Source organism: Python bivittatus, unplaced genomic scaffold, assembly GCF_059951505.1.
Source record: "Python bivittatus isolate LINGU-HERP-01145 unplaced genomic scaffold, Pbiv_v1 ctg000060_np1212, whole genome shotgun sequence".
Lineage (NCBI taxonomy): Eukaryota > Metazoa > Chordata > Lepidosauria > Squamata > Pythonidae > Python > Python bivittatus.
Genome location: NW_028277044.1, coordinates 8,519,277 through 8,663,455, shown reverse-complemented (window position 1 = coordinate 8,663,455; position 144,179 = coordinate 8,519,277). Strand labels below are relative to the sequence as shown.

Below are 144,179 nucleotides of genomic sequence, written 5' to 3'. Positions count from 1 at the left end.
AACTAGCTGTGCTTTGATAGCCTGAGATTCCAACATGCTTATTTTATATAAAAAGTATGCATACCAGTATTTAAAACATCTGTGAATATGAACACAACAGGCAATGTATCTAGGTGACTGGTGAACAATGGATGTATGGAAGAAATAAGACTTTCTGCAGATGCCACCTCCAGAGAAAAATCTACAGAAGTAAATTGTTATGAAACATGATCTTTAAAGAATTGTCCTTCTCTTCTGGAGTTTTCTAATTTAAGGATAACAACAGTGTTTGGACACCTGTAAAAATAACAGGATGAACATTGCCAGTGCACCTCAGAAAGTCCATCAGAACTTTCTCATACCTAGAGATGAAACATCAGCCTTTGTTTCATGGGCATCTGTTGACTAGAAAGTCCTGCTGAAAGAGCATTTGCCTCTTCCCAGCATTTTTCTCCCACTTCCAGTTCTGTGCCTTAGTACAAAAGTAGGAGCTTGGGTACACCCTTTGGGGAAATTTAGCACAAATCAATAGCTCCTTTAGCAAAAACCAGCTGAGTATTGCGCCACAATCATCAAATTTACAGCAAGTTTACAGGCAGGTTATTAGCTACCCAAATCAAATGCATGTTTAAATAATGCATAGCAATCTGATCAAGATGAGCAGGTTTGTGAATAGACACCATTTGTTTGTGTCGTAGAAAAACTGGGTTCCATCAACTAAATGTCTTTTTTCCCATTTAAATTTAATATGTGTTTAATTTCAGAGTGAATTGTGATCAATGTGTCCAAATGAGTTTTAAATGTTTAGATATGACTGTTTCTTGGGGTGGGGTGGGGACACTGCTTCAAATGTCTGTAATGCATTTCTGAACATACCCTTTAAGCCTAAATGTAAAATAATAAGACTTAACTATAGTTTTCAGTATGTAGATTTTGATGAGAAGGAGCGTGGGATCAGGAATCCATTTGTACTAATCCTCACTATAATTTCCACGTTACTATGCATTTTCCTTATTGAATGACTTTATGTCTCAATAGATAGTTTAGATTTTTTAATATTGTTACATTGAGAGATAAACACTTTGGTACATATTGGAGAGTAATAAATTGTGTTGAGCATTGATAAACTAACGCAATTACCAGCAAGGTCACAGAGTCAGCTAATTTAGAAATATCAGTACCAAGATTTTGAGTGGTTCCCTGGAGAACTGTGTCCACTTTATTAAAGCAGGAGGGTGAGGAGAAAATGGTACATTAGGATTGATCTTTTGATCTAATTGTGCAACTATGCCATGCCTTCTTTGGCCAAAAGTGCTTTGTAAGCAAGGAGCTACAGCTCAGCTAATGGAGGAACATCCCTTACAAACTAAAGGGATTCTGGGAAACAAAAAGAATGTTATGTTCTTTGTTATCAGCGGAAAGTATCAATGCTGCACAATTAATCTTCCTATTAACATACCAACAGTTCATGCAGTCAACACTCTTTAAACCATCTTAAATAACTGAATTTGTCTTAAAAGTTAGCTTGACTTTTAAAAACTTAAGATAGCCACCACCTCCAGAATAATTTTCCTAACCTTGATATAACTGGTTGGAAATATTTCACTATTTTCACAATTGTGCATATTTTGTGGGCTAGCTGGCAGCCAAGTACCAGAAGATTTCTTTCTGATGAATTAGCATCTGCGTGAGTTGTATTATAAAGCCCTTAATGGCTTGACATCCACATACCAGCATGATTGGCCCAAGCTGTTAAAACAAGTAGAGAGAGTTACTTTATATGTGTTGCCATCTTTAATTTTTATTGTGACTTTTATTGTTGTTATTTATTCGTTTCTGTTTGGTTTAAATTGTTCTGTTTATATTCTATATATTCTGTATACACTGCTGAGATTAGAAATGTATTTAACAACAACAACAATCAAGAGTGTACTGATGATATCAGGCCCTGAACTGTTGAATAACTTCGCCCAGCAGCTTCATAAAGAAGTTTCAAAGCAGGGCACTGATCTCTGCAGTGCCTTCCTATCACGGGCCACTGGACCAACATCTCTTCCCCTACCACAAGAGATTGGAATTCCCCACTGAGGAAGGAGCAGAGACCTTTGAAAATGCTCTTTCAACCCCCTGCAGGCAGTCCAGTAAGATACCATATTTGATAGTATCAAAAGCTGTTGAGATACCCAATAAGACCAGAAAGGTTAACTGTCCCCATCAAGGTCTTGACATAGGTCATCCAAAGAGTGACCAATGCTGCCTTGGTCCCATATCTGGGCCTGAACTTAGACTCAACATGGTCCAAATAATCTGTTTCTTCTAGGGTTCTGTGAAGTTATTAGCTGAGCTCAGCAGCCTTCCCTTCAAAAGACAGATTGGAGACTAGGTGATTATTCTAGTTATCTCTCAATTGTGCAATCAGTACTTGTGATTGGATGTTTCCAGCTTAAATCTTGGTTAATGTTGACTATTTTTCACATAAGAAATACATTTATTGTTCAAGTAATAGAAAAGTATTTACAGAATAAAAACTTGTAAACACAAGAGAATTTTACAGTATTCAGAATAGTGGAATACTTTAGGCTACTTGTTCAACTACCCCAAGATTGTGAAAGTCTCAGGTATAGTCCTTCCATTACTTACTGCTGTAGGGAATCTAATTTTAAATGGAAATGCTTACCTTTGTATCTGTGGCCTTCAGCATGCAAAGTATCTGTTCTCCACCTCTTACTTATTATTCTCCTATTTATATTTACTCAGAAATTAATTGGGACTTTTCCCATGTTACTATACATAGAAGCACAACATTGTTTACCTTCTCATATAGTTATAAAAAAAAAAAGTGTTTTCTCCCCCATTTCCTCTGAGAGCTGACTGGTGCAGCTACAAGGATCTTATGAACTGTGGACTGAAAGATCTGTCCCGGCTTCCAGTTGCCTACTAGGTACAAATCAAGGGGTTGGTAATGACCTAAAAAGCCCTAAATACCTTAGGGTCTTACTGTCATGTGGTGTCTCACTGTGAACCTGCTTAGTGTCACAGAGCATCAGGCCCTTTTGAAAACACTCCTGATGACAGAGATTTAACTACCTGGCACATGGAAAGGGCCTTCTCATCTATGCCCCCAAGATGTCCTTGGCCCCACTTTCTCCATACATAGGAAATTGGCAAAAACACATTTCTTCTGCCAAGGATTTACCTGTGATTATTTTTTTAAAAGGAATCTATATATATTTTAATCTGGACTATAACTGCGTTAATGATGTTTCGTGTATCTTTGACTGCTACAAGCCTTCTTGATTATCAGCAAGCCAGAGAGATGGAGGGTATATCCAAGAAGAGAGAGAGAGAGAGATTTGTTGATTCAAATGTATTTTGTGAAGTGTTCCCTTTATATACTTTGACTTCCCTATTAGGCACAACTAGTTTTTTTGACTAATGGCATTTCCTTACAACCACCATTTTTACCACCAAACCTTCAGAAGCATTTCTGCAGTGTCTGAAAGTTGTCTTCCCCATGCACAGGGTTCTCCATGACCTGACTAGCACTCCATCAAGTGACCAGGGGAAGCCCAAAAATTGATCTTCAAACAGCTCCTGACCTCCTATCCTTGCATCACTAAATTTCTTCTTCTGGAAAAGGTTAATATAAAAACCTGTCCCACAAGATGCACCTCAACTTCTAAATGAAGCCTAATGAAATGTTGGTAAAGGGCCTTGTACCTTAATTTGAAAGGGAGGGAGACTGAGGAAAAGCTTCAGTCTCCCTCCCTTTCTTCTACCAATGGGAAACTGCAGACCCCATGTCTCTGGAGTTAACCCTGAAGAACAGCTCTTGCAGTATTCCTTCATATATTGCAGCTGAAGTAGAGGTTAATTGACTCAAGTGCAGGACTACAGAAACTCCACAACATTGTGGAGGGGAGGTGGCACAGATTCCAGATCAGCACAAATACTACATATGGAGATCTATAATTTTGAATTTACAGTATGAATGTATGTATGTATGAATGAAACTTATCAACTGCTTCAGTCCCAATAAACTCTACTGACAATGTAATAGTATATGAAGTCTAAAATAGTTGTGCAGGCTACTGTCACAATGCTTTGTAGAACAATTTGGACACAGCTGGCTCTTGGTGTCAGTCCATATGAGACTCTATTAGGAGCCAGTGTCCTATGAATGCCACCCTACTTAAGGCATACTGTATCTGGGCTGCAAAACTCCAAATTATCATGGCATGATAGGTAAAGAGATACAGAAACCCTAACTCATTCTCCCAAATCATTAAAGAGCATTAAACACTTTAAGGATAAAATATTAAGTATAAAAACATTAAAAAAGGAATTAACTTTAATTAAAGTAGCAGATAAGTCTCGTTTGCATGCAGACGATTAAAGAATTAAATTACATTATAAATTACTTCAATAGTTCCTTTTATTTTCCATTTCCTCCCTTACTTTTGTCTTTATTGCATTACATTTGACATCACCTTCAAATAACTTCCAGAAGCGTACTGTCTGTATCTCACTTGTTCTGTTAGCAGTAGTTATGTCTATATCAGCTACAGATCTGTTCGTAAGGACAGTAGAATCTGCAGTGACATTCTGCCACTGATGATGGATGGAAGAAGATATTGAGAATCAGGAGCTGAACGTCTTTTGCTTGAGCAGATAGAAGCTGTGAAGTGTTATAAGCTCTAAATGGGAATATGCTATATACTATTCCATTTTCTCTTCCAGATGTGATCTAGTATTAAGGTTCCTTCATATATACTGTCTTGGAGTGCCATTTCACTGCTCTGTAGCAATTTATATTTTAAACAACACTGCATGTCACAATGCAGGTATCAAATGCAATCAAATAAGTTGCATGCCAACCATCAAATACTAAAACAAAAATGGTCTGTCCATTAGCAAATGCTTTCAAATTTTAAAAGCTGATTTATATCATATACAATAGCATTTTAGATTTGACTGTTAGGTGATTGATATATACATCACACAAAGTGATATTCAGCTTTATTCTAACTGTAAGACATGGAAGTTGTGTGTGATCAAACAAAAATAATAATCTCATTTTTTTTCTCTTCTGTCTCCAAATAATGTCTAATACTTTACTAAAATATCTAACATAATGTTTATCACCTTTATAAATGGTAACAATTAATGATCGGTCCCTTAGAACCACTAGGGTACATTTTCTCTTTCCATGGCCAGGTGAACTTAAACTTGGCTCTCCCTAGTCCTTGACCCAGTACCTTAAACATTATACCTGTGATGGAATGGAATTATGAAGGCCACACTCAGGGAGGCAAGCATCCTCTTTCGTCTCCAGAGGGACGAGGAAGAGATAAGAGGATGAGGCTGGCACCTCCCTGAGGAGTTCACTCTGTTTTCATAGCTACTGTGGGAACGGAGTTTTCAGTCTGGGAAGATTCTTGATAGAGGTTGTAGCTAATAAACATGGCTGAACAGAACTTGCATGGTCTCCTGGAGTTCCTCGGGCTAGGCCTGACAATACCACACTGGCTCCAAAGAATGTAAGGAGAAAGCAGATATGTGAAATTCCCAATGCACTGGTATTATGTCATGTAGATATTGCATCATGCATTTGGATGACCCTCTTGGCTGCCACTCTATGGCATCTTTTTACTCTTTCAATCAAATGTAGAAAATAAGTTGCTATTTTCCTGCAGTAAGTTGCACTTCATATTTTGGAAGAGGAAAGGAAGAACTAGACAAACTGTGTGTTTAATACTACACACACACAGAGTGCTAGGAATTAACACTTATTTTCACCAGAACAGACTCCCTTCTGCTTCCTCAATAAATGCTTTTTTGTTATTATGAAATTTTCAAATAAAGTCTCAATTTACATGTGTTAATTAGTATGATTTATTCTAAATGGGTTAATTATAACCACATTTACATTTTAAGTGATTAGTTTAACAAGATTTGCCGACTTCCAATTGTAGATGCTGTTAGTCTCATTAGGATTTCAAGCATTCTCCCATATGGGCATGGCAATTAATCTATTAAGCCCCACTGACTCATCCAGTTTAGATAATTTTATACACATCTTATGCTCCAGCATGCATGCATCTTCCTACCCCACCAGGTGCTGTGGTTCATTCCAATAATTCAATAGCTAGTTTTTTTTCTATAGCTTTATAATTCCAGCGGAGATACACTACCCCACTCCTCCATTCCAAACCCCTTCTAATATTAAAGGGTTTGGAATGGAGTAAATTCATGACACCGGATATCAATAACCTAAGATATGTGGATTACACTACCTAGGTTTCAGAAACTGAGGAAGACTTAAGAATTATCATTCTAAAAGTGGGGGGGGGGGGAAGCAAAAGGTTAGGTTTTCTCTGAACATCAAGAAAACAAAAATTATGTCTACTGGAAATCTAGAGGAATTTAAGATAAACCACAAGTTTCCCAGGTTTCAAATGTGTACAGGACATTCACAGAAGAACAATGGGGAAAAAGAGCTTGGGGAGCCTAGCACAAAAGACTGTGACATCTCAGTTAAGACAAAAGTTAGAATGGTCCACTCAATGGTCTTCCTATGATGATGTACACATGCAAGGGGCGGACTCTGCACAAGAGTGAGAGGAAAAAGTTTGACTCTTTTGAACCGTGGTGCTGCAGGAAGCTGCTTTCCTGTTCAAAAGAGTCAGACTTTTTCCTCTCACTCTAGGCAAGAAAAGCAACCATTGCCAAGAGGATAGCCAAGAGAAGCAACCATTCATTGCTACAGAAAATCAAGCCTGAGTGCTCATTGGCAGCAGGGATCAAGAAATAATAATAATTTAGACGTATGTATGGAAAAGATGATGGTGTTTGGCAAGGTGGATGGAAGGAGAAGAAACGGCTCACAATGCAAAAGTTGTATAGATGAAGTCCTGGAAGCTACAGGAACACATCTAATATAATGTATGTATGCATGTAATGTGATGAGAAACAGGAGGGTCTGGAGTGCTTTCATCCAAAGAGTCACAAGGAATTGGCTACAACTCAACAGAATATAAAAGCAACAATAAACCATCAAGATAAGATCAAAGTAAAGGTATTCTCTGCATTAGGATATTATGGTTGATTGTACTGAATGCTACTAAGAGATCTCACAAAGGGGTTCACCATCCCCTCTACAGATCTTCAACATGATGATAATTGTCTAGGGCAGCAGGTCAAGGAATGGCTTTTCTAGAGGGGTTATCATCTCTTTCAAGGTTGAGGGCATCAACATAGCAATACATATACCATGTGTCATACCCATGCTATAATGCCCTCCCTGGCTTATATAAATTAAGACAAACAAGGATGTAATTTACAAGAGGCTGAACTCATCCCACAGAAGAACCTGTCTACTTCCTAAAAGATTACATTTCCCGCTATGTTTTATCACTGTTAGATCCTAGTTCAGAATTTAAGAATCCAGTTTTCTCATTTGCTCTCTTGTAGGCTCAGGGATAGCCCAAGACATATTGCTGCCCAAAACAGAGCAGCAAAAGATATCCAACACCATCAAGTCCAGTAATGTGGTATACAAGGCCAGCCCAACTGATTTCTTGCTGACATACAGTCAACCTCTAGTCCTTTCAAACATACAGGAATGCCATAATGACTTTTGCTGCTTTTTCCAAGAGAACTCAACTGGCAACCATCTCACTCAGTCTAATGTTGGCCCATTATGAACTTGCTGTTGCTTTTATTAGGACTCCTGTATCAGGGCTGCAGATAAATGTTTCTATATGTTCTTCCTGCCATCAAACAATCATCTGGATTTTTGCATGTCAGATATGGGAGCCCTCTCTTTATAGTGTTATATCTCTGTATCCTGCTTGAGAACATCTGGAGTGTTCTGATTGGCCCATTCTAATGTTGCAGCTGTTATATACACTTATAAGCTCATTTTACCAAGTAATCAATTTAGCTCAGGCTACAATTTTGTCATAAGAAAAGATAAAAACCTAAAGGTGAACATAGAGGAAGTAATTCAAGCAGGTGAGCCTAACTACTTATCAGGCAATCGTAATTTATAAAATATTATTAAGGCTGGAAATTATTATCACTTTTGAAGATAATAAAAACAGAGCCTGCTGTTCTGAACTATTTTCACCCCTTTAATTTACTCTGTTTTGAAGGCTGTGGGGAGCTAATTAATGGAAAAGTAATAAAAAAACAAAAATGCACATTTATCTAGAATTTGCAAAGCTAAACAATTGAAGTTTGTCTTATAAAATAATTGATTTTTTCCTCTTTTATTTGTTTTATTTAAATATTGTACTTTTTGAGTTGTCCCAGAAGCATGGGGATTCTTTATTCTCCCATGTTTCCCTACAAAAAATTGTAGGGACCTGACCACTTATCTCATTAATTTACCCATAAACCCTAATGTCTCTTTTTGGATGCTGTGATTTTGTGATTCTGGGCTTCCGTATACTTTTGGAATAGATTAAAGGCAGGCCAAATCCTGTCGCTCTCTCTCTTTTTTTTTTAAGATTCTGAATTCTCCTGGAAACTTAATTTAAAAAAAAAAATTCCCTTGGAAACATGCGTTTTCTCACAAAAATATTTGCAGGGAAAGGGATGAGAAGCCATCACCAGAGTTAAGAAAGTGGTTGAAAGGAATGGCAAAACAGTTTCTTTAAGTCATCCTTAATCACCAGATACCATGGAAAGGGCAGCTGTCAGACTCCAAATCTCTGCCAGCATTGTGCCAAAACAAGCTCTCCTTAGTAAGCTATTGGTGGAGTTATGTCCAATTTAATCAAAACAACTAATTTTAGTACCTAAATGTCCCTCTTCATTTTCCCCCCCTCTTTTCCCATGGTCTAGTGTGATGTCTCCATGAGATAGCAGATACTGTGTGTGTGTGTGTGTGTGTGTTAAAGTTGGTTTTTGACTTCTGGTAACTGCCTGGACTAGTCCCTCAGTTTTCTTGGCAAGGCTTTTCAGAAGTGGCTTGCCATTGCCTCCTTCCTAGAGAGAGGGACTGGCCCAAGATCACCCAGTTGGCTTTGTGCCTCAGGTGGGACTAGAACTCACTGTCTCCTGGTTTCTAACTTGATGCCTTAACCACTACAGGTAGTCTTTGCTTAACAGTCCTAATTGGGACCAGCAACTCCATACTTCACTAAGAGAAGCAGTTGTTAAGTGAAACATTATGTAACTATCTCGATTAGTGATGGGAGTTCTGCCAGTCCCAGTTGTGGTTAAACGAATCACCTGCAGTTGTTAAGTGAGACATCTCGTGACTGTGACTTGTGACCTCTTGCTGGCTTCCCCATCGATTTTGTTTGTCGGAAGCTGGCTGGGAAGGTCGCAGATGGTGATCACATGACTGTGGGATGCTGAGACCATTGTAAATGCACAACAGTTGCCAAGCATCCAAATCATGACCATGGGGATGCTGCAACCATCATATGTGTGAAGACTGGTTGTAAATAACTTTTTTTAGCCCCATCGTAACTTTGAACAGTCACTTAATGAATGGTTGTTAAGCGAGAGCTACCTGTACACCAAACTTACTCTCATGTATCTACACCAGTCATAAACATGTCACCAGTCATCTACACCACTCATAGGCTTGGTAGGTTATGGTGTTATCTGAATGTGAGACAAGATTTCCAGCATAGGTCTATCTTTTATCCCTTCAAATAATATACAATGGATGTTTGGTTGCCTCATAAAATTTGGCAAGGATTATTTTGTAATTGCCAATATAATTTGGTGCAAATAATCCTCTAGCTGATGAAAGGAAAGAGGCAGCTGACTTCATTAAACAATAAACAATGAAGTAAAAAAAAAAGAAGAAGGGGAAGGGGAGCCCACGATTTCATTTAGAATTAATTCTCATCATTACTTGCTTGGATAAAAATGGTGATCTTAAAGTGTTAGAAATTGCTGCCTGGAGGGAGGCTGGGTTGGGTTAATCATTTAATATATTTTTCCCTCTTGAGGGAATTTGAAATTACAATTATTTTAATCTATATTTCTGCCTCTTTGTCTAGAATTGTAAATAATAATATAATATTTTAAATTACTTCCTAGCGAACCAATTGATACAGAGGCTGTGTTTGGTTCTCTGCCTCTTTCATACCATGAAATGGTGAAATACAGTAATTCAAAGTTTAGGGAATCTATGGATTATAGGCAAACTTCTAGGTATTACATTTTGAAAATATACCTTGATCCAGGAAAATTAAACAGCCTTCATTAGTGAACCAGTAATGTTGCCACAGGGAATGTAACCACACCCATTTCTGGGTCTTTTTAATTACTTGAGGAAAAAGTATTCGTTACAAAGAAGTTTGTTTGTTTGTTTGTTTATTTATTTATTTATTTTTCAAATTTAGATACCACCCATCTCACAAAAAGTGACTCTGGTCAGTTACAACTATGAGGAATTTAAAATAAACTTAAGTACCCTTTACAAACAAAATATATTTAGGGTGGGAGTGCTATTATTATAATTCAAAAGCAATAAAATCCTTAGGGCATTCAAAAGATATATATTTACAGTGGCATAAGTCTGAATGTTCACAGTCCATTTCAAGAGATCCATGGAGAATGAGGTGATGTAAACACCATTAAGTCAAGCATGACTCCTGATAACTTCATGGATGTGTTCATGGATACTGTATTTCTAGGCAGTAATGTATAAGTGATTTGTCATGATGTTCTCTCCAGAGTAGTCTTTAGCCCCTGAACTCCCTGTTGGACTCCCATCCATATATTAATCATACATAGACCCTCTTAGCTTTTGACCTCCAACAAGATCAGTGAAGTGAGGTTATCAGTCTGTTGAGACTCAGAGTCCTGAAAAAGGCATTGTGAAAGAAGAAGGTGAGAGCCCCTGGTCATCCTTAAATGGAAGATTACCAGGAAATCTCAAGGGTGTAGACAAGACTGGAAGTCAAAGAAAAAAGCAATGGCAAACCATTTCCATCTTCCTGCTAAGACAGTTAGTTGGACATGATCATACGATCACCAAGAGTAGAGCTTGTCTCAGGGAAGTCTATCTTTTTCTCAAGAAAAATATATCCCAGAGTAGTAATGTGTATGCTTAGGAATATGCCTAATGAATATGCAAATAATGTTATTCTCTGTATACTTGATTTAGCTGTCATGATCCATCATACTCAACTTCCTCAGGCCAATTGCAGCTCTTGCAATTGATAATAATTTCTGGTAGGTCAGTAATACAGGACAGGGGATAGGTCTAGATTGGGGTGAGCAACCTGAGGCTTCAGAAGCAAGTCCCTCCTTGAAATCTTGCATAATACTCCAGCATAAAAGGTTGTTACCAAATAGTATGTTACTATACTTACTTGGCTTATTTTATTTCCAGGTTGGTATTACATTCAAGCTGGTAACCACATATGCTTCCTAGAATGTAGCACACCACTAAAAATCAAGTGCAGCCTTTTATAAAGGAGCACTACACTGATCCTGGAGGAAATATGTAGCAACCATTAGCTTAGCCCAGGAAAACAAGAAAGCATGAAAAAGAAACTACAGATTGCCCCATTTTGACTTTCTTTTGTATAAGAGGGAGGAAAGGGACTTTGAAGATTGTGTTACAATAGCCTAGGTCAATAAAGTAGATTTTACTATTTCTTGTGGTGTGTGTTTCCTGATCTGGGATAATGTGGCATCGTTAGCCCCTCCAGCCAGTGGGGGAAAACACGACTGGACTTTTTCCAGCTACTCTTTCTCTCCAACTCTTTTTCTGAGAAGATTCGGCACAATAGGTCAATTCGTTTGGGTTCACCATTTCCACAACACAGCTGTGACAAAAACCCAAGTTTCTGGAAGGACTCAATAGTGCCCCTTAAAGCATCTTGTAAATGGACTCTATGCTGAGCGCTTGAATAAATTAAACATAGTTTATGTTTAAACATAAGCTATTCTTTTATCATTCCATCATTTAGATGGTGGGCTTAGCTAGTAGACCTTTCAGATGTGGTGGCTAGATTTAGGACACCAAAGATGAAATATGTCCCTTGATTGGGCAAAGCAACCATTAGTCTCCACCAAAAGGCTGTTTTTCAAATGTCCTCCGTATTTTATACACAGTGTGGATAGTATTCAAGAAAAAATGAGAAAGAAGAAAGAAGATGAAGGACCTGCTTTTCAATATCTAACCAGATGCCCAGATTATCTTTCTCCAGCTATATTCTCTGTAATTAACTATAAATATGTACTGAAATCCAAGAGCTTATTCAAGGATGTAAAAAGGCTGGCTATTATTATTATTTTATTTGGAAATTCATGTGGTTTGTTGTTGTCTTCCTCTTTTAAAATATATTTATTTTCCAATACACTTTATTAATATGTAGAGATTTTTGCTCTGTTGGGCTAATACTATCCCTTTTGTTAACAGGTATTTCAGGTTTATTACTGTATTTCTGGCCTTTGAGGAAAAAAGATCCAAAGCACTTTCCTTTCTATTTTTTTATTGCTATGAAAAGACAAGGAATATTTTAGCTCGACAGAATATATTTTTGTCAGGAGATTTAGACTAGTGGTAGCTTATCATAATTATCTTTTAAAACATTGCATGACTGGATAGAATTAGTTTAATCCTGTGTACTACTAGCTCTGCTTTGGATTAGATTGAACCCTTGCAGGTTAACAGAATGGATCAATGAACCCCTTTTTGGAGTTCTATTTAGCCCCATACCACTCCAACTGATCCAGTCAAATATTATGGAAAAAGCACAGGTGCTCTGTTTATGCAAATACCGTCTTGGAGACAGGCCAAAGTTTGTTTAGCAGATGTAAGGTTTTTCTGGGGGGTGGCCTATAAAATAATAATAATAAAAAAAATTATAATTGGCTATTTGGTCTGATTTTTGTAAAGAAATCACTTTGTTTTTCAGAGCTATAAAGAGTAAAGGGATTTGAACCGTGTGATGTGTGCTTTCAGCTGACCAACACTAGCAAGGCTGCATGTGGTCTCCATTTTAAGAAAGGTCAGTGATTTTACATAGAACAGACAGAATACCTTAAAGAAGACACTTGCTTCTGTTTTGCAAATGAATGGCACTCCCTGGTACTAATATTCGGTATGCTTTTTAAACTCAAGTGAAAAAATGCGATTTAAATTCTCTCAGGACTGTATGTCTAGTGTCTTTTTTTCCTCTCCTACACATTACACCTGGTATAGAACTTATCAACATTCCCACTGAGACATTTAAGAGAATGAATAGATCTGCTTTTCCCCAATTCAACCCCCAATTTCCTTCATACTGAAAGTCCCTCTACAAGGTGGTAAAACTAATCTTAGTGCCATATTCTCCCTAAAATTCTAATGAAATATCCCCAGATAATCAGGATCATCTAAATGTTTCTGGGATTACAGTACCAATATCTTCTTTATAATTTTGGCCAGCTTTTTCCTCTTTGTCTCCTTGATAGATATTTGTGGTAAAGAAAAAGACAGAAGATGTGAGAGAAAAACATAAGAGGGTCATAAATGGAAGAATTCATCTCTAAGATTTTATTGTTTTAGATGAATTTCTGTATACCTATTTCTCAATTTAGCATCATTTTGACTAAAAGGGCTCAGTTTGCATGTATATTACCTGAAGCTTGTGAAATATGATTTATATAGTTAGGAATAAAAAAGCAGGGATGTTAAAAGATAAAAAATGATACTCCATTTGTAGATGGGTTTTACCTGTATGAACTTAATGTCAGCGCAGAGTTCTCATGAGACTCTGATGAGAGAAATTTTAACACCCTTCCTTTGAAATCAATCTAAAAATATTTAGCATTGTATACATCCTATAATACCAGTATACATCTTTGTTAGCTCTTGCCAATATTAAAATAATTTAGACAGACATGGAGAGCTCAGTAAATCATATTTGTCCCAAATATCATCAGGAATATTAAATTATTGCCTGGTCAGAAAAGTCAGCAGGCCAACAAGTAAAATGTAAAACAGTACATAAGTAATCTTCTTTTAACTGAATTTCCACAACCTTACTGTCTTTTTTTAGCAATTCTGAAAAAAATAAAAGAGCTTTTTTCCACTTCAAAACGTCTTGTTCCCCACAGCTCTGAAATGATTGCTTTAATACATTCCCAGTATATTTGCATGGATGTTTTATTCTGTAACACCACCAATCCGCTTCAGATCACAAACAGTAACACTGCACAGTTAGTCTGCAGTATACAGCCAGTTTTCAGCCACTACCAGACATTTGGAGATTTGCCTCAGTTGTACATGACATCAAAGTAACTCTACTATAGTAGAATGTAACAGAGTTCAACAGCAGAAAAAAGAGATGTCATTTATATAATATAAATCCATGAGACAATTCCACCCAAGCCTTGTGAAAAGGAATGAGATCTGAGCTGTAAACTTTTGTATAGTTCCCGTTTGCTCTGAGATGGAGGACCCTTTCTTTCATGGATTGTATGCAATTGTTTGGTTCTTTAGTTTCTTCTGACTCTTTGACCCGTAGACATCAGTTTGCTGGGTCTGTCTGCCCATAACTTCTACTTTCCGTACTTGTAAGTATGTACCCACCTTGGCTTCTGTTTGTGGTTTTTTTCAATTGCTTTCAATTTTTCCAAGAGTCACAGTCTGCTACGATGATTCCAGCCCTCAGATTATGCGTCTAAAATATTTAAGCTTCCAGTGAACAGTCTGGTTTTATTTCATCAAGTAATGTATTGTTCGTTCTTCTTGCTGTCCAAGAAGACTGCACCAGAATCATCTAACATCAGAATTCAAAGACACTGTTTTTGTTTATTCTCTCAGATGGCACAGCTTTCACAGTCATACATTACAGCTGGGGAAACCATGGCCTGGCAAGACATGCTTTGCTGGCAAATATTTTGTCTATAACTGTCATAGTCCTTCTCTCTAGTTACACATTTGTCTCTTTTCTTGATTAATTTAGAAAATTTATATGTCCACCCATCTAAAATACATAGCTCTGGGTGGCTTATAACAAACCACAAAAAACACATTAAAAAAACTCCATAAAACATAAACATATTACCTCAGTCAAGGCATCATAACATACTGCAAATGCAACTACAATCTATATTAGGCTGAACAGATATCCTAACCCAGTGGCTGGGGGAAGAACCAGACCTCCATAGCCTTCTGGAAGGCCAAGAGAGTCAGGGCCTCCCAGATCTCAGGGGAAGGTTGTTCCATAGGGCAGGCACTGTGATGAAGAAGACACATCTCCTTGGTCCACCAGATGACATTTTGATAGAGCGTGGACCTGGAGCATTCCCACTGTCTTGGATCTGGTGGGATGTGCAGAAATCCACAGGAAGAAGCAGTCCCACAAGTAAATGTGCCATGTAGGACTATAATAATTAGTACCTAGAATTGCATGGCTACTGTTGTCATGTGAATTTTTAGAAGATAAAGTCCATTATTTCTATTCTCTGTTAGTAATCTAGATTAAAGTGTGCCTGTAATCAAGGCAAGTATGTATACAGACCAGATTTTTGCTGATTAAGCAAGAAACTGAGACAATGCATAGATGTGAGAAAGATTATTGTAATGTTGTTGATTTGGAAAAAAAAAATATATATATGACAAGTTCAAGAATTAATGAGTACTTCTGGATACAAAAGTGAGTGATGAATATGAAAGGACATCAATGTGGTTTGATCACAGAGAGACAATGAATGAGGATCAAACTGCAAAAGAAATACCAGAAAGAAAAGTGAATGGACAGTAAGGAAAAAGCACTCCAATCAAGTTAGATATAAGTGGTGTTAGTGAGGTCTTTGAAAACAAATAATTAAAAGGTTTAAAGACTTTTTTTTAATGACCTCTGAATGGATATCATGGTTTGCAAGAATAGAAAAGTATGGAGAGATGTAATGAGTGGTTTGGTACAAACTAGATTTCTTTTTACCTCGTGCTCTAATTGCTTTGGCTTGCTGATCCTAATTCTTTTTCTATGATTTGTGTGACTTTATTTTCTCCAAAAGGGTATTGTGTGATGGGGCTGTATGCATGCAAAACAATTCATTACATTTACTATATCTGAGCTGCAGAGATCCAGATAACCATTCATTGCATGGCAGCAAACACTCTCAGAAAACTCTAATACCGTGTCATCTAGTGGTCAACCATATTACCACAGATCAGTTTTAGTAATCATAGCTTAGCATGTTTCCATTTTCCTTGTTATGACAGAAATTAACAATAGACGTTAGCTGTTTTTGCAGGATGTTCACATACAGTTATATTTTATGTAGCGTGATACAAGGCATGACATGCACACATAAAATAAAGAGCTCCCACTTTCTAACTGTTGTTCTTGTAAATGGATGAATATTAATTCTAGCGTTTTCTTTTGAGCGTTTCATGGTAAATGCGAATCAAAATCAATGAGATGTATGAAAGTAATGAAAAGGAAGTCCAGTTCTCCCTGGGGTAGCTCTCATCATGGAACCACTGGGGTGTTCTTAGAGTTAAATTTCATATAGGAATTGATTGCAAAGAAATTTTTAAAATAACCAATTGATTTTAATCACTTTAACTGAGTTAGTTTTTATGAATATGTATGGTTGCAAGGAACGAAAGCACCAGTTTGGAATAATGCTATCAATGGTAACTTAGTTTTTCATTTGTGATACAAGGACAGGAGAATTTCACTTAACGTCACTATGGAAATTTGGGGAATACAATTTCATTTTTGCACGGTCTCAAATCCTGGGTGGGCCTTTCAGCAATCTCATCCCCCACAAATGTTATCACCCTTGCAAACTAGGAGACCTGCACTATAATAGGTACAAAGGAATGTGATAAGGACAGGTAGCATAATTTCTAGGTAAGGAATTAGTAGTAGCAAGTCACACTTACCAGTAAGATATTCAACACTGTTATCTCAGCCAATAGAGGCTCCCTAGCAGATATGAATTCAGTGTCAAATCATCTATCATAATGAAATTCCCTAGGGGATCCTAACATCAGTGCTTTTCATTCTTTCACACAAAGGTAAAACAAGCAAGGTTCTTACTTGCCGTCCCAAGCTACTTAAACAAATATAAGAACTGGTAATACAGAATTCTGGTTAGAAATCAGATGGCAAGTATTGTGCAAAAAGTCATTTTACAACCAGTTTATCCAGGACTTGAAAAGAATGCCAACATTCTCAAATTCCTACTTCTCCTCCTTCCTTTTCCATAGCATTAGTAAGGGGGAAACTGTGGTCCATCCTTATCTCCAAATTATTTTTTATTTGCAGAAGCTTCTGTATATTTATATACAGAAAGAAAAAGAGGCATAATTTCTCCCCCTTCCTGTTGCATTCCAGATTTAAGTTATTCTTTCTTCTTTTAAACATGGTAGGGTTTGTTGCGGGGGGAGGGGAGATTCAGTCAGCTAAATTAAATATATTGGAGGGGACAAATTGGGGAGAAGGATTTTTTTTTCCCTGAGCCAAGTTCAGTCCAATGGGATTAGAAATCGCTGAGATATTAAACCTTGAAAAGGGGATTTATAATACAAACGCTGACAGAACTTTAATTATAGCCAGTAGCACTTCAGCATACTATAATGCACCACGTTTTCATAAGGACATACTCCAAAACTGGAAGAGAGGTTACAGATTAAATTGCTTTTAAACTAACTTCAAGCCATTAGACTAACTCAAAAGTCCTAAATACCTGCATTTCTGGATCATTTCTAAGCTGGAAAGAAGACAATCATTGAAGCCTTTTTTACATACTGTACATGGACAAAGTTGAGTGGTGTGATGAGTTCTCTGACGTTGACCTCAGTAATTACCCAGCGAGTTTTTATCACTTTGCAAATAGGAGTAATTGAGGCTTCTGCTACAACTTCTCTAGGCAGTTTTGCTTGGAGGAAGGGAGAGAAATAGAGACTCGTTGTGGGAGTGCACTTGAGATAGTGTGCTTGTTATGAGACTGTTGGATATCATGCAGACCATTCTTTTTCAAACCTGGCAACTTTAAGATGTGTGGACTTCAACTCCCAGAATTCTCCAGCCAGCATGCACATCTTAAAGTTGCCAAGTTTGAAAGACACTAATATAGACTATTGTACAACTGTAGCCTATTTTATGTACAGTAGCAATAACACAAAATTTCAGACTTTTTTTTTTTAAAGAAAACCATTGGTGCATAAGAAGCAACTAATGTCTCTTTCTCAGCCTAACCTCTTGCCTGTGGGGTAGAGTTTTCCACAGGGTATGATCAAAAAGTCATGATGGCAGATAGGACAGCACTATCAAAGCAATTCAAGGTGCTGGTTACCACCTATAAAGACCTTCACGGCATTGGGCCTGGTTATTTGAGGAACGTCCTGTCTCCAGTCGTTTCTGTTCATCCGGTGAGATCAGAGTGGGCACACTTTGGATCCAGTTGATTAAGCAAGGTCACCTAGCAGGACCCAGGAAGGATCTGGATGGCTCCCACCCTGATGATGTTCAGGAAGCTATTGAAGACCTGGCTGTTCTCTCAGACTTTGGGAGAAGGTTGATGCCTGCACCCCTGTTAGATGGATTATTTTGTTTATATACTTGTCTTTGAGCCACTCGTGATTCCTATTTTTATTTTATTATTTATTTTACTTTAATTTCTGTTACTTTTTAATTGTAAACAACCCAGAGTCATTGGGAGCTGGTTGGCCTCTAAACTGTATGTACAGTATGTATATATGTACGTATGTACAAACAAACAAACAAATAAACTGACATAAATGCAGAAATACAGTGACCTTGTGAAGTGAAAGTGACTGTGACCTCTCAATCAATTTTCTGTTATGCCATTATTAATGAGCAACTTTTGGCTTTTGGATCTTCTTGCTCATAATTCTTCATTTGTATTGCAGACCTGAACTAGCTAACCCTTCAAAACAGAGACTGTGCTCTGACTGTCCTTCAAATGGAAAAGCATTCTCTATAAAACAGAAAACTAGGCCATCCTAACTGAAAGACAAACATGCTTTTCCCAGTCTATCAGCCAGAAGTCTGTATCAATTGAATGAATGAATTCAAAATGAGTAACTGAATGAACACATGATAACCCAAATTTAGCAATCTGGCAATCGGGGTAAGCAAAAATAGTCTACAAGATGTTTAAAGTTTTTGTAAGTTAGCTGTGTGGAACAATGTGAATGTTTTTATTTTCCTCTCACTATATGACTTTTACAGATTGCAATCAGTAACCACCACCAAGAGCACACTAAGATTAGAGCACAGGGCTTAAAGCAGTAAAACCTGCTCTTAATTTCCATTGATTCACTTTGCATATATCAAAGAACATTTTACGACACAGCGTTGTGCTGATGTAGGTACAAGAAAGGCACTAAGCATAATGTATAGGCTATAGCAAGTGATTTATTGAACTGACTGGTAAGTATAAAAAAACAAGCAAAGGGCTAATCTGATTTATGGTTCTAATTTTGTTTGGTCACAGTTGTTACTTGCCTTTTTTTGTAGAATGGAGGAATTACCATGAACAATAAACTTCAAGGAATCATTACCTCTGGCATTTGTAAGTGTGCTTAAGTTGCATACTTAATTACAAAAAACGAAGATGTATTATTTTCACACATTTTTATCCTTCCATTGAAGATCAGACAAGCACAAGGTATTTAAATATCCATTATTAAAAGGATAATATACAAAACTGCAATGTTTAGTCAATTAATCAGTTGCGTTAAATGATTGGGATTGCAATTCTATAACTTCTTACCAGAATTTGCTCCACTGCTAAGTAGGGGAGTCCAGGTTGTATGAGGAAGGAAGGAAGGAAGGAAGGAAGGAAGGAAGGAAGGAAGGAAGGAAGGAAGGAAGGAAGGAAGGAAGGAAGGAAGGAAGGAAGGAAGGAAGGAAGGAAGGATACAGTACAACAGTTGACACATGGAAAAATCATGATGAAGTCCAATAGAACACCTTTCCTTTCTCTATTCTCCTCTTGAACTGAGAATGCAGACCCTTCATCCATTACTGTACTCATAATTCAGTATTCTTTCTGTTCCAAACCCCAAATCTCACTTGAGATTTATTTCAAATGTTCATTTCTGAGGTGAAACTTTGTGTTGGAAATAGAAGAGCACATCAGGAATGTTGCACAAGATGAGAAGTTGCCCCATATTCTCATAACATGCATAGATCTCTAGCTGCCAGCATCAGTCACAAGCCTTGCACCAACCTTCAGTATTCTGGTGTGGGAACAAAGGTTCCTAATTAATCTACTGGTACAAATCAGAATTTTATTTTCATTCTATTATCTGGTGAAGTGTAAACAATACAGGTTCAATGTAGCCACTGTGGAGCACACAACATAGAAAGGATCCAAGATAACCTTATGCCAAAAGCATTCTCCATCATGCTGTTGTTAGAAACATTAAGGAGGAGAATATATTTTGATAGTATAGCTTAGGAAACCAAAATGAAGCAGAATGACTTATCAATTTCTGCCACTTCAATGATTGCTTCAGCTAACACTGTCTTCAAACAACCAAAATAATGTCTGTATACATGGGCATCACTAGATGGAGCACACAGAATTTAAATTGACTCTATTATTGCTAAAAAGAGGTGCAGGAGCTCAGTTGAGGCATCAAAGACATGACCAGGTGCTGACTGTGGAACAGATCATGAACTGCTCACATGCAGATTCCAAACTAGAAGAAGAAAGCCAATCAATTTCCACAATATGATCTTGAGCCCATACCCACCATTTTCAAGGAGAACATCAGGAATCACGATGAAGTTCTGACCCTCATTGATAGAGAATCAGAGCCACTGTGGATTGAAATCAAAGAATATGTTGATGAATATGAAAAGAGGCTGCCAAAGATCAAGAAACAGAAGAAAGCAAATTGAGTATCAGCACAAACTGTGGAAATTGCCAAGAAGAGAAGCCAAAGCCAAGAAAGGCCAAAAAAATCTCAGAAAGGAACTTAACAAAAAGTTTCAGACAGCTGTCAGAAGAGACAAGAAGCAGTATTACAACATCTCTAAAGGCATCGAGGATGAAAATGGACCAGGGAAAGAATGAAAGTCTTCAAAACATCTCTGAGTTCAGAAGGAGGTTCCAACCTTGAATTGATACACTGAAGAATGCCAATGGATGGAAGGATTGTGCTGCTGAAATTTAGTGGTAAAATACTGATTGTTTAGTTTTGTGATAAGAATAAGAGTTCAAATAGAAGTGCTGAACTTCTGCCAGCTATGACAAACCTATATTTCGTTTAGTAACCCCCAAACCTTGAACATTTCTCTCAGACTATTGTTTTCAGTCCCTTCCATATTCTCCACCCCAGATAATATTATCATGGCTATTTCATGTCACCTGTAGCCCTCAAAAGCAAAAAGATGTGAAAAATATAATAAACATGTGACCTCTGGTCCTAATAGTTATTTTCCCTGAAGGGCATAAGGACACAGCTAGGTTGTCAGCAGAGTTTCTGGAGGGCAAGAATGGACATTGTTGTCTTCTGCCTACCTCCCACCACAAATTAAACCATCACACATATTCTCCTGCTTCAAGCTGAAAGTAGTATTTTCCAGCTTGTGCTGACTCAAGCATTTTTCCTGATGTCTTTTATTTCTTCTAGACCAAAGCCTGAACTTTCATTGGCTACAGCTCAAAAGCAGGAATATCTCTTCACCTCATTTTCCCAGTTTTTCCCCAAAATAGGTCTGCTACAGCTTCTCAATGGCAGAGTGGTTAATAGTGCAAATATGTGTTTGTTTTAGTTACTATTTTTCCCAAACAACCTAAATTTCCACTGGGGCTTTTTTTCAAAAAAGAAAATATGTCCATTGGTGCATTATTTTGCCATTTTTTCCCAGTCATTTGAGATAGAAGCATTTCATTTTACATTTTAGATTTTGCATTTATATATTATCTGTTTATTGTTATATGGGGTTGGTTTTTTTCTTCTTGATTTATTGTGTGTTTATGTTGTCACCGCCCAGAGTCACATAAAATAAGTGGATCACATGGCTCATTTTGGCTATTTGGGAGCTGGGAGAACATCCTTTTACCAAAGTGATTGGGAAAATTATGAAACAATGTATTATTCCCTCCCACTTCCCAGAGAGAGAGAGAGAGAGTATTCCAACTTGTATGTGTGTGCAAATACTTAATTTCCATACAGTAACCCTAATATTGCAGATTGATTTTACTAGCCTGTAGACACTCCTACGTATATCAAAGTGAAAAGTGTCCAAAAGTGTATGTATTATAATGACTGATACTGAATACCTAAAAATCTGTATTAGGTAATTAAATATTTTGGAGGGAAAAAAGAAAGCTGCTTATTCATACACAGCTTTAAAGGGTGAAAAAGTGCTACATTTTCTCCAATGCACCCACTCTTACAAAACAATGACTTCTGCAAGTACCCTTTCATAACGGTCTGAAGGCTGCCAAAGACTGTGACCAGATTTCTAAGTAGATATTGCCAAACAGCGATGGGAATTCCTGGCTTTTCAGTGCCCACTGCTTGCATCAATAATTGAAAAGAAATTTCATGTTTAAGTTCTGCAATTTTCAAATATGTCTGTTTGTTTGCAAGAAGCTAGAGATAACTGTGACTTCAGCATTTCAAGCCATCTGCTCTTTCATTGTTGCAGCAGAACAAAAACCAAGAGATTGCTTCAGATATCAGTACAGGTACCTATTTATGATTTATTTGTTTTGTCAAATAGTTGTTTTAAAGTAGGGCTGCCAAATGTAGGTATTAGTGTATTCCAGTTAAGTTTAAATATGTCTTTTCAGTTGTTCTGGCCATATGTCTGGAGGAGCTGTTCTGAAATCCATTGGTGGCTTCATCTGTGGTAGGCACATGAAATTGTAAATCAAACTGAGAAAAAAAAATGGAATTAGGACATATGGGGTAGAATGCATTCTCAGGTCATTGATTTCGTGAATATTTTTAATATTATAGAGCAAATGTATATCACAAACATATTACAGGATCTTCTTTCTGTTTGGAGGGGCACAATAACAAATAATATTATACCATTCTTGATAAAGAGCTAGATGTACAAACCTGATTACGCATTGTTATTCGAATGACTTACCTAACAAAGAACAGGTCAGGTATATTCCACAGGGTGATATATTGTCATTATTCCATTCTTTTCTCGAATACAGAAAAACATAAGATTGTTGAGTTTCATTGTCACAACAATATCCTTCTTGGAATATCCTTACAAGAGATATCAATACAAATTGATTCAAATAAATGGGTGGGGAGAGTTTACAGAGATTCAGATTATTGGTGTCATTCTTTATCTTGCCTTAACAACTCTGCCTATTGTGTTGGATTTGTCTTGACTTACTCAGAGATGGCTTGATCCTTTATGAGGCATATGGTATCCTAGCATCTAATTAAGTAACTAGAAGCATTCCTATTTTCTCTGGATCTCATCTGGGCATACACAAAGCCTTTCTGAGAAATGCTTCTAGCTAAAGCAAGACACTTCAGGTTTCACTCAAAACTCCACAAAAATCTCCAAATCTAACTCATTTTTCACTTTTCTTCTGAAACTCCACAGCAACACTAGTTAAAAATTGTCACATTCTTGCGATCATAATCAAAACCAATGTTTGTCAAAAGCTGTACATTTTTGCAGTAAAGCAAAACTATTGTTTAAGCCTTTTTTTTCTACTATTGGAATAATCATAATCCATATTTGCTTCTGAACATGAAGTAGTCAGACCAATCAGTCAGAATATTCTAGTCTAGAATATTAGACTATTTTTGTTTCTAATCTGGTATCTTTAAAATATATTGCACTATAACTCCCAGATTTCCCAGCTAGCATGTGTGGAATATAGTCTTAACAACTAGTCAAGGAATGCACTAGTAAGAACAATAATTTGAATTTAAAATACTACACTACAGGTTGAATTAATTATACACACAGAGACAACTGGTATTACACACATATTCAGAAATCAATATTAACCATGATTCACTTCTTCACCAACACAAGTATATGATGCACTTTGTGAAATAATTGCAATCAACTTAGGAGTAAGTTTGAACTAATTAGCAGGGGGATTTTAACATAAATTGGACAAATGAAAAAACTATTCAATTAAACACCTGTTTGTCACACTGAGGTTATCCCAGATGATTAATGAGTCTGTAGGATTAATCACACATCCCAGGAAAACAACAACTTATCCTTTGAGTAGTTAACTGTCGAGGGGAAAGAAAAGTACTATGCATTCCCTCATTATATATGGACAATTGGGTTTGTCTTTTCTAGAAGAAATCAGGTATTCCAGATCAAAATGAAAAAAAAAAAAGTAAAATGCATGCATGCACACATTAATAATAATAACATTGAAGGAGAACATTTGGAAACAGAAGCAGGAACTTCTGTTTCCAAATAATATCAAGAACCTGGTAGGTATGGAGAAGACTATTGATTCTTATTTCATATACTATATTGTTAGTATTAGTTTACTAGAAAGCAACATATAGAACCTGAAGTTCAGTAGTCCAATTTAAAATGCTAAAATGGACATTTCCCCTCCCCCTAAAAAGTGTTTGGAAAAACGTTGCATCTTAGAAATGCTTGATTCCTTGATAATATGCTCTCTTATGTGTTTTTAATAGGACATGTAGCTGGTGGATGAGATTCTACCCTACTACAAGCAGCCCATAAGTGCATGACTACTGTGAAATAAAGAATGGAATATCTCTGATTTTCTAAGAATGGATGACTTTATCCTAAGCACAGTTGTTCCTTCCCTTTCTTTAAAGAGCGGGTCCAAAGGTTTTGGGTAGTCTTTTCTATATGGGAAAGAGACCTCCCTTCTTCAGTTTCACACTTGTGTAGTTCTGGAAAACAGTTTTTTTTTTTTCCTTATTCTAATCTTCTATTTCCAACTAATAGGCAGTGTTGACTAATAATTGGCCAGATATTCCAGCACTTCCATTGGATATGTCAGAGTGACTTCTCTTTCACCGAGCCACTAGAATATTGTCCAAAAGATCATTCTCATCTGAAATTTTACTGTCATTGAAGATAGTAGTCAGTACTTAATCAGTACGAGAACTGACTCCAAATGTAGTGTAACATGAACAAAACACATGAACAAAATCAAAGAACAGAATTAATCCCCTCCCCTTTTTTTTTTGCTCCTGATCTTCCTTCCTTCTTTCCTTTGTTGTTATTAAGGCTAGTGCATTTGTGAAGATTACAAATTTAGCATACAGGTAATATTGCAGAAAGCTGCAGGTCTTTTATTCATCTGATCCTCCCTTCCTCCCTCTCTACCCACCCCATCTTACTGTGGCTAGAAGTTTAAAAGTTTAAAAAGAAAAGTCATCCTAGGAAAATGTTTCTCTGTCATATCATATTTATTATTGCATGAATTATAAATGATTCCTCAATAAACCAAAACTGATACAAATCCAATTCAAAATATATTAATCAAGATTTGTTGCAAGCTGCCTTTCATATCGCTCAATGGACATTTAGGTAAACATCTTCAAAATGATAAAACAGAGGGACAAATGGGGTCGAGAATAATTCAGGGTAAAAGATGACATATGTGAAGCCTGAAAAAGGTGATGACCTACCAAGCAGAATATATAGAAAGAATATATAATTACCCCATAGAATCCAGATGCTATCTCCTGGGAACTGCTTGGTGGCCACGCTTGTAGGCAAGAATATGCAATTGGTGGAATGTGGTTGATTTGGTGGATTACATGTTGTGTAGACTTGCAACAGAGAAATAAAGTTTACTTGTTTGTTTACTCATATTTATATGTGACTCTGGTCAAGAGACTCTGCATGGCTTACAATCTGCTTACATAATAAAATTTTAAAACGTACAAATAACCAGAAATAAGAAAAAGCAAATACTGAGACTGAATGTTCTAACAATAATAAAAGCCTCACAGAACTTAAGTGTATTTCAATAATCCATCTATTCCCTAAATGCCCTCCAGAAGAGCCCTGTTCAGCAACTTAACAGGAAAAGGACAACCCTAATATCTCAGAAGAAGTTATCCCAAGAAGGAGGGTCGTCACCAAGAAGGTGTGAGTACAGGATCCTTGAAGATGACATTTTTTGGCAGAAGGGCTCTTAATATGCCTTATCTCTTTTATCTTATTGGATAGGCAAATTACACTCAAAGCAGGAAGTCCTTGTGATACTGTCAGGCCCAGCCCAAGAACAACAGTGAAACAGTCCAGTTGAATTCAGTTCCTTTATTTGCTTACACTATATAGACAGAATCTTGCCAGACTACATCTATACTAGTGGATATACCCTGGGAGATTCTAGGGAGTGGCCATCCCGAACCTCTTATGCTTCCCATGCTGCATCTCTGTACTGTGTTGAATTTTGTCTCCTTTCCTTTCCTGGAATGCACCCCCTCCTTCCTGATAGCCTTGATCTCTGTTGCAATCCACCACAGATTGCATCCAGGCCTTAAGCCAAGTAGGGCTTTAAATGTTTAGCCAGAACCTGGAATGGTGCCCAGAATCTAACAAATAATCAATGCAGCTCCCTCAGTGCACTCATAACTATGAGGACCACTGAATGCTTAACCAACTTCAGCTTTCAAATAATCTTCAAGGGCAATCCCAAGTACAACGGGTTGCAATAATTCATATATGAGATGACAAGGGCCTCATCAGTAAAACCTCCTTTTCCAGGAATGGTTTCAACTGGTATACCACATGCAATTATACAGAAGCCTTCCTGGTAATAGTATGAGTCCAAGAGGATTTCCAGATTGTGAATGTGCTCTGTCTAGGGGATAGTTCATCCCAAAGATGGACTATCTATCTCCAAAATCAGTTAAGGACTGGAGAACTAGTAGAGCACAATGCCTCCCAGATTCAGTTCTTGCAGGTAGCCTTGAAGGAATATGGTTGATGGTACTGAAGACTGCTTCAAGATTCACCAGGATCAAGAATTGCCCGTATCCCAGTTCCAACAGAAGTCATGCATAGGAGCAAACAATGCAGTATTCATGCTTTGAATCAGAACCAAAAAGGATCCATTGCTTCTTCTAGGGCTTTTTGCAAAAGTAATCACACCACCTTCTCAGTAACCTTCCCTAAGAACTATTGTGGATTGTTATCCAGAATAGCTGAGTCAAGTGATGGCTTCTTGAAGAGGACATAAACCATTACTTCCTTCAAAACAGTGTCACAACCCCTTGCTTAAGGATGCATTAACTATCACCCATACCCAGTGTTAGCAGCCATTTTTAAACATTTTGCTTTAAGATGGAACATGTTTTGAAATTATTTGAAAGAAATGTTTTGGAATTTGCAGGAATGTAGTGAAAGCATATCTTGCAAGCAGATGCTTCTTTCTTCAGGCTTCTCTGAAGACATGAAAAGTGATGCAGTTGCCTGCCTGCCTGCCTGCCTGCCTGCCTGCCTGCCTGCCTGCCTGCCTGCCTGCCTGCCTTCCTTCCTTCCTTCCTTCCTTCCTTCCTTCCTTCCTTCCTTCCTTCCTTCCTTCCTTCCTTCTCAAAATAGTTACACTACTATTCCTCTTTTCTCTTCTTAATAACAGGAAACTGATAGGAAAAATTGTGGAAAGGAAGAGACAGAAGGATTATGAACAGTAAATATATTCTGAGCCTTCCATAAAGTTCTATGATTAAACCTTAGCTGTTGCACAATGAGGGGCCACTTCATATAGTCTTGAGAGTTCGTTTTAGTTGGTACAGGTTTGGGTTGTCCTTTAACTTTTTAATTACACTTTCTATGATTTGTTTTCTTGAAGTATTGCTGATAAATAAGTAATATTAGTCACTGAAGGGGAGAACCTAATAAAAACTGTTTAAAAGGTTTATTACACCAGGAAACATAATCAATGGTTCACTGTCTGTTACCAAACAGTCAAGATAAAAGAAAGAAGATATCAACTGCAAGGTGGCAAATATAGGCAGATGGCCCTGTTTAACCATTCACGTCTCACATAGTCAAACCCAGTAGGAAGATTAGGGGACTCTAATGTCAGAAAAATGATTTCTGATTGATCAAAGTAGGTGCATACAGCAGGTTGAAACTGTATTACAAGCAGCATAGTCTCTCTCTTGTTTTGCCTTTTGTTTAAAATAATTGCAACTAATGAGACAGAATAAATATTGACCTGCTCAATATTTGGGCATGATAAAGGACTGGAGAGCCAATCTCTCACCATGTTTATGCTATCCCAGTGTCACTTATTCTGCAACAAGGTGGCCAAGTGGTACAGAAGAATTGCTTGTCTTTCATTGTACAATGCAGCCTCAGGTTTCACTTCAACATCATAAGGAGTTTCTCCTATTGGGCATTTTGAGTAGCAGTGCCACTGTGTTTACTAAGATTCTTGCCCTTCAAATATTGCTGGAAAACTCCTTCCCTTGGAGGAAATTCAAGAAATGATCCTCCCAATTTCTTTTTCTGAGCTTTGTTTCTGAACTCTCCTTCCAATCACAGACAGATGGAACTGATCTATCCAATGTTCTGAGACACCATCTCTCTCTCTTTCTCATATATATATATATATATATATATATATATATATATATATATGGAGAGAGAGAGAGAGAGAGAGAGAGAGAGAGAGAGAGAGAGAATATTGTATATAGTCTTGCTGTTTCTGCCCCCATCCCCATCCCCTTACTGCCTGCTCAGCCAAGGTCTGTGAATGGCAGCTGATGAGAGCCAATGCATGAGAAGCTAACAAGCACCACACTTCAGTTTTAATTTTTAAAACCTACTACCTGATCTTTTGGAGTTCCCAGGAACTGAAATAGAGATCTTGTCAAATGCAAAACCTTTCCCTTGCATTCTGTGGAAGAAGGGTGTGTGATAATTGTCCCTTCCACCTCAATGTAATCAAAGTGTTTAAAATATATTTATAGAATTGGGAGAGGGGAAGCTTTTGTCTAGCCTTCCTCAGACTGCTACATTCCAAATGTCAGTGCTTCAATGCCAACAATTTGCAGACAGCAAAGCTGAAATCTGGATTAGACTAGCGCCAGCACTTTTGTGGTATCTGTTGTATACTGCTTTGGTCATCCTGATGAATGCTACTGATTCTGATTGGGCTATAGTAGAAATAGTTTAGTATGTTATCTCCTGGCCTTCAAACCATTAATCTAATAATAGAATTAAAAAAAAAAAAAGAACTGAAGTTGATGCCAACTTAAGCCAAAACCTTCACTTTTTCAGTTTGCATTATAAATCCCCTAACACTTGCGTTCCAATAATGTCTTCATTTTCACAGAGGCTTAGAAATCCTACTTCTTACACACTGCTATCCCAGGAGCAAAATTAACTAACACCTTGTTCTCTGTCTCTGAGGAAGTACTTGGGGAATAAGAGATCAGGAAGACTGATACCTTATCCCTGAAGAAACAATATCACTTCCATCCACAGGATAAAACAAAGAAGAAAGAAACCCCAGAAAGACTACTCTTAATTTACTCTAGACCATTTATCATTTATAGCATTTTCTTTATAGTGCGTTGAAATGCAAACTCATTCAGTAAACAAGCAATATTTTCTCTCATATACTTGTTTACTATGAGAGTTGGATGTTTGCAGGCAGGGGGTGGTGGAAAGCTATTAAAAAATGAATCTGGCACCCCGGCAGAAGTTTATATTGTATATTTCATCCTTTTATGGTTCAGCCGTGAGAGATCTAGGCCCCTTTAGAGTCTTTTGTTTTTTTGCCTTTCATTGTCTCAATTCAGCTCTGATGGAATTACAGCTGCTTATCGACACAGCCATCTGGAGGGAACCTTTAGAAGTTTTTTCCCTCACAACTGCACTCTCTTCATTGCTAGTTTTTTTAAGGTTTTCTAGGTTTCTTTTTGTTTAAGTTGCATTTCTAAGACTGGATCAAGTGCCATTTCTAAGATTTCTAAATAAGTAAGTAGGCTTATTGCTGTAACCATGGGTCGTAACAATGAGACAGGGGATAAAATACAAAAAAACAAAATCACAATACAATAAAACAGAATAAAAAAAGAATGCTAGATACAAAGAAGTCAAAACAAGATAAGGCCAGATCTGTGATTATAAACTTCAATATTTCTTTCTGACTTTAAATGAGGACAAAGCAAAAGTAGCAACCTGACTGCTAACAGTTGGAACCACAGCTGCAAGAAGATAATTTGACCTTTCAAGGTCCAAGCCTTTGAATTCACTTACCATCAATAATTTGGCCCTGATCTCTTTGTAAATGAGGCAATAGAGGATGTAGCGAATGATGTCCTCCCCTTGACCAGCATGACAGGGACAAGTATGCTGTTCAGTAAGGGGTTTACAAACTCTCTCTCCAAGATATGCTGATGGAGTGGTCTGCAAGCAAAGGAATATAAACACCTTTCTCAATAGGGCACTGGTAATATTAACCAGATAAAGATCTGATTAAGGGGGGGAAAAATAAAGAGCTTCCTACTTGTTTATGGAAGCCACCTTAAATTTGATCAATACAGTGGCTAAGATTAGTACTCCATGTTCTTAAAGATACAAGGATTCTTTCTTTAAGCACATACAAAGAAAGTTGGGCTGGTGCTCTGAGAAGTGTTGTGCAGCTGAGTCTAGCTGTCCTGAGTGATATTGTCCCAGAGCACTGTGGAAAGCTGGCTGCTAGACCTAGTGTTGCTGCTGTTGCCATCCAATCAGCCCGGTCAAGATTCCACTTCTCCTTCCAATCAAAGAACTATATATTGTACTTACTTTTGACAGAACACATCTGTAGCAAGAAGAGGAGGAGATTATGTACATCCAATCTTTTCTCTAGAAGCTCAAGGCTATTTTGATGGGATCAGTCTTCATTTGGTCCTTGCAACAATCCCCATGAGGTAGATTGAGCTGAGAGTGATTGGGCCAAAGTCTGTCAATGAGTTTTCATGTCTGGGAAAGGGGGGTTCTTTCAATAATGCTACCACAGAAATATCCCTTAAATGTATTCCAAGTCTGTCCCCATTATGCAGAATGGTTATTTAAGACTACAACACAAACAAACAGTTTTCAAATCTTGTTTTATTTTATAAAAAATAAGGCCTTCAGTAGTGATGCATTTAAATACCGTTGTGAAAAAATAAGATGACTGGTCAGGTGTTTTAATAGCACCTGTTTGTTCACTGCCCAGTGTTATATATTTAAGATGAACAGTCATATAAAGTTTATGGATAGAAATATCTATTTATTCAATTAAATATCATGCTACTAAAAGTAATAAAATCAAGAACAAGTTACAGTGAAGAGTTTAAAACTCAACAGATGTCTACCAAATTAAACTGAAATATAAGCTTGTAGCACTTTCCAGGTACAAGGATTAAATTTAGCAGAAACAGTATTATGTATTCAATTTATTTATTATTAAATTTATATGGCCACCCATCTCATTGCTGTAACTCTGGGGGACTTACGAGGTTAATTTTTTTAAAAAAAGGTACAAAAATAACAACAAAAATAACAAATGGTCTACAAAACTATCTGAAACTTGATTAAAGTCTACCTATAATTAATGATCCATGGCTATAGTAAGAAGATAGGCAAAATTTTATTAACTATTATATATTTTGTATGAGTTTTGATTATTTGAATACAGTTTGATTATTAGAGCATTTAATTACCAACATTAAAAAAATATTTTTCAGGATTTTTTTTTTTTTTGGTTCTGCAAGGAATTTTGAAGATTATTCATCACTGCACCCTAAAAGAGTTTCAATTTCTATTAATGTATACTTGACCAAAGTCTCTTCTGGATATAAAATATTTTTCATACAGGAGAATATGAGTGTCTTGTAAAAAAGCAACTTAAACTTTTAAATTGACTGAATTTAAAGTCAGTAAGGACATATGACATATTTTACATTTTTTAAGACAAAGGCATATAACTTTTTTTAAAATGAAAATAATAATAACAATTTTATAGATATGGAAATCAGGGGGGAAATGCCATAAGATTTTTCCATTTAGCTAAGTCAAGCTTTAAAAATGGAAAAAAAAACATAAGTTACAAATAAATAAAAGGAAAAAGAAAAAGAAAGAAAATTAAACATAAAAGAGTAAGAAGGAATCTAAGAAAAAAGATAAGTACTAAAAAGGGGACTAAAGAAACAAGAAACAAAACTCCACTACAAAGACTTCTAGATGGATAGTCCTCTCACTACGCCAGATTATAATTGGCTATCACTGCTAAATTAAATAGGCGATATCACTTATTTTGAATCTGCAAAGAATTGCACGTATATAGTAAACATGATTTGAATTTACAGAAAGGTTAATTTTGTACCATATAGTAGTTGTATCAGCTTGTTTACTTGAGAATTCCTTGAAAGATGCAATTTGATCAGGGTTGCTTAGATTTCTGCATGCAGCTGTAGAAGTTTCCGTGTAATTAATGTTGACTCAAAGGAGTTGCGCGCGCGAGAGAGAGAGAGAGAGAGAGAGCACTCTAACCCACATACGCATATTTTAATCTGTTGTTTTTGCCTTTTATAATGCCATTCCAAGCTTCCAACTCTGTGGCACTGTCAGGAAAAATTAATTTTAACAGTGGCATACAACAGTGACTCAAGCTTTTGCTTTAATTTACTTCTCCACTAAGAGTGGAGATCAGATGTAGCACAGCAGAGGAAAAGGACAGCTGTATGCTATATTGTAGAAAACGACAGCACTAAATTAATCATGCCCTATCTGGAATTTGAATTCTTTCAGAGATGTTCAAGACAGTATAAAAAATTTAATGGTGAACAGTGAAAGCAGGCAAGAGGTCGCAAAGCAGAAAGCTTCAGAAGGCACTTTACTATGTGTTTTCTTTTACTTTTCGTAATTTATATGCTAGCCACTTCCCTGGTTTATTTGCAAACTCAATTTTTTTTTTTGCTTTACATAATTCATTTTTATTTCCATTTCTTTTACAGTTAGCATAGATAATTGCCGTTGTAAAAACTTAATTTGTTGAGAAATGCTTATCTTCTCTGGAATTTTCTTTGATTCTTCTTCTTTTCTCTTTATTTCATCCAAATAAAATGATATTGAAATTACAAGAGGGAGATACTGTATTAATGGACAATGCTGCCATGCGAAAAGTGCTTCATCAATATTATTCCAATTTATATAAAGGAAGTGATATCTTTCTGGAGAAAACAGATGAATATCTAAAGAAACAACATTTACTGAGGATTACTGAGGAACAGAGACAGATTATGAATGGACCTATAATAATAAGGGAAGTTTCTGAAGCTACAAAAAAGAATAAATTAGGAGGTACCTAGACCAGATGGATTATCTGGTTCCTATCATAAATGTTTTGGATGAACTTTTACAACATTTACAAAACACAATGAACTCTATCCTACAAGGAGGAAAGATAGCAAAGAGTTGAAAAGAGGCCAGTACAGCATTGATACCCAAAGAGGGACAAGATTTGACTTTAACAAGAAACTATAGGCCAATATTATTACTGAATAATAGCTACAAGTTGTTCACAATGATTTTAGCTGACAGACTGAAAATAATTTTGCAAGAATTTATTCATGAGGATTAATGTAGGTTTTACCTAAAAGACAGTTAAAGAACAATGTTAGAAATGTGTTGGACATTCTGGAATATTTGTAGCAACATAATGAAAAATAAGCTGCATTGATCTTAGATGCAGAGGAGGCCTTTGACAATTTGAACTAGGCTTTCCTGTTCAAAGTTTTGGAAGATATGAACTTTGGAGAGAACTTCATGAAATGGGTAAGATCAATTTACACTTCACAGAAAGCACAAATAATTGTTAATGGAGATCTAACAAAACCCTGTAAGATACAAAAAGGAACAAAACTTATTGAGGATTACAGAGGAACAGAGACAAATTATGAATGGCAGAAATAATTTGAAAAACAGGGATGTCCACTGTCTCCTCTCTTGTTTATTTTGGTTCTTGAAATACTGAATAGAGATATAAGGCAAGATGAGAGGATTCTGGGAATAAAGAATTAAAAATAAACTTATAAATTAAGAGCTTTTGCAGATGACTTGGTGTTGGCTTTGGAAGATCCTTTAAAGGGAATTGAAACATTAATTGGAAAATTTAAAAAAATTGGTGCATTAGCAGGTTTCAAGATTAATAAACAAAAGACAAAGATGTTAACAAAAAATGTGAAAATACAAGATCAAACAGAATTGATAAACAAAACTGGTTTTAAGATTGAGAAGGTAAACTATCTGGGTATCACTATGACAAATATGAATTGTATGTTATTTCAAAGCAACTATGTTAAGACATGGAAGGAAGTTTTAAAAGATATGTTAAGATGGGAGAAATTATAACTGTAATTGCTCTGGAGAATTTCTGTGATAAAAATGAATGTCTTGCTTAGAATGATGTTTTTGTTTCAGACAATACCTGTTTTGGCAACTGATGCACCATTTAAACAGTGGCAGAAGGATATATCTAAATTTGTGTGGCAGGAGAAAAAACCATGAGTTAAATATAAGGTGTTACAAGATGCAAAGGAAAGAGGAGGATTGGGCATTCCTGATTTGAAATTGTATTTTGCAGCTTGCTGTTTGGTTTGGATGAAAGAGTGGGTGCTGCTGAGAAATAGAAGACTCTTGGAGTTAGAAGAACATGACCTGAGATTTGAGTGGCATGGATATTTGTGGTACGATAAAGTCAAGGTTAATGTGGATTTTAAAAATCAATATGTTAGATGTGCCATATTGAGAATATGGAATAGATACAAACCCAGGTTGTGCCCGAAAACACCTTTGTAGATCTCAGCACAAGAAGGATTGTATAGATGAGAAATAATGGGCAAAATACAAATGGCTAACTTATCATGAGATACTAGAATTTTGTCAAGGGGAATACAAAATAAAATCAAGAGAAGAACTGGTGGCAGAGGGATACAGTTCTCAATGGTTTTCTTATTTACAATTGGTAGAAAGATTTAAAGTATACAAAAGAATTTATGGCTCTGAACATTGTAAGACTGAGTTTGATGCAGAATTGTGTACAAATGATGAACATGTAATTACTAAAATATATAAACTTCAACTGAAATTTGAAACAGAAGAAAAACAAGTGAAAGAATATATGATAAAGTAGGCTAAATTTTTTGGTTATAATATAGAGATGGAACAATGGAGAAATATATGTCTGAAAGGATTGAAATTTACACTATGTTATAAACTTGAGGAGAATTTTTATAAAATGATGCACCATTGGTATATGTCACCAGAGAAATTGTCTAGAATGTAAAAAGGCACTTCAAATTCATGTTGGAAATGTGAACAGCAAGAAGGAACATTTTATCACATTTGGTAGACATGTAAAAAAGCTAGAAAATTCTGGATTCAGTTACACACACTGATTCAGAGGATTTTAAAGATTAACATCCAGTTAGTAATTACAGAGGTTTTTCTTTCGGGACTGATGGATAAATAGTTGGAAAAAAGTTATAGAACTTTGTTTTTGTACATGATAACTGCAGAGAGATTATTGTACACACAAAGATGGAAAGATTCAGCATTACCCACAATGGAGGAATGGTAAAGTTAATGGAAGTTGCTGAAATGGCTAAACTGACTTCTTTGATCAGAGAAAAGACAGTATCTACATTTATTGCTGACTGGAAACCCTTTATAGACTTCTTGTGTGAAACAGAACAAAATGGACATATGATTCATGGTTTTGATGATTAGACAAGATAGATTATAGAAAAACATAAGAGGTAAATTTATAGTTGTACTTATAACTGCTGTAAAGAAGATCGGAAGCTACTTCTTTATATCTTTTTTCTTTCTTTTCTACTTTTTTCTGCTTTCTTGAACTGTTTAGCTTTCTCTTTGATTTCTTCCTTTTTCTGTTCTTTCTCTTGCTTTATATTAATTTGATTTGGCTATTATCTTCTTTTAAAAAGTATTTAATAAAATTATATATATGTGTGTGTGTGTGCATGTGTGCATCTATTGTATATATCTACATCTATATCTATATCTACAGTTGTGTGAAAAAGAAAGTACACCCTCTTTGAGTTCTGTAGTTTTACGTATCAGGACATAATAAAAATCATCTGGTCCTTAGCAGCTCAAAAGTAGGTAAATACGACCTCAGATGAACAACAACACATGACATATTACACCATGTCATCATTTATTTTATTTAGTTATCATCTTGAATTCACTCTTTCTTGTTGATATAAATATTCACACATTCATGCCTGCCACTATTGAAATATTCCCAAGATCTGGTAATGTAAGAAGAAACATTTTGTTCCTGGTATTCGTGACAGAACATAAATGTCTCTGAGAACAGACCCATGTTCATACATACACACCCAGACGCACACACACACATCAGTGAGAAAAGCCAATGTTTATGTATTTATTTTGTTAATGAGATTTGTTGGCCTATGATAACTAAGAGCCTTGACTGAAAATAGAAGATGCTTAATCAACCTGTATTGGTCTGGCCTAAGGAATCAAAAATGTTGAATTTCTAATACAGTGGTACCTCTAGTTACGAACTTAATCCGTTCCATGACTCTGGTCGCAACTTGAGTTGGTCGCAACTCGAGGTAAATTTTCCCATAAGGTTCAATGTAAATATGGTTAATCCGTTCCACCCTCCGAATCTGGTCGCACCACGAGGCAAATTTCCCCATAAGGTTCAATGTAAATACGGCTAATCTGCCCTCCGAATTTGGTCGCACCACGAGGCAAATTTCCCCCATAAGGTTCAATGTAAATATGGCTAAACAGTTCTGAAACATATGCATTTTATTTTTAAACCTCAAAAACATGGAAAAAAGTACAGCACAGTATGAAGAGGGAGAATGGGGTGGGGAGGCAGTTATTGTTTGGAGGGAGAGTCCCCCTCCAAAGGGACATTGGGGAGATTTCTTTCAGGGGTTTCCTCTCTTCTTTGCCTCTTAGCTGCAGGCTCAGTTCTGGGGAAAAACCTGTCTAAAGTCAGTTGCCAGCCTACTCTGCATTTTCTTTGGAGCCATGCTGACAAGCACACCAAACACCTTCCAAATGCCACAAAACACACCACAAGCCTCACCGAACGTCTCCTTGCTACCGCGATCTCGCCCACAGGAAGCCACGACCGCATGGCAGCAGGGAAAATGGCCGCGGATCTGGTTCATAGCTCGAGGCGGAGTTCGCATGTCGAGGTAAATTTTTGGGGCTGGAGCTGCTCGTATCTCGAAAAATTCGTAAGGAGGGGCATTCGTAACTCGAGGTACCACTGTACTAATGCCTGGAAGTTATCTCCATCTGAAAAAAACAACAACAACACATGGTCCAGGTCTTTCAATGAACATGGCTAAATCAGGGTTCCAAATCTATCCATATTACACCAATTTAAGGTAGGACCAAGATTATACAAGGAAGTATGATGACCAAAGTTATTTAAGAAAAAAAAAGGTGGTTCAGTGAGGATACTAATTTCCCAGTGCACAACTCTTTCATGCATGCCCCCAAAATCAGCAAGAATGTAGAACTAATCTGCTAGATACTTCCAGCCCATATGTGCTATGTGGAGATGCTGGGAGTTTTAGTGCTATACTTCTGTAGGACATCAAGTTGGAGACGACTTCCTTAAGCCATCACTGTGACAGATAGGGCTGATAAAAACAACTTTTTAAAACTCTGCATAAGTATCAATTAGTATAAGTAATACTGATCTAAAAGGATCAAAGGTCTGACACAACTTTGCAACTAATAGCCAGGCAGAACAAAGACATCAGTTTCTTTTTCGCATTCATCCCCCACATTTAATATTAGAAACAGAGTTGGAGATAATCCCCTATTACATTACTTTCCCTCCCCTTTCCTTTGTTGTTTTATCACTTTTTCATACAATAGTCCTCAACATCAGCTGTGTAAGGTGAATGGAAAGAGATGTGAATTATCCCCATTAGTGGCCTACTGCTGATAGTCAACTGCAATTTGAATTAATCAGTGCATGCTTGGCTGCAGCAACAAGCAGAGGGAAGACACAAATGTGTAAATTTGTACTCCTGATATACCACTGTCATCTCTGCAAGAGATTTCAGATCAGAGCCAGATTTCCAGAACGCCACAAAGTTGGTGACCATAAACTTACCTTTCCCTGGCAGGCTGCCAAGAAGAAAATAACAGAAATTTTGAAACAGAAAATCTCTGCAAAATTTCCCCTTTCTTAACTTGCTTTGAAGTCACTGATGTAAAAGCACAACCAGGATGGCATGACAGATGCAGATTTTTAAAAGAAAATAAGTCAGTCTGTCAGATTCAATACTCATCTATAAAGATCAAGAAAAAAAATGTTCCTGTCTCACTGAAAGATCTATATAGAACTTTAGCCACTGTTTGCTATATGGATACTACATGTTATGAGTTGAGAGGGGTGATAATTTAAACTATCACTGGCAGATCTCTCCTTTCAAGGATTCCTTAGGCAAAACTCATCAACACCAGTCAGAGTGAATCTCCTGATGCCCTAGCCTGTTGTACTCTCAGCAGTAATGACACAGGTTCCAGAATTCAAAGAACCCACTGAAGACAAAGTGCATGTGATGTATTTTATTGCTAACAGTACAGGTCATATAAGGCAGAGGCATTAAAAGTTTAATAAAAGATTACTAAACAAGGGGAGATCAAAAGAAGTAATCCGTCATCCTTTCAGTTGCTGAGAAAGAACAGCAATGGATGGACCCCAGCAAATATCTCTCCACATTTTCAGATCTAGGCTTGTGATGAACCTGAAGGAAAAATCCAGCTGTCCTTCTACTTAATACACTTAAAATTTTCTCAAGCCTATGCATACTGAACTCAAGTGCCACCCTTGGGGGATTTTGTCTAGCAAAACTAGGGTTTTCTGTCCCACTGAGGAAGTGAGAAAACTCTGGCAAGTAGGCAGCATAGAAATGTTTATAAATAAATTAAATTAAAATAAGAATGTGTAAGTAATATAGGCCATACAGTCTTTGTAGCAACACAATTCCTTTATCATTCCTTGAGATTACAATAGTCTTTTGCAGCATTACCACATTGCAACATCTGCTTAGCTAACTCTTCTGCCATAGACATCATCTTTAACCCCAGCCCTAGGAAAAAGAGAAACAAAGGGGCTTCAGAACCTTTTACTTAAAGCCCCCAAATACATGTGTTATGCCAATTGTGAAACACAAAGGACAGTTGTGCAACAATACAGTCTTGCACATGGGTGAAGTTTTAAGAAGTGTCCTTATTAAAGCAATGAATCCAAATCTTTCTTTACAAAAGGGAGTTTGTTAGGAAAGGGGGGAACATAGGAAAACAAGGGAACACAACAATAGCCCAGATTTCCAAATAAAATCAGCACCGTCACAGTAGTGTAAGGACTTATTACTTGCTTGCCTATGGTCTTGGGCTTCAGAAAGTTCATTGTAGAAATACTGCTGAGAGAGAGAGATCATCTGGTTGGATATTGTTAGGCAAGACCTTGTTTCCTCTTCTTCTTGTGTCCTGTCCCCAGCTTTATAGAATATGGAGTATAAATGAACATCTTCACCTGTTTGGGGGGATGGTCGCTTTACTCAGTCAAGGAAAGTGCTCCATCTATGTCATCCTAGGTGTAGCCTGTAAATCTAGCTGCTCAACTATTTTCCGTATGACCCTTGGTTGTATGATAAAGGTCCTGACTAGTTTTATCAGTTATACAATTGTATAAAAATGGCTAAATGGGGAAAGGCTTTCAGCAAAAACAAAAAAATCAATTCCATCTATTTATGTGTCTCAGCAGGGATTCAACTTGGCAGATGTTTCGGAAAACACTGTTGGGCTATACCAAAAAGAAGAAAATTGTCATGCTACCCAGTGAGGAATATCTTATCTGGGAGATATTTTCTGTAGGAAGTTCTGTTAGATGTTTAAAGCATGGTGACATCTTTTAATTATGTGTTTCATTTGAATTGCCATGGTGTTCATAGAGAGGCATGCCTACCTGAAGCACTTCAGATGTGTAAAGTGGAGAAAAAAGTGAAGACATATTACTGCCCACTTCACTTTGCCGGAGAAAGTAGGGTGGAATATAAACCATCAGAGCAGTCCAGTAATGCAAGAGAGTGACTTTAGACTCTGAATCAGGAATATAGAGATCACTATAAATCAAATACATTTATGTAGCCTGTATTAGTAGGTCAATATTCTAATCTGCTAAGTTTCTTTATGGATTTTTCTTTTTTTTAAATCCATTATAAATATCCTTGCAGCTTTTTTTGTTGTTAACAGTTTTCCTTAACATATTAAGAGATTATTAAGGTTTCATTCAGAACCTCTTTTAAGCTTCGCCTGTTAACATTAGTTCCCCAAGAAAACTTTTCAATGCAAACTTCCCCACTGACAGTCTAATATATACATTTCCCTGATAGAAGCTATTTTCTTAACAACATTTGGAAACTATTTTTATTTTTTAAATGTATCTTCCACTACCAAACAAGTTGAAATAAGTTTTTTGACAGATTCTAATTCTTTCTGTTCAGTTCTGCTATTCACGCCACAATACAGTCACTGGTTTACTTCATTGGAAATCTATAGTACATTTCTTATAATATCCCTACCATGGACTCTTATAGATACTTCCTTAGATGGTTAATGCAAATTACCGACTCCAGGTTTTTGAGGATCTTTCCAGGTTTTTAAATATAATTTCCAAATCCTTTGGCACAGTCCTTCTGCCATCACATCTTTCTCCTTCTATAACAGCTCCTTCTTCCTTAGCCCCTTCTCTTAATGCTAAAACAAACCTTGTTCAACCTGTCTAATGATATATACATACAAAAATTATAAAACATCGCTGTTAGATCAGGAGGATAGAATTATTAAGTGTTACTAGCCTTTTGCAATTGCAATTATCTTTCACCTGCATTCATTGAGTTGTTTAAAGGGGATAACTTTTTCTTTTTAAAGAAATTTTGTCTGCACTGTAGTGCTGTTGTTTCTCTTACATGGTTGTATCTTGTGGTTTGATGGACTTTGACCATAACTACAATTAAAGTAAGGAAGAAAGACATGTGCATGTTACATTCTTCACTACCTCACCTACTGGCTTTTTTCTTGTGTTGCAATTCTTTATCTACCCACCTATCTACAAAAGGGACAGGGAACATCAAGAGCCACATTTCAGCCCTGGCCAAAAAGAGAAATGGGCAAGGCCAAACTTAGAACTGCATGTACAGATCTTTGCAGGTCTCACTATTCTTTACTTCCCATTAAGAATCGCAGTACTGACCCTACAGACATAATTCAAATCCTTGGAATTACACACTTCCAAATTCTATGACTATAGTAAAATTGTATTTTATAATTTACCATTCCTCTGCAGAGGAATCAGAAATAGAATTCCAGTTCTGAATCAAAATTCAGTTGTCAGATGTTTACAAGCTTACATGCAGAAATAGTCTGTCCAAACATATGGCCCCATTGCACAGATCTCCACAACTACAGCCATGAAAAAATCCCCAGCCTTTACACTAAACATATAATGATGATCAACAAAGACATCGGCAAGACACACTGTTACATTATCTAAAAGAAATATATTTTGCAGTTGACTTATGATGCACACTTCTGTATATTTGTTAACTGGAAATCCTTGTTTCCTTTTACTCTACTGTTTTTCAGATAACTGAATCTTGAAACTCATCAGATGATAATCAAAGAGTATCACTACCAAATATACATTTACCAACAGCTTTTATGTGGGGCTGACCGGATGTCATGATTATTAAATGGATACATATCTAACTCAAAAAATTATACTTAAATTATGTTTATTAATAGTTTCTCATCAAGCGGAAGTGAGATATCAGGTGAACTCCCAAAGGTTCAACCCTGATCCTGTACTTTTCAATTTTTTTTAATTAATGATTTCGATGAAGAAGGCAGGGAATACCAGTTTAACCTGAATAGGAGAGAAAGTTGGGTGGGATAGCTAATAACTAGGAAACAGAAATAAAACTCAAAATGTGTTGGTAAATTAGAGAAATGGGCTGGTAACACATAATGATATTTAACACAGCCAAATGCAAAGTTCTTCACTCAGGAAACAGATACCAAATGCGTAAGACTACAGTAAGGAATACTTGTTACTTGCAAAAAAACAAGTAACATCTTGGAACAATATTTCTTGTGAAATTAAAAGATTACAGTTATCGGAATATGATGGGGCTGCAAAAAAATACAAATACATAAAAATCAATGGCAGTTTTAGTTTCCAGATCAAAGAGAGTAACAGCTCCACTTTATTCTGCATGGAGCCAACCCTATCTCAAATATTATGTCCAATGCCGCGTACCCCACTTTAGAAAGGGTGCAAACTGAAATCAGTTTTAGAGAAGGTCAAGGTGGATGATCAAGGGATAGAAAGTCAGACCTGTGGAGAAAGAATGAAGGAAATGGCTGGTTGGGGGAATAAAATAGCATTCTACAAGTACTTTTAATGGTATTATATTAAAGAGATTAAGACCTTTCTTTACCATTCCCAAGAGAAGGACACGGAATAATGGCTTTAAATTAAGGAAAGCAAATTCCCTTTTACTGGATATACTCAAGCAAAGGCTAGACAGCCTATGGGCATGGATGCTTTTATTTGAATTCCTGTATTGAACAAAACATTGGACTCAATAGCTTTAAAAGTCCCTTTGAATCTACAGTTCTATCATTCTAAATAAGTGGCAGCTGGAATCCAGGTTGGAAATGTTACTGCATACATAATAGAAATAATCACGGATGCACCATTAAGAAAGCAGATATTATGGGGTGGGGGTGTAGATATGGGTATGGGTGTGTGTATGAATATGCTTATAGATCATATACATTTCTCAGCAGTAGTATCTACATTAAGCAACAATTGGTTTCACTCCAGGTTCTTTTCCTCCATCTTGGTTGGTGAGCTGGACCCTTGTCTTGGTTCTTTCTTAGTGGGAAACATAACTAGGTTTGTTCCCAAGCTGCAGCAGCACATATGCCAATAGGGTCCATGGCTGTAGTGGGGGCAGTAACAGCATGGAGGTAAGCAGTCAAGGTCTGCTGCTGGAGATCATGACCTCTCTACTCAGCCTGATCCTGCTTAGTTTCTGTCTCTTCCTTGGGGGAAGAGGAAGAATTTAACAAGTGATTCTTGAGAACCAGCCAATTTGGCTGGATAACAACCCTGTTTTATTATGGTTTGTTTTGAGGATTGATTCTAAGCATTCAGCAGACAATACGTTTAACCTAGCAAACTGTTTCTTAGCACATAAGAATGAGGAGAAATGCCAATTCAAAAATAGGAAAGCAGATTTTCCCTTACTGAATTGGTACATTGCAATGCTTTCAGACTGATTTTTATGTAACTTTCCCTTTGATTGGCAGCTGCAGATGCATTCCAAGGAATGATGATTCTGACAGTTTATAGCCTACATTCTTTGTTTTGTGTATTGCATAGTTCCCATTGTTACCAAGCAAACAGAACAGTCTCTTGCCACAATGAAAAATATGTGAGTCTCTGTGTGATTTGGAGACTCACAGTGTTTGAATCATGATTGTTAAATGTGAATGCCTTATGACAGCAAAAAATAAAATAAATAAAATAAAATAAACCCTGTGGTGATCCCACCATGGTCTATATTCAATCTAATTCTCATGCTTTTTGTTTTTGCTAAAAAATAAGTATTTGCTAATTTTTAAAAAAAATGCAGTATGGAGAGATGCAAGCAACCCTTCTTATATTCATCCATTTCCTATCTATCTATCTATCTATCTATCTATCTATCTATCTATCTATCTATCTATCTATCTATCTAATCTATGTCTTATACAGGTAGTTCCTAGGTTAAGAACACCTGGCTACAGATGACCCATAATTTAGCACAGAGCCTACTGTAGCAAAATTTGAATTAAATATACCATGGTTTGGATTAAATACACAATGGTTTGAGTTAATTACACAGTACTACTTATACAGTATTATACAATAATACTGTTCCGGCTTACATACAGGTTTGACTTAAGGACAGGCCTTGGGAACAGAACTCATTTTTAAATTGGGGACTACCTATATATCCAGCCACCTATTCATCCATTTCCATACACAGGTTGAAAGTGAAATGCAGGATACAATCCAGTTAGACAATCACACATGTGATGTTAGACATTTTGCTTTTTTATTTTAAAACAAAAACAAAATCTTAGCATGGCATAGCATAGCATCCAAAGTAGATTGTAATAATGACAATTTTGATAAATAGGAAATTGCATCTACTGTATGTATTCAAAGAGAAGCATAATGTGATTTCAGATACAGTTTTATTTCCCATTTCTTATCAAACTGGAAGGGGGGGATCAGGTATTGTTGGTTAAGATGAATTTCTGCCACACTTTGTGTCACCTTCTGCTTAGTGTCCACCTTCCATTTAGGGTTCTAAGACCTTCTGCCAAATACCATTTCCTTCAGTCCGGCTCTTAGAGCAAACAAAAAGATCCCTTCAGATGTTCTTCCTCCAAGACCAGAAGCATAGCATTCTTAAAACTTAAAGCTTCATAAAAACTTTACAAACCTTAAGGAATGGTATTATTCTGCACATGAGAAAAGTTGAGGGAGAAATTTCTGTTTGGAACAATACTATCAAATTGTCCTTGTTAAAATAGTTTATTGGAATGGGGATACAAAAATTCAGAACAGGAGACAATAACGATCACAAAAACATAATTCCAGTCAAACAATGAAAACAGACTAACTTATTTATATAGATACTACCTGTTTCTTAGGACCCTGGATTTCAGATCACATACAGAGTTCATTGCAGAAAGAATGGTTTGAAAAAGAGCATTCTGACATCCTGATCAGATATTGTTAGGAAGTTGGATAAAGGAATCTGAGACCAAGAACTGATTCCCCCCCCCCCCCCAGTTCTTATTTCAGGATCCTGGCCAGCAAATAGTATCCCTACAGTTGAATTAATAATGTTTCTACAGTTGAATTATAAAAGAGCTAGCGAATTGTAATTGGACAAGCTGCTGTATACAAGAGCTTGTGCTTTAGTTGTGTATCAGGAAGAAAAAGTAAGGTTTGGCCAGCAAAACATACACAGGTCAATTTATTAGACTCTCCAGGAACCACTATTGAGCTACATCACAATGTAGGGGTTTGTCAGTAGTGAACCAAATATATAATACTCGAAGACATAGATTAATATTTCTTTTTTCATTTACATAAAAAAGGAATGTTTCCATAAAGATATAGGCCCTTCATTTTACATTTTCCTTCACTTCTGCCTGATAATAACATGAGAGAGCAGCAGAAAATATTGATACCCAATTTCTAAAAATAATAATAAAAAAAGTTCTCTGATGGATTTTACCCCCAAAGACTTAAAAAGAACCTTGGTATTTTAATTGCTAGCTTTATTGACTCCTTATGCACAATGCTATAGCAATTGATGTTATTCATGATGCAGAAGTTAATTAGATACTAAGTAAGTGGTTCATTAAATAAATTTTATTTTGATTGTTCTGGGAAATGCCAGGTATAAAGCCTGGATTTCAAAATCTGTAACCATAAATAACTTGGGGTGCAGTGTTATAATTCAGTTTGGATCACAGTAAATAGGAATACAATATTTTATTAGGAGAGGAACATTCCTGAAGAAGAATGTTACTTGGATTTCCATTTGGAGATCAGCTAAATTCTACCTTGCCATGAAATAATTTTTTAGGAAAGTATAGGAGGGAGTCCAAATGTTTTCAGCCATAATCATATTTTTGTGCTATAGTAACAGGCGCATGGTAATGCCAATCATTGGGCAAGAGTGCTGGAAAAGATGTGAGCTGGAAAAGCATCATCATCAACAATAACAACAAAAATGTACATTGTGAATATATAACCATGGCTTTGTTCACTAACAAGAGGCTTTTTAATTATACATGGGCTTCACAAACAAGTTAGTTGAGAGAGCGTTCAATACACCAAGGCCTCTTTCTCTACACTTGGGGCTCCTGGTTCGAAGCATTTCTGCTGCTATTGAAACAGCTGTGCTGTTTCTGATTTGGTCATGGATAGTTTTAATGGTGGCATAAAATGAAGAAAAAAAGGGAGGGATTATTATCCTGCCAATTTCACACAGTGCAACTAGCCAAGCTCAGCATCTATAGCGCATCAGATAGAAAGTCCACTTCAACTGGCACCTGCCAGTTACTGTTATGAGTCTGGCCAGTGACTAAATGCCTTGATGCGATGACAAGGAGCAGGCCAGTAACACCATTAGAAGAAAGAGTGGAATTTCTGGGAAGTAGAGAAATGCACAGGGAAAGTATATCTCCAAATACTGAAGATGGCTAATCTAGGAACCCTGGGTGTGGTCAAAACAACCAGTTGGGTTCCTAAAGAAGGTGGTGCTGTCTGAAAGTCAAAGCTCTGGAGGTACGGAGCAGACAGGTGAAAGGTAAAAAATAAAACATCAACAATTTTCTTAATATTTTATTCTCCCATGAGTGAAGCTCTGAGCAAACCTGGGCTTGATAAAGACTTGGTGGGTTCACCAGGGAGCTAAAATAGTAACATGGACCAGAAGTTATTTCTAGATGAGGCTGAAGATAATTGAGGGCTGCAATGCTGCCAAACTCCCCTCTCTCTCCTATTCTGCAATGTTTGAACAGGTTTCTTACCTTTGTTGCTAATCTCACCATTGGCTTATTAACATGACAATCACACAAAGTACTCAATGGTTTATTATCATTGTTGTTAATCTTAAATATATTCAAGAAAAGACCTTACTGAGATGCTCTTTAGCAATAGACTAGCATAGCTGAAGCAGGAAGGGGCACAATTCACTTCTTTATGGGAGGGAGGAATCCTTCCTATTGTGGCATGGGAGGGAATGGACCAATTTTTGAGCTGGCTTAAATGGACATCACAAATTGGGAATGGGAGAGGAGTTCAGAATTCAGAAGATCCTTGGCTGTGTCTGGAATTGCCTTTGCTACAAACCCTTTTGGGACTTTCCAAGTTCAGAGTTAGATTTGGACATCAGGAGACAAGTGGGAGTAAGAATATGATATTGGATTCCCCCTCCCCTCCTGGATACGGAGAGAGAGACCATTGGATTACACTGTTATTTATTTAAAACACATCTTAGTTGTTTTTAAAGACAGAAACTCTCCCAAAGGGACTCAGAATAATACAATCCCATATAATAAAGATCATAAATTAATAAAACATAAAACACTAATAGCATTAGCCAACCCCAGCAATGAAAATTTTATCCGGGCAGTTGTAAAATCAAAGCACAGTTTAAGTGAAACCTGGAACATAACATAATTGATTATGAAATCTGATGGGGTTTATCTCTTTCCCCTATGGAACAGGCAGGGCTCTCTGCAATGTTTCAGTAATTGTATGTCTTTAAAAATATAGTATAATAATCTTTTTTTTCTTCTTAAATAGCATGACAATGGTGCTGTAGAGTTCTTCCCCACAGCTGAATTCTAGTGTCCCCATCAGTCCTGCAGCTAGCAGAAAACTATACTGATACAAATTTTGCTGCTTCAACTGCCAATCCCAGTCCTCCCACAGGAAGTATGTGGTTGGGTGGTGGTGTCCTTATTTACTGTGTCCAGAGAAATTAAGGAAAGGGATGGTTTTGTTTCCCTCCTCTCCTACCAAATGCCAGCAGCTGGCATGAAAACATCCACCAATCTCTCTCCTTAACTGGGTTGGAGCTGGGGAGGGGGTGAGTTTTGACTGATGGCTAGACTGCCAAGTTCAGTCATCTGTCAAAAGTTTCACTCCAACTTTTCACCTGGCAGCTGGGAGAGGTGGGAAGAGAAGGCAAGGGAAAGTCATAGGATCAGAGATCAGACATAAAAAGCTGTTCTGCCCACTTCATCTGACTTTTCTCACAGCCTGGGGATCAAAGGTCAACTGACAAGTATGGAGCAGGGCTGAGCAGTGAAGTTGCTCACTGAAGGCCCCACCAACCCCGCACCTGTCAGTTGCTTTTCAAGTTACTTTTAAACATGGGTTAAAAGCTTGAAAGAGTGCTAAATGTATGCTAAGGCTCCATTCAACAGTGGTAGCTAGAGAATAGTAGAATAGTGCAAAGGTAGATCTCCCTCTTACTTTACCTCAGATCTTCCCCATCCACCTGTACGTCAGTTATTTTTAGGTTGGGCAGTTCTGAAAGTGTGGTAAACCCATGTTCAAAAGCAGCCCAAATAACCGCTGATAAGCAAAGTCGCACAGCCCTCTATGCAGTTGTTATTTGGGTGGGTCCAGGTGTCCCAGCTGGAGATAAACTCAAATACCTGGCAGGTACAAAAAGGACCTTGTCTGAAAGATCTAGATTCTCCCACTGCCCAAAGCAGAATGCCCCTGGAGGACAGTCCTGGGATGAGAAGGGAGGGAGTGAAGTGCTAACGGTCAAGGCATTAGATTTTAACCAAGGCAAAACCACCACAACTTGTTGCCTGCTTAAGGGGGAAAATGCTACTCTAAAAAACAGAACAGCTAGGGATAATGTACGGCTGTTCCCTGTGGTATGGACTGAGGATGAGAGGAAAGCAACATCATGAAAATTGCCTGGGAAGAAAAAGGAGGTTGCCAGGACATCAGTGAGAAACCGTAAGTTAGAAAATGTTGGGACAGGCCAGTACGAGCGAGCACACAGAGTTGGATATGAAGAATTCAGAACAAATGCTGAGACTAATTCAGAAATTTCAGGGAAGCAGCAGTGGTGGAAATAAACAGAATTTGGAAGGAATGTTTGCAGTGGTTCTTTTTAATATCCTTCCTTGGCCCCACTTCCTTCACATAACCCCACCAAGTGAGCAGGGAAGCACTTTGAACAGGCAAGTAAAGGCATCATTAAGGTCTCCAGTGTGCTTTGTTTCACTAGCACTCCATGAGAGCTGCTTTTAGATGTTTATATTTTATTCAGAAAGCTTAATTGGGAGGTTTTTACAGCTCCTGATTAAACTGTGTACAACAATAGGAAAAGTTTAAAAGTGCTGGCAAATTGTTGCTGGCAAAAGTTATTCAAGCAGCCAACTGTGCAAACAAAACAGATCAACATAAGAACACACACATATAGAAGATAATAAAGGTTTGGCGTTCTCACCTTTTGGTTACATATGACTCCTGCCTTTGCAAAAAAGAAAAAGAAAAAAACGGGGGTGGGTGGGTGAGGGGGGGAAGAGATGGTAAAAAATGGTAAGAGATGGTAAGAAAATTAAAGTCGGCTGTATGTGCTCCAAATGGAAAATCTGCCACACAAAAACTATCACTGAGTGTAAGCATTAGCAATGGTATTATTCTTTGTTCTTCTACATTTTGTAAAAGTATATTTTGTATTTTAGTTTTCAGTTGTCTTGAGCATTTGAGTGAATAGGAAGGTGGGAGATGGGTCAATTTATTTGCAAATTCCTTCTTTTCTACTTGTACATTCAAATGGACAAACATGTTCATTTGTCTGCACTTCTCCCTTTCTCAGCCTTAAATCTGAGACCCAACCTCCTTCTATCAGTGAATCAGACTTTAAAAACTATCTGCACAAGTATTTTGTTACAAATGTTGTATATATTTCTCCTAACACATACCGTATAATGGATTTATGGTATTTTATTTTCACTGATACTCATGTCTGTTTCTCTCTCTCTCTCCCCCTCTGCGTTGTGTGTTTAATTAGACAACTGCATTTCAATTTCCATACCCATCTCCCATTGTGTACATAATATTGCAATCCTATTTGGTGTGCGTGACCCCAAAGGCTTAATTTTTATTATTGCATCAAATTGTTCACTAATATATATATATATTTATTGTTGTTGTTTTTTGAGCAGCCAGGATCTGAGCATGTACCTTTCCATGGATAATTTAGAATCACCAGTCATAATTAATTCTGGCTCAGGCTGCATGGCTGTTGGGGGCATTGGAAGCAATATGAATCCACTATAGATTTTGGAATGTATGAAGCCAAATACATACAGTATTTATACTTGTATGATGGTAATATTAGTTGAGTGTATCTATTAAAGATATTTACCCACTCTAAACTCCAATCGAATGGCTTATAGTATTCATTTGCCTAAACAAAAAGTGACTTTAAGCAGAAAGGTAGGATATCAAGCAAGCAACTAACAAACTGATTGACTAATTAACTAACAGGAAAATCAGCTAGTGCAGCTCTTACCAATTCTTGCAAGTAAGCCTTAGGTAACTGTACCTTTTACTCCATGAAACTTGCTTTCTAGGAGAAAAAATTCTGCCTTGACTTCTGATGTTTGGAATGACGACAACAACAATTGTACTCTGTTGCTTTATCGTGGCAAGCTAAAAGGCACTACAACAAATGTATGTGTAAGTGTCAGCCCACATGATAATGTGACGGCCCTAACCATTTTATCTAAGCCTTCTACACCTGGCCTCCAAAAATCTTTGAGATGGCAGCAAAAGATACAGAAAACTGGCCATCTAGAGTTTTTCAGCCCAGAAATGGTAGCCAAAATTTTATTCCTTGCCAAATGATGCCTGGCTCCATCCACCCCTGATCATCAACAAGCTAATTTGGTCCTATGAAATACTTCTGGATACCCAATGTTAATACACAGGATTCCTTGCTCCCGGGCTAGTAGTTTGTTAGCTGAAATCACTGGAAGATTAGTAATGATGTAAGGACCAATGAGTTCAATTAGACTAAATTCTCACATTCAGTTTAGCTAGAATCCTATATTCATTTATATGAGAGCAGACCCTGATTTACTTCGGAGTCTTCATGTGTAGTGTTGCTATGTTAATCTCAGTTGATTACGTGCTTTTACTCAATAGAGTTTGTCCTTCAGTAGTCATAGATAGATGGAAAAAAAGGCCTTTAAACCAAATTCAAATACATGGGATTCACAACAGTTTGATAATGCCACTAATTTGTGGTCTATGATTAGTTGATTTTTTGGCTGGCTAGCGCAGTTAGCTTTTGGTTCAGTGCATTAGTCACTTGAGTTAATTCATTAGTATATTATACACATGCAGCCAAAGTGGGAGGATGGCTGAAATATTGGTGTGGTAAAAAGAGTTTGACATTGGACACTAGATGGGAGCAAGCCAGAGACCTATAAAAGCTATAAAAATAATGTAAAGATGCCCTCAAGTCTAGCTCAGGTCTTAGTGACTATATCCATGTTTAGGACAGAACTGCAAAATTTCTTTCAGTTGCCATTTCCCGTAACTTTAGGACCCTATTAATATGCAATTCATTTTTCCCCCCAAAAGGTCTTTTATGCTGTTTTGTTTTAGGTGTCTGTTGTATATTAACCAGTCACTGACCCCAGATAGATGATTGATAGATAGATAGATAGATAGATAGATAGATAGATAGATAGATAGATAGATAGATATGCACATACATACTTGCTCAGCACCTTAGTATTTAGACATAAGCATTTTAGTCTTCTATTGCTAAGTAATTCTATAATCCGAATAATTAGCTTTAACATTAACATTCCTTTGTATCTTATCTGCATTCATAGCATTACAGTGATTTCACTTGTTTCTATTGATTTTAGAAAGCGTCCATGCTTTTTCATCTGTACTTTGTGACAACTTATAATAATGGCAGAAAATGCTGGTCCGTGACCATAATGACGTTAATTAACCAACCTTAAAATAATAATAATAAAAAAAATCATTTAGGTTTTATCAGAAGCTCATTGTCAACCTCCTACTTCATTTATGCTTCTGCCTATGTTTTATATATGTAAGAGTAACAGTTACAGAAAAGGTGAACCATAATAAAACAGCTGTCCCTGTCTACTGCTCCATAGGACATCTGTATTTTTGCCCTGCAAACTGCACCACAAATGGTGATTCCAATTAGAAAAACCTAATAGGGACAAAAGGTTAAAACCCTTTCCTGATGTGCCACAAGAATGGGGGGGAAAGGTTTATATCACTATGCCTGCTCTTTTATAAATGTAGAATATCCAGCCACCAATTTCCCCGTGTTCTTTTACAGTAGCATAATCAACATTCCATTCAGTTCAGCATGCTTTGTGTGCTACCCTGCTTTGGTGAAATATGAATAGGCTTAAGCGTAATTACTAAGCAAGAAACAAACCACAATTTATAACTCCCCAAAAGTTGAGGAGTCAATTAGAGAGCAACATTCCCACTGTACTAACCTGTGACAATATATATTTACTGGAAGTAATTGTGTCTTGAGATGATAAAGTGAACTATTTTTGGAGGCAGCTTAAAATAAAACTCTTTAATTAGTAACCATTATCTTGTGAATAAAAGATTCATTGGTACCAAGTCTTTACGTCAAACTAAAGAATGCCTTTGATCCCTACTGGGACTCCAAATGTAAAGTTTAAAATGGAAATTAATGTACTTGGTTCATTTATGAGTCTCCACAATCTCATTGCTAGGTTAGGTGGTTTTCTTATTTTTATTATGGCATTCTTATTTTTCAGGCATGACTAATTTCTGATATGTTTCCTTGTACAATTTATGTTCAGCAAGTTATAATATGGTAAAATTCAAATGGTAGTTATTTACTTTGAAGAGACGAAGAGAGTATCTCCCAAATTACATGCCTTGGATCTTCTCTGCTTTCCTGTGCTTTTCCCCAAATGTACTGGTACAATATCAGGAATTTTCCCTGGCATGAGATGGGTATAAAGGTGGGAGATCAGTCAAAATTGGTTATGTGTCCTAGGATAAATTAATTTGAGAAAGTTCATCACTGGGAAGTTTTGAAGTTTTGTCATCACATTTTATATTATGTACATTCTCCTTATCCTTCCAAAGCTTCTTAACTGGCCAAAAAGGGTTGGAGAGCAAGGGGCAGTAGGCACGAGGAGGAGGAAATTGGAATCATTTATTCTTCTGTGGATTTATTTAATTTAGGATCTATGTCATGTTCAGAGATATACATCCTTCTAGTGAGTTATTTCTATAGCATATTGTGCATCTATTGCATAATTTACATTGATCAGAAATAACGTTGTATGTAAAGCTGTATAAGAATTATGTAAGCATGTTATCATGATTACTCGGATATGTATCCCAGCTTCAATCGTAATTGAAGAAGCAAGTGAAGATGTCCTCTACATGCTTCCTTCAGAACCCACTGGAGAAATCTTTTCCCAGCGATTACATTAGCTACATTACTACATTGGTGGGTTTTTTGTTTTTTGTTTTGGTGCCTTCAAGTCAGTCCCTGCAGTTTTCTTGGCAAGATTTCAGAAGTGGTTTACCACTGCCTTCTTCCTAGGGCTGAGAGAGAGGGACTGGCCCAGGGTCTCCCAGTTTCTAGCCTGATGCCTTAACTACCACACCAAACTGGCTCTCGGATTACTACATTTTTGTTGTTCAGTCGTTAAGTTGTGTCCGACTCTTTGTGACCCCATGAACCATATTGCGCCAGGCCTTCCTGTCCTTCACTGCCTACCTGAGTTTGCTCAGTTTCATGCTCATTGCTTCAGTGATGCTATCTAACCATCTCATCCTCTGCCGTCCTCTTCTCCTTTTGCCTTCAATCTTTCCCAGCATCAGGATCTTCTCCAAAGAGATCTCTCTTCGCATTAGGTGGCCAAAGTATCTGAGCTTGAGCTTCATTATCGATCCTTCCAATGAGCAATCAGGGTTGATTTCCTTTAAGACTGACTGGTTTGACCTCCTAGCAGTCCAGGGGACTCTCAAGAGTCTTCTCCAGCACCACAGTTCAAAGGCATCAATTCTTCGGCGCTCAGCCTTCTTTATGGTCCAGCTCTCACAGCCATACATTACTACTGGAAAAACCATAGCTTTGACTATGTGGATCTTTGTCGGGAAGGTGACGTCTCTGCTTTTTAATATGCTATCTAGGTTTGCCATAGCTTTCCTCCCAAGGAGCAAACGTCTTTTAATTTCATGGCTGCAGTCTCCGTCTGCGGCGATCTTGGAGCCCAAATAAATAAAGTCTGTTACTGCTTCCATTTCTACCCCTTCTATTTGCCAGGAATTAATGGGTCCAGATGCCATGATCTTAGTTTTTTTAATGTTGAGTTTCAAGCCAGCTTTCGCACTCTCCTCTTTCCCCCTCATCAAGAGGCTCTTTAGTTCTTCTTCACTTTCTGCCATTAGGGTGGTATCGTCTGCATATCTGAGGTTGTTGATGATTCTCCCTGCAATCTTAATTCCGGCTTGTGATTCTTCCAGCCTGGCATTTCTCATGATGTACTCTGCATATAGGTTAAATAAGCAGGGTGACAGTAGTAATTACTACATTAGCTAAGTAAAATAAGCTGTTCTAGGAGAGATCATCATCATCAGAAAAAGGGGAGCAAAGAGATTTCTCAAGACCATATTGGGTTTTTGTGAGTAGGAAGAAAGCTATTTACAGTGGTACCTTGGGTCACAAACTTAATTCGTTCCGCGACTCTGGTCGCGACCCGAATCAAATTTTCCCATAAGGTTCAATGTAATTACGGTTAATCCGTTCTGAACCATATCTATTTTTTTTTTTAAACCACAAAAATATGAAACAAAATACAGTACAGTGCAGTATGAAGAGAGAGAATGCTAACCTTGCTCGAGGCGACTTCTGGCATGGAGGACAGGAAGGTGGGTGGGGAGACGGTTATTGCTTGGAGGGAGAGTCCCCCTCCCTACAGGAAGCCACAACCACGTGTCACGGCAGGGAAAATGGCTGCGGATCCTGTTCGTCACCCGATGCGGAGTTCGTGGACGGAAGCAAAATTTTGTGAACGGTGCTGTTCGTGACCCGAATTGGTCGTGAACAGAAGCATTTGTGACCCGAGGTACCACTGTATCTCCATAGAAATGCCTCTTTCTTGGATGGTCAAAGTCATGGACTACTGTTTTGAACAATTTAAATATGAAGCTTCTTAATGCCATCTCAGGTTATTTATCCCTAGAGCCCAGTAATGTTTACTCTGTTTGGCAGCTGCTTCCTAGGATATTGCAGCTCATTAAACGTGGTCTACCAGGGCTCTTTTGGCATGGGACATTCTTTTGCCTTTGTTTCCTCTCCCCCCCCCCCCAGCTTAGGGTTTCTTGCTTTGCATGGCAGGTGGGGGGATTTTGGATGCAATCCTAAATTTGGAAGTCCATATATTACTTCTTTTTCACTGTAGAGGGGGACAATAATGAGTTTTTTTTCCAATTATTCCAGTTCCAACAGTTTAACATTTCTCCACTTACAACCCCAGTCTTACCTTCTTCCAACATTCCCACAGTATTTATGACTTCTCTTTTTTTTTTTTGCATAGACACTAACATTTAAAAAATTAATTTTATTGCGCTCCTTGGTGTATCACTATTATTCCCATACAATTCTCAGAAATTCCCACATTTTAGTTTCATCCCATTTTTATTTTTAATTCCATTCACTCTGATGGAGGTAGTAAGCTGCTACAGGAGACATGGTGGAAATGGGCCTCCTGCAGACTGATTCTTTCAGGATGTCATGACTTGATAGAACTCCACATTGGATACCTGAAAATTAAATAACAAACAACAGACAATTCATTAGTTGGCCTTACATGGAAAGATTAATACCAGTGTGCCACTCAACAGGCCCCCATATCTCAGATTGTATTGATTCTCGGTCTATTCCTTGAAGCCACTAACTTAATAAATGCTGAATGCTTCTCTTTGTGAAGTCTCTCAGCTTTATGGCCAATATTCTAGTCTGTGGTGAGGCAGCTGGAGAATGTGTTAGGGAAGATTCTGTGGCACTCTTTAAGAAGAGGTCATATGTGACCATTGCCTGAAGGATAGCAACATCTCCATTCAGCATTTTTAGGAAGTAGGGCTTTTTCAAATGCATACTGGAGGTAGCAATATTAGGCCTGTGAATGGGCCTTTAGGTGCAAACGGAGGAATTGCTACTTAATGATTCTATTTGCTTGCTAATTGTTTTATTGATTACCAGGTAAAGTCAATTATGCTTATTACAGAAGACCTCCACAAAGAAAGGCTTGGCAATTAATTTCCTTTTCAAAATGGAGTTCAGGAATAACTTCAGATGGAACTTCAGTTATATAGTATGTTCATCCCACCTTAATTATCTATAGATTGCAAGACCCATTTACAGATAGCAGCCAATACACCTATGAGGTTTCCTTGTTTTTATACGAATTTTTGGAAAGTACTTCTCAGTTGTTTAAATGTCTTGCTTTCTAATGTGGAGTATAAAATTACCAAACCAAATGAGTAAGTAGACAAACAATACTACAGCAAAGGAGGCATGTTCGAATCTGTTTTCCTGAAATACCTATTTTCCATTTCTGCTGTTGCATCACAGGAATCAACCAGCTTGGATCTCTTACATATGTAGATATGAGATTTTTGCCTTTTCCCCAAACCATACAGCACCCACAAAGTCACCCAATATATATTTACTGCTAATTTTTAGATAGAGGATGTGTCAAGAGTCATGGCATCCATATATATAAAAGATTGATACAGATAGATTTGACCATATATATCTGATCCTGTGTTGTTAGATAACAGTATTAAACAAAGGCAGAAATGTTTTTTTTTTTTTTTTTTGCTAGAGCATTTAGATAGAATAAGTGCTATACATAATTCAACATATAAATGCAGCCTTTGTCCCTAGGCTTATAGCTCACACATATACACTCACAGACAAAGCAAATGATGAAGAGATGAGTTGTTTTTGGTCCTGCCTGAGATCAGAGTATTCCTTCTTTCTGTTTTTGCTGAAAGAAAAGTTGTGCTAATGATCCAATGGTCAGTTATGGAGTCAATTTGCCTTTTCCATTACAAGGATAGGCCCTTCTCTAACACCTAAGCATCCTTAATCACATACTGCACTTTGTAACCAGATATCACATTGCTTTGCAACAGATGGTGGCACAGAAATCACATATTCTATCAAATACACATTAAAAAAAATGTGGGTGAGAAATCCTGCCTTGTACATCCGTTCAAGAGAGTTAAATTAGGCCTTCATCCAGTTGAGTGTCATCCATACAACTGAATCCAAACCTTTAATATACTGAAATATTTAGGCAATTTAATTTTAAAACGAAGGTCGATAAGTTGAAGGAAAAATACTTTTTTTAAGTTTAAAGAGCAGTGTGACATAGTTCATGCTGATAAAACTGAGGTCATAATCCAAAACATTGCTGCAATATGTTGTAACTCATAAATGTTCTTTCTGAAACAAAATGTGGTGGATTCAGAAAACTTTGCTACAAACCACTCCTTGAATCAATTTTAATTTGGGAGGAAAAAAATCCTGACGTATTCCAACAATAACCACACAAACAAAAAAACACTTCAATAATGATATTTTGTTTCAGAAGGCAAATCATGAAAATTAAGTATACTTTTGTTGCACCAGGGAAAAGGATTTTATACTATACTGCTTTAAATAGGCAAACCTGATGTAGTTACATTGGGAATAAATCCGCCTTCACAATCTGAAATCTAAAAGTTTGTCCCCCCCTCAGCAAACTTAAATGTTTTATTCTGAAACATGGATGCCATAAACATTTTCACAATGCCTTCTGGTATTTTGAATGGAAATATTGAAATAAAAATACCCATAAATTTTGTTTTGCCACCGCAGGATGACCTAAAACTAGTGGGAATTCTTATACAGAAAAACGAGTCCTTCCACATACTGTGATACAGTCTTCCTCTCTGAAAGAAAAATCAAAGAAATATAAATATAAGATTGTCATATGGATCATGAGTATAAATGTTAACTGGACCATGCATAACATTCTGTGAAGGGAGTACAGTATAAAGAGCCTTGCCTGGGAGCACACAAAGTACTTAACCAAATCTCTCTTGATGAGTGATGCAGCTATCAGAAATCTATAAGCAGCTTCAAGATAGGAAATAAAATTCCTTCATTTTCTCTTTTGTATAATTACAATTGTTCACCATTTATTAATGGCCACCATACAATTCCTCTTGCTCATTCATGTTAGTGCTTTCTTAATTAAGAAGAAATTATTTTCCAGGGAATATCGGTGCAGTGCTGAATGCAATGCAAAATGCAAATGCGTTTTGCAGTGCAATGCAAAAATGAAGAGCAATATTCAAAATATATGCCATAAGAAGTTGGAACATTTTAATCAGATTGCCTGAATCCATCATGTTTCCCAAGTACTGTAAAATAAAAGTTAGGGGCACTGGTCTGAGAAATTAAACCTTAAGAACTCAGGCTGCTTTCTGACAGCTTACATTAGGAGTGATTCTGTCTTCAAGGCAATTTGTAACAAGAACATCAGTGTTTGAGTTGCCCTAGATAAGGTGGCAGAATTCTGACCCTTAGAGTCATGATCTATGGATGAGACACAAGAGATAAGTACCAAGTGTGGCTCAAAGATTCAGAATTCTTCAAACTGGTTTGTTAGAAAAGTTTAAACTTTAACTGCATAACCCAGCCATCTCATAAGCAGATTATCATTCATCTAAAATATAAAATACAGATGTACCTTCCTTTCCATGGTTTTCTCTAGAAAACCAATATAACACAGGACATTGGTTTTAGACTGGAGAGACATAAATTCAAATCCCCATTAATCTGTTAATCTTGAATAATTTATTCTCAGTTTAACGTACCTTCAGTGGTATGAGGCTGACATCCAGAACCCAACAGAAAAAGACTAGGATACCAGTACAGGTAGTCCTCATTTAGTGACTGCCTCCTTTAGTGACTGTTCAAAGTTTCCACGGTGATGAAAAAGTAACTTTACAACCAATCCTCACATTTATGACCTTCATAGATCTGTAAAGCAAAGGAAAGCTGAAGTAAGATTGTAAGCACAGTTGCGATTTCACTTAGCAACTGCTCCACTTAACAACCCAATTGTGGTCCCAGTTGTGGTTGTTAAATGAGGACTACATGTATTCATAATAATATTCTGACATATGGCTTTTTCTATAAAAGCTGTATGTATTTCTTCCTTTAGAGTATTTCCTAATTTACAGTTGTTTAAAAGGCAAACTTTGCATGCATTCTTTAAAAGTTTTGATTATGTTACTACATATCCTTTTTAGTTACACCTATTGATCAAGGGATTAAACATAACTGGGCTGATTTTAAAGGCTTTATCTTTCTTGTCCTGCTCTATATCTTCCCCCCCAAAAGTACCCCAAAAGAGTATTTTGACCTAATAACAACAACCTGTTGACTGCCAAACCTTTTAGTGGACTTTATGTCAGCCAAATGCTCTAAAATAATAATTAGATAAGGGTAATTTACATTGCCATTGTAAAGTTGCAAAGAAAATATCCCAAGTAATTGGTCTTGACCAATGTAAATAATGCCCATCCTTTTTATTTACATCTGGTTTCCCCCTTAAACTGCCTACTGGGTTGCATGGAAGTCAGAGCCTAGCAAAACACTGAGTCCCCATCTATCAGTATTAATCCCACACTTTACTGAGGCGCCATCCATTTATCTTTCCGACACAAATTAGAAATTCAAGAGTTTTAACAAATGAGCCTGCAAATGTAAACTTATTAGGCCATATATTTTTACTGCACACTGTGCAGGGCCCTCCACAAAGCTGTCCCTTCAGAGAGTGTTTTTCTATTTTGTGTTATTGATGGCAGCTAACTAATCACATTTTTAATGTTGTCTTTGGGGAGGGTTGCTTGAGTGCATGGGCGAACTAAACTACCCAGAATAAATCTACCTTATTAAATGGTTGAAATTATGTGTCTTTTACGATAAAGAAACTCCCGAGCATTGTTACATTTGCTAACCTGCTTTTTCTCCCCCCAGAAATCAGAGACTTGGATTAATTAAAATAATACATCAAAACTGGGGATTGTACAGAACATGTCTGGGTATGTGAGAATAGACAAGAAAAATTGGTTAATTGGTCTCTTTATCCCTCCTCACATGCCACCTCTATTGTAACTGGCTAGCTTTTCAAAGAAAGTCTTAAAGCTCACCTAACTAACATTCTGGCCTAAAGAGTAAGGGGCCTAGAAGGCTACAACCTCTCACTCCCAAGAACATGATGTCAAATGGAAGACCAACCTGACATCTTTCAATGAACAGGAAAAAAAAAGCCAGAATACTTCTTCCTTTTAATAGTTCACATTATGATAGCATGAAGCCCTCTCCCTTTTGAGAGGTCCCTCTGAGAAGGTTGCTTAAGTTGTTGAGGTTACACAAGCCCTCAAATCTGTCATGCAGGGGGTTGATTCCTCAGGGCACCAAGCCGGTTCCATAAGGATGGATCAGATGATGGGGTTCCTCAGTCCCTGCTCTTCTGGGCTTACACTGTGGTTCAAACCTGAGTAGAGTGCTGGAGCTTCTTTGCTTTCGGCATTGCTGGATTCAAATCTAGGCTGCTATTCCAGACAGAGTCCATCAATCATCTATTGGATTGCTTCTGACTCAAGGAAGGAATACCTTTCTACATTTGAACTATACGATACAGTCCTTGCAGAACTGCACTAATAATTGCCGGTGGAAGCTTGTGTTATGAACTCAATCACCTACGAGAGAAAGGTGTGTGTGTGTGTGTGTGTGTGTGTGTGTGTGAGAGAGAGAGAGAGAGAGAGAGAGAGAGAGAGAGAGAGAGAGAGAGAGAGAAATTTAACATGCTATTTCAGCCTTTCTCAGTCTGGTGCCTTCACTTTTCTGCCTTGAATTAATATCTAGGTTAATGAAGGCTTCCATCCACTACCATAGCCTCCAAAACAGCCCCATACTCTTCCACTTCACTGCGAGTGAGGCTGCCAGAAGTAACAGTTTGGGTTTTTATCCCCACCTTTCCTGTCCATAATCTTTATATACTCCCTAGTATCCCAGAGTAACTGATAGAATTTGGAATTTTTCTAAACAGCAATCATAGTTTATTTTGAAGATGTATATTCTGTCTTTGAATAAATTATTCTCAAGATGGCTAGCCAAGGGAAAGATAATACTAAGCTTCACACACATACACACATTTGGGCTCACACATTGCACTTACATAGCTTGTTTTGGTTTGGCTTAGTCTGCTGTGAATCTATGCATTATAATTTCAAATAATCATTTCTAGATTATGACCATGAAGGTAGCCAACTGGAGGTTATTCAACAAACTATGATTAAACAAACTGCAGATTGCAGTGTATAAGCCATGGTCATCTCTATCTCACACAAACAGATCAACCATAAGATCTCTGCCGGATGGATGGGATCAGGGTGAACTACCTTCTGGTTCTGCAGTTAGAGGGCAGCTGGGAGAGTGTTTTCTGGAAAGGGAATGTTTCTTTGATCTGGATGAGGTCATAATGATCTCCCTTTTGATTCAGTGTTCTTTTAGAAGACAGAGGGTGTAAGTGCTGGATCCTCTTGGTCAGCAACAGAGGGTGTGCTTCTCTTCTGCTCTCCAGGGCAGCCACAATAATACTCTCTACTAATGAAAACTTTGAATCATTTACTGGAAGTGACTCAACTGAGCTCTGGGTGTTCAGATGCCCCTTCCTCATCTATGTTTGTATTTTGATTAAAATCCTCTGATAAGGTCACTACTTCTCAAGGAGAACATTATTTTATTACTGGGTGTCTCTGTGATCCAACCACCTGATAAAGTCCACTGTAAAATGCTTGAATACTACCAAACCATCTTGAGATGCTGTTAGAATTCATCCCAATCTATGAATATATTAAACTCCAAGGAATGAACCCACTGGCCTCAATTAAGAGCACAAATGCAATCTTTTATTTTTTAGCTTTAGCCTCATTCACTTTTGAATTGTATTTTGTGAAAACTGAAAGTTTTGGGTCTGTGGCCTATCACCTAGCTCTCCCAATTGACAGAATGGAACTGATTCAAATAAAGAGAAATCAGTTTTACTGCCCTTATTCTTGCCAGTCTAGCATCTAATTGACAGCTGTGGTTAACAAGGAAATCATGAAGTTAATTCAAGACTTTTAGAGACATTCTGAATGTTTAAAAAATGGGAGTATTTTAGCAAAACTTGAAAAAAGAAAGTCAAGCCAAGTCAAACATTTATAAAAGGATGCTTGTTATGAATACAACTTCTGCAGTTAGTTTCTTCAATATCCCTTCAAACAGGGTGCATAAAATTCTCTTCAAATAAATTAATTTACTGTGCAAGCCCAGATCATCGTATACGTTTTTATATAAATCTTTGTTATAGCAACATCCATGAATGTGTGCGCTAAATTAAATGTGTAAAGGTTTTGTGACTTCTTATCCAATAACTGGATTATAACCTTCATAATGTTGGTATCTGGGTTATGCCACATTTTCCAGGACCCAAAGTGAGCTAATGAGTTAGCACTATTACCTCCACAAAATGTCAGAGAAGACACAACACTCCTTCCTCTTTCACTTTTTTGGTGCTTTATTGTTTCTAATTGGGTCTCTTCCTGGTTTTTTAGTAGATTCTTTACCATGTGTATGTCCTTCACAATAAGGTTTTCTAGCAACCAGCTGGCTCTTCCTATGACAGCAGAGATTCCCATCAGATCCACTGCTGTCTGGAGAGTTGTAGGATGAGGAAACAAAACCAGCCAACTCAGATGAGTCTGAAGAGTTATTAAGAACATCAACCCAGTGAGACTTCCTGAAGTGGGAGATCTGACAGTTTTTGGAGTGCTAAGGTCTCAGAACCTCTAATGGGAAAGTGATTGTCTGTAGAAGCCCTTCTTCTTGTTCAGAAACATCTTTCTTGACTTAGGGTTAGTTCTTGACAGCACATCAATAGACACCTGCTGTAGTTCAAGTTATTTGAATACGATTCCTTTGAAATAAATAGGGCAAGATTGTCATGAGTTGTTAATTCCAATTTAAGACAGTTAACTTAATCTAAATTCAACCCTTAGAATTCAGTCTATCGTTGGCTAAAGACTTCTTATGCTGCAATTGATACTCAGCGTGCCAGGTGGATTATGGATTCATCTGAGCATTAATGTAAGCCAAACCACTTTCACTTGGTCTTTTTGTATTTCCACCAACCCCCTTCCCCAAGTTACATTATTCATCACAATTTCAGTCTTCTGGAATTATCCAAACATTAAGTACAGCATATCAAGCACACAGGGTTATGGCAGGATGGACATGGCAACACCAGCACAATGACACTCTGATGCATTCTGGTCAGTGACTGTAATAAAAATTCTATTCACTCTGATGCATTATGAAAAATCTAAGCAGGTGCTTCCAGATGCAGCCATATTTTGTAAACAAGGACCATAACTGTTTGCCTGCTATGTACTTCATAGCAAAAATGTCAAATTACCATTTTTATCTGGTCAGTTGGACCAAGTTTTTCACTGATATTAACAACGGGTTAACTAGGAGCTATTAGCAAGGAAGTAAGCAAGCAAAAACTTTAATGTAACTTGGTGCAACTTCAAGTTTTTAACCAGTGAATAGATTTCTAGCAAAGAATCATTCGTGGTTTGTAGCAATCAAGCTGCATGTGTGTGGAGGCTTTCCATTTCCATACACAGTCAGAGAGAGTAAGCATTGGGGAGGGAGAATATTTGCCCAAGTGGACAGGGGAAAATGAGAAAAATCCCAGCACAATGCACAGAGGTACTAATGGAAGCGAGAGAAAGGACTGCTGTTAATCAAATGTCAATAGTTGTCTAATAGGAGGATAAGAGGAAGCTGCATGCCTGAGACCTAAGGGAACTGAACAAAACAGTTTCCCACTAATATTTGTTCAAAAATTAAATAGATTGCTAGACTTGGTACATATCTTATGTCACTTCTGTACAAACACTGTGTCACACAATTTCACAATCTGGGCAAGAAAAAAGATCCCATCTAAAGGTAAACCTGACTTATTAGCATTCAGAAATTCAGTTCATTACAGGAACTAAAATCCTACTATCTGAGCTGGAAAGTAGATGCACATACAACTTAAATGATGTCATCACCTGTCTCTGAAAGGCAGAGTTAAAAATTAAATACTTATAAGTATACCATTTGTCATTTAATTATGGGTTTTGGACTAATAGAGAAGAGACAAATTTCTTCTAACACTGTTTAGTGACATCTGGCAGTCCCTGGGGGTTCCCAAGTTACCCTTTCAGGGGATCCACAATGTAAAATAAATATTTTTTAAAATTCTCAGTTTTAATTTGTAATATAGTAAATATTGATAGATATAACCCACATAAACCAAAGCTCTTTGGGGTCCTCGATCATTTTTAACAATGTAAAGGGGTCTTGAGACCAAAATGTTTGAGAATCACTGCTTTATGGTTAAAAACAGATATTGATGACTATTACTTCAAGATATGGTGTTTGGATACAGGAAGAAATTATATAAATTAAATCAAATAAATAATATACGATTATATTATTATTAAAATACCCCAAATAAACTCAATTTTGTCAAAAAATAGAAGAAGCTGCAAAAATTCAGTAAAGGAAAAGCAAATTAGGGATTTATCATCTATTTCATTTAATACATACTATTCTGCTTTAATGAAATCTGCAGGCAGAGATATTACCAGTATCAGTCAAAGTAAGAGATACTGTAATATGATTAAGGCAATGTTTCTTGTGAATCAAATAGACATAATCCATGCCTTCTGAATGCAGGGATTGGAGCTTAACGTTCCATTTAGTTCTATATTTCTGTAATATTTTGTTGTAATTCCAAATTCAAAACATCAAAATATGTATTTAAATGCAAAATTAGATGGAGATGGTTTTATAATTGCAGATGACTGTAGAGAAGGACAAAATAAACAGATGGGTAAATAATTTGGAAAGTGATATGGACCACAAATATAGTTATTCCTAGAACTTCAGATTTCAGGATCTTCTCGTAGATCCTGAAGACTGATTTGTCATTTATCTGCTAAGATGTTTTCCCCAACCACTTTGAATCTGTATAAATAGCACTTGTACCTTCTGGATCCTTATGTGGTATACAGTAATTATGAAATTTCTCCACACATGATTTTCAAGCCAGTGAAAATACAACCCAGCACCTGTTATTACTGAAATCAGAGGTTAAGATCCAACTATCTTTCCCTCTGTATTCAGCAGGAGGCAGCAAAAATTGTGAGAAGTTGTTAGAACTTTCTGGCCATATGGAATAGGCCAGAAATACCTTAAAGTTACCAGATTGGTAATACAGCTTTGAGATGATTAAAAACAAGTAGTAATTTGTCTCATTTCATTAACAAACCAATTCTAAGTGAATGGGAGAAAGAAGGTTTCTGTAAGAAATGTAGTTGCAAATCTGTGTTTAGAGGTTAATTTGGAAGCACTCAATTGCCTTTAGGGAATTTAGATTTATTTGGTCTGTATGTGATATATTTATATTTCAATATTAAGATTTATTCTTATTCCTGCTTAATGTTAAACTGTTAGATTAAGGCAGTTTATTTACCTTATTTTATTTGATGTTCTATGGATTTTTTATGATTATTTATTGACACTGTAGCTCTGATTAGCAATATTAAGTAGTTTTTAAAAAATTATTATTTATTGCTATTTTTGTCAAATGCTTTGGGTACAACTTTGTGGAAAAACATAATACAAATAAGCAGTTGATGAAAAAAGAAAGGTGAATTCAACTCACATTACTGAAACATTAAATAATAATTAATTAAATAGTATACTGAAGTATTTTATTTTTTATTTCATATATATATGAATGTATATAAATGGTATACAACCTGGCAGGGGAAATACCTTGATTATATAATGCAGATGCTTCTTTAAAAAGAAAAATAAAGTCCAGAATAATTAAGAAAAAGAATAAATGAGATGGACAGGATCTCAAGATACAAGATAAAAAAAGGGACAGGACATAACCTGCTTCTTATAGCTAATGTGCATTCCATTATACACCAATTGTACCTAGAAGTGAAAACTTGCACTTGTGAATAACCATCAGTAATTACAGATAGAATAATATTTTTCATACATGTTTCAATGTTTTCATACATGCTTCATACATATATGTCCAATGGATTCTGTTGACATATTGAGCTCAATTAAAATGTAAGATAATCAAGACAAGAGTTTCAACTTGCATTCAGTTGAACATACATATAAGCCTTCTTGGGCTTGTGAATGATGCTTTATTACATTTTCTGAGGAAGGTGTAAAGAGGACTCTAGATATGGAACATAGGAATATGAAATCATGGATGGAAAACAGCATTCCTTAAAGTTTGCTCAAGGAAGCAGATTGTCAGTAATTCCTTTTAACTTAATATGAGTGGAAGAGCCACTAATATATCAATAAAATAGGATGTATGGAAATTTACCGTCTCATCAGCAATTTTTATGCGGTATTTTTTACAGCAAAACATTTTGGAGATAAGAGACTTAAAGCTTTAAAAAGATCTGTCACATTTATATAGAAAATAATCTATAATGTCAACCCAATTTGAATAGAAAATAAATTCATAGAGGAAAAGCATTCTATTTATATCAAAATAATGTAAGATATGGGAGTGAGGGGTGGAGGTAGAGAAGCAGTTGGATTTCAGCATACAACTGCAAAAGAAAAAAAAATCAATTTAGGGGGATGTGACTGCAGTTGTCTTACCAGGTTTTTAATTATGTGTTTGTTTGCCATGGTGGCCTAATTTACTCAAGTAGATGAGGCAACATTAAAAGCTGGTAGGAGAGGTAAGTAATCCCTTGGGTGGCCAGCTTGCGCATATAGTTTAGAAGGTACAGGCACAGGAGCAGAAAGCTACAGCAAATTTGAGATGGGGGCCTGCATGATAAACAGCAAAAAGCTAGCAAATCAAATTTTTCACAATTAGTTGAACAACAACTGTGACAGGTTTGGCGCTTAGCATTTTCATTTGTGCACTCAAATTTGGTTATCTGTCCTCTTTTATGCAAATGTGATGTGACAGGAGAAGCTGAGAGCACTCAAGCAGGCCGATCACTCACAACAGGAGCTGGAGCCATACAGCTGAGAAGCTTGGATTAAATGGACTGAGAGCTGATGGAGAAGTGACAAGAAACAGTCCTGGAAATCTCATGAACTCATTTAAAACTTCTCAAAAAAAAAAAAAAAGAAAGATACAGAACCTACAATTATATTTTACATTTGTATCCTAGTATGTCAAAAACAGAAAGATAAGAAACAAATAAGTATCAGTTCATGTATGTTCTTCATTAAACCCAATGGATTGTAATAAAAAATTATAATAATTGGGTTATGCATTGCTTTAAGAGTGGCATTATGTATCAATGTCTAAAAAATGGATGAGTGAAAAAAAAAAGATTGTGAACAAAGAAAAACATGAGAACTCAAGATTTTCTGAACTATAACTTGTAGAGCAATTCACTTTAAGATTTAAAACTTTCCTCCATGTATATACAAATAGAATTTGCCAAATAAATCTTAACAGCACTCAAGAGAATGCAGTTGCTGCAAGAGCCAATTAAGCTGGGAATTATACTTCCAGTCTGAAACCTCTCTATTCAGAAATTAAGCCCAGGAATGTAGCTAAGAACTGCAACATTTACCATAAGGGGAGGGTGGGGAATCTTTCTATCTATCTATCTATCTATCTATCTATCTATCTATCTATCTATCTATCTATCTATCTATCTATCTATCTATCTATCATTTTGCTTAGAAAAACTGATGTAATTTTGTTTTGAAGATTATAGGCTTATTAGTTGTATTCTTTTATTTAATAACAAATTCTCTCTGGGAATGCAGAAGAATTCTATTTGTCAGTATCAATTTACATATCTTTCCATGTAGCCACCAACTCAAATGTGTTCTAAAGAGAGGAACTGACAGTTTCAGATGGTGCAATATTACTGGGGCAGATCCAGCTTCAAAAATGGGTGACCAACTACTACCCGTTTCTCCAGCAGAGAAGCTTTGGGAGTTCTAGGTGCATCTCATGATTGCTCCCATATTCACTGTTAAGACATTGGCTTGAATACCAACAACCATTTACTTCTACCATTTTTTCTCCAACACTTTGGTTTGTTTATCATCACTTGAGAATTGTCTGGAGAACTGACAATTCAAAACCTTCCATGCTGTTTTCTGACCCTGAGCTTGCCTTAAGAATAATTACAAAATCCAAATTAGGACAACACAGACAAGTTTGATTTAATTTAATATGTTATTTTTAATAATTCATTGGAAAACAGTGTTTGCTATTATAACCAATAGTATGTGTGTGTGCATGTGCATGTGCGTATGCATATGTGTCTGTTTGGTGCAAACATTATCAGAAGAGTAGTTTTATAAAATAATATAAAATCAATTTAAAGAGTTTTGTATTTAAATGAAACTATTGAGCCATTTCTAGGACAGACTCAAGTAGTGTGCATAGAAGAACAAGCAGATTGATTATATTTGTGAAATCAATAATATGACAGATATTGAAAGACACTGGTCTTTCTATGTTACTATGAACCTTTTCTTCTTCTTAGCTCAGAAACATTTTTCCCTACTGGACACCTAAATAATCTAGCTTTCCCATAACTAGAAAAGTAACTTTAGATAACGGAAACAATGAAAATTTTCAGATGAGAGGTATCCTGTGATTTTGACAGTGAGTAAGGATCTGAAGCAACATTTCCATATCTAAGACAAGGACAGAATAATTCTTTGAGCTTGAGATTACTGGGAGAAATGAGAATGAAAGGATGCTTGAGTCTGCCCATGTTCATTTTTTAAAATTACATAAAATATTCTTCTATTGCACATGTCTTAAAAATGAAAAATAATCTGAAGATATACTGACTTGAAGTAATAGCCCATAAAATTGGGATAAGTAATTTTCCTACATTGCAAAAATCAAGCCAAACTACAATTAAGTTCTGACCCTTGCTATTTTTTTCCCTATAAGAGAAGGGAACATGCTTTAACATTTCCCTAAGGAAAATCCAAGGCACATTAGAAACAAATATTTAAACACACAAACTTTGAGTTATTCAACGCATTGCTACATGTTTATGGTTATTTTTAGGTACTTGATTAATCTATGTTCTCCTTTAATGAATCTGAGCAATTTTTGTACAACTCTGCCTTTTTCCGCCATTTTCTACCACAGATACTAATTTCTTCCAATACTGAGATGATAATCTGTCTCATGAGAATGAATAAACAACTCTGCCATCACCTAAAAGTTAATTTCTTCTTCTTCTTCTAGTAAGTATGTTTTTTCAGGGTCAGATTAAGTGACACTTTATCTTTCAGCAGCATGGTTATCAAGGGAAGTTTCAGAGGAAGAAAAGAAGAGCATCTTCTATGATCATCCATAGAGTTTTGGAGTGTATTAAAAAGTATTTCTTTTCAGTTAGTTAAGAAGGAATAAAAATGATTACACCTTATGCCCCAGTCCATCAGTCAAAAGGATTGTAGAGGTGTGATTAGTACAATGATAACTAAGCAGAGAGGTTCAGAGTGAGGAATGAGAAGTCATCTAATGTTGTTGGGTAGGACAGAATCTCTATGTGTTCATCTGCAAAATACAAACTTATGTTAATTCAATCACATTTTGGCTTCTCTTTGATTTCTGGAAGTCAACAGCAATAGGATGTGAATGCCTATAATTACTTTTTAAAAACACATAGCATTTAAATAATTTCTACATAAGGAGTCTTCCATAGATAGGTGAGATTGCCTATCTTACTTTAACCATAATCAGCTACACAAGTAAGACAGTGATAACTACTAACCCAAAGGTATTAATCTGGATAGGTGAATATACATAAATACTAACAATTCCTTTATCAAAAATTGAATGACATTTACCAATTTACAAAGAAAAAAATGTATTACCATTTGTTTACACACCAGGTTTTGGACTTCATCATCCTGAGCAACCATTTAATATAAATTATTCTGTAAGAAACAGTAGGTAAGCAAAACCACAACTACCTGACTGCTCTTGAATCATCTGGGAGTTGTGCCTCATGTTCAAAATAATTAAACAAAGGAAGAAAAGTGGCTGAATTTTAAATTTACTGTTATTTGCTGCGCAAATATAACTATAGCATCCTTAAAGACAAAAGACCAGCAATATAAGCACTATTTATGGAAAGGAGAAAATGGTATGCAATTATTTTAAATGAAGAGAAGACTCAAATAGGAAAAGATCTAGGCAAGCAACATAACCATAAATATCAATTATTAGAACTTATCAATGTGTTTATTTTACAAAAAGCAGGTTGCTTTGTTTAGAAAGGACAGTGGGAAGAGTATAATTCATAGCAATATGATACATTCTAAGCATTCACTGGATAATTTCTATCAAAAGTAGAAATAGAATCATTTCACAGCTTAAGACATTTCCAAATTTTCCTTAAAACATCAGAGTTGACTTTAGTACCCAAACATGCCTACATCTTGGAATTTCAACTGTTAGAAAGGCTATATTTAATATAAAAATTATCACAAATCCATTACTTCATATAATTGCACATTAGTCATGTAATTAAAAAATTCAAACCGTTGTAATAGGAAAGTTGCAATTGATGTTGATCTAGAAAAGATTGGAGCAGGAGTGACTGACTATAGGAAGAATTACAAAATATGTGGTTATAATAGCAAATCTTGGTTTGTTATTACATGAACTGCATTACCATGATTAACTTCTCATGCTTGTTTTTCCCCTCTTATTTATTTAATTTATTTATTAAATTTGTATGCTGCCCATCTCCCCCAGAGGGTGACTCTTCTACACCATGACATTTCTCCTTCTTCCATGATATTAGCTGGTCTTACAAGTCAAAGTTCTTAATTGTCTTCTTGCAAACCAGGGAATGAATCCCAGCACAGAGAGGAAGAGCAAAACATCCCATAGCTTATTCACATATCATGCTAACTGAAAGTACAAGTTAATGTTTGCCTTCATGCATAACAGATACTTTTGCATAGTCTTATTGTATGTCATTGAAATAACATTTGTAAAAGAGAAGCTGTTTCTATCAGATAGGTACAGGAATATGACTCAAAATTGAGACCATTACCTAATACTTATACACTAAGAGTATTTTAAATAATGTCATGAGTGCCAAATTAAACACAGTTTTCACATATGTAACAGTACTAATATTTTCAACTGAAAATACTGATAATACCCATAAAGTATTTATATAAAAAATTGAAGTACTTGTAATTTCTTTCAGGAATACAGATATAGCAGGAATATAAATTATGATTAGAATCCAATTCAAAATACCAAATATACTGTAACAAATAACATTCAAGTCAAGCAGTTTAAAATATAATCAGCCAAAGAATGTGTTTTAGAGTTGAAGCTTGTCTACAGTAAGGAGGGAGGGAGGGAGGGGGAGAGGGAGAGAGACAGAGAATAGATCTCAAATAGATCCTTGCTGCTGGAACACTAGGCAAGACTGCATTTATTGGTCTTGTTCTACTTGATCAAAATAATGTTTAGAAATAATGTACACATATACTCAGTACAAAAGAAATAGGGCTGAATGAGGCGGCTTTAATTTGGAGATTATATGTCAAAAATCCTGCTATGCTGCCTCATTGTGGTGGGACATGTTCCTGGGAGGGATGAGTGAAGAACACAGGGAATGTATACAAGAATTTATAATCCTAACAGGGTCACCCAAGACAAAAGGTAATCCCAGATGTCAAGCTGAAGAAAGCAGACATCTATATCAGGTAGCAGAGATATAAGAAGATGCTTGGGGCTAATGATCACTTTAGTGACAAGAGCAAAGTCATCATTTCATGCTGTGTGGGAGAAGGAAATGTTAAACCACTCCTATATTTTACCAAGAAAACCACATGGGTAGACAATATAACATAATTGATGTTATAGCTCCAGATGCTGGGCCCCTCAAGTCAGACTTCATTCATCATGATGCTGAGAAAGAGCTGAGGACCCTTTGGAACACTAAAGGAGTTTATGATGTGGCTAGATTAAAGCCTTTAGGACAGCTAGTTACTGACATTGCTATGTAGGAAAAGACACAATCCAAACCTGTAAAGACAGAATTACAGTGGGAACAAACTGAGTATCATAACTAACTGTGGACATTGCCAAGAAGACAATCTGGTCTCTCTTCAGCTCATATAAAGAAAGACAATGTTCTCAGGAAGGAGCTTAACAAAGAATTTCAGACAACTCTTAGAAAAGACAAGAAGCAGTATTACAATGACATCTGTAAAGACATGGAAAAACAAGGGAAGATTTCTAAAAATCTCCAAACTCAGAAGGAGGTTTTAACCTCAAATTGGTATCCTAAACAACACCAATGAACAAACAGTAACTGATTTAAAGACAATAAAAGAAAAATGGAAAGAGTATACTGAAATTCTGTATGGTAGAGATATCAACATACAAGATATCTTAAAAGATATTCCCTATTTACAAGAACCTCTCATACTAAAACATGAAGTTAGATCAGCACCCTAGTGACTACCAAGTCAGAAAACGACAGGGATTGATGGAGTATCTACAGAAATATGGCATGCAACAAAAGAAGAATGAGTGAAAGTTCTAACTAAACTTATGCCAGCAAACCTAAAGAATGACACAGTTGCCAAAAAACTAGAAGAGGTCAGTCTACATATCGATACCAAAGAAAGAAGCCTTAACAGAGTGTGTAAACTATCACACAATATTCTTAATTTCACATGCTAGCAAAATAATGCTTAGGAATACAGCTGTACATGGAAATGGAGATGCGAACCTTCAAGCTGGCTTTAGAAAGGGCCAAGGAACAAAGACCGATGCACACTGGATAATTGGTGGAGTGATCCTGAGTTTTTTTCTCATGCCTTTCTCTTTTCCAGGGCTAAATTCATGTTTTCTCAACAGTTGCTGCACTATTTTTTTTAAAGCCATCTCTATATTCCACTATACCCTAATTGATCATAGAAAGGATTTTGATTGTGTTAACCAAGTCAAGCTGTAGAACGTGCTTAGGAAAATAAGAATCCTGGAACATTTCATTGCCTTCACACAGAACAGGAAGCCACAGCCCAGACAAAGCAAACTGTCTCCAGGTTTGCAAAGGGGTGAGACAAGGCTATACACTGTCCCTTCATTTACTCAACCTACATACTCAATTTATGAGGAGAACTGGTTTGGAAGATTAGTGTGGTTTTGAAATTGGAGGAAGAAACATCAATAACTGGTACTATGCTGATGACACTGTTCTGATAGCTGATAATGCAAATGCTCTGCAAGCTCTCCTGAAATCCAGGAGCACATTGAAAAATGGGATTAAGATTAAAGATTAAGAAGACCAAACTGACGACAACAGGTACAGCAAGCAGTCTTACAACTGACAATGAAGATATTGATATCTGTCTTTTAGGAATGAGGGTCAACAATACAGTCAAAAACATAATTTTGATTAGCATTTGATAGAGCAGTAATGAAGATCTTGAAAAGATATTCAAATACCATGATGTATCTATACCTACAAAGATTAGAATCATGCAGGGAATAGTTTTACCTATGACACTCTATGGAAGTGAAAATTGGAATTTGAAGGAGGACAGAAAGAATATTGATGCTTTTGGACTTTGGATTTGGAGAATACTCCTGAGAATAACAATGCATAGCCAATAAACAAACAAATGGCTCATATAACAAATCAATCCAAAGTTCTCACTTGAAACACAAATCACCAGGCTCAATTATCATATTTTGGACACATTGTGCAAAGACCTAGCTCTTCTGAGAAGCCTATAATGCTGAGAAAAATGGAAGGACAACAGTTAGGTTGATGGACTCAATTACAGCAGTGATGATTACACCATGAGAAGACTGGAGGAACTATGCTGGGACAGATCATCCTGGAGGTAATCTAGTTCTGTGGTTGCTAAAAGCTGACATTGACTTGATGGCACATAATCAATCAATCAATCAATCAATCAATCAATCAATCAAAATCAATCAATCTCCCAAAAGATCCAATGGAATAACTAGAGCATATCTGGAGAGTAGAGGCATCCTGAGTCTAGTTCACAAAATTTAGAAAAGTTTAAAATGAAGTGACCATGGCTATGCCCAATCTGTCAGCTGGGATGGGAGACTTCACTGCAACAGCAAGCCATTGTACGGTAGCTTTTGAGAAATTTCCCATCAACTTTATCATTTATTTATTCCTCTTGGGCAGGAAGCAGCTAAGATTTTAAATGATTTAAAAAAAAACATATGAAGAATTTCCTGTAGAGCTAACCAGTGAGGTAGTTCTCACTGCATCACAAAGGATCCAATAAACAATATTTTGTACTATTTCACTGTAAGGCTACAGTATCTCTCAAAGGCTCAAAAATGATCTTAGAACTTCAAAAGTTTTGGAATGGCCACAGAATAATAAAATTCTACTTTTGGTTGCGGTATTTCCAAACAAAGAAAACAAAGGTTTGGATATGTTTAGTTGGCTTTGATGAAACAAAATAAAGATGATTCTGCTCCTGAAATTACATGATAAACAAATCATAGGCGACAAATATCAATGCATGTTTAATTGGGTTTGGTCTGATAAGACACAGAAACATCCTGGAGAAAGGATGTGGTGTGCATCTGTGTGTGTGTAATAAAAAGAATTATTTAAAAGGTCCTTAGCCTTAGCTTGATTGGACCATTTGCTGTAAAATCCACCTCTGATTTGCTCATGACTGGAGGTGGGGTGGGAGAGAGGGTACTGGTAAAGCAAATCAGCTAGGTATATCATCTTGGCCTATGTTTGCAAACAGTCAGGTAGTTAGTAAGCCACACACATTCAATCTAGATTTTTTCTTCGGCAGAAATAATATTTCTTTTAACAATGCATACTGATCTTTTCCCGACTTCTAGAATCGAGAGGGATTTTCTCTTGCTGCCCAGTTTTAGAATTCAGAGGGAGATAAACAGTTACCTTTTAAATAAAAGTGTCATATTTTGGTCACATCCAAGACTCCCACAGGTGTACCTTATGTAATTTTTAAAATATGACAATTTCTAATTTTATGTGCACTGAACTATCCCTTCTTCTGTATTTGTTACCACCTAAATTAGGTTTAAACTACTATTTCTAAAATGATTGAACACTGATTTGGTTTGCCTAACTGAACTACCCCCCGCAGCCAAAAAAAGAATGTTGGAAGTTTGTAGACACCTTTCAGCAACACACTATCCCTGGCCCACATTTTACCACCTTAAAATAGTTATTTTTGTTCAGTATCAATATTATTCTTATTTCTTCACATCTTATCAAGTGTGGTTTCAAGAGAAATGATTACATGATATTAGTTGCATTGTTCCTTGTTACAGCCACAAATATATATATACATTATATACCGAGAATATAGTTTTCCCTTATGTCAAGCTGAAACTTACAGCAAAGCTTTCTACTTTTTTAAAAAGGAAAAGAACAAACTGGAAGTGGAAATATTAAATGAGAAAGTAGAAGTAGAATAATGAAGTAAGTAGAATAATGAAGCAAAAATTAGGAACTAAACCTAAGACAAGAATGCACCTTCAAAAATTAGTCAACATATTTATGCCTGAGATTTTAATTAAATATTTAACCTCTCAGATTACAGAGTTTATATTTAACTTTATGTTGTAAGTATGCCAAGGTTCTGTTAAAGTTGGGTGTTGAAAGCATTACTATACCAGATAAAATAATAGAAAGAAGCAAAGAAATTGTACTATATATTAACTAGAAAAATGTTATAGCATACTCTTAAAGAAGAAATCTTTAGATTAAAATAAAAAAATATTTAAACAGCATTGAACATAAGTAACTAATCTTTATTGCCAAATGTTGGCAACTATGGAGTTTTCTTATGGTTACATGGAATGAAAATGCTGGATGCTAAGGGTACAGGGAAATCTTTTTAATCAGAAGAGAGGTAACCGTATTAATCTATTGCAACCAAACAAGAAAGCATTCTGTGGTAAATTTCACCAGAAAACAGATGGACTATCACATGTAATTTTGCAGATTAGAGAGAAATTCTTCTGTTAAATTTGTGTCATTTCCCCTCAAAACATGAAAATACACATTTTCTTTGTTTTCCTTATTTTCAATTCAACAACTGCATCACAATTTGACCTGCATGCTGGTAACCATTCTGTGCAGCTCTTGTTTTCTAAGATGTTAATATGAGCATCCAAAAATATGGAAGAAGTTTCCATATGGTTTATTTAGAAAAAGCAGGAAAAAGGAGTAAAAGATTGTGAGCAGCTGGTAAGAGAGAAAGACAGGTTTGTGGTAATCGGGAGATTGTGAACAATAAAACAGTTAAGATTAATTGGAAAACTTTTATTTTTAAAAAAGAGTTGTGGACTCTTTCTAGAATGAAATGTTTTTCTACTATTCACTGAATTGTTTTTCGGTTCTGTACTTCTTTCACTAATTAACATGTATGAAGAGTAATGTACATGACATAATACAGGGGTCATAGACCTTGCTATGGGACATTAGTATGCGTTCTGTTAATGATTGCGTGATCATGATCATAACCAATTATGGATCCCTGAGAGCAATACACTAGTTTAGATAAAAACAGTTTTTAAATGAGTCCTTTGTAGGAATGTGCACAGTATTTTGCATAGCAAAACGTAAACATTCATTTGTTAGATTACAAAGGTCTGATGATAAATTGATACACACAAGAAAATGAAATCAGTTTCAGTTATGTAGACAGAGTGCCCCCTAGCCTTCAACATGTAGTATTTGTTAAAAAAAATACATGTAGTATTTATAAAGTATAGACTTTTTACTTCATTCTCAAATATATTGCTAAAAATAATTATTTTTGCTATATGTGTTTTTATATCACAATAATGTTTAAAGTTGGTGAACTTCTGTTACTAATCTTTTAGATCTTAGCATCAGGATTGTGCCATGCTTTGGATTCAAAGGGGAGAAAGAGCTTTGGTGCACATAGGGAGCAAGATGGCTACTTATCAACAACTACTTAAAGGAGCTATTTCTTTTCCTGGGATCACATGGGTACCCTCCACAGCTGCAGTGCATTCATGGAAAAAGACAATTAAGAAACTGCCAACTGGTATATAAATATTTTAAATAAATAAAAAGAATGGTGATACACACAATATGTGTGTGTGTATCTATATCTTTATCTGAAGGATCTTTTTTCCTCCAATTTATAAATAACTAAATAAATCTATCTTTGTGAAGGATCTTTTTTTCTCCAATTTAAAAATAAACACATCTTTCTGAAGGAACTTTCTTTCCTCCAAATCTGAAACACTGCATAGCCCTGATCAGTTGATGAGCCTGACCGCTGATTATTATTACTATTATAGGCGGTCCTCAACTTATGACCATTCGTTCAGTGACCATTCAGTTACAACAGTGTTGTACTAATGGTGGTTATGACCAGTCCTCAGAGTTCTGGCTGTCCCAGCACCCCTGCGGTCACGTGGTAGCGATCTGGGTGCTTGGCAATTGGTTTGAACTTATGACTGATTGCAGTGCCCCATGATCATGTGATTGCCATTTGCAACCTTCCCTGCCAGCTTCCCCAGAAAGTCAGTGGAGAACCCAGCAGGGAAGGTCGCAAGTTGCAGGGGTAAGTCTCCTCCACCTGTGCACCCTCCCCCAACCCCTCTGTGCTTGCGCTGTGCTGGCCACTTGTGCAATCCCTCACACCCTCACTGACCCACACCATATCTCTTGTGCACCCCTTCATGAACCCTTCCTGACCCACATCTCTCACGCACCCCCTTGCACCCCTTCCCATGCCACCTCTCTTGCAGAGCCCCTTGCACCCTCTCTCATCCAGCAGCAGCCACTTACCTGCCTGCTGACCTGGGACTTGCAACTTCCTGACAGCTTCTGCACTGACTTTGGCTGTGGGAAGCTGGCAGGAAGTTGCCTTGCCTAATGACTGTGGGATCTGGTTAACAATGGCAACCGAAACTGCAGGGATTGCCTTCAATAAGTGATGTGATCGCGCTTTACAAACCGCATCTCTTAGTGATAGAAATTCTGGTCCCAATTGCTGTTTTAAGTCAAGGACTATATGAGGTCTCAACCTGCCTAAGTTTTATGATTGACTTCATCACTATTAAAGGAAACAAGAGGTACCAGAAATATTTTTGCAGTTAATAGATCCTAAAAAATCCAATTAGGGTTCACAACTTTTGACAAATTGCTATTTTCAAGGGTACATATTTCTTCTCATTTGGATATTTTACTGGATACTACGAACCTGAGAAGAAATAGCACTAATAATATTTTTGAACTTTAGGAAAATTCCAAAACAGAAACCTGTATTGTTTCTTGTTCAGGTTTTGTTTATGTATTTATACATTTATGAGTTTATGGCAAAATATCAAAACAAAATACAGAAACTTATCCCATGCTCTGCTCTGCTCTACCACCACATAAAACAACCAGAAAACAAAGTTCATCTTTCTAAATAGAGCAAAAGTATGTAATCAGATCAGACCTGATTTACTCTATAGAAGGTCTCAATGGAGTGGTGTATTCAGTAAAAAGAATGTATGAATAATATTATGACTAAGAATTCTGCAAATGAATATTTGGGAGCAAACAATGTTGATGGATAACATTGACAAGAGCAATAGCTTTCTTTCATCCTCTTTCATCCTGCCCAGGAACTCTGACTGATTATTTGTGCTCATATTGGAGAACTCAAGGTTAGGCCTCAATTTTACAAACTATCAATTTAGGTGGACAATATACAGATTTATACTGTACAGAGATTAATATATTTATATTGGGCAATAAACTAGACTTAATCATACTTATTCCAGGCCCATCATAGCATGGGGCAGAATCAAGCTGATCTTGAATGCTCTTGAGAAAGCTAAGTGAGGTCAGATCCAGTTAACATATGGGTAGGAAATCCTAGGTCTGTACAAAAATTTGGGCAATTAAAAAAAATCTAGCTTCCCATATGCTGTGTATTAGCATACAGATATTAGAAGCTACAGGTATTGCTCCTTACCAGTTTCTGTAGAGCACACATACCTGAAGTTTATTGGCTCTGCTTCTACTGCCTTTCATCCTCATTTGTCGCTGTGTTGCTGTTAACATTCTATATTCAAATACAGGAAAGCTATATAATTAAAAAAAACACACACAATGAATGGTTTGAATACAGCATTGCATTTAGAAAATTCTTGCTGTACAAAAAAAGGGAAGAATGACAATTTTCTCCATTCCATTTGTTTTGCGGTGAAGAGCCCTCTCTGAAGTAAATAGACATTTGCAGAACATAGGAACCAGCATTAAAGTTCCAGTAATTTATCAGGGAAAATCACTGCCCTATCTTTCCCCCAAAGTGGGAAGTCTCTTTTGGATCACAGTTCTCTCCCAAAAACAATTGCAAATGTTAATCCAAACCTATATAATTTAATGCTGACATTATAAATGCTGTGATACTACTTAGCTGTATACAGGATAACTTGTGAACAAGTTCAAATTTACTGTCCTGTAAGAGTGTTATTTGAAATAGCCAGATGTCAACTTCATTTTTACACCTCACAGTGCTTAATGTTCAGCTCATGATTTTAAGAGATCATGGTACACATTTTCATTATTTGGATCTAGCAGTGCTACAGTCTGATGTCTCACAGAAGACTAAAAAAACCCCCCAACCCTTTGAGTTATGAAATGAGGATTCATCCGCTGTTCAACTCTTTGGTTTAGTTACTAAGACACTGAACTGAAAGAAGTTCATGAAAGTAAAATTTCCTATGCTTTCTTCAAGGATCTTAAAGAATCATGAAACTTCTTTCAGTATTTGTTCCTCCTCCATCAGCAATCTGCAACCTCCCGCATGATTTTGAGAACAGTCCTGATCCTCTAGAATGGCTGCTGCAGGAGGGAAGAGGGGATGAGAAACTTGTTAGGATCTAAACCAACAATGCATTAAAAAATTATGAAGTGAGCAAATCACCTATGATGCTTTAGCTCACAATGCTGTTTCTGGTGTGATGCTGAACATGTGTTATTTGCCCTAGACATGATCATATACAGTATACTGTCAAGAAATGCTGTTTAATATTACTGTTCTTTCAAAATAATCCATTTTTCCCACAAAAATATATTATTAATTGTACATACTTGATTCATTAAAAATTAAGCCTACCTTCATATAGTTTTTTCCCAGGAGCATTACATGGCCATCCATTTGTTTAGAAACTTTAAAATATTGTTTGCAATGTTGAAGCAATACTTCGTTCAGCATTTTTCAGATAATATAGCCTGAATTATCCATGGTAAACCGCAGTGACGAGAGGTCTTTCCATTTTCCCAACATTGCTTAGGGAAGATTCAAAGTATGAGAAATTTTTGCAGTTGAATCTTGCTAGTACTTCTGTGCTGCAATTACCTGAAGAACAAAAACATCTTATATTGATGTCTCATTTATTTCAGTGTTGTTTGCAACAAAATGCATCCAGTCTGGCTTCTAAAAGCATTCAGAACTTCACCAAGAAACAAACAGAGTCAGGTTCAGGTTATCATTGTCCAAGTAGTCATTTATCATGGTGTGTTTTTTCATTGCTCTATAAAGAGACAATATGTTTCCTACTTTCTGAAATTTTATAGAATTGTAGTCAAATTATTTTCATCTCTTGGCAGAATGAAACCCTTTCCAAGAGATAACTTAGGATCTGCTAAACTGCATAACAATATAACATCCTTGGTTATCAATGATCTATGGGTCAGCCTCCATAAATACTCATTTAAGAGATTCTAGATTCTACTTCCATTAAGAATTCAGTACTTTTAAGTATTTCAGTCTTCACTGTAAATCTTGAAATATTAAAGCTTATATTTAGTGATTTTTTTTGTTTTGCCTAAATGAAAACAAAAACAGTCTTCTATTGTAATGAAACGCTCAATGTATTCTATGAAACACATTTTTTTCTAATTATCGTTATTGGTTATAGCCAACTTTTCTTAAAACATAGGCATAGGCAAGGTTAAATCTCCTATCAAATCAGAACCATTCTTGTTTAGCTTCCTGAAGGTCACTATATTAGTGACACCAATTAGGCACTTTGAAATTCTAATCTTTGGATATACCAAATACTATTCTAGGATAAAATTCAATGGCTTGGAATCTAAAATAATTTAAGAAAATTAATGGAAGTATATGCCATTCCTTCCAGTTTAGTTACTTCTGATCTTTAGAAAAAGTGCTATAAGTCAGGAAAGAGGACACAGAAATTGCAGCAGAAAAACTTTTTTTAAATAAACTTTTCTGTTTTAGGGTCTTAATACAATATTGGATGATACCATCCCTCCTACCCCTGTATTTTACTCTGTATAATTTGGCACCTTCTATGAAGAAGGTAGGAAAGGGACAGGAAGTTGCAGGTAAAAAACAGACCAAACAAAACAAACTCAAGTCACCTGATCTTTGGATATCCAAGCTGACATGTCTTTCTAATAAGACATATATCAGTGCCATTGTAATATAAAATACAAATCAAAAAGGCTTATTAAAGAACAAAAGAGAGCAACTTCCTGCTTTTTCTTAATCATCTGCTTAAACTGTTTTAACAAACACAACATTTAACAGAATTAGGAGGAAGTATATTTACTTGGTCTAAAGAACTTATACATCACTTTGATAGGAAACTCTATTTGGATTCTTTGAACTATTTTAAATGCTTAATAACTAATAAAATACCTACCAGTTTTGAAACTCATTTTGCTACATATCTTTAAACTTGAGCCTTGATCTCACGAGAAAGTCCTCTTCGATTCCCCAGGCTTGAGAACATTTGTTTCAATGCATGAACTTCATCTGAGGTCAGGTTGCCAGTTTAGCAATTTAAAGTGTGTTTCAAAAGATTTTAGTGCACTGTATATATGTAAACTAAGCATATGGCTTCAATGCCTTGTTTTCTATATTGTTTTATTCATTATGAAGTAGAAAAATGACAGTGATTCAGCTCTTTTCTTGAATATTGGGGGGTTGGGATTGCCACTTGGAATGGTCTCTCTCTTTTTTTTAAATTTTTTCTCCATTATCATGGGCCACGGGTATAATTTCATTATTGCTTTTTTCTTTTTTTTTTTCAAGACCATTCCATTTCTTTATTTTTTAAACATCTTAAGGTGATAAAGAGATATATGCAAAGCAGTCATACACTGTATCATTAAAACTCATACGTAAAATACGTACACAAATCCAACAAAAGGCTAGTACATAGTAAAGCCTAAGCATACTACTATGCAATATTATGAATACATAACTTTAGAGACTTCAGTTTAGTACTGTTATCTATCATTTCTGAAAACATTCACAAAGATCTTAAATGCAAATTTTCATTCCATACTTGGAATAAAACAAACAAACAAAGAATAATCTATGTTGTAACAACACTTGGTCATTTTGGTGTGTGACCAATTATTTTAAATTACAAAGAATCCAAAGAATTCTGTAATGTTTCCATAGAATAAAAACATTGCATATGTTCCTAATACGATGTCTGTAGCAATCATTTACCGAAATGTAAATGCAACTTGAACATCAATCACTCAAAATACAGGATCAATCAGCTGCTTGTTTCTTATCTGAAATCCATCTCTTTCATCCAATTTCCTTGTAGTACAAATATGCAAAAGTACATTAGGAAATGTTAATGCAACATAGGTAAATCTCTAGTGCTGTCTGTAATCAGATGAATCATCTTCTCCAAGAACGAGATTCATTGTCATCATCATCTTCATCATCATCTTGAAGCAATGAGTCATCTACCAAGGATTCTTCCTGAAACTAAAAGAAATTTTTAATAAGACTCTGCTTGAAAAATTGAAGAAATGCATCCACTAGAATTTGACCATTTTTAAGACTATGAAAATCTGCACTTTGAAAGGAAAATTAAAAAACATCATCGTCCATCATTAATATTTACTTTATTCAATATAGAGATACCAAAATGAAAAGGATCTTTAAAGACCAAAATACTTCTGGATGAAGTTCAATTATTTGTGTCAAACTGTTATGCTGCTGTAAATGGAATAACAAAATTTGAAAAACAATTCACTTTCTAGCACTGAATTTACACAAATGACCAAATTACTTAGGTTTTCCCAGTCAAACAGCTGATATCTAAAATTACTTCCATAGATTTGACTCAAAGCAGAAGGGCATATCAGGCAAACTACACACAAACCTGTGTGAAGCTTCTAGACTGCGTTCTCTATACTGCCTTACCTGTAGTTTCAGTTAGTGAATTCCAGGTCTTTACTTGTATATAAACCATGACTTGGCATTTTAAATGACTAGCAAAACAAACCAGGGTTTATTTATGGCTTGTTTAGCAAATGATTACATTTATTTAGATTTTTATAAAGAAGCAGCATAAATCCTATCATAAATCCCATCATTATCTGTAAATATGGCAAACAACTATATTAATCATCATGTGTCTAAAATTTACTTCAAACTTACGTTAACAATCTTGGCTTGTTCAGAAAACCCAGTTAACATTTATCATAATTCCAACATAGTATATAAGAAATCATAGTTGAACAAGGGATTAAAACTTCCAATTCGTTACAGAACACTAAATTATGTAAATTCACATGGAGTCTCACCCATGTTTATCAGTCCTTAGCATAAAGCAATATAGCATTCCCGAGACTACCTAGATTTTTTTTTTTTTTTTGCAAAACTCCCCAACATTTAAATCCTCACAGCCATATTGCTGCATATTTTTGGAAGACACACTGCCTAACTATCTCTTTGTTTTTATGACTATACCCCTGAGGTACAAGGACTGATCTACAAAAGTACATTCACTATCTCAGGCAAGGATAAAGCAGAAGAAAAGCTTAATTGTCTGGAAACTGGATCTTGAATGGTGTGTTAATGTACCAAAATTTCCTTTATCACAAAAAATAAACTTTAAAAAATATTTAAATAAATACATGTAAACTTCTTGCAATTCATATGAAATGCTGGTTTGGAAATAATCAATTTTAGAGAAAAAGTTATTGAAGTAATTTCCACAGATGAAATATGTATCTTCTAGGAGGTGCTTACACAAAGGTCAAAAATGAAGACCATAAATAATGAAATAAATGACCTGACAATGGAACAGCAACTCTGATAAAATTTATGGTGAAATCAGTATAATTCTGCACTCATAATTTACCCTACAACTGATATTTCGAGGATCTGTTTATTATATATATTTTATTTCAACACTCACAAGTATCTGCATTAGCAGCAGTGGTGAATTTTTATCTTTGAAAAAACTCACATTCAAGACATACTAAATGCTTGAAGACACTTTGGAAATCTATTATGTATGCAAATTTATTGAAGAGAGGAAAAGTCTACTTTAGTAATATTTTATGAGAATGTACATTAATACAACTTGTTAAGTAAACCATAGGGAACCAATATATGTAGGACAGGAATATGCAGGACAGAGGTTTATTTAGGGATTTGGAAACTATCAATGTGAAGTCATCACTTCAATAAATGCTATACATGCACCACAACTTACAATCCTAGATGGTAAGGTCACACTACAATGAAAAAAAGCTGTATTTACACTACCCAAAGACAAAAATTACGAACCATAAGATCTGGGTATCAGCTTTCTATGAGTATTTAGCACCAAATTAGCAATATTATGGAAGTCTTCTCTTTTTGAGACCATCAATTTAGTACTATGGTTTGGAAGAATCAAGCTGAAGTATCTTTTTACTCAAAAGGCTATGGGCAAACCACTGAATCAGCCTTAGGTCTTTTAAAGAATAACTGCTTAACTCTGTTAGTGGCAAAGATGCAGGTGAGAAGTATGAAGAGTATGCCATTCCAATGCACAGTACACGGGGTATCAATGAATTTCAGAAGCCATTCTTACTACCTGGACAAAAATATACTCCTCAAAATAGAGGCTACCTGACATTTGCAAAATGATGAAATAAAATAGTATTTTTACTTCTCTCTCTAGCATGATGGAAGCCTTGAGACAAGTTGGCATTAAACAAGTCTGAGAGATAAAGTTGACTCTTGTTTTTAAGAGGGTGTTTTTAATTACTTTCTAACTGGTGCTGTCTTTTCATTGTTTCCCATCTCCATTTGCAATCAATTTCCTTTAAGAGATACTGCATTCTTAAATGTAAAAAGGGTGAGCACCTCTCTTAAATTAATCAGTAGTTGTCTCCTCCAAACATTTCTGATTGAAAAAAGATGTAGGGTGTCCCAGAACAAAGAAAGTGATAAAAGTTTATACTCCTTCCCCTCCTTTATACACTTACTTCTTCTTCATCTGGCTCAGTCTCTTCTGTTTCCACAGTTGACATATTTGTTACTGGCTTGTTCCAGGCCAACTTCAGGTCTTGCCCTTTAAATCGAGATCCATGGATAGCAGCCTAGAGGCAATAACATTTTTAGAAAAAAATATATGCCTGCTATAATCAATTGCTGAATTCACTGTACAAAGGGAACAGAACCAAAGACCAGATGAACTGTCTTTGAGCTCCCAAATATTCTTGTGTCCATTGGACTGCAATTTAGCATGCTACACGGCAAGACATTTTTAAATAAAGTGAAATATCAAGCACCCTATGGTATATCATGGAGTCTTGTTGTTTCAAGGAAAAGTAGTAAGAAATCCAGGGAGCAAATGCAGCTCTTTGGCATACTTCTAGTAGCTTTATGATTTCCATTACCAGTTATCAACAGAAGTTAAAATAAGCCCTTGTCTCTCATTGCAGAGGCTCCTTAAACGTAACATAGGCTTAATATTCCATTAAATTATTTCAGAGTTTATAATCAAGTGTATGAAAGTACTTTCCATTTTTACAACCCCCCCCTTTTGTAGCAATGCGCTCTCTCTCTCTCTCTCTGTGTGTGTATATATATATAAAAATGAACGTCAAGTTGAAGTTCTCAAACCTGCATCATACCATATTAACAGCCAACTGTTACTGAACAATTTCCTTATTTGTGTTGTGCTTCAGAAATATTGATATTTGTTAGTATCAATATGCTTATAATCCAAAACATGGGATCCTGATAATACAATGGGTCAATAAATAAATAAAAAATAAACTACATGAATCTAATTTATCTTGCTGTAAAACATTCTATTTTCAGCAAAGGCCTGGTAATTGAATTGTTAAAAAAAAAAAAACCTATGGGATATTCATGCCTTCATAAGCATCAGATACATTAAGTGCTTGCTTTGGAAATAGTACCTCCAAATTAAAGTAACATGAACTAGCATAAATCAGTGTTAGCATCATTCTGAAATAATAACTGCCATGGTCAAAGAAGATTTATAGTATAATCTGAAAGTACAGCATAATGTGAAATGTGGAAACAATTACATGTCCAATGACGTCTGAACATGAATTGTGTGATATTAAAGTCCTCAGGTATAAATTTTAAATCTGTACATATAAATTTATGATAAATTTTAAAAGATACCACAAACCTATTAAAATGCAACTCAGGAGAGTTTTTTGTACATGGTCTTGTCACAACATCACAAAGTGGGATTTTAAAGAATGAGTATATATGACATTTGAGTTAAAAAAAACCTAGTAATCTCTGAAAGAAATTATAGCAACATAAAAATGTAACATTTCATGACTAGGGAATCATCCCAAACCCAAATGTATGTGATCATAAAATGTAACCTTTTTTCATTCAAGGCAATAAAATATTAGCTACCTTCCTTCAAAGAAATCTTATGAACCTGAAACTAATTGAGAAATGAACTTCTATAGGCTGTTATTTTAATTTATACATATATAATGTACAGTATTCAGTTTACTGACAAGTAGAGAGTTGATTTGTATAAATTCTATTTATACATATTAGCCTTCATTTTTAATCAGGCTACCCTGTCCGTAGGATTTTACTTGTGGCATAATTCAAATTCACATGTTCAAAATTTAAGCAAACTGTGATTTGAAACTAGGAAATGAATTATTACATTCATATGAGCATATGCTGTGCTTTTATAGTTCCAACTTTAGGGTACAAATGTTCCCAAATTGAGATTTTTTTATTTTTAACTGAACTTTGGGCATTAAGTGATTAAATATTATTAAAATTAATGACATTTTAAGATATTCCAATTTTAGAATATTCACAAATTGGAGAACAATGTAACAAAAATATTTTGCATGAGCTGTCCTTGGAACTATTTAAGTTTCATATTAAACATTCTCGATTCTTGATCTTCAATTAAAATAAAAGGAGAAAATAAAATAAAAAAGATAGTTCCATACTCTTCCTAGACTCTGTTTCCACTGCCAGTGCTCTAGGAAACAGCTAAATGAATGCTGGAAATTATATATTCAGACAATGTTCATAGCCAACAGCCATTATACCTCGCCTCTGGTATCTCAGATTGTGATGCAAACATCTGAGGAGATTTCCCAGGAACACTTGATCTGCTGTATTTAATTAAATAATTTAAACTAGGATAATAATATTCATTACAACAAATATCGCAAACACAATTGCCTGAAACAAAAAGGCATTATATAATTCCATCCATCCACCCACAGAGTATAAAACACGCAGCTTAGTATAAAACACAAAGCAGATATATTTGCAGAGCTCTCTTGAAAAGTTTTAATAGCTTTCCTAAAGCTGAAAAGGATGGGAGTTAATCAGACCATGGGAGATAAAGTGCTCCAAAAATGGGATATTTGAACATACTTTACCTTCAAATATAAAAGCCTATTTGAAGAAAAAAAAGAAAAGAGGATATACTTACTGCTTCCGCTTCTGCTCTTGTCTTGAAAGTAATCACTGCATGGAGAGAAGAATCATCTATCTGGCAGTCTTCAATTTCACCATATTGCTTTTAAGAGGAAAAAAAATCTCAACTAGGCAAAATATTTCTTCTCTATGCTAACTTTAAACTTTGAACATTTAGATACAATTTAATAGTCTCCACTGACAATGTTTAATTATTCTAAATCTAAAATAACTATAGAACCACCTTTAAAAAAAGTTAAGCTTAAAAATGGTCTGAAAGGAAACTGAATAGAAAGCAGAGAATTTTAAGCACATTTAAATAAATCGAGGAAAAATAATTTAGATTTTTAACACATTATAGATTCCATTTCTGAATATAAAAACTATAGTAATCTAAAGAATTTAATAAATTAGATGTACCTAACATCTAATTTAGAAAATTTCATGATATGGATTTTGATCAAAAGACAAGATACCCTCAGAATACATCATCTAGAACTATCTAGAAAATCGAGGCACTGTGCTTTATAAAGGCCAGAAATATTATGTACACCAGCTTGCAAACTGATTTATTTGCAGCTGCACACAATGTTGCAACATACTGCACATAATGGCTTAAACTGAGATACTTCATGGAGCAATACCTGCTAGACATGTCAGTTTGAAGGACTACTTTTTACCTTAAAAAAATGACAGGTTTTCAAAGAGAGCAAAACACAATTGCAGAACAAACCTTCAGAACTACCTAAAGGTTTTATCAGAATAATCAAACAAGCACTGTGATATTATGATGCAAGATTCGTGTGTGATATCATGATGTATGTACCAAAGGCACAGACTTTATATCATAGAGTGTCAACCCAACCCAACCCAACATTAGAAGTCAGTGACCCAGACACACTTATTTTTACCCTTTCCTCCATGGCTGACAACCATGCAAATTTGCCATTTTCTATCCTGTCCTGTACTTTTTTCACACCTGCAGAAAAATGCTACAATAGTTGTCTAATCTAAGGAATATCTGAAGTTCAAGATATTTAACTTGGCCTGAGTATTTCATCAGTCACAATGAAAATGTCAAGGGAGGTAAGAAGACAAATATGTATCTCATTAAGATTAGAAGAGTTAGGTAGGTACATACCGCAAAATGAGGAAGGAGATCTTCCCTGTCATTCTCTGTAAAAGCTGAGATTTCAAGTGCCCGAGGACGATGATCCACCACAGCATGAACAGATACACCTCTTCCTCGACCCCGGCCTCGTACTCCCCTACCTCTCCCACGAGAGACACCCCGACCTCGTGTATGCATTCCTCTCCCACGGCCAGAGGAAAGAATTCCTCGCTTTGCTGCCTAGCAATAATAAAAATGATTCATAGAGGCGCAAGTGTGTTATATACTCTATCTGTATTTTCAACCTTAAAACAATTCTCTACATTCCAACATGTATAATGATAAGTGTAGTATTATTATCTTTAAATTGTATATGGTTTTTACAGAAGGATGCTGTAAGGTTAGGTGATGAAATTAAGGCAAAGGTGACCCTGTTCACTGGGTGACTTTGGGTCACTCATTCTCTCTCAGCTGAACCCTCCCAGAGGTTTCTTGATGTGGGAAAAATTAGAGGAGAGAATGCTAAGTATACCACATTGATGGAAAAAGAGGATCTAAGTCTAACCACATGCTTTGTAATTCATAGTTTGGTTCCTTGATCACGACGTTACACAGGTTTTCTTAAAAGAAAATGAAACTAAAGCAAACATATTCAAAATATACATGCCCAAATATATATACCATAGACTGGCCCAAAATTCAACTGAATGGACTGCAAGGGTGTGTGTGTGTGTGTGTGTTAATTTTTTCACACTTGTCTCCTGCACATTGGATGGTTTATGAAATCAATGAAAGAATCACCCAACTGTGCTGTTATTTGTCACTTAGATTCCTTTTATTTATCAACAGAACCCACATCAAGCTACATTTAACAAAGAACAATTTCTGTTAATATGTTATTAGTAAGAAAAAGGGGTAGTGAATCTTAAAGGTGAAGGGATAGGGTAGAGACATTTCAATTCAATAGTTCTAGTTCTAAACATCAATAGCACCATCTATGGGTACACAGTAAAAATGCCTGCTGCTCATTTTACTTACTTAGATTTACAGATAAAACTGCTGAAAGACAAGTGAACAGAAGTGTGTAGGGTCAAGACCTCCACTTGAAGACACTTTAATTTATTTCCATTTAAAACAATTTCTGCATCACACTGACAAGGAGTGAAACATCTGCAATGTTAACCATCAACAGTGAAATATACTTACTTCAAGCTGCAGTTCAGTATACTTTCTCCTTAATTCAGTAACTTCTTCTCCAGCCTGCATTTTCTTATATAAGTCCAACTCTGTATCCAGTAGTTCTTTCTGCATCTAAAAAGTTATGGAAGCAATTTGGTTTGCATTTTCTAACTCACATAGAAATATGAGATGAAATAACTAGATCCCACGGGGCTAAGAAGGTTGATAGATAGAAAAAGAAGTTCCCACCAGAGGTCACACACGTTAGCAGGTCTCTAAGTGAAGTAATACTGCTAAACAAACAAAAGATTTGTCTGAAGAGATAATTTTCAGCATAAAAAACATAATTCAGAATCTGGAAGCCTAAAAATATTTTCTTCATTTAAAACTGATTAAAAAAGCAAATTATGGCAATTTGCTTATGATGCAGAATTATTCAATTATCAGTCCATAAAGCACTGGACCAGTATGGGAAAGCTAGTGGGTTGAAACTCTATTCAAATATTTACACTGGAATAAAAGGGGATTTTTTTCCCACTGTTTCTCTGAAGGCAAGAATGAACTGTAAACACACACACATATATAGACACAATTGTAGACGTTAAAAACAAAACTAATTAAATAGTAACAGAGATGAAAGAGATCTGAAAAGAATAAAATCTGAATACCTGTGTCTTTGTTTTCATGTTTTTTAGTGGATTGCTTGCTGAGGAAACTCCTTTTAATTCGTCCTTTAACTTGGTGATACTGTTGGTTAATGTCTCCAGAGTTTTCATGATTTCAGCTTTGTCCTCTGACTTCATAGTTTTATTTTTCTCCAGTTTTGAAATCAGCATCTAGTGGAATTATCATTTTAGTAACAGGAATTATTTACAAGTATTTTCCACACACACACTAATCCGTGAAATCATAAAACATATGAAGATTATATTCATTCTAATACCTATGTTCTATAAGTTTTTCAAACTGAAATCCTGGATCCTATTCCATGCTTTAACAACAACAACAAAAATGTTTCCATGTAAAATTCACACTAATCAACAACAAAGAAAGAGAGGAAGAGCCCACCTACAGTACTTACCAAGATCTATTTTACTGGTCCACTTTCTCAAATATTCTGTTTGAAAAATTCATTCCCAAGAAAGGAAGTGAAACGTTCTCCCAAACTTATAAAGCTTTGTTAGATCCTTACCCATACTGAAAAAATACATAGTGTCTTACTGAATATGAACACAGGTAGTCCTTGCTGAGCAACTGTCTTGGACAGTGACCGTTTGTAGTTATGATGGTGATGAAAAAGTAACTTTGCAACCAATGTCTGCATTTATGACCTTTGTGTCTCTCTCTCATGTGTTTGCCATTAGTCAGTTAGTATGTGTTGTCCTGTGCTTTTTTTTCTTTTTGTTCCCCTCACAGAGGGGAGAGATTGCCTAAATAAGCTATCTCTTCCTGAGCTGCTTTTCTCCATAGCACAACACATCCCTAACAAGTGCTCACCACAAGTTAACAAGCGCAGCCCTGTGACATTAATTAGTTGATTGGAACCATTCAGCTGTGATGCTGCCTGACACTGACAAGACCCTAATCAATTTCACACTGAAGGTTTTTTTGTCCCCTAAGCAGCTGGTGGCTTGCAGCTGGAGCGCACTAGGCACAGCATGCACTAGCACATTCCTTTACATCTGTATTTCCTACCGTGTGCCTGCTTACTCTCTTGTAATCACTTCCTATCCAATGAATTTCAATATGAATATCAATTCCTTTCTTGCTAATTATCGCAGGGCTGGGGTGAGCATTCCAAAGGGCGGGGGAGTGGGGAAAAATGGCTATAAGATTTGCCCTTTTATCCGGCTTCCTTGTGAGTCAAGTTCTGGAAACTTCCCCGCTGTTTGGGCTCATCCGGCTGTTTGGGGTTGTATCCTTTGGATGCTGTATAGCAAAGGAAAGCTAAAGTAAAATAATAAGCAAAGTTGTGGTCACATGATTTTTCATTCAGTAACTGGTTTGCTTAATGACCAATTACAGTCACTAAACAAGGACTGACACTGACTCTCTCTTTGTCTCCCTCTCCTCTGATACTCCATTTAACTGCTTACACAATACAGTTCCTCCCCCCGACATAAAACTATCTTTATATCTTAAAGTTTCATATCTGACTCATGTTGGAGTTCTATTACCTTTTGTGTTTCAATATGTTTTTCTAGGATCTCTTGTTTTTTCTTCCTCACATCTTGCTGAAGTCTCAGTGCCTCCTAAAAATATAAAAATTCCAGTAAGCATCTCAATACCTTATAAAAACTAAAATGCCTCCAATTATACATATATGTACATACACACACAATGTGAAAATGTTAATTCATTAAAGCATGTATTCTTTTCTATTTGAAGAAATTACCATTATATATGGAAAAGAAGCCAAAACCATCCTACTATATTTTCACTAAATTAATACATATAATAATTATCTAACAATCACCATATCTGAACCAGATACTTGTACTAGACTTTCTCTTCTGGACAATGTATGGATATTTGTTCAATTTATATGCAGAAACAGACTAATTTAAAGGCATCATTGGAGGAAAGTAGGTTTGTCAATTCACTGAACGATATCAACTATATTCAAGTGCTATTATTATATTTAGAATCCATAATTTAATTACAGAACCCCTGAAAATCTGACAAAAGAAAAAAAATGTCCATAATTCAAAGATGCATTCTTCAACATGGGGTTGCCATCAGGTAGTACCATTGTGGTATTGTAAGTATATTTAATGCTTTCTTATATTTCAGATGTTTTTAGAGTATTCTCCATTGTTTGGGATCTAGAGAATATATAAATGTTATAGTTCAATTATAACTTACTGGGTGGATAAAAATTAATCTTGAAATACTGCAAAATTAATGTCATTCCAAATATATTGGATTTTCAATTTATATACATAGCCCAAGAGAAAAAAAAATTAAACAGCAAGACTGCTGTTCAGTAAATCTAAAGTGCTTTCTGTTTCCTGTGCCTGTTATACATATTCTGATTTAAATAAGAACACTATTAATGCACTCATCTATAACTATTTAAGAATTTATCTGGTAAGTATCAGAGATAAAAGGCATACTAGGTAATTACATGAATTCCTATCAAATGATATTAACAATGCATAAAAACAAGATGATATGCAAACAGGTTAATATGGCTTGCTGCACTCTGATAAAAACAGTAAATATTTGGTCTCCAGATATGATTAAATACACATACAAAACACTAGCAAAATCCAGACATTTGCAAATGAAGGTCAATGCCAGCCTTGTCCAATATTTGGACCCTTCCAGATGTAATGATCAACTCTCAAAAGTGTGGATACCAGTTGCCAGAATTCACAATTCACAACCACTTCTGAGAGTTAAAGTCTGTACAGTACAAGTGGAGGTTAGGAAGATTGTCTAATTCCATTCATATCTAAATTATACTCTTGCAGAAATATGACTTAATAAAGAGGATTTTATTTTACATATAAGTGGAATGCTAATTATTTTATCTGGTTATTCTGTGGTTGTAAAGACTAAATGCTGCAACAAGTTTGATTTGTTCTCTCATTGATGACAATTTTCCAATAAAATAAAAAGTTTGCAGAAGAGGAAGGAATTTCTGTTAAAAGCTTTTGCAAATAAATAAAAGTAGCAAATATAAAGCAATCACTCAAAAAAGTAGAAAAGGACATGTATATGAGCACTGTTAGTATCAGTTAACTGCTTTCTGTGAAAAAATGAAAAATGTTTGCATTTTTGTTGTTTTGTTAATTCCTATTCTAGAAAAAATATATATGCTTAAGCGGATTATTCTCCATTATCTCAGCAACTTCTAAAAACGAATTTCTTTTACTCTACACTAATAAGCCATTTTTTGCTTGATAATAAAATTCCCAGAACTTTACATATCTTTTTGAAACTTATTAAATATAATTTAGATTAAAACTATGCAGAATTATATTCTATTTGCTGCTTGTAGGTGGCAAAAAAACTAAAACCTGAATGGAAAATGCTGACAGTGTTTCATTATTACACAAACCAGGTACAAATGGGAAAAATACATATCTAAGGATCAAATAAAAATGCAAGAATTTCAGGAAAAACTACATATAAAAATAGATAAATCGTTCCTAGAAAAAGTAGTAGCAGGATCAGAATTATAATTTTGAAAGAGGGAAGTGAATTAAAGGGGGATAGGCAGTAAGGTTAAATATGCAGAAGAAAGAATTATATTAGTGCAAATCAGGAAAAAAAGTGTCAAAAAAATAAATAAATCCTGTACTTTAGTAAAAGCAGGATTAAATGATCTAGTTCATCTCCTATGTCCATAATGCTTGATAGACAATAATTTGTAATGTTGCTTTCTAATTTCTTTTGTTAAATCTCTCCCTTCCTCTTCCCATTGATATCAGATACCTATTTGCCTTCCTTTACAAACTTCTAATATGACTTCAAAATGTGACTAGCAGTACTTTTAGTTACCTTCCCACTGGCTAGATAAACATGAAAGAGTCTTGAGTACTGTCTAGTTCTCTACTGCTAAATTCTAACCAAAACAGAGATCCCTTCTATAATAGGATTCGCTAGTACAAGATGGGAAAAGAGTAGACTTTCGGTCAGCTACTGCATTTGGAAAAATTAATCTCCTATGCACCACAGGATCTCTGACAGTAAGTTACCATTGGGAAAAGTATTTGCAAATCTTGTATTACAAATGGAACAATTTATGGCCACTCCTCGAAGACTGAAGTAGCTGTTAAGTATGAGCTTGCATTTATGCAAAAGCCCTGCCACATATGCCAAAAACAAGCCATGGTTATAGAATCTGGCTGCTTATATATTTTAATCATTAACTTAGTGAGACTAACCAACAACTCCATGGCTCAGAAATGACAAAGAAATGCAGCCATTATGTATGACTGTAATGTAAATATAAAGGAAGCTTAAAAATGTCAGCTCTGAGGTGTTAATTACATAGCGATATTAAACTATACCTTGAAAACATGATGATTATATTCTGAAAGCTATTTATTTTATCTTTTGTAAAAATTAACATCCTCATATCTGCACATGAAAACCACATTCTGGACCCTCCTGATGATTAAAATGCTCATTAAAAGGCTTCAGCAGTGCAGACATGATCCACAATTACTTTTTTTCCTTTACCTAACTAACATGGAAAGGTATGCATTTAGGCAAATCTAACACTCTAACCATATTTGTGAGATATACTACTTGTTCTGCGCTAATTCCTGCTTCCTACATGACTTTGCTTTAAAATTCTGGTGCAGTCTTAAATGTACACCAGTATTTTTATTCTGCATGATAGCTTAAACCAGAGTTTGTAAATTATTTGTACTCATGATTGCATACTTGATTGGGAAAAAACACAAATGCACATACATATATACAGTTTCAAATAAATGTATTTTAAATAAGCATATATTTAGATAACAGGAAAGTGATAGGAAGAAAAATCTTCAAGTGCTCTCAATTTCCTAATCATAGTTAGAAGATCATAAACATTATGCTGCAACAAGAAAAATAGCCCTTATCCAAAAAACACATTAAATGTACCTGTTTTTTCTTCTGTACTTCAGTAGAATCTAACAGGCTAGTATTAACTACAGGCAAAGTTTTCTGAGCTGCCTTCAAAGCAGCTGGATTATATACTGTTTTTGTCAAGCCGGTAGAAGTAGACAACACCTGTAGTAGAAAAGCATTTAATTTCATTAACAGATTAAAATATTAAATTAAAAAAAGTAAAAACTCTCAAGTCAAACTCAACTCCTGATGATACATACTCATCTAAGTGTTTTCTTAACAATAACATACAAGAGAGCACTATTAACTTCTTCTAAAGATATTTTGGACTTCTCACTCTAGCTTGCAGTCCAGGAGTTTCCTAGTGGTCTTCCAACCTAATACAGACTAGATTTGCCCTCGTTTAAGGAGCAGCCAAGGTCTCAAAATATATTGAGTAGTCAAAGAGTGTTTATTATAATAATTATTTTGAATTCAAAAGCAGTAATACTGGGAGTTAAAGGTAGTTTAACTGTTAAAGCTAAAGGATAACTTTAAAACGATAAAATCAGAAGTTATAGAGTGCTCTTGAGTCAATATATGCTTTTCATAGAAACCCTGTTCCCCTCAAACATACAAAAAATGGAAATTTAAAAAGAGATTCTTTTTGTCTTATACTCAGGCATGCAATCTTCCACTATACCTTTGTGACCTTTGGTATCATAATATATGGAAGGTGGTATAAGAAAGAGCTAATGAATTTTGTACATTAAATGGTATATTGAGATTACGAATTGTGGTTTGTTATGGCAAATAATGGAGGTTTTCAAAATAATTGGTAACGTTCTCGCCTTAAAAGCTTGTTTTGATTAGCTTTGGTTTATTGGTTTTCTCTCTCATTTTTCCTATACTGATTCTCTTTTCACCTGCTTCCTTTTTCCCAAATACTTATGAGGTTTAAAGCCTATAGACATTTTATCCAACTTAAATTATCCTGGATCACTACATGCATATTGTATTCATCAAAGAATCTAAACTCACAATAAAAGACAGGAAGCTTTTAATTTGCAGTTTACAACTATACACCCACACTATTCAGTCTCTACCTCCTCTATTTTCCAATATGCAATTCCACTAGGTAAAATAAAATTATACTGAGTAGGATTATCATCCCGATAGTGCAAGTCACATAACCACAGATGCTAAGCAAAGAGCTGGAATCATCAAAGCAAAATATAGCCTAGCCTAGCAGGCATCATATGGGTGCTTTGTACTAGAACTCCGATAATCTCTTACTACTAGCAATACTGACAGAGGCTTATTAAAATGTTATTCCAAAGGGGTTGTTCTTGCCAAGAGCTTTAGAAATGAGACAGCACACTTCAGCAATTGCCTGCCACTATCTGCATTACCACACCAAAAGTCATTTTCTAATGTCTAGTAATTTGGTTGCTCCACACTTACAGATGCTGCATCAAATTCAATCTGGTTTTCCTAACCACTACCCGGGCATGCAAACTCATGCCAGAACAGCAACAATTTAGGTTTCGCTGAAGATGCCTATGTGAAAACAGCCTGGTTAGCAGCATTTCAACTGACTTCATTTCAGAGCTCTGTTATTGGTTTTAAAGAAGCATATAATTATTTTGCATTTAAAACATGTGAACATCTGCATTGAAGCTTACTCATGTTAATTATATAACAGTTTTTATATAATTATAAAAACCATTATAGTTTTCTTACCTTTTCTGTAGTTGGAGTAGGTGGTTTAGGCACAAACCCAAGTCTATCCTTAACAGATAGTTTGGTTACATTCTAGATGAAGAAAAAAATGAGATTTTTAAAAATGTTTGCAATATGTATTTTTAAATATATTTTTTCAGTTTTAAGGTAGCTATGTAAAAACCAGCCAATTCTGCTAAGATAAATAAAAGACTGCAGAAGGGTTATGTAAAATATGGTAAATCCCATTCGCTTCAACTATAGGATTTTTGGGCCTAACTTCAAAATATGATGTAACTTTCTGCTGGATAAAATATCAGAATTGGAGGAAAATAAGCTGCAAGCTGATTTAAAAACTAGTGAGCACATTATATAATAAATAATGGGAAAGGGCCTATTCAAATATACCATTCCCTTTTGCTATGCAGAAAAGAGAAGAAGAGCAAAAAGCAAGTCTATCATCTACAAGAGCTTTGGCAATACTGAATGCAACATATAGCCTTTTAATATCAACTAATATGGTATGAAGAAAAAACTCATGCTTGACTAAAGAGCTACAGCTTATAGACTGCTACTTGGTGGCATCGCAGAAGATGACCTTCTTTGTGGTGGGACCTATCTTGTAGAATGGGCTCTCTTCTATGATATGCTATATCCCAGACCGACATGTTTTAAGTTTCTTTGTGGAATCCTTAGGGTTCTCTAAGTTTGATTGTTTTCTTGCAAACGTTTCATTACGCAGCTAGGTAACATCTTCAGCGCTAGAATGGAATGGGGTTTGCTCTCTGTTTATACACAGTGGTATGCCCTGCCAGTGTTGGTGGGGGTGTGGGTTTTATTTTTTCTCCTCTGGTAGTTCCTTGATTAGGGTATTGTTTACAGCTTGACTGTATGTGTGGTGATAATCTTGATGTTAATCTCTGCTTATCTGGGTGATGATTGCTGGTGAGGAGATGTTCTAGTCTTTTGTTTTCCTTTTTATTGTCTCTTTTGAATAGTGTGTAGATATTGTTTATCTCTTTGTGCCTGTTGATGGCTGCCTTGTCTGAATACCAAGCTTCTAGGAATTCCCTCGCATTTTTGGATTTAGCTTGGTCTAAGATGCTGACAGTTTCCCAGTTGAAACTATGGTTAAGTCTGTCCATGTGTTGTGAGATTAAGGAGTTTTCATCTTGTCTTCTGACTGCTAGGTGGTGTTCACAGATGCGCTCTGCTAGCCTTTTGCCTGTCTGTCCTACATAGTGGTTGTTACAGTCCTTATACACTGTTTGTTGTAGATGACTCCTGTTTTTTCTTCTTGGGCTACTGGGTCTTTTGGTTTGCTTAAGATGCCATGTGGTTGTAATAGTCTGTTGGTAGTTTCTGAGACGTTTCTGATGTATGGCAGTGTTATCCTTTTCATAGCTTGTGTTGGTTGTGTTGTAGCAGGTTGAGTGGTCAGGCACTTTTTGATAAAGTTGCGTGGATATCCATTTTGTTGGAAGATGTTGTATAGGTGATGTGTTCCCTTTTTCTGCTGTTCTGGGTTGCTGCAGTGTGTTTGTGCTTGTTTGAATAATGTTCTTATACAGCTCCTCTTGTGGAAGTTTCTTATACAAACCCAACTTTCTAGGTTGGCATTCCCCAGCCACAAATTCCTATAGTCTTTGTTTTACTAATGAACTGGTTTTAATTATGTACTTATTGAGCTTGTAAACCATTTCAGCCTTTTTGCAATGGGAATCAGTATGATAATACTTTTTAATAGATAAATAAAAAATCACACTTGTGTATTAGAACACTTTAATTCTTTTGAGGCAGAAGAATTAATCCTTTTAACCATTTTTGGCTATTAATTAGAAAGAACTGTAGTGAATCTGTAACGTGGCCTCATAAATTCAAATGTACCATATGCAAATTAAATGTAAAGTTAATTTCAATCATTTCAAAAGGTTCTGTTACCATTTCTATTGAATATATGCCTCTGACAAAGAAGAACTGTAATTTGGTTTTACAGATCGAGAAAGTTCAGCAACATTAATGTCATAATTACCTGCACGGCTTCTGCACTGGCACTCTGAGCTTCAGCAGGCTCAATGTTACTGGCAGGTACTGGGCCTAATCTTTCCTTGACTGACTGCTTCACAACTGGTAAAATGGGTTGCTGGGCTAAAGGCTGTATTACCTTAAAAAAAATAAAAATAAAATCTTCATAATAGTTCATAAATATTTTAACTCAAAGTATGACTGGCTTCTAGACATTTTATCATTACAGTGGTACCTCGGGATACGAACGCCTCTACTAACGAACTTTTCGGGTTACAACCAGCTCCGGCCGCAAAAATTTACCTCGATGTGCGAACTCCGCCTCGGGGTATGGTCATTTTTCCGCCCTGACACGTGGTCTGCGGCCATTTTTCCGCCCCTGACACGTGGTCCGCGGCCATTTTTGCACCCCTGACATGTGGTCGACGGGCATTTTTCCGCTGCGCCACGCCCGGCCGTTTTCGTGCCGTGCTGTTTTCGCGCTGCGCCCGGCCGTTTTCCCACCGCGCCGCGCCCGGCCGTTTTCCCGCCGCGCCGCGCCCGGCCGTTTTCCCGCCCCTGACGTGTGGTCCGCGGACGCCAGAATGGATTAACGGTAATTACATTGAACCTTATGGGAAAATTTGCTTCGGGGTGCGACCAAATTCGGGCGGAGGGCGGAACGGATTAACCGTATTTACATTGAACCTTATGGGGAAATTTGCCTCGGGGTGCGACCAAATTCGGAGGGCGGAACGGATTAACCGGATTTACATTGAACCCTATGGGGAAATTTCCTTCGGGTTACGACCAACTCGGGATACGCCCAGAGTCACGGAACGGATTAAGTTCATATCCCGAGGTACCACTGTATTCCACTTTTCCTGATGGGTCTAACCTGATTGCTATTTTAGCATAATTATATTTTCAGTATGATTTATAAGGCCATAGTCCTCAAACTACTCAGACTATTTGAATTTTAAATCTAGAAACAAGCTACTTGAACATATTAAGAATAGGTATTCTTTAACCTTGCTTGTTTTTGCTAACAATAAATAGAATAAGCCATAGTTCTCAGATTTTTGACATCAGAGAGAACTTTGGTTAATTTTGAAATGAAACCTTTTGATCTCTTTAACTGAAGGAGAAGAGTTTGAAGCTCCTCTAAGTTTGCTTTGGTACCATTTAGCTTTATCTGAACCAGGCTACCAGGCCATTTTATAACATAATTACTAAAAAAACTCTCGGAACTATTTATAAAATAATATTTTTTGTACCACAGGTTCTAATTTGTCTCAAAATTTCATAGTGGTTTTTGAAATAGATTGATTGGAAATTCCTTTAAAATGTTTTCAGTGTCACAATATGTGATCCACTCTTTCACAAGTCCATTTTTTGCAGTGAATTTATTAATATCCTCAGATTATCTTTTCAATAAACATTTATATGTTTCTGCGTAATACTTCAGGTAGTGATCTGGGGATGAGCACTGCAGGTTATCACAAAAACATACTCAAAACATACTTGAAAATATTATTTTCAGGGCCATGCATGCTTCAAAGTTATTCCACAGAAGCGGTTGAACCTCATGAAGCACCTTTCTAATATTTATTAAATAAAGCAAGCCCATCATCTTCTTCAGGCTCATACTAGGAAAAAAAAGGGGGGGTATGCTTTAATGAATAGCAGAGATGCTTTCCCATAAGACTGGAAGCACTCTGAATTATTTTTGAAATGTGCACAACTTCATTTTTCGAAATGAAACTAGTAGGAATAAAGATAACCTTACAAGGAGAACAGTCAGTACTGAAATGCTGTATCGGCTCTGATCCATGACTTTTCCTACATTAAAAATATTCAAATATGTGAAATGAAATATTGAATTATATTCCTAATAAGCAAAATTATTAAAATAAATAATCTTGCCTTCTTAGTACTGGAAGATGCAAGATTCAAACATCTTCCTGAAAACCGAGCTAAAGTAGATATTTAGCTTAAAAGAGCTATCTGAATTAACCAAATTTTATTCCTTTACCTTCTGCACTGAAGTTGTCATTGGTGGAGTACTGCCTTCTCTGTGCCAATAGACTTTGATAAATCGATTATTTAAGACTGCTTCTGTACTCGATATCGCTTTTTTAGCCTCCTCATGGGTAGCAAACTGGATGAGAGCACCTTCTGGATCTCCCTGGTAGGCAACCTATGATTTTCAAGGAAAGCCAAACACAATGTAGAGGAGTGCACAAGAGTCTTTAGGAAAACCATTCAGAGAAAATAAACAACAACACACTCCTGGAAAAAGAGGTAGCATAAGAAAGAGACTCAAGATAATCACACCCTGATTCTGTTTGGAATTCTGTTATTATATCCTATAGGAATAAAGAGAGTTCCAGTAGTCCTCGCATAGTCTATTCTCTGACCAGGCTTACCTCAAAAGGTTGACAAAGAATTATAATAATTTCTGCTGAAATATAAACTGAACATTAGAAACAAGAGGATACAGACCCATTCAGTAGCATCAGCGTGCTTGGCACAACTAGCGAATATTATTTACATCACAAATTCTATTCAATCATAGTACTATTCTAAATGTTCTGAACTAGCATGAAGCCTGCTAAGGGCTTGAAGTTCTATTATCAAAATACTCAGACTTCATCTGCAGAAATACATATGAGCTATGAATGATTGTAACAAATTATGGCTCCCATTCCTATAAAACTGAAATATTTCTTGTAAAACTTTATAGATGTTATGTATGTATGTATGTGATATATGCCCTCTATGTCTTTGTTAAATCCACCAAAAAAATCCCCCATAAACTGATAAGTGGGTACAAACTGGTCTAAATATCCCTTTTATTTTTTTTAAACTGCAGTATAGCAAACTGTAATATAGATTATTTGAGAAGAAAGGAATTACTACCTGTGTCAATTTACAAATCAAGAGATAGACAATTTAATGCCTTCCAAATGTTTGGAATTCAAATTCCCATCAGACCCCATCAGCAGGGACAATTTCAAAGGACTGTGGAATATGTAGGCCAAAATATCTGGAGGGAACAATGTTGCTAATTCTTGCCTTAGACTAACTGCAATGGATTAATTACATGCCAATATTTAACTTGTGATTAAAGCTCCCCGTTTAAACAGCTGATGTATTCATGCTAAAATGGAGTAAATTTTCAAGCCTTATTTATTAGAAAAATGCCATGTTGCGACTTCTGATATATTGTTTTAACAATACAGTAAAAGCTTTACAATATCACCTACCTGCAAATTCACTAAATTTCCAAATTTGCTGAAGTGTTCATTTAGTTTACTAATATTATTAAGTTCTGGAGGAACTCTCCTCAATTCAAGTTTTGTATTTTCATTCCCAAATTGCAACTTCTTCTGGAAAGCTGGACTGTTTGTTCTATTAAAATTTTGTCTGAAATAAAATAATAAAATGCCTAAAGCTATTAGTAGAATTTAATTCATAAGAGAATAGTTAAAATCTGGAATTAAATGATAAATAATCTAAAACTAAATTCTAAGAAGCATTTCTTTTAAACATTGTTGGGAAACAAGAAAAGCCTCAGTATCACTAAGCAGCTACCTAAGTAGGAAAAACCAAAGATCAGTTCATCACCACATGCCAGAATTTATAATATATGTCTATATATACTATATCCATGCTCATAAATGAGTAACATTCCTCTAGATTCCCACATTTCCCTCTGCAGAAACCTCCACAGTACTTGTTTAAAAATTCACTTATGTTTAAAAAAGAGTTTAAAGATTTTCTGCAATGTTTTATCACCCCCTCCCCAAGTTTTCTGATAGGTGGACCCTTCAACTAGTTCTTACATCAAGTCATCTTACCTAGGAAAAAGCAGCGATCTAGAACTTCAGGGAGAGATCTTGAATGAAAGTACTGAATGAAATGTGAACCTGTGTAATCAGCACTGTCCATTTAACCACTCTAGAGTTTAAACTCTAACAAATGCATGAATTTCCACTACAGAGTTCCCCAAAGATTATATACAAGATATGTATAATTCAGTCTTCTATGACTTGCCCTTCAAATGTAAGAATAAGTTGGGTTTATCACAGATTGATCAGAATTGTAATTTGAATCCATACTAAACTCTACCAGATTTAATCTTGTAGTGTATATTGCAAGTTGAATAACTATGCTTAATTCAACTTGGAATGAGGAAGTTATTAACATGTGTATTAAAACTGTTCCTGATTTGGAAAGCAGTATTAACCATGCAGTAACAGAGAGAACTATATCACTGAAGTTATACTATCTTTTAATACAGGTACACAGACAAGTGTTGAGCGTTATAGGGTCCATACAAAAATAACTGAAAACATTATTCATATGATCTGCACCAATGGTATCCCCAGCATCCATCAAAAAAGTCAAGATATGGTTGCAGTAGTGTGATCAAAGCCCTGCTGTTCTACATGAGTACGTGACATAAAGACACATAAAGACTTTGATTATGCTGCTGCAGCAGCTGCTATCTTGACCTTTCTGATCTTCAAACTTTAAATCAAGTGTAGGCAATATTTTTGTACTGTATCTAAATTCCACTCTTTTAAAGTCAAAATATGTGGGGGGGCGGTTTAGGGTGAGCGGTCTTTTGAGCACAGCAGAGGACACAGCAGTTCACTCTTGATTACTCTGCTCACTCTGCTGTTACTAGAGCTAACAATTGCTTACTTGTCAAACCAATTCTTCTTTGCTGGAACTCCATCACCTGCACCAATAGTTCTCTTTCTGGACTCTGAATCCACTACAATCCTCATGCTACTTTTATTTGGAGGTTTTTCTGTGTGGAAGAAAAGAGTACACTGATTAATTTTTAAAGGGTGTTTGTGCATTTTATAGTAGAATTTTCACTCCTTATTACCATCAACTGACTTACTGCATTTTTGCAGCATACTAAATGCTGTCCTTCTTTAAACCCAAGTCCCTTTGATTCAGTGTTAATCCAACATATACTAAGACCAGATGCTTCAAAAGGAAATGCATGAAACCCCACAGGGCAACTATAGAATACACTGCTTAGAAAATAAAATTTCTTTTCAACTATAGACATTTAGCAGATGACTTACAACCTGAAGCCTGAGAGGGATTTGATAGTTGCCAACAGTTTGGAGGAAAAAATAAAGAATGGGAAAGGGGCATGTCATGGAGAAACAGTGAAGTTTAATATGAGATCAGGAGTGTCTCTCGGGGCATACATTCTCTCTGAATTACCTGCATGTGCATTTTGTTTCCTTTTTTTTTTCTTTCCACTTTGATTTTATGACTTACCAATAAGGTTGAAACAAGTTTCTACTAACCTTTTTTTCACACCTATCTTAATCCCCATCTATGTCTGGGTACAAGGTCATCAAGCAAGAAAACACAAATAGCTTCCCAACTCTGGGAAGAAATGCAGCTAAAAACTCTGCTTTTCAGTAGCAGCATTAGTTCTTTGGAATAGCCTTCCAGTGGAAATCAGATTGTATTTAGGAAAATGTTAAAAACTAGGCTTTCATAGAGCATTTATAACTTAAAAGTAGTCATCAATGTATATACGATTCAATATGATGGTATATGTTTCTGGTCCATTATGCTTGTTTTGTGCTTTTATTGACTTTAGATGTTTTTAACTGGATTTACTGTGGGTGTTTTAATCATTTTCTAGGTAACTTGCAAACTACTGAGAGTACCACAATAAGTTGTAATAATTTTAGAACCGGAGTAATACAGAGAAAAAGCCAGACAGATGGGTATCTATAACAAGGATTGCGGAAATGTTGAAATATAGTCTTCCTCATGCTGCCTAGGGAAGTTGCAAATTGAAGTCTTACGTATGTGGATAGCATCCAGTTGGAGAAAGATATCATAATACAATAGTTTGCAGATAGGCAAGACAAACAATGAGACTAGAAATCCAATCTCTAATAAATAGGTTACTTTAACTGAAGTTCATAATTGCTAGAAGGATTCTGGAAAGATAATTAGTAAAGGACTATTCAAAATCAAAAAGCTTTAGTAATGAGGGAAAATAATTTGGGAATATTTCTGCAGACATCATAGTATTAAATCAAGCTTTTCTGACTGCCAAGTACAGAAATCTTCTGGTTTTCCCAAACATGCAAGCTCTCCCTGAGATGATCAGAACTCTGGGTCACCTTATCATATAAAACTTAAAATATTATTTTGTCCACTCCATCATTATTCTTTCCTTTGGTTTCATAACTTCATGAAACTACTGTGCCTGTTAGTCTGAGCTTGTTTAACTTTTAAACACGGCAGCAAACATATATAATTTTAAATGTTTTATAATAAAATGGAGACAGTGCATGTGTGGAGAGAAATGGAAGGTGCATGATTCTAATAGAGAGTACAGTGTGAATGGATTGTTTTTCCATTAAATCATACTCTATAAGCCTTGCAAGCAGGTGTTTGCTTGACAGGGAAAAGTGCAATTGTGATGTCACCAATAGAAATGATCCTTGCAACTCTTGTTCCTATCATATTTCCCAATTAGCAAGATGGAATAACATAAAGGTGAGCATAAGGTGGGAGATGATTCAAGCCTTGTGTGAATAGACTAAACTTAAGGCCTCCAAGAATCATGTGCTACTATCCATCTATATTTTAAAGCAAGAAATCTTTCATATTACCTCTTGGGGGCAGGTCCATATCACCTGAGGTAAGTCCTATCAAATTTGGTCTTTGGGCATGGACTCTGTGTCTATACATAGGTCTTGAAGTGCTGGTTATACTTGGTGCTTCAGGATTATAGCCATCTGTGTCATATGTTTCTGGCAAAAAAGACATTATCTAATTACACAATAATAGAGAAACTTAAACCATATAGTACAGGCATGCAAATCAACCCTTAAGTGATTTAAATCACCAATCTGATTTGGAAAAAAAAGGTAATTTGGCACATATTCAAAAGTAGCTGGATTGCTGAACTGAATCATTTTGAAAGATTGAACGATTACCTACTAAACTGATGTGTGCTAATAGTGTACACAAATCAACTTTACACACTTTAATTGTAGATGTAAGCTTAATACAATTTATATAGGATTAAACAAAAAATTGTTCTCTGGTGATAAATTCTAATCAGAACACAAAATAATGTAACTTTTTTTCCTCATGCAACTTTTTCTACCCAAGTTTTTTAAAAACATTTTTTCTTTAAACTTTGTAACTTATAATAAACTAGTTTGGGAGCTTTCTTAAGCTTTTGACCCTTTGTTAAAATACACACACACAGACACAGGGTAATGTTCCATTAAGTCTGGAAACCTAGTTTTCACAATTCTTTTGATCTTGTCTTGGATTACAAAAACTACGTCTCACACAGAGGCTTATTAAAAATATAGGCAGCGATATTATTTTAGTTAGCTAGAATTATTCTTTTTGCCCTCACAAGTGTCTTCTTTTTAGTAAACTGTATGATGGCAGCCAATTAAGGTACATTCAGTCCCTAATCTTTTACCTCCCTCCATAAATTCAAAATCTGCTGTAAAAGTATGGGGATATTTTAGGACCAGTATAACAGGGGAAGGGAGACTGTAGAGAAAATGAAGAAATGAGAAGTTTCACTATGTAAGGGTGGAGTACTCCTCACGTGACTTTTTTTTCCCTTCCAATATTCTAGTAGTCCACTGCACATTATGTGTAGGAATCATGTCTCCCCTTTCATTGGTTAAAAAAAATTCCAGTACTACACCTGTAAAGAGAGAGGGTGGAGCAGGTGGTGGTTGGTGATGAATCCCTGTTGTTACAACTGTAGGAACAGAGCTGGTAGCAGAATTCGGGGGAGCATCCATACCAGAGGGCTGCAAAGGTGGTAGTGGAGGTGGTGGTCCTACCAAAATGAGAAATAATGGGGTTACAAAAATGAAGAAAAAGCAACCATGTGCTGCACAAAATAAAAGGCCTACACATCTTGTCTTTGGATATATTCTGCATCTTTAGAAATAGATAGCAATACGAAGTAAATAATGGCTAACATGTTTTATTTCCTTGAAAGGGCAATAGTTTCAGGATAGATATAAGTCATTTATCAAGAAAAAATGTCTACAACCACTAGAAATACCTGTTATACCATAAACTACAAATTATTCTCACTGCAAATTCCAACTTGTTGCTTGATGTATAACTATTTTATAGTACAAGTGTCAGAACTGTAACTAAAGGAAACAACAGAGATCACATGACACATTTTTAAATAAAAATATACTGAAGTGTGCTTTGCAATCAATCTCTTAATTTTTTAAAGCTTAGTCTGGATCCTCCATATCTAAAAGGATATCTCCTTCTATATATCTTCATAATGAAAATATGTTAGATTGTTTTGGAGGAAGCTCCACTGTTTAAAGAGAAACAAATGGTTATAAAATGTAGACATTTTTATAGACTGTCAAGTTTTGCATACTCAAGGCAATTTACAAAACACTAGGAAAAATACATTCATAAAACCAGGAGTAATTAATACTAAATAATTATCCATAAAATAGCTGAAACACCATTAGATCCCAAAAGCATAGTTAACAGGTAAGTGTTAAGAAATTTTCAAAAGCCTAGGACATTGAGGGCATTTTATTCCTCAGGAGGCAAAGTGTCCACATAAGGTATGTTATTGGGGCCCCACCAATTTCACTTCATGTGGTTAAGATCATCACTAAGCCTTCCCAGCAAGAATGCATGGAATATATCACATCTTGCCAGGAGAGATGGTCCTGTAACTAGCTGGGAGCCAAGCTACATAAAGCTTGAAGGATAATAACCAACACTTTGAATGGGGCCCATAACAAATTAGCAACAGTAGAGTAGCCACACCACAGAATTTATTAGCACCAGTTAGCTGTTCTGGACCAACTAAGCTTCCAAGTTGCCTTCAAAGACAGTCCCACACAAAATCCATTGTAGAAATCTAACCACAAGGTGACATGAAATAGCTCACTGTTGTTAAGGTTTCCTGATCCAGGTAGGCCTGCAAGTGGCACACCATCTGAATATTAAGAGGACTGGGGGAACACACTACTTCCATTCAGGTCCTGACAAAAGTCATCCAGCAGAACAAACAACACTATTTCCATCTCACGCCCTGATTTGAAACCTGACTGAAAAGGGTCCAGAAAATCTTTTTCCTACAGGATTATCTACAACTGAAGCCCCATACCTTCCCTGAAAAGGGAAGCTTAGAGATTGGTATCAGGATGGATGTTCTTAACCAATCCCTTGCCCCTACAGAGGTTCAGCACCAACTAAATGGTTGTAAATCAGAAAGTGAACTGACCAGCCTCAACCTCTCCCTAAGGCCCAATGTAACGTATAGGCACTCTCACTCATCCATGTGCAAAGCAAGCACATCTGGTCTTAGTCAAGGTCTCAAGAAAAAATCACCGCTATACCTCCTTCCCAGCCATGGCATTAGGACTGCTGGGGCATCTAGAAATCCGGTGGGCAAATTTCAGAAGTGCTATGCTATCTTTGTCCAATCAAATTTCCATAAGACAAGTGAGATCCATATGTTTGTCCACTACCACATTATAGAGAAAACAGAACTTATTTCACACAGATCTGGTATCTACCAGAAATCACACTGATTTCAACAAAACCCAACCATGATTAATAAACTCTACCTGAATGCACAATGTATAATATTTGCAGCCAAGTCATAGATTTACAATTAATAGAACCTACCTGTCACAGGTGGAAGACTGGGAGGTAAAGGGCCTGGAGGTGGAACAGGCGGTCTAAGATTTACAGGAGGAGGAGTAAGAATAGGTGGTGGAGGAGGAAGTCCTGGAGGAGGAGGTCCTTCGACAACTGGAGGCTGTGCTGGAAAAGGCAGCATGCCTGGAAGGTTCACATCTTCTACAACTACAGGGTCACTTCCATGATCAAAAGGACACATGTCTCCTCTCATACAAAACCCTTTTTCTGAAAAGTTAAAGCAAAATAAAATTAGGAACCTGTACCATTCTGAGCAATAAACATTAACAATGTAGCTATACAATAATTAAACATATTACAATGTAATAACTTTTATTTTTTATACTTTTACACAATAGTATATAAAATACTAAAAACAAAATAATTTAATGAGAATATTTAAGATCTTTGATCATCAATACCTGAGGAGCTCAAGGAAAAAAACTTACAAATATAAAAATAACATATGGATCTTAACTTCAATATTTGGATCTAATTTTCTGGGCTTACCATCGTAGTCTCTGCACCGTTTCTTTGGTAGTGGAGGTCTTCCATAGGAATTGTGGTCCAACTGTTCTTCATGAAATTCTGACCAACTTTCAGTAGTACTATTTCCATGATGAGTGGGAGCAATAACAGTTATAGTGCTACTTAGCGTAGGGACAGGATAGTGGCCAGATGAAATGTTTGTTACAGAAGAAACAGGAGTGTAATTATTTTCTAATGGCTCTGTTCTGTCCAAGTCATACTTTGGCTTCCCCAGATCTCTTTCTATAAAAGAACATTTGAGAAGTGTGCAAGGTAACAAGGTAATATAAGGAAAACATCAACAATTATGCAGACTAATCAATTTCTAAAAAAAAAAAAAAAACCCTTCCAAAATCCAACTAATGTAACAAAAAATATCAGACAATACAACTGTGACCATTTCAAAGAATATAATAAATTCTGAAATATGTATACATTCTTTTGAGTGGGCATCTCCAGCTTTTAGTAATTTGGAGACTGCACAAAGATTTGTCCTAAGATAGACAGATATTTTTAATTGCAGCCAAGAACAGACAGTGCTCTGGACAACAGAGCCAGGACATTCAAATACATGTTGGACTTACAATTTCAGATAATTCCCTTCTACTTGTAATATGCAGGGTAAGGAAAAAGCATGGAGGGGAAAGCTAAAAGCCAAAAATCTGCTCTATATCTCTCCTACGAGGGCAAAGAAGGTCTGAGTACAATTCCCTACATACTACATTGATAATCTTGAGTCACTTGTTTGAGATAGGCTACTATACAAAATCCCATTTATTTAAATGAAATGTATTGTGCTCACTAATACTTAAGGTAATTAGTTACCTCTGCTTCTTGTTCTACTTCTAGTGCGGCTCCTACTTCTGTCTCTATCTCGATCCCGCAACCTTTCTTTACTCCAGCTTCGACTACGGCTCCTGCTGTAGCTCCGGCTCCTTCCTCTTCTTCTATTGTAGCGGTCTCTATAGGATTCTCTTCGTGGAGGATTCCGATCATAATCTCTCTTGCGAGAACGCTCTTCTTTCTTCCTTTCATCTCTGCTTCTAAATATTTTGGACAAGAAAAAATTATAGGACTAAATTTAATATCCTAAATGGAAAATGGAACCTGTAATTCATACAAAAGACAAAAAAAGACTATTTGCATCCAAATTAGTAGAAATATTTAACAAAAAATTAAGATAATCACAGAAAATATTGCAAAAAAAGGTTATGGGTAGAAATGCAAAATTCATCAATTTGGGAATGGAACTTTCCAAACAACTGTGGAATATTCCATTCCAACTCTGGACCATGGTATGCCAATGACGGTTCAGCAATGTCTGGAAATAATTCCTTCAAACCAGAAGTGGTTCAAGGTCTCTCAGATGTAAGCTCTTTGCAATGTTCCATTTTTGGACTGATGAGTTATGCTCATCCCTAATTACCAGGTCAATGTAAATATCAAAAACCAGCACTATATATTGGCTACAACAAAACTATAAAAGTAACTAACCTGCAAATTTAGTGCCTGAACAGCCTTGACATATATAGTATTGGCTAATTCTGTTAATTATTCAGAAGCAGAAAAGAGAAAAGTCCAGATACTAGCAATTTTCTAAAATGTAATTATTCTATTGTAAATAAGCTACTGTATATTTCAGATATAAAGGGTGAAGACAGTTCAAGAAAAGCACTTGCTTGTACCTCTATTACAAACATAGTTAAGTTCAAAATAAAACTTATATTTTTAAATTTTTGTTTAAAACACATTCTACATACACTTGATAATTTGTGCCTTTGAACTTTGCGATACTGAAATAAACCAATGTCTCAGCATTTATATAAGAAAAGAGTCCTAAAATCAGAAATATTTATCAATTGCAAGAATAAGAAAAAACAGGCATTACCTGGTTTCTCGGTATCGTGAACTTGACTGAGGAGGACTATGATTAAGCCTTCTAGAGAATTTTTTCTCTCGTTCTTCCTCTTTAATTACCTTGATAAAAAGGAATATGAAAGAGATCTTATTCTAACAACTCCCAAAAAAGAACCTTTACAAAGTTCTCCTGAGTTTTTTTTTTTTTACAAACCTTACACATCTCAACTTATTTATCCTACAGAAAATAATATGTCACAACAGTAACATAAAAATAAAGTATTAGAGATATTTTGTGCTACTTTGCTCTATTTGTACCCTTTACCACCTGTTTCTCATAGTATTAGGTAATCTGATACTCTAAGTTTTATATCTGTACCATACATGTTGCTAGGATTAATTATGACTGAAGTCTATCCTCTAGAAGATATCCATCAAAAATATCATAGTTGTAACAAACTGGCATTTAAATGTACTGAAAGTAAAAATAGCAATGAAATATGTAAATCAGGCTAAAAGATATAACATAAGCTTAAGAAAAAATATGACTGATTACTACCTCTTCTTTTTTTGCTTCTTTTTCTTGATGCTGAAAGAAGTCTGATTTCAGGCTTCCTGAGGATGGCTGCTCTGGTGGAGGTAGGTAACTCTTGGTATTTACAGCATCAAATAATTTTTCTACAAATATCTGTGTCTCTGAAATGAAATCCAAACAGTATATAGTGCACAAACTGGCAGTTGAGGAGTAGTCTTAATGGCTATTATTACTTGGAAAAATGACAGTTTTATACTTGCTCAGCATTGGGACAATTCTATTTTCAGGCACCAATTCTAGGATTTCCAGCTTTGGAAACAACATACATAGCCTTATGTTGGTTCTGCAATGAGACATTAACTGACTACGGTAATAACAAAATAACAACAACAACAACCACACATTCAGCTGCTCAGGCACTGATGTTTTCAAGCAAGAATAACCCTTTAGAATGCTTAGATGGGGAAAGAGGATTGTTTCAAGCAATCAAGGGGAAATAGAAGCACATGCTAACTGTCTGAAAGTTGACTGATATTTTATTCTAGGAAGTTGTCTAGTAACTTTTGAAAACATATTATTCAGAGAGTCCAAAAGCAAAATTCATGGTGACCTTATCTGCAACAACAGCATTTGAATATCAGTCAGTCAAAGTTTATGCTAGATGTTGTATTATATTTTTATGTTTCTATGGGGAATAAAGGCATTGGTAAAGTCATTTCCAATTTGTAATTAAAATCAAATGGATTAAATTTTAAATGAGATTAGACTTTGAAATAAGATGCTGAAGCTTTAAATTTACAAGATCTTACCCTTCTGAAGAAACACATCCAGTTGATCGACACATAGTGCTTTAAGTTCTTTCTCACTTTTATCTTTTTTCACCAAAGCAAGAACATACTTAGCAAGGGCTGATGGATCTGCATCACATCTACAAATGAAGAGGAACACAACTTATTCATAAAGGTATTTTTAAACCTCACTTCCAGGTAATATATTATGTCTAGCATGTCCCATATATGTACTCTTTTATTTGATGTAAATTATACCTAACAAACTCAAGTTTAATTTATAATAATAACATAGTTGCTACTTGCATAGAATTTTATTCCAAATATATCCAGCTACAGCTTACTATTTCCTACCCCTTAAAATTACGTTCAGGCTATATTAAAAAACGGTGTGTTTTTTAAATTGAATTCCTTTCAACTGAACGCTACTACAGAATTGATTTTACCAGTATATATTATCATTATATATCTAGCAATTATTTCTGCAGATATAGTGAGTAAAATCTTAAAGCAGTAGAAAAAGAGAAAAACACTAGTACTAAAAATAAAAGCTTTTCATCAAAAGTCCCCAAAAGAAAATCCTGTATTATTTTACTTCTTGAAGAAAGTTGTAAGGTTTTACAAGAGATGTACAATTAAATATTATTTTAGGATGCTGAATTATGGAGAAGATTTTTATCCAAGTAATATCACCTCTTTAGTGATATTTGAAAGGCAGCATAATTTGTCTAATCATGATGATAAGGAGTTTAGCCTTCTCAGAATATAGTATGTCAAGATATTTTTCCTAACTGGAAATTCCTTTAAATACTGATGGGATAGTTATAACAGCACCTAGTTTAGATAAAACAATCTTGTTTTATATTAATTATGTCGAGTAACAGAAAGATCTCAATCTATATTACAGGGATTCTATTAATCTATTAACATTAAGTCATGAGCAAGCAGGCTTCAAAGGTGATTTCCAAAAAATGGTGGAAACACTTTCCAATATCAGAGATCTCTGGAAGGCTGGATGTTCTTCTAAATTAAAAATTAACTTTAAAATACGTTAGTGGTATCTCATGAACCATATCCTTCAGCAAAAAAACAGTTACCTCCAAAGAAGCAATATTTAACAAAGATTTATGTTAAATATTTCACAAAAGATTTATGTTAAATATTTCACAAAAGATTTATGTTAAATATTTAACATAAGGTTTTAGTATAAGTTCCTTCTATATCTAAATGACAAAAATACTCTTCAGGGCCTTTTTTTCTTTAATTTGGAACTGAATTAAGAACCACAGAACAGGAGCTTGTAGTTCTTAAAGTTTCTAGGTTGTTAGTTTTTAAAAAAAATCATACTAATAAAAATTTTACGGGCAAGGGGCCAACATATCTGATACACACAGACACACACAGAGTATATATACAGTGCATTCCTAAAGTATTCAGACCCCCTTCACTTTTTTCAATTTTGTTATGTTGCAGCCTGATGCCAAAATCATTCAAATTCATTTTTTTCTCATTAATCTACACTCAGTACCCCATAATGTTAAAGTGAAAACAGAATTTTAGAAATGTCTGTAAATTTATTAAAAAGGAAAAACTGAAATATTACATGTACTTAAGTATTCAGACCCTTTACTCAGTACTTTGTTGAAGCACCTTTGGCAGCAATTACAGCCTCAAGTCTTTTTCGGTATGACGCGACAAGCTTTGCACACCTGGATTGGGGGATTTTGCCCTTCTTTGCAAATCCTCTCAAGCTCAATCAGGTTGGATGGGGACCATTGGTGGACAGCCATTTTCAGATCTCTCCAGAGATGTTCAATAGGGTTCAAGTCAGGGGTCTGGCTGGGCCACTCTAGGACATTCACAGAGTTGTCCCTAAGCCATTCCTGTGTTGTCATGGCTGTGTGCTTAGGATCATTGTCATGCTGGAAGGGGAACCTTCGGCCCAGTCTGAGGTCCTGAGCGCTGTGGAACAGGTTTTCATTGAGGATATCTCTGTACTTTGCTCCATTCAGCTTTCCCTTAACTCTGACCAGTCTCCCAGTCCCTGTTGCTGAAAAACACCCCCACAGCATGATGCTGCCACCACCATTCTTCACTGTTGGGATGGTATTGGGCAGGTGATGAGTGGTGCCTGGTTTCCTCCAGACATAATGTTTAGAATTGAGGCCAAACAGTTCAATCTTGGTTTCATCAAACCAGAGAATCTTGTTCCTTATAGTTGAGAGTCCTTCAGGTGCTTTTTTGCAAACTCCAAGCGGGCTTTCATGTGTTTTGCACTGAGGAGAGGCTTCCATCTAGCCACTCTGCCATAAAGTCCAGATTGGTGGAGGGCTGCAGTGATGGTTGTTCTTCTGGAACTTTGTCCCATCTCCACACAGGATCTCTGGACCTCAGTCAGAGTGACCATCGGGTTCTTGGTCACCTCTCTTACTGAGTCTCTTCTCCCCTGATTGCTCAGTTTGGGCAGGTGACCAGCTCTTGGAAGAGTCCTGGTTGTGTCAGACTTCCATTTGAGAATTATGGAGGCCACTGTGCTCTTGGGAACCTTCAGTGCAGCAGAAATTTTTTTGTAGCCTTGCCCAGATCTGTGCAATAATCCTGTCTCTGAGCTCCGCAGGCAGTTCCTTTGACCTCATGGCTTTTGCTCTGATACAGTATGCATTGTCAGCTGTGAGGCCTTCTATAGAGAGGTGTGTGCCTTTCCAAATCATGTCCAAGCAATTTAACTTACCACAGGTAGACTCTAATCAAGGTGTAGAAACAGCTCAGCAACAATCAAGAGAAGTGGGAGGCACCTGAGCTAAATTTCATGTGTTATTGCAAAGGGTCTGAATACTTATGCCAATGTGATATTTCAGTTTTTCCTTTTTAATAAATTTACAGACATTTCTAAAATTCTGTTTTCACTTTGTCATTATGGGGTACTGAGTGTAGATTAATGAGGGAAAAAAAAGAATTTGAATGATTGTAGCATCAGGCTGCAACATAACAAAATTGAAAAAAGTGAAAGTGGTCTGAATACTTTCCGAACACACTGTATATATACAGTGCACGTATGTGTATATATGTGTGTGTATATCTCAATCACATTATAATACAACTAAATTAGTAATAAATCATCTCTTTATTTTCAAAGTGAATTTTAAATCAATTTAGTCATGCAAAGCCATAAGTATAGCCAACCATAGCATGATGTATGAATATAGGACTGATTTCAGCTGAAAACAAAAAAAAGGAAAAAACCGACATTTGTTTTTAGTTTATAAATGACTTCATTTTCAAATGTCATGCTACCTACCCCTTAAAACTAACATTTGCAGTTTCTTACATCTCTAATATGTACTTTAATTCAAAAGTAACAATGTTAGTTTGTGTCTGATAAATTCTAACGTATAACAAGAAAAGACTGTACTGTATGCTGTTACAGTCTTCTTTGAAATCTAAACTATTAACATAGTTACATCATTAGAAAAAAGCCTCATGAAATAAATTCAAAACTAAGGGTCTCTCAAATTACATATATCATTTCATCTAAGTAATGATTAGTAAATCTGTGGTCCTTCAAGTCTTGCTGAACTACAGACTACAACATCTTGTACCACTAGCTAGGTATACTGGACACTGTAATTCAGCAAGATCTGGAGGTCATTTATTAACCACACTGCAGCTTAGCAGCCACAGTACATCACTCCATAAGTTCTGAAGTTTGTGAATTGATGTGTACATTGAAAATGCGTTTATTCCTGATGTAAGAAATCAACCCAGAAACCTATTTACATGAAAAGTCTCTTTACTGATTCATTGACAACTTGCTTCTCCTAATAAACTGAATAAAAAGCTGCAGAAATTAAGCGTCAGAAGCAAAATAGGCAATAGTTGTATACCTCAATTCCTGGCTCTAATTGCTGTATTTGTACCCAATATTCTGGTCTACATACTTTTTACATCTGATAACAATAAATGTAAATGTTGGCAATATCAAGGAACCAGTCCAATTACTAATGATCATTCTTGTGATTTCAGGGATCCTAAAGCATACAAAAATTATTCTGAATGAAGCAGCCATACAATTTCCTCATAAATGAAAATAAAAGCTGATGTGAGAATGATCTGACTGCAACATCTGTTACCCTACTGATTGCCAGGGTTGATTTGGCTATGTGGCTGACTAGACGGGTGTCACCTTCCTTCCTCAGTGTTCCATGTGCATCCTTCCCAAAGTTGCATGCTTAATAGAAGAGGGGTCCATCTCAGACAGTAGTATATCAATCTTCAGTCAACAATAGCTGTGCTCCCCTGCTAGAACCTCCAAATGAGTAAATGCTGTATCTAAGCATTTGGCCTTAACACCACTCTTGGAGTATAGATATAGAATATTTTCTGAAAATGGGAATATTCTATATTAACGTGCTCTGAATCAGTCAACAAAAAATGGCACTCTTTGTCCATAAAGATGACAACTGAAGGTATATCTTTCTAATGATCTAAACTTCATTCTGATGTCTTGCCATTTTATCCTTAATTTCAACTCCATTCCTGATCTTTTGGGAGATCTCTAGATATTACTTTTAAGCATTTTTTCTTGCTATATTCTCATCTTTGATGGTTCCCTGTTTTTTATTTATTTAAATACCTTCTTATATTTTCAGTGTCATTTTGATTCAAATGTTGCTAGCTTTTCCTTTCTTTGCTATAGATTTCACCTATACAAATCTTATTTGCCATAGGAGATACAAGAGGAGTTACAATTAAACCATCTTCTTACTCATATTCCCTTTATAATGATTCACAAAATCCCAGGGTATTTAACAAGCACAAAGAGCACTGCATTTTAATGAGCTTATGTTTCCACAATATCTATATACAGTATAATCAAAATGTTCAACTATTCAATATTAGCAAATAACTTGTGTAAAGAACATAATGCCAAAAGAGGTAAGGCAGTTTGAAAATCCTAAAAAAAAAGAAAAAAAGAAAAGAAAAGCCAAAGCAACAAGTTCAAATGAGATACAAATTAAACACCCCAAGGAGCAGTGCAGTAAATCAACACTTGTAACAAGACTAAAAGTGTTTGCCCAGTCTGCATGGATAATATCTCCAGGGACATTTCCAACTTGGGAGAAAGATAGAAAAGAAAACAATAGGAAAGATTGTTCAGAATAATACATCAAATACATTATTTTTGCAGTAAGTGTAGCTTATTTACTGCTGATGTACCAAGAAAACCTTCAGCCTAATAAAAGACAAATGGGATTAGGGCAGCCTCATAGAACAGTTGTGAAGAAAGACCAATAACAAAAAAGTCATCTTGATATGTGTGATACTCAAAAAGGTCGTCTTAATATAAATGAGCAAATTAAAACTTCCTAAATCCACATATATGCCCTGCCTCCTAAAAGTCTGATCAAGTCATGTTTGAAAGTGAATTCTGAAGGAGAAAGGAGAAACAGACTCAACTACTGCATATCAAAATATTGGTGTAGGAGAAGGATGAAAAGTCACATTTTGAATGTTCCTCTGTCACAAAAAAGTGTACTAATATTTCCCTAATACAAATTTCTAATGCAGTTAAAAAAAAAAACAGGCTGCATAAGAAACTCATTCTGGATATGCAACTCCATTATATGCTGAAATTCTACTACACAGAGGTCAGACCTGTGTTCTTGAAAGCAAGTATCATGTATGTACATGTGCCTAGAGCAGATGCTGCCATAATGTATGCATTTTCCTACTCTAGTACTTTGCTACTGTAGTAATGGGTAGGTGGAGAAGGGGTTCCCTAGGTACCCACAATAATTTAATATGCCCTTAATATTTTCAATATTGATCCCACATTCAACGTCACACATTTAGAATCAAGTTGCCAGCTCATCCAGGGCATACATGATAAATAACTTCTATTTATATAAAGTCACGGTTTTCTCAAGAAAAAAAGAACCCTAGTAATATGTTTTGTCCATAATAGTCACACCTCTGGTGTTGTAACAAAATTTTCAGGAATGGAGGAAAAATCAGTTCACAAATTGAGCAGAATATTAACTGTTCTATACTTAATTGATGAGTTTCTACAAACTGTATCAAATATAACAGTGTAGCAAAAAGTATCCTCCAGTTTCTAAAATTGGAGCGAGCATTAATCCAGCCATGATTCTTCCCTACAGCTTTTGTGCAGCAGTTAAGTTAAAATGGGAGAAATAGCAATTAACATAGCTAAGTTCTCACCATCCTTTACTGCACATCGCATCTTGTATTCTTGCATATGAGGTTCTGAATGCTGTAACAGTATTTTTGATTAAATGGATTTTAATCTCACAAATATACAGGCAGTAATTCTTTTTAAGGTCCAAAAAGACTCCTTGTATTATTCAAAGTAAAAGTAACCTCAGTTAAGAGCTGCTGTTGAAAACAAACTGTAAGCCAAATAATTGTAAGCAGTCAGATTTTGCTATGTATCTTATTAATCAAAGAACCAAAGAGTGAAGTAAATAATTGTATTAATTAACGGCTTAAGCTCTAGTTTGATGGTCCTTGGAAAATCCTCCCTGGAGCCATAAATCAATCTAGATTCCACTTTAACAACAAGAACCAGTCTTACACACATATACATTTTTCTAATCCTATAGAAATAAATCTCTACAGCTGGTACTTCACTATTTTTGCCATTGAGGAGTGGAAGGAAAGTGATTTTATGAGGCTCTGGCAAAGTTACCAGAGAGCCAGTAACTCTGATCCACCAAAACTAATAGAATAAAGGTAAGGAACACTGGGAAAGCCAGCTGAAAAAGCAAAACACACTGATTGACTTATGTTTTATCTCAAACTCTTCCCTTATTACCACAATGCCAGCAACAGCCCAAAAAGATGACACGGTTCCTTCACTCCTGGATCACCTAAGTGGCAGAAGCAGGGTTGCTCAAAGGAATGATATCAGACAAGAACTCACTTATTGCTATTTTGAACATTATTTCTATGTACTGACAGCAGCATGGATCTTTGCAAACTAATGCAGTTTCACAAATAAGTAGCAGCAAAATCTAGATGTAATGGGAATCAATCAGTACCATGGTGTCAAAACTACAGAACACACTGGGTATTTGCATGCTATGCACAAATATCTAAAAGATTAACAAAAGGATTTTCTTGCATATCTCCAATCCGGTACTGTAAATTAATCTGTGCAATCTAGTTTTGATATAGGTAGGTTAAGCTTTGAATGAGCTGTATTGCTACAGACCGCTGGTGGGTATCTAAAACCTCCCTCCATACATCACCTTCCCACCCCTTTACACGCATGTATCCATATGGAACTAAATTTGAAGGGAGAGAAAAATTGAGTTACACATCACCATGTTTTAATACAAACGCTGCACTCTGGGGGTGAACTTCCTCACTGGAAAATAGGGGTCATTTAGGGCTCTGTTTATATCAGGAGTAGGTCTCCAATTAGATTTCGCACTGCGTGCACGAATCCCAGCGTGCATTTCCATGGACACCCCCCAGCCCCAGACCTACACATGTGGGTCGGGGTGTGCACATGTGAGCCCTTATAAGGGGCTAAAGGGGAGTGGCTCGGTTACTCACATGGGCTCCAAGGTTTTGCTGAGCCAGGATTTCAGCGCCTCGAAGTTTTCTATGATCATTTTAACCACCATCCAGAGCGGCCTGAGCCCCGCCTCCCCAGGCAGCAATGGCAGAGGTGGCCGCGAGGGCCCGGGGCCCCAGCCAAGAAAGGGGCGGGACCAGGAACGACAGTTGACACGACACTCCTCCGCAAGCGGGCCGACCGCAGGGTCCGGCGCTGGGCGCACAACCCGACCGGGAATTCCGCTCACAGCCCGGGCCAATGCAGCCGCCCGAGCGCCCCTGCTCGCCAAGGTCGCCGCTTGTGCCTTTTTCCCGTGCGGCAGTGGCGGCGGCGGCGGCGGCGGCAGCGACTACGGAGACCACCGCGCCAGAACAACTAAGATGGCGACCCAGAGCTGTCGCGAGACTTAGGGAAACCTCGCGAGGAAGAGACGGGATGAGAGGCCGGCGGGAGGAAGCGGGGAAATCGCGCGGGGAGGGCGAGGGGGGAGGCGCCCGGCGGGCCTTTGCTCAGCGGGCGCGGGTGGCCCCTTCTGTTCCCCGCTCCGGGATGCTCTGGAGGGAAGGTGCAGCCGCATAAAGGGTCCCCGCAGGCCTGCCCCAGAAGAGCGACTAATGGCCTTTTAGACATAATACCATTCTTGGCAAACAAAGAAAGCCAGGGGAAAACAGGTAGCCTGAAAAGTATTCTGTTTTAAAACCTGACCTTTTTTCCCCATCTGTGTAATTCTTATGCATAAATAAATACGCAGAAGCTTCACGTGTCTGCTGAAAAGCGCACTAGTCCATTACCTGGCCTTCATAGCCTGGCATCTCACAGCCACATTTTATTCTATTATTGTATGATATAATTATATGATATAATTACACGCGCGCACCCTCTCCTCATGGGTTCGATGAAATGAGCTCTGGTCCAAATCTAAATCTTTAGATTCTTACATTTCACTAGACCAGTTTGCAAAACTTAATTAACATAACATTAAGGGTTAATCACCGTTGTCTCTAGCTGTCTCTTCTGGGCAATGGCCCAATTTAATGGGAGCAAACTCTGGTACTGTACTTGGGGAGAGTTGACACCAAAATGCATATAAAATCTGGTTATTGGGATTATAACGCAGTAAAATTTTGGCTGTTTTTATTAGAAATGTTGCTGCTCCAGTGAAGTATGCAGAATCAAAGGGGTCCTCAGATTAAGCTGCATGAGATGGCATTGTTAAACATGCTTCTCAAATAGACCATTTGTTATTTTAAAACGTGTTAATTTAAACAAAACTCATTTGTAATTGAGCAGTAAGCTTTTAGGACAAGTGCAGTTGGATATTTTACAAACTTTTGTCCTTTTTATTTAGTGCTTTCACACAAAGAATAATTTTTAAGATTATTTCATTCAGAGCAGATACTTCTGGCCTGACAGTTGTTAAAGCAAATAAAAGTGCACTTCTATGGAGTGGAATATACAGTAAAACTGATATATACACACAAAATGTGACTGGGTTTACAATTTCATCTGGTGATGGACGATGCTAATCTTTTTCTAAGCATAAATCTGCCACAAAATAGTGACCTAGATCCCTAGAAGTCTGTCCCAGAAATGATACAACTTGAGAAGTGCTGATTTATCTGCAAAGTACTTCTTTCCCACCTGGTGTAACATGGTTTCTCCCACCTATTCTCCATTTAAAATACCTCCCTCAACACTTATTTTATACAGTGTTTATGTAATGTTGGTATAATACAAAGTTTATAAAATATTTTTATATACATTATGTTCACAGGCAATATGTTTCACATCTCAGTGCAAAGACCAAAGATTTACAGAACAAGACTATGAATATGTTTTACACAGATCAGAAGGAAACCTTACTGAATCCAGTGGGGCCTACTTCTATGCTAGGGAATAAGTGTAAATGATTGCATAATTAATAAGCCAAAGGTAGTGGTTTTCTTAGAGACATTTCATGGACTTACTCCTCTTATTGAAACATTCTGAATTCAAATTAAGTCCTAGAGAGAAGCACTTGCAAGTAGTTTACACACAAATCACATTGCCAGTCATATACTTACACTTGACCTTAGTTCATAAAGAACTGTGATCACAAATTATTAATAACTGAAAGAAATTATTAATTTAAGAACCTATAAAAGACTTGCTGAAGCAGACCAAGGCCCTAATCACCATTTTTTATCACATGGTGACCACTTCCACTTTTCTTTTTGATACATCTAATATTTAAAAGAAGGTTATTTTTGATCCTGGAGATAGTCTAAAATATTAAAGCTACTAATAATCTCCTCTCTGTATTTATCTTGTATTTAAATCATTCACATATTTCAAGTTATTGGAAAAATCCATTCTAATGCTAATTTTTGCTTACCCTGTAACTAGGTGTAATTGATTGTAAAGAGTTAAATAACTAAATTGTTCCTCGTTTTTAAATGTTTTAATGCCTGTAAGCCACCCAGAGCCATTGAGAATGGGGCGGCATATACTTATTAATATTAATTCTGTTAGGCTTCAGGAAAAAAATGGACCCCTGATAAGTGAAAAAATGCTTCTAGCTGTTTATTAATCATCATCTTGTAGCAGTAATACTATCAGGCTGGGCTACAGATGTATTCTATTGCTTCTACTGTACTGAGATCAACTACCTTCGATTACACCATTCTCATGACATAGGGCATATCCATTCTATTGAATTACCCAAATTATTCCTTCCTTACTTGCTAAATGAATTGTGACTTTAAGAACTAGTGTCTAAGTTGGTTTTTCTATTGCTTTCCTTCCCCTTCCATTTTCTTTTTATGATGTGATTTTAAGTTTGTAGAGAGGTTGGAAGTCTTTTTAGCTGATGAATGGGATAATGAAAAAATTAGTAAAGACAATTATGTTAAGTGGTAATGAATATTCTAATAAAGAATACTAAACAACACTCATCAGAATTATAGAAAGAATTAACTTCCTGATAGTAACACTAAAGGAAGGCAGGCAGAACATTTGTCATTCTATTCATATATTATAAGGTAGCATGCTTTTACCTAAACTAGTACCAATACTCACGATGGATACAGTATCAGATAACTATTACTTCTCAGTGGTGGTGCATGCATACCTCTTTATAAGCTGTGATTTGTGTTTTTTCCAAAATATATAATATGAAGAGTTCTTGGGTTTGTTAGTCTTTGTCTGGTGTATCATTAAATATTTGTTGTTCTTAATTAAAAACAACAGCTCTCTCTGGAGGGACGTATTTAAGGAGAGAACTGTTGGTGGTATTTGATCACTTGCAATTTGGCTCTTGTCTGTTTCCTGTATGCCAACTTCTCTATGGATTTCTAGACACATTTATGAGGCATTATTACTATAATCAATATAATAAACTTGTTAAGTGGAATAAAAAGAATCCTATTGTGTAATATGTGAAACTACTAAAATCATGTGAAGCAAATCCTCAGAGAGTTAAAGGCATACCGGGGATGGAGCTGAACTGAAGATCTCAGGCTGAAATTCTCCATGTTTCTGGAATGCATCAATATCCTTGGCAACAAATAGCTGCTAAACAATTGTTTAGAATATAGTGACAGAGCTTAGAACTTGGTGACATCAGGTTCAAGCTATGGATCTGATGGGGTGGCTGGGGTGTAAAGACTAAGATTTGACACTCTTAGCCAGATATTTTTATGCCCATGAAGCATAGAAATGGACATAGGAACATCAGCATCTGGCATAACATACAGACAGAGTGGATGGCAGGTAAGGCACCTCCCATGACTCCCATCATTGTACAAAGGGGGAAAAGAGATCATACAAAAACTACATGCATTAGAAAAAAATACTACTAAAAATATTTCTTTGTCTGCTGCAGGTTTAAATAGAAATTTGTAATTTTAGTAACAATATAAGCAAATGTAATATTGGTTAAAATTTATTCAACAAAGCTTAATGATTTTGGGGGATTAGAAAACAAATATTTCAGTATTTAAATTTCAAAGTAAAAATGCTTAATTCTGAATTTTGAAGTTGGAAATCTAGATAGAATTAAGGTTATGTTTGAAGTCCAGATACTGGAAAAGGCTCTTCATAGCACTGCTGATATATTAACATGATATTGCTTACTTTCAAATACTAAATGCATATTTGGGTTATTATAATTTAGCAGTTACTCACTCTTCGACAAAATTCCTTTTACTTCAGCACTTCTAGATTGAAAAGATACTTGTTTATAAAGAAAGTAAACTGACTGTCTTGCTTTCCTCTCTCCTAGCATTTTAGCAGGTTACCTTTGGTTCACTTCTGTTTCCTTCTAATGACACAGTAACATTCTTAACTAGGTTCTGAATCTGAAGTATGAATTAGTGAATCAGTGCTAACTTAAGCAAAGACATGCATTAGAAAGATAATTGCACTGATCTGCAGTACAATACTGTTATATACATTTCAGCAGCAAATATTAACTATCTCAACTAATTGAGTCTTAATTTATTTTAAGTATTTGCTTAGAAATACTTAATTGTATTAAGTAATATAAGTATTTACTTAGAAATACTAAATATAATTCAGTACAAGTACATCATGTAATAGAATATTGCAGCAGATCATAATCTTCTATGAGAACAAAAGCCGAGGCTTATTCAAAATCCTGTTTTTTATTTTTATTTTTTTTTAATTTTAATGTATAAGAAAATTACAAAAAATAAACAGAATTACAAAAGGTAAACAAATAGTGAAAACACAGAACTAATAAAATCTAGACAGAGCAAAAGAAAAACATTACTCAACATCTAAATGTATCACATATCATGCATTAAACATTAGGTAGAATCTCTGGTTTACAATATATGCGCGTGTGTATGTGTGTGTGTATTTATATATAAATAATACTTTGTATTATTTAATAGGAAAAAACATATTACTACTCTATTGTGGTAAAATATCATGAAATCTATGCCAGAGAGAAACATATTGCTCCATTTTATTCAGTATCCTGTTTTTGAGAGTGCCCAAATATATAAAAGAGGCCCTAAACATGAAAGCAATCACTTTTGTTTTCCAGTGACTGATACCCATACTGTCCTGATTCACACAACATGCTAAGCCATAATGTAGTTGTTGGCTTGAAGTGTTGTATTACAGCACAACTTGGTTTGATAAGTGAACTCAGTTCCTCTCTGATCTTTGTGTATAATGGAGTCACCATGATTAATAGTCACTGATGTTCTGTAGCCTGTTGATACGTCCTTTAGCACCTGTCAAATTCCATGCCTCATCTGATTTTTTTAAATAATTAAAAATAAATGACTAGTTAACATGTTTCAAAGTACTACCTTGAAGCTTCAGTTTTATTTCTAAGATTGCTTCCAGGCCCCGAATGTAGCAGGAGGCATTCTTAGGAAATAAACATAGGGAGTTGCACTGCAGAACTTGGTTTGGAATTGTATCCACCTGAATAGGAAAGAAAAGTTGAAGTAATAGGAGTCATCTTAGGTAGTTACAGAGGAGGTGTGTAGCAATCTCATCCATGTGCTTTCTTATAAGTGAGTGGTTTAACACTAGCTACTCCTATCAGGGCATTCTTTCTATTAAGAGTACCCATAACATGCTCTCAGCCTGCCTGTTGGTCCTCCCTCCAAATTGCAGAGGGGAGAATAATAGCCAGGCAACACCAGCAACTTCTCTTTCAGGTAAGCCTAGTGGCAACTTTTTTTTAATTTATTTACAGCTGCTGCTACTTTTAACTGAATCGGGAGCAAGGCAACATTTTTTCTATGCATTGCACATTTATTCTAATGTATTCTAAAGTAAGCACCAAGCTAAATTTAAGGCTCATCCTGTCATCTTTCCCCATTATTTTAATTGCATTTCTAGGCAGGTTGAGAGTTCTTAGAAATTAATTTTAAACCTTAAGAATCAAATGGGAAGATTAATATTTATTAAATAACATTATATAGGACAATCAAAACAGGTACTTCAAAATTAAAAATATATATATAAAAATGAAGGAAACTAAATGTCTCTAATTTGTTGGGTTTGTTTTATTCTTGGCTAGTTTATTTTCCTAATATCTGCTGTATTTTATCAGGTTGACTTTCTATCAATTTTTTATATTTGCTTTTTACTTGATTTAGCATTGTATTGCTTTTTCATGATGTGTTTAGAAGTTTGTTTTATACTATTGTGTTACTTTGGGTGAAACCTAAAAAAATTGTTTTAAATGTAAATAAAGAGTTTGCTTGTCCAAAAACATTTTGAGGAAACAATGTAGAGGCTACTTGGATTGAATCCACCCAGCAATGCATCTTAATTAAGTTTTATAATAGGTAGTCAGGAGTAAGCTAATTAAAGCTACTGATTCTTGGTCAGACAAGAAAATAGTTTTCATGCTTTCTGAGTTCAGGAAATAGGTAGGAGAAGGGCTAATTATTAAAAAAGCTCTGACATCTTTTTCCTTTTTTTGGAAAAGTTTGATAGCTAGAATTTTACAAAATATTTCTAGTCTGATGCTATTATAAGCCTACACGAATCTAACAAGATATTGGTAGTTTTTATAATTAATCTTGATTGAATGTGTGCAATATGCTAAGCCATAAATGTGATTTACAGACAACAATGGCTGGGTTTGCAAGTCTTTTTTTAAGCATTTATCTTTCAACTGATAAAAAACTGATTGGCATGAGAATCTCTCATTGTATGATAGGAGTAATATATATCCTTAAAAAGCTAATTTTATTGGAGAATTCAAGGGAATTTATTTTCTTACTATTTGTCCTTGTTGATTACATGGTATGCTTTTGAGGACATTCTCAGGGTTTATATTCTTCAGCAATCCTCAATGTCATTATGGTGATTTTAATGTTATTGACTGAATTAAACTTAGTTTTGTGATTATGAAAGAAAAAATCTGTAAGTGTATGTACATAAATTTACTCTTGTATTTAACTCCTTATGATATGGTCTATAGAAATTGTGGGGATTGTTTTAGCTTATATTCCTATACTTCCACAAGAGGGAGCTCAAACATTGTTATTCAGTGTATGCCTTAACTATGATTGGCCTATATTTTTGATAAATATTCATAATAAGATACATTTTTGAAATGAATGAGCAACAAGGAAATAGTGCAGCTTCTCAGGATACAGTAATATCATACTTGTCTTAGTCATTAGGCATAACTAAGAAATTGGCCCAGGCTGGATATATAGATAAATCTGTCTTTCAAAGAATATAATGGAAACTAGGCTACAGGAAGAGAGAGAAAGAGCAGGAGCCAAGGAGTGCTTCAAGTAGTTAATAAAATGCTAAAACACTTTAAGAAAATTAGGGCATTTTAATTTTTTTTAAAAAAAGGAATAATTGCATGTGTCATTCATGACTAATGACTTCCTGTATGAAGAATGTGCTATTGCCAGTTCATTCTGATTCTTTCAAGAATCTCTGAGGAAATATTAATTCTGAAATCTTAACAGTCATGGTGATAGTTGTAAAGCAACAGCAATAACACATCAAAATGTTGTATCTTTTGGGAGAAAGGAGCCTTCTGGCTCCTCCTCCTTTCCTAAAAGTTTTAGATCAGGTGGGTATATTTCTAAATAAAGCACTTCTTTTTGGAAATAAATACTTGGGGCTGGAGCTTTGTTTTGCAGCCTGTTATTGCATTATTTTCATTTTTTAAAAAATCAGGTAGGGAATTGAATCTCGATTAAAGTTTAGGTAGAAAAGTTGTATTGATTTTTATGGAAAATTCCCAGTTATATTCCTTAGGAGATTTTAACTTTTAATCGGGAACTGATTAAAGAGCAAGATTCATCTCTGTCCTTTACCTGACCCATGGTCAACCTTTCCAACTGCAGTGAGCCATTCTACAACTCTTCTATATGACTACCACTTTTTAAGTCTCTGGACATTCTGTAATATTCTTGAAGTATTTTTCAATTACTTTTGGACTTGCAAATTAAATAATGTTTCAGGATCTGCAAAATTCAAGGTTGACCTGTATGTGTTACCATCAGTTTCCTGTGCTTGTATCCTGTGCTTATGTTTAGATGACATAGCCATGAACCCACACCCTGTTTAATTATCATAAGAAGCCAATGATTGTCAGTCCCAGCAGTTAATGTTTATTGAAAAATCTTCTGCACTGTAATCTGAAATAAGAACTCTTGGGTTACAGTGAACTAAACATGCAGTTCAGCTAATTATAGAACTTAGTTTCTATGAGGAGATAACATTACATTCAGAGATACTCCGTGATTCCAAGGCAAGTAAGTCTATCAAAAATGTCACAAAGTAGCTAGGCAAATCAAATTGCTACTTTTTAGATTAAGTGAGTTCAATATTTCATTGTTAACTGAATGTGGTAATGAATTTAAAGAACACTTACATATAAATTTACAAGTTTTCTAGCTTTCAAAATATCTTGTCTCATGTTGGTACATGTACACTCTTAACAGAAAAAAGCACTAACCATCTGTAATAGGTAGAGCTGCCAAAGTGGCAGTTCCCCTTCAGTTTACTAAGCTACAGCCCTACCCAATTACTGTTGGCATTAGCTTCCTTTCATGTGTCATACCACAGAGATTTCAGCTGAGGAAATCAGAACTGTCCAAAGTTATCTCTTCAGCAAAGATCATTGCAGCTTCCTTTTCCTGTTAATCCAGTTCAAAGTGGAGAGCATAGTTAATGATTCATGTTTATAGGTTTTTGTAACTGAATGGCAAAAGAAAACAGTCTAATACGTTTCCTTCGTCCCTCAATTATAATCTTAGCGGATCCTTGACCAAAAGTTGTCTTTTGGGGTGGGGGGGGAACTGGAATGTGAGTATCCTTCAACTTAATGAGTTCATCGCCCTTGTATTTTCAAGTCATACTCCTTTATTGGTCGTCTTCCTTTGGTTTTGGAAGCTCTCAAGGCAGGGTAGAGTAGAAAAAAATAGTTTAAAGAATAAAAGAATAAAATCACAGCTACAGAATAATGTAGCTTTGTGTTGTGTGATGTGAGGTGCTGCTCATATGTCTTTGGAAATATATGGTTAAGTATGCTTTTGTAGCAGTGTCCTATCTATCCACTGCCAGATTATCCCTCTGCTAATACCAGCCTTATGTTCCTGAGGTTTGCTTAAATGTTAAGGCTAACCTGTTATTACTGGTTTTAATACAACTTCTGAAGAGAAAAATAAATCTTCAAATGCAACTGTGTTTATAATCTTCTTTAACCGTAAGGACAACTTTTCTAGGTGAACAGAATTAGATACTACTTAGAATTATTTTTTTGAGAGAATAAAGCATTAGCTTTTCAAAAGAACCTGGAATAATTTATTCATTTATTCAGACACTCAATTTATATGGTTCCTAACTTGCAAATGCAACCTTGGATAGCTAAAGTCAGAATTAAAAACAACATACAAAATTATTGAAACAAAAGTCTATGAAATGCATCACATCAGATACCTATCAAAGCCCCTAAAGATGGGCTCATCTGGTTTCCTGATGCCCAAGGGACCAACCAGAACATCAGTGCTTTGTGAAAGGCCAGTGGGAGGTAGAGCATATATTCTTGGTTATAGCTTGTTTCACTTAAGATTCCCTTTTCTAGAAATTAAGATTTCTCAACCCAGTCAAATCCCACACATTTAAAATAGACGTTGTGCAACAGTCTTCCTTCTTCCTGTTGCCTCTGGCTTCCAAGATTATTCCATTTCTGTGGCTGTGCTGAAATTCCTTATTATCAAGACCCTTCTAGTGTTGGGGCCTGCTGCTTCTCAAGATCTTACTAGTTTAGTATAGTTTTCTCATTTGTAGGTCTTTTATCATTAACAGTTCACTTAGGGAACTTATTCCCATTTGTGCTTAGCATTCCTTAGCCACAGATCAGATTCTCAGATGTCCTTCACTAACATTTATCAACTGGAATTCACCAACAACTTATCAGTACTTCTCAATATCAATTTTTTGACCTGTCCATGTCATTTTCAATACATGATTTTTTTTACAACAGATGTTAATTACCAAGACAATAACAATGATCATAGGACCGACACAAAACAGTAGACGTAGACCCCTGGCTTACTTAGTTTTACAATACATCATTCCGAGATCATTCTCAGAACACAAACTGATTTCTATCTCAGATAAGACTAAAACAAAGGAAGAATATTGCAAAAACTACAACAAAGATTTATATATTCAGTGCTCTTGTAATTGGTATATGAATGAGATAAAAGAGCATATGCCATATACTGCATGTTGAAGGCTTGTTGCGCTCTTATCTTTATACAGAATCCTCTCTGTGATAATCTGAGTAATAAATAAGCATGCCCTTATTACAACTGGTGTTTACATTTGTTTTTATTTTAAGATTTTGGAGGTGAATGCCACTTGTTTTCTCCAGAGATGAGAGAATTCATTCCAGCATTGATCTGTGAACTTACCAGTGGGAGAACCTGATCTATCCTGAAGAGCAAAAAGAAGCCTACTAATATCAGCAGACACTGAAACCTAGAGATTTTTAGGAAAAATGATATTCTTCCAGATATTTCCAGCCCTATCTGGGCACTCATTTCTGTGGATATCCAGAAATAGAATGCAAACTCAGCTTTAAAAAAGCTACTACTCAAGAGTTACCCAAAATACTAAATCCCTCCTTCCCCCTTATCTGAAAGCAATTGCACTCCTAGACAGAAGGCACACATTAAATGAGCTACCTGGAAGGTCTTGTTTTAATCTTTTTTTTCAAGTTTAACATTTGTAGTAAGCTTCTGACACTACATTTTATAGAGGTAGTAGAATGGCTACAAAAAACTTTAAACACACCTTGTGAAATAGCCCTTTGATTTGTTTGGAGCTTCTTATAACTTTGGAATCGGAAAGGAAAGGAGGGATCTACCTTATACGTGGCCTGAATACTTGCATAATTTTGTAATTCTTATTTGCAGCAATTCTCAGAATTATAGGTAAGGGATAGGACTCCAGCTCTCCATGGAGATGTCAGAAATTGAACTTGAATGTGCCCTCCGTGTAAAATACATGCTGTTATGGAATGCATCTCTTCAGTTAGCTGTATAATTTCTAGTGCAAAGTGTTGAATGAAAACCAAGTCATTTTTTTTTCTTTTGCCCACACTAAATGTATAACACAGCAAGCTTGCTGTTACATACAAGGGAGGGCGGAGCTCTTCTCACATATATTAATGACATTCTTAAAGGGCATATTGGCACTGATTGTAAAAGAGCAAATTGAAAATCAATCACCATCTAATAAAATGCCCTGCCATAATTTACAGTTTAATACCTTCTTTTACAATCTGCAAAATACATTCCACAAAAAGACTACCAAATTTTTAATGCCAGGAAAGGAGAAATAGATTTCAAAATTTCTATCTCAATGGCTGTTTCATCCCTTCTCCATTATTTTAACCTGATACTTTTAGGTATTTGTGAATTCTAAAATTTTCATTGAAGAGGATTGTTGCATTTTTCTGTATTTTAATATTTCAATGTGTTCTATTTTTTTACCAGTATAAATGTACTTTCTGGTGCCCCCCCCCAACTGTGGTACTGATGTGATGCAGTTGGTTTCAGAAACAAAATTAGGCTGCCTTGAGTACTACAAGAAAGAACTTCAAATGTATTGTAAGCAAGGTACAATTTATAAAGAATATTGAATCTTCTATTTGGGAAGGAGCTGAGCAGTAACAGACAAAATATCAATGTTTGCAAGGGAACTACATCCTAGCTGAAAAAATCTCCACACAAATTATCTTCAGTAGTACTGCTAAAGACCTCTCTTTTCTGTTTATATGAAAACAGCTGTACAGGCTTCAAGGACAGAGTTGCTTGGTAATTAGATGCCTACCCAGCTGTCTGCTGTCAACCATAAAGTTTTGCTATATCTAAGGGTGTCTGATTTGCCCTTTCATGTAACCCTACTGTGCGTATATTTCAAAACAAATATGCTTAAGTGTTTGGTTCAACTGCTATATCAAAGAACCTATATGAAATCCATATGATTTTTAAAATATTGATTTCATTTTTGTAAAAGTCACAACAGATACACAAATTGCAGAAATAATATAAACATGCAGCAGGAGATTCTCATTTAAACCGATATAACATAGCTGTTTGTTTAGTATCATCACCATATGTAGCCTTAGTTGGGTAACATCTGTAGTAGTTATGTATTAGCAGTAAAGTAGGTATAGTTTCATCCTTCAAAATGGATTGGTACTATTATCTACGGCAGAAAGAAGCAATGTAGTTAAAATATATGTTCAGTTGTAAGAGTTTGGACTAATTCTTCAGTATTTATAAAAAAATGGTTTTTTATTTTTTTAAAAAAACGTCTAGTAGTTTTCCAGAAACACAGCTGACTTATCCATTATCTAGAGATGAGAACTGTAGGAACCCAGTCTGATTACTATGGTGCTTCCATTACATTTCAGGATATGTTTTGGTTTCAGCTACTTCTATATAAATTGTATAAATAAATACATACATACAAACTTCATCTATCAAAAACTCTCTGTTAAATACACAGATACAGTGGGGCAAAAAAGTATTTAGTCAGCCACCAATTGTGCAAGTTCTCCCACTTAAAAAGATGAGAGAGGCCTGTAATTTTCATCATAGGTATACCTCAACTATGAGAGACAAAATGGGGGGAAAAATCCAGAAAATCACACTGTCTGATTTTAAAGAATTTATTTGCAAATCATGGTGGAAAATAAGTATTTGGTCAATATCAAAAGTTCATCTCAATACTTTGTTACATATCCTTTGTTGGCAATGACAGAGGTCAGACGTTTTCTGTAAGTCTTCATAAGGTTTGCACACACTGTTGCTGGTATTTTGGCCCATTCCTCCATGCAGATCTCCTCTAGAGCAGTGATGTTTTGGGGCTGTCGCTGGGCAACACGGACTTTCAACTCCCTCCAAAGGTTTTCCATGGGGTTGAGATCTGGAGACTGGCTAGGCCACTCCAGGACCTTGAAATGCTTCTTACGAAGCCACTCCTTCGTTGCCCAGGCGGTGTGTTTGGGATCATTGTCATGCTGAAAGACCCAGCCACGTTTCATCTTCAATGCCCTTGCTGATGGAAGGAGGTATTCACTCAAAATCTCACGATACATGGCTCCATTCATTCTTTCCTTTACATGGATCAGTCATCCTGGTCCCTTTGCAGAAAAACAGCCCCAAAGCATGATGTTTCCACCCCCATGCTTCACAGTAGGTACGATGTTCTTTGGATGCAACTCAGCATTCTCTCTCCTCCAAACACAATGAGTTGAGTTTAGACCAAAACATTCTACTTTGGTTTCATCTGACCATATGACATTCTCCCAATCCTCTTCTGGATCATCCAAATGCTCTCTAGCAAACTTCAGACGGGCCCGGACATGTACTGGCTTAAGCAGGGGGACACGTCTGGCACTGCAGGATTTGAGTCCCTGGCAGCGTAGTGTGTTACTGATGGTAGCCTTTGTTACTTTGGTCCCAGCTCTCTGCAGGTCATTCACTAGGTCCCCCCATGTGGTTCTGGGATTTTTGCTCACCATTCTTGTGATCATTTTGACTCCACGGGGTGAGATCTTGCATGGAGCCCCAGATCGAGGGAGATTATCAGTGGTCTTGTATGTCTTCCATTTTCTAATTATTGCTCCCACAGTTGATTTCTTCACACCAAGCTGCTTGCCTATTGCAGATTCAGTCTTTCCCAGCCTGGTGCAGGTCTACAATTTTGTTTCTGGTGTCCTTCGACAGCTCTTTGGTCTTGGCCATAGTGGAGTTTGGAGTGTGACTGTTTGAGGTTGTGGACAGGTGTCTTTTATACTGATAACAAGGTCAAACAGGTGCCATTACTACAGGTAACGAGTGGAGGACAGAGGAGCCTCTTAAAGAAGTTGTTACAGGTCTGTGAGAGCCAGACATCTTGCTTGTTTGTAGGTGACCAAATACTTATTTTCCACCATGATTTGCAAATAAATTCTTTAAAAATCAGACAATGTGATTTTCTGGATTTTTTTTCTCATTTTGTCTCTTATAGTTGAGGTATACCTATGATGAAAATTACAGGCCTCTCTCATCTTTTTAAGTGGGAGAACTTGCACAATTGGTGGCTGACTAAATACTTTTTTGCCCCACTGTAGGTACCACAACAATGCTGATAAAACATCTTTGATCCATTAACGAATGCTCAGAAACACAGAATTTCAGATTAATAAAAATGTCAAGTACTTCTTTTTCTGTTATTTAAGGATATTTACCCATTACCTAATGCCACATAATATGTTCCTCTCCTGTGGCGGGGGGCAGGAAGGGGTTGGTTTGTAAAAGGTCTGTCAAAATATCACAATGGAAGCTTCACCTCTTGTGTGTAGATGACACATACACAATGAAAGAGCAGAGGTTGAATCATGCTGTTAGAATGCACATTTCATTATTTTGGCATCATCATGGTTAGGAAGAGATGCCTATGCCTCCCATAACCAGTTGAGTGAGTGAATGAATGAATGAATGAATGAATGAATGAATGAATGAGAGCAAGCGTGTATGTGAGAGAGAACTTCTCAGGCTTGACGGTAGGGCAGGAAAAGGGCAGTAACTGTTTTGCCATTTCTTCTAATGTTTTAGCCATTTCCATACTTTTGAGTCACTCATCCACATGACTTACTTCCTGGGTGTGAGGGCTAGCTAGTTCACTTAACCTCTTTTTCTCAACTTCTTGTAGGCCATTGAGATTGAGAAAGACTATACAACAGGGCCAAGCTAGAGGCATCACATCACAGCATGGATTACTTTGGTATCTTGGATTTGTTTCAGGCACAGGAAGAACATAACTGAAAGATGTTGTAGGGCAATAAACAAATTTTATGGTTACTTTTCATCTCAGATGCATCAAGTAAGCTGCTACTATTGAAGTGAAATACAGTCTGCCCATCTGATCAGGTTCTGTATGTCAAATGGCTGTGGGGAAAAATGAGGTACGATGTGATTTGTTTAGTTTCGGCTGAGTGGGTGCTACAGTTCAGCTACTGTGTTTTATAAACCACAGTTTATGGCTTAGAATGTGGTAATAAATGATGGTTATCAAATGGCAGCTTAGTATGATGTGTCAATCGAACCACAGAATATGTTTACATGCTAAGCTGTATGTTTGCTGGTTTACTACCTTTGCTGAGTTGGTCAGCATTACCTGTTTTGTATTGTTTTGTTTTGCTATGACAAACAAGTGGGAAGAAGAGAGATGCTGCTGCAGGAATGAATGCTTTGCAATCACAATTTTGTTCCCCCTCTTTCTCTTCTTGTGAATTAGACCCGTTAGTCCAGATTCAGATAACATGCTGGATAATAATTAACTTAAAACAAATCATGGGTACAAAGTTGAATAACTAAACCTATGTTCTAGGACTGGTCTATACAGTATGCTAGACATCATGACATAATATGTTACATGAACCAGGTCACTGCTTAGAAAAGGAGGAAAACTGTTGCATATTAAAAACTTTCCCAGTCCTACCTGGAGATATCAGGGGTTAAACCTTGGGCCTTCTGATGCAAAAATGAACTTCAATCAGTAATCTGTAATCTTTCCACAGATTATCATGGCAGACTTGTAATTTCTGAACTATTTATATAATTCTATGTACCTTATATATGGCTGAAAATTTCATTTGTACCTGTGAAGGAACTGGAGGTGTAATTGGTGACCCCATACAGATATATCGTGAAAATAGCTCTCCTCTATTCTTTAGCTTTGAGCACCATTATCTGCTTAGATAATAAAAAGGGATTATATTGTTTCCTACACTAAAAACCTTTCAATTGGTCCATTCTAGCAGTATAGTTTAAAAAAAAACAAAACTCAGGTCTTAACATTCAAATGTCACTGAAGCCGGCAAGCAACTGGAGGAAATATCCATGCCTACATTACAAAGGAAGAACTAAATGAATGTGCTTTTTAGCCTTGAACAAAGCAAATGTGTAGGACAGTGGAGTGGGTGGCAAAAAAAAAAACCCAAAACCCTTTTCTCTGAGAGGTGACCTAACAATTTTCCATCACCTCCTACCTCAAATAGTTACTTATAAGTGACTATAAAATAGCTGCTTCCATGAGTACAGACCTTTGGAACTATGGTAAACAGGGTGTTGCTAGGTGTAAATAAGGATTTCTGCAGTTAGATGGAGAAGAGAATTAACTCCATTAGCCCCACAGATATGAGAGACAGCAACTGGTATAAACAACTATTCACGTCAAAGCACAGCAGCAGCATTAAGTATAACTGATTCTTGGAATGAACAAACTATTCAGATTTCCAGCCTCCCCTATTCTGACAGGCCCATGAGACCTTAGGACTTCAGATTTAGAGCAGGCTTGGAAACCTCCAATCCTAAAATTGTATAGCTCCTGAAGCTCATTTAGAAGTATCCACCAGCAAGGTTGTTTGCCGTTTTCAAGCAGGAATCAGACTCAAACTGGAGTAGAAATATAAAAATGAAAGAAATCATTCTAAATTCTCCTGCAGGAACCCAAAGTGGGGGCGGGGGGACAGTCCCAAATGTGTCACCAATGACAGCCCTACCCACTTTGCATCTTTAACTCTTCTGGGCTTTATTCCCCTGTAGGAAATATTAGTGTAATGGGTAGACCTAGCCAATTGCACTCATTTAATAAACCATGGTTAAACTATATCTCAAAGCAATATATAATCAGGTGTTTGGATGCTACTTGCATCTAAATGGAGCTATAGGCATTTATGGAAATACAGATCAAGCATTGTAGCCTCCTGATTTGTTTTACTTAAATAAATACACACACACACAAAATGTTAAAGTCAGATGGAGCAGGAAGCCTATAGATGCAGTAGGGAAACTATTACTTATTGGAACCAGATTGTTAATCCATGGAATAAAATAAAAGGAATCCTGAACAGCAGAATTTTCTACCTGCAACTGTTTTCTATGGGTGCTACTTGTTGGAAAATATGGGGTTTCAACCAAGCCTGCCTCACACGAGCACAAAGGGAGGGGCGGCTTCACTGCGGCCTAGCTTTGCATGGGAGGGGCTTGGATCCTTTTTTCCAGTTTCCCTCATTTTCCTTCTCTTCTCATGGCTCTCCACAAGGCAGGAATGAATCCTCTCTCCTCATGGTTTTTGTAGTAACATTTCAGAACCCCAACATTGGGTTATGGACCCAGCGTATCAGTCCAGGAGGTTTCTTTGGTCTTACAGCCAAGAAACTGGTTGTACATTTTTAAAAAGGCTCAGTTCAGATTCCCCCCCCCCTTTTTTTTCTCTCCTCTTAACAACGGAAAGGGAGAAGGGGCTTCCCCCCATCCCAAAGTTGAATGAAGACAATTTTTCAGCTTGGGTATACAGACTAAGGCTACGATTGGACTTTCAGGACAGCCTAGATTGTTTAGATTCCCCTCAACCACAACCAGGGGATTCTGAGGAAGCCAAGAGATTACGGGAACAGAAAAACAAAAGGGCCATGATTTTAATTTCTAGTTCCCTACCTGATCACAGACTGGCAGAAATAAAAGCTCTTCCCACTGCCAAAGAAATGATTGAGAACCTGAGGACATTATATTTGGAAAATGATCAGAAGATTATTTCGTTACTGAGGGAACTGATTGCATCTAGTTTTTTAGAAGATGAGGATATTAATGAGTATTTATTGAGAATGCAGTCTATCTTTGAAAGGCTGCGAGCAGTTCAAAATCTCATGAATGAAAGACTAAAATGGCTTTTCTATTAAGCTCATTACCTGACAAATATTACCAGCGCAACATTTACAAGGGATGAATTTGTCTCAATTGTTTGGAGCAATTAGAAGTGAAGAGAGGAAACAGAAAAATTGTATTTCCATAAAAAGTCAACAAAAGACATGGGTTACCTGGCAGAAAAAGGGAAATGTGAGCAGAAGCCATTGATTGCTCATCCGCACAACAATAAGCCCATTGTTTGTCATTCCTGCAACAAGCCAGGGCACATAGCTAGATTTTATAAAAGCAGAGACAAAAAGGATTTTTCAAAAGGAAGGCATTCCAAAGAAAAATTAGCTCTGCATGTAGCTTTCAGAGCAGAAAATGCTCTTGGAGCTAATTCTAATGAAATCAAAAGTCAATGGAACTTAGATTCAGGTGCAAGCCAATATCTTTGTGGGAAGAGATAACTTTAGTGAACTGAATGAAGAGCCACAAGGGAACATTGCTCTTGCTGATGGGAATTCCATCTCAATAAGAGGAAAAGGCAAAATACCCTTGAGATGTTTTAATGGAGAAAAATACAAAGACCTCATAGTGACAGATGCATATTATGTACTATGATTGACAACCAATTTGCTGAGTGTGCGATCATTAAACAGAAAAGGTTTCAATGTAATATTTAAAGCCAATAGAACATGTGAAGTAACCAGTGGTAGCCAGATTTATGTTACAGGCTTTGAGAAAAATTGAGTGTACCAGGTAAATGTGAACAGCCACCATCAGATATCAGCCACACCTGCCAACAGCAGCACAGAAAGGAGGACATCAGCGCCACCATATGACACAAGTGGTTTGCACACAGGGACTTTGATGCAATTTTTAGAATGAAGAAAGAAAATATGGTAAGAGACCTTGAACTAAGCAATCGTGAAAAATACCAGTCAAAGTGTGTAGTTTGCATCAGAAGAAAGGCAACAAGGCCTGCCATACCCAAACAAAGGGAAAGGCATGCAACAAAACCACTTGAACTTATCCACACTGATTTATGCAGATCTCTTCAAACGTCAGCAGGTGGAAACAAATATATGTTTTATAGATGATTTTTCCAGGTATTGTGTAACCTACCTGATGAAGGAAAAGTCCCAAACTGGGGACATGCTGAAGACATACGTTGCTATGGTGAGGAATAAGTTCAACCGGACCCCTCAAGCCCTTCAAAGCGACAGAAGCAGTGAATTCATTTCTAACACCATGCAGACATACCTAACACAACTAGGCACAGAGCACTGATTAACCACTCCTCACATGCCAGAGAGTAATGGAGTCGCAGAATGAAAGAACAGATCATTGATGGACATAGTAAGGTATATGCTGTTAGAGGCAGACCTACCTGACAAATACTCGGCAGATGCTGTTATCACAGCTACATACAGTACTTGCAAAATAGATTGCCAACCAGAGCCAGTAAGGTAACACTTTTTGAGCTTTGGCATGGGCAAAAACCAAGTGTCAAACATTTAAGAGTATTTGGATCTAAAGCCTATGCCCATGTACCAGAAGAAAGGAGATCCAAACTAGACCCTAGAGCTTAAGAAGGCGTCATGAATGGCTATGCTCCAGGAAGCAAGGGATACAGAATCCTGAACCCAAAGATGGGAAGAATCACCGTATGCAGAGTGGTATACTTTGATGAGAGGGAGAGAGGCTGCTGCACTCAGGTGGATAATGATTGTGGAGAAACCAGCAGCAGCAGTTACCAGCCTGAGATGTTCAGCCTGACACCAGAAGACACAACCACACCAACCCAGAGGGAGAGGGAAGTCCAGGAAGAGACTCCACCAGAGACAGATGATGAGGCCGAGGATGCAGAAGAGGGTGAACCACCAGTTGTCGCTCCTGAACCTACTCTGAGATGCTCATCACGACCCAACAAAGCTGACAGACTTACCTACCTCACAAGGTCATCGCTACTAAGCGAACCCGCATTGTGGAATGAGGTGCTGCAAATGCCAGAAGATGATGCAAGTACGTGGAAAGGGGCAGCACAGGAGGAGTTAGATGCTCTGTACAAAAACAAAACATGGACTTCAACTAAACTACAAAAAGACAAGAAGGCCATAGGTTGTAAGTGAGTGTTCAAGGCAAAACAAGATGAGAATGGCGAAGTACAAAGGTATAAGACCAGATTGGTAGCAAAAGGCTACTCACAGAAATATGGACAGGACTGTGATGAATGTTTTGCTCCTGTTGTGAAACACAGCACAATTAGAATGCTTCTAAGTCTAGCAGCATCCAGGAACATGGACGTTGAACACTTAGATGTTAAAACTGCATTTTTACATGGGGAGATAGCAGAACTTTACATGACACAGCATCCAGGCTTCACTAATTCCACTAATCTTGTTTGCAAGCTTCAGAAGGGGATTTATGGCCTGAAGCAGGCGGCGAGAGCGTAGAACAAGAAGTTAAACCAAATACTTCTTGACCAGGGTTTTGTTCAAGGAAAAGCTGATCCCTGCCTATACACAAGACACAAAAATGGGAGGGATATGTATAAACTTTGTTATGTGGATGATTTAATGATTTGCCACAATAACAAGAGGGACTTTAATGATATTGTTTCTCAACTAAATAGAGAAATAGAAGTGAAGCATCTGGGCAATGCCAGCTACTACTTAGGAATACAGATTGAGAGAGAAGATGATGGGGGCTTTCTTCTAAGTCAGAACCAAAAGATTCTAGAACTGTTGGAAAGCTTAGGATTGCAAAATGCCAATCCTGCACCTACACCGATGAAGACAGCTTCCCCCAAGCAACAAGAACCCAGCGATCTCCTACCAGAGTACAATGAATATAGATGTGCCATAGGAAAATTGTTGTATCTAGCCACCACCACTAGACCAGACACTGCAGCTGCAGTGGGCATTCTAAGCAGAAAGACAAGCACGCCCACACAGAGAGACTGGACTGGTGTCAAGAGGGTGGGAAGGTACCTAAAGGGGACCATGCATCTAAAACTAAAACTGCCTGCCACTGAGAATCCTAGACTAGTGGGATTCATAGATGCAGACTGGGCAGAAAAGTAACCGTAAGTCCACTAGTGACTATGTATTTTTCTATGGGGGTGGAACAGTGAGCTGGGGAAGTCACAAGCAAAGCACAATAGCACAGTCCTCTGCAGAAGCATGTAATGAGACTGTGTGGCTTAGATTATTGTTTGCAGCCATGGGTATAGACAAACTAAACCCTATACAAATCTTTGAAGGCAATCAGAGTTGCATCAGACTTTCAGAGTCAGAGAAAGTAGGTGGGAGAACTAAGCACATTGATGTAAAGTATGTGGTGAGAGAGTTGCAACAACAAGGGTTAATCAAACTAGACTACCATCCCACAGGAAACATGACAGTGGACATCTTCATGAAGCCGTTGTCGAGAACCAGTTATCAGGAACTAAGAGAAAAATTAAATATTGTAGGGCACGGAGACCTGCAAGGTTGAAAAGAAGGGGTGTTGGAAAATATGGGGTTTCAACCAAGCCTGTCTCACACGAGCACAAAGGGAGGGGCGGCTTCGCTACGACCTAGCTTTGCTGCTTTGCGTGGGAGGGGCTTGGATCCCGCCTTTTTTTCCTGTTTCCCTCATTTTCTTCTCTTCTCATGGCTCTCCATGAGGTAGGAATGAGTCCTGTCTCCTCCTCGTGGTTTTTGTAGTAACATTTCAGAATCCCAACACCACTTTCCTATATTTCCAACATTAAGACTATGAATGTTTATCTATTTACATAGTTTATACACTGTCTATTCTTTTAAAGGCTCTGGGCACTTATAGATTAAAGTAAAAATATCCAGTGAAAAATCACAATAGACATGAAATATAAAAGCTAAAGCAGTTTATTTTATTTACACACACACACACACACACACACACACACTTGTCACTCCCCATCTCATTGAAAAGTGACTCTGGGCAGTTTACAAAGGAGATAAAATAAATTAAAATACAATATAAAAACAATCTTAAAAATAATAAATTCCAAGAATGATGGAATTGGCAAATAATTCAAGAATGACATCCGGGCACCAGCCACCCCAGGATTGATTAAAACTCTTATCGCCCCATGCAAGCTGGCAGAGCCAGGTCTTAAGTCCTTTCTGGAAAACTGGGAGAGTAGGAGCCCACCACATCTCTGGGCGGAGAATATTCCAAAGGGTGGGGGCAGTGGCAGAGGTGGTCCCCTCCTGGGCCCCGCCAGCTGACATTCTCTCACTGATGGGGTCCGCTACATGCCCTCTCTGCCCAACCACATGGGATGGGTTGATGTAATGGGGGTGAGGTAACCTGGACCCATGCTATATAGGGCTTTAAAGGTGATAACCAACACCTTGAATTGGACCTGGAAGCAAACTGGCACCCAATGCAGCTCCCAAAACAAAGGTGTTATATGTGCCATCCTAGGGGCACCCAAGATTGTTTGTGCGGCCACATTTTGAACCAGCTGTAGCTTCCAGATACTCTTCAAGGGTAGTCCCATGTAGAGCGCATTGCAATAGGCTAAATGAGAGATGACCATGAGTAACTGACTGGAGAGCTTCCTGATCCAGGAAAGGGCATAACTGGTGCACCACACAAAGTTGAACAAAGGCCCTCCTGGCCATGACTGCCACCTGCTCCTTGAGCAGGAATTATGAGTCCATGAGGACTGGGGCACTGCAACCCCATCCAAAACCAAAGATGGCAACTCCTCGGATACAGAGGGGCCTCCAATCCACAGTCACTCTGTCTTACCAGGGTTCAGCTGAACCTGTTGCACCCCATCCAGACCCCCACAGCCTCCAGGCACTGTGACAGGGTGGTCAAGGCTTCACTCAGGTCACCTAGGATGGAGATGTATAGCTGGGTATCATCTGCATGTTGATGATACCTCATCCCATGGTGGTGGATGATCTCACCCAGTGGTTTCATGTAGATGTTAAAAAGGATCGGAGAAAGTACCAAACCCTGCAGCACCCCACGATGGAGGAGCTGCGGGCTGGACCTCTTGCTCCCAGTTCCTTTAAAAGACATAGGAATACAGTATAAATATGTTTTAAGCCCCAGTGTAAGTTTATATAAATATTAAGTAGCCAAATGACACCACATTCTCAGAGAAGACAGCAGAGGATTTGGGAAAGTCCTAAATTGTAAGAGAAAGAGGGACTTCAAAAAGTAAAGAGTAAGTAGGTTTAATGGGTACTGAATGATGATTAGTGAAAAAATATATATTGTAAAGTATTTTTCCACCATTGTCCTTAAGTTATAAAATGGGTCCCCCAGCCTTTTCTTTTTCCCTCACTTCCTTTGTATGAACAACCCAGTCCATGCTCATTATGAGTCTATATCCCCCCCCCTTTTTAAAGCATTTGTTGTAAATTTGTCATAGTATGCTTTGACTGACTTCACCCAAGTGATACTGTTGAAGTGCTATCCCAGTGTTTGGTGGCTCTATGGTTCTAGATGTAGAGGAGCAGATTCAGGTTTAATCCTGACAAGACTGAATAGCTGGGGATGTTTGGGCCCCTAGGTCTGGGGATCTTCCATCTTTGGTCATGGTTGGGGTTGTACTTCCTCATTCAAGAGTGATGCACAATTTGGAGGTTGCCTTGGATTCCATGACCAAAGATGGGAGATCCCCAGACCTAGGGGCCCAAACATCCCCAGCTATTCAGATAGTAGTTGTGGCCAAAAGGGCCATTGCACAAGTACATCTAGTGTGCCAGCTGCATCCTTTCCTAGGCCAAGAGCCCATTCACACACATTAAGTCACCTCACAAATGGGTTACTGTAATGTACTCTGCATGGGGCTGCTGTTGAAGGTCCAGCTGGTCCAGAATGCAGTAATACCAGGCATGCCTTGTCAATGCCATATGACTCCACTGTTTGGTGAGCTGCACTGGTTAGTGGTTGGCTTCCTGGGGCAAGTCAAGGTAGTGTATCACCTATAAAGACCTTCATGCCATAAGGTGTGGTTATTTAAAGGACTCCCTGTCTCTAGTTGTTTCTTTCCATCTGGTGAGATCAGGCAGAGTGGGTGTACTTTGGTCCTGTTGATTAGGCAGTATCACCTGGTGGGACTGAGGAAGCATGCTTTCTCTGTTGCAGCACCTTTCCTCTGAATATTCCCCCCAGGCAGCTGGATGGCTGTCACCCCGATGATGTTCAGGAAGCTACTAAAGATCTGGCTATTCTCCTAAGAATAGCCAGTTTGGTGTAGTGGTTAAGGCAACAGGCTAGAAACCAGGA

General features: G+C 36.5%; 1 protein-coding gene across 4 annotated transcripts; it reads right to left on the bottom strand.

Annotated features, from left to right (window-relative positions):
• Window positions 1–55,181: 55,181 nt before the first annotated feature.
• On the bottom strand, window positions 55,182–120,568 carry RBM26 (RNA binding motif protein 26). 4 transcript variants are annotated; one of them, XM_088136471.1, is made up of 28 exons: window positions 120,201–120,568; window positions 112,641–112,759; window positions 111,856–111,992; window positions 111,328–111,416; window positions 110,265–110,482; window positions 109,422–109,682; window positions 108,900–109,139; window positions 106,921–107,058; window positions 105,857–105,997; window positions 103,899–104,007; window positions 102,455–102,614; window positions 101,221–101,385; window positions 99,214–99,345; window positions 97,203–97,274; window positions 95,514–95,642; window positions 92,087–92,161; window positions 90,578–90,745; window positions 89,937–90,041; window positions 88,761–88,970; window positions 87,636–87,722; window positions 85,159–85,272; window positions 81,570–82,657; window positions 80,015–80,257; window positions 78,892–78,979; window positions 62,265–62,720; window positions 58,567–58,732; window positions 57,537–57,636; window positions 55,182–55,458 (listed from the first exon to the last, which is right to left on the bottom strand). In XM_088136471.1, exons 1-22 carry the CDS (start codon window positions 120,269–120,271, stop codon window positions 82,568–82,570), a joined length of 3,030 nt encoding a protein of 1,009 aa, XP_087992597.1. In that variant the 5' UTR covers window positions 120,272–120,568; the 3' UTR covers window positions 55,182–55,458; window positions 57,537–57,636; window positions 58,567–58,732; window positions 62,265–62,720; window positions 78,892–78,979; window positions 80,015–80,257; window positions 81,570–82,567. The 4 variants fall into 4 exon arrangements, with proteins under 4 accessions (XP_087992597.1, XP_087992598.1, XP_087992595.1 ...); XM_088136472.1 differs by lacking the exon at window positions 62,265–62,720 and having other exon boundaries at window positions 55,189–55,458; XM_088136469.1 differs by lacking the exons at window positions 55,182–55,458; window positions 57,537–57,636; window positions 58,567–58,732; window positions 62,265–62,720 and adding exons at window positions 67,605–69,404; window positions 70,395–70,456.
• Between the last annotated feature and the right edge of the window lie 23,611 nt (window positions 120,569–144,179).

Excerpts from the sequence above, each read along its gene's own strand:
- RBM26 (XM_088136471.1), bottom strand. The coding sequence starts at position 120,271 with ATGGTGGTTAAAATGATCATAGAAAACTTCGAGGCGCTGAAATCCTGG. Across the intron at positions 90,042-90,577 it reads ACATGAAAACAAAGACACAG|ATGCAGAAAGAACTACTGGA; the intron begins GTATTCAGATTT and ends ATAACTTTTTAG. Across the intron at positions 88,971-89,936 it reads ATACTGAACTGCAGCTTGAA|GCAGCAAAGCGAGGAATTCT; the intron begins GTAAGTATATTT and ends TATTATTGCTAG.